General features: G+C 32.8%; 8 protein-coding genes across 20 annotated transcripts in view; 4 read left to right on the forward strand and 4 right to left on the reverse strand.

Annotated features, from left to right (window-relative positions):
* The window catches only part of LOC129802914 (calbindin-32), a 64163-nt gene extending 48361 nt beyond the window's left edge, over positions 1–15802 (reverse strand). For 2 of the 5 annotated variants that reach the window (XM_055849130.1, XM_055849126.1), the window contains exon 1: positions 12038–12250. The gene's annotated coding sequence lies outside the window, so the exon portion shown is untranslated. Of the gene's footprint in view, positions 1–6036; positions 6092–12037; positions 12251–15707 lie in introns of those variants that run through there. The other 3 variants (XM_055849127.1, XM_055849129.1, XM_055849128.1) reach the window with 3 other exon arrangements.
* A 3227-nt stretch (positions 15803–19029) lies between these two features.
* LOC129802917 (transmembrane protein 234 homolog) lies at positions 19030–19819 on the forward strand. Its single transcript, XM_055849133.1, has 4 exons — positions 19030–19152; positions 19213–19355; positions 19416–19575; positions 19635–19819. The coding sequence occupies exons 1-4, from the start codon at positions 19140–19142 to the stop codon at positions 19721–19723; spliced, it is 405 nt and encodes a 134-aa protein (XP_055705108.1). The 5' UTR covers positions 19030–19139; the 3' UTR covers positions 19724–19819.
* A 2339-nt stretch (positions 19820–22158) lies between these two features.
* On the reverse strand, positions 22159–78133 carry LOC129802912 (uncharacterized). The gene is made up of 13 exons (XM_055849121.1): positions 77550–78133; positions 56393–56806; positions 42349–42834; positions 41750–42277; positions 40697–41687; positions 40380–40632; positions 40169–40303; positions 26587–26939; positions 26344–26512; positions 25871–26277; positions 23174–23265; positions 22904–23097; positions 22159–22849 (listed from the first exon to the last, which is right to left on the reverse strand). The coding sequence occupies exons 2-13, from the start codon at positions 56490–56492 to the stop codon at positions 22553–22555; spliced, it is 4005 nt and encodes a 1334-aa protein (XP_055705096.1). The 5' UTR covers positions 56493–56806; positions 77550–78133; the 3' UTR covers positions 22159–22552.
* An 11247-nt stretch (positions 78134–89380) lies between these two features.
* Positions 89381–109584, forward strand: LOC129802913 (protein EFR3 homolog cmp44E). Of its 3 annotated transcripts, none has more exons than XM_055849124.1 (6): positions 89381–89672; positions 94192–94407; positions 102281–102485; positions 102554–102704; positions 102770–104152; positions 108761–109584. In XM_055849124.1, exons 2-6 carry the CDS (start codon positions 94320–94322, stop codon positions 109370–109372), a joined length of 2439 nt encoding a protein of 812 aa, XP_055705099.1. In that variant the 5' UTR covers positions 89381–89672; positions 94192–94319; the 3' UTR covers positions 109373–109584. The 3 variants fall into 3 exon arrangements, with proteins under 3 accessions (XP_055705099.1, XP_055705097.1, XP_055705098.1); XM_055849123.1 differs by lacking the exons at positions 89381–89672; positions 94192–94407 and adding exons at positions 101872–102011; positions 102189–102212; XM_055849122.1 differs by lacking the exons at positions 89381–89672; positions 94192–94407 and adding an exon at positions 101871–102212.
* On the reverse strand, positions 93922–99514 carry LOC129802915 (zinc finger protein 136-like). The gene is made up of 3 exons (XM_055849131.1): positions 99243–99514; positions 98754–99063; positions 93922–94820 (listed from the first exon to the last, which is right to left on the reverse strand). The coding sequence occupies exons 1-3, from the start codon at positions 99350–99352 to the stop codon at positions 94524–94526; spliced, it is 717 nt and encodes a 238-aa protein (XP_055705106.1). The 5' UTR covers positions 99353–99514; the 3' UTR covers positions 93922–94523.
* Positions 109558–113297, reverse strand: LOC129802919 (peptidyl-prolyl cis-trans isomerase Fkbp12). The gene is made up of 2 exons (XM_055849134.1): positions 113127–113297; positions 109558–110190 (listed from the first exon to the last, which is right to left on the reverse strand). The coding sequence occupies exons 1-2, from the start codon at positions 113161–113163 to the stop codon at positions 109901–109903; spliced, it is 327 nt and encodes a 108-aa protein (XP_055705109.1). The 5' UTR covers positions 113164–113297; the 3' UTR covers positions 109558–109900.
* A 59-nt stretch (positions 113298–113356) lies between these two features.
* On the forward strand, positions 113357–114318 carry LOC129802916 (uncharacterized). The gene has a single exon (XM_055849132.1). It carries the CDS (start codon positions 113496–113498, stop codon positions 114153–114155), a length of 660 nt encoding a protein of 219 aa, XP_055705107.1. The 5' UTR covers positions 113357–113495; the 3' UTR covers positions 114156–114318.
* A 198-nt stretch (positions 114319–114516) lies between these two features.
* The window catches only part of LOC129802920 (protein 4.1 homolog), a 47052-nt gene continuing 17389 nt past the window's right edge, over positions 114517–144179 (forward strand). For 5 of the 7 annotated variants that reach the window (XM_055849135.1, XM_055849139.1, XM_055849136.1 and 2 more), the window contains exons 1-4: positions 114517–114722; positions 138876–139068; positions 141490–142447; positions 142519–142652. In XM_055849135.1, coding sequence (XP_055705110.1) covers positions 138886–139068; positions 141490–142447; positions 142519–142652 — 1275 coding nt within the window. In that variant the 5' untranslated portion in view covers positions 114517–114722; positions 138876–138885. Of the gene's footprint in view, positions 114723–138875; positions 139069–141489; positions 142448–142518; positions 142653–144179 lie in introns of those variants that run through there. The other 2 variants (XM_055849137.1, XM_055849141.1) reach the window with 1 other exon arrangement.

A 144179-nucleotide genomic window follows, 5' to 3' on the forward strand; every position in this document is an offset into this window, starting at 1 on the left:
CGAATAAGACTCTCATGGATTTTCTAAGGCTAGATATAAAACCTTTTACTGATTTTGTTTATCGGTTTCATTTTTATTGCTGATTTTCGGTCAGCGAAAACTGTCTCGTCGTTAAAGGGTTAAGGGGAAATTATTTATTAGAGTCTGAAAAATTCACAAAATTGGTTTGTTATTTAAAATTTTGAGACCTTCGAGATTTGGGATAAACCTATGGTCAGAAGACCGCTTAACCCTTTAAGGGCAATTGGGTCACCGGTGTTCCAAAAAAAACATCCTACGGCCTTCTAACGATTATGTTTTGCTATAAGGTCAGAAAAAGTAATTTCTTCCTTTGTCATAGGGTCTTATCGGTTCACATTCAAGAAGATGTTCGGGTTCGATCACAAGGCGTTCCAAGGCAACATTCTGAATTTTATTCAGCCACCTCGTCCTATAGGTCTGCCTCGAGGTCGACGCCTTCTCACAATGGCTTGCATAGCTTTTCCGGGGGAATCTTTCTCGTTTCATGAGCTTAATAATTTTATATCTTATGGCTAAGAAATGACGAACTAGCTCTTTGAAAACAAAGAGAAAATTTGCTTTGTTTGAAGGTTCTCTCTGTGCCAACCATGCCAACATTCCCCTAATTGTCATGAACAAAAAGAGCACTAAATAAAATTCCTCATTATCTATAAGGATTGTAGGAATTGGGCGTATTAAGGTAATAAAAGATTGGGATTGGTAGGAGACGGCCGTTGACTGAATTGACACGTGTCGAATAGGCCGTACGCTCTACAGTTATATTTATAATTACTTTTAGAAAGTTTTTGCTCTGTCTGCATTCCCTAAGATTCATTTATGAGACTATAATATAAGTTTTATTAGAGCCGTGTTTTTTTTTAATATAGATTATGTTTAGAGTTTCGCCATACGACGAAAAATGTAATCTGTACTTTCTAATTCTTTAACGAGGAATTTGTTTATGAAGTCAAATATTACTTTTTAAGTCAATATAAAAATATTGTGAAGAAAACTTATTTTGCTGATGCATTGTGAACAAATGATGTAACAAAATACCTTAATTAATTAACTTTCTCTGCAATTAGTCACATTGTATCTCATAAAAGTTTTAATCTAATTTAATATGCAGTATGAATTCCCTCGGAAATTTGTAAAAATGTCCCTTGTGGTATATAAATAGAATAAAAATGCTCTATCTAAAAATTGAGGAATTGTTAGTCTTTCTTTATTGTTTGAAAAATGTAATATGCGTGAAAAAATTTCCTGGCAAATTCAGCTTCTTGGATTTTCATCGGATATGGAATTTCATTGTGAAAATATATTGAAAAGTTTAATAAATTTAGAGGAGGAGGATGTGCTTTTAGATTCCAATAATAAAGGAAAGTTGTGGACAAAAGGATGAAAATCCATGGGCTGAAAATTAAAGCTCTCGGCAACCATGAATTTCCACAATGAAGGACATCGGCATTCTTGGTATGGGTGAGGAAATAAATGAAAATTCATGACAATTGTCTCAGGGAACTCTCGCTGGAAACCTTCATTGTAATTCAACTGTCATACTCATCGTGTAGGAAAAATCGATGGAGAATAGAGTGAAAATTCCCCATATAATTCCATGAAGTATTTACTCTCATCTCATATGGGGACTTCCTCCAGTTTATTTTTCCGGGGAAACAATTTTAATTTTTTCCCTACATTTCCACAAATTTCCGGTATTTAAAAAAAGTTGTGAAATAAAATGAAACCCTTTTTATTGCTGGAAATTAACGTACAACTCCTCGACTTTAGGTTACTATGCCTCGATGCCCCGCCACTAGGGGTAGATTTTTGTGTAACTTTTTGAATTTTAAATTTTTATAAAAGATTTAAACCTGTATTTCCTGTTAATATGGAAAATTTTAATAAGTTCTTTTGAACTCTTCAAAATTTGAGTTTGAAAGTGGTGTAAATCGAAGTAGGAATATATGTAGGGAAAAACGGGGCAGAATTAGCCATGGATAGAATTACACAATGCCTGTGGAATGTTATAGTTTGCCACATAGAAAGAATAATAAGGAAACCACTATTTATTCCAAATAAACGCCTTCCTTCTTTTCCATTGAAATATTTATCAGCATGATACACTTTTTTTACAAACTATACGGAATAAATAAAATATTTCATTTGCTGACTAATTCTGCCCTGGTCTCCTTTAAAGTATAATTAATGATCGACGAAAAGTATTTTAATTTATTTGACAAATTATTAAATTTTTAACTGTTTGACTTAAAAAGTAATATTTAACAAGTATTTTTCGATTTTCATCACGCATCTCTTAAGTTATAAGCATTTAATGAACTGATAAACTGTTATAAACCGATTAACATAAAATTGGATGAGAAAAAGCTTTCATCGTATTTGTTATTATGTACTTAAAGTTTATTTTGCAGCACGAATTACTCAAACAATATGAAAAAATATTTCAGAGCACGGAATATATGACCTGACTCGCATTGTCAGTGATGGGGGTAAAATCTTTGCCACTAGGTATTGTTTTATCATAATTCTCAGACTATAAGCCTGTTACTATCAAATTCTGTGTTAACAAGAGCTTAAAGACTTACTTGAATGTTTCGTGTTAAGATTTAGGAATTCCTATTCATAATTTCACATTGAAACCGCTTCATAAATTTAGAGCTTACCACAAAATATTTACGGATTTGTAAAACTTGTAATGCTTTCCTTTGAAAATCAAAAACAGCTTAAAGAAATTAAAGTTTAAATGCTTCAAAAAGTTCTTCTCTAAGGATCGTTATCAGAAAAATTAGCTTTCATATGTAAATTTAAAGATTCAATTTTGTAATGAATTATGACCAGCGCACAATAACTTTTGTTTGTAAACATGTTTTCAAAATTTCCCATGAGAATGAGCGAGATGACTAGATCTCACTCATGCTCATTTAAATTTCAAAAACATGTTTACTAAACAAAAGTTATTGTGCGCTGGCCATTATCTGAAAATTAACCCATTCAACTGAAAATAATTAAATAGCGGATAATAAAAAGAATAAAATTAACAACGAAATGATAAAAAGTTAATGAATTTCGTGTATTCTATAATCCTAATTCTCTTGCTAATTACTTATTCTGTTTTATTATTTTCTATTTTATCATAAAACCAGTGATAAGCCCAGATAAGCTTATGGTAGCTGAGATTCTTTACAGGTGACCTCGAAATGCGTGCAACTCGGGGTGCTTGCAACTCGGAATGCGTGAAAATTCAATTGTGAGTTGAATTTTGGGGGTAAAGAATCGCGTCGAGCCAATTTCATCCATTTAACCCCGAATACACCAATTTATCATAATATTTACTTCGATTTCGGGTCATTACTGCAGGGTAAAATAAACATTTTCGGAATGTTATTTTAACTTTTTCGGATTTCTCTCACTGGATGAATCTGGCTATGAGTAATCTTGTCCATCGCATAATTTTTTTTTCAAAAACGTTTCTGGAAATCTGGTTGCAATGGATGAATTTTAAAAAATTTTGAAATAAATATTTTTCGAAAATGCAGTGTTTTTTTTATCCTCGTCACACAGGTAACTCCTTAACCCTTTAAGCATTGGACAATAAGCAATAAAATAACCCAAAAATATATTATATTTTCTGATAATAACAAAATGAATAATAATTTTCGTTCTTGTGAAAAATATTTTGTATAGTTATTGTAGTTTCTAGACCCAAAAGGTTTTAGCTTCAAAAAATTTTAATATAAAAAAATATAATAAAATTAATTCATCATTTGAATCAAGATTTTGAAAATTCTTCACTTTTAAGCTTAAATATTTATTGTATAAAAAGTAGTTTGAGATTTGCCAAAACTATCATAGATTCCTAAAACCTTTTACTTTGTGATTACGTATAAACTTTAGAATGAAGTAACTTTAGGGGAAAGTGCCCATGCTTGATACCATTGGAAGCTTCGTAATGACTAAATTTTTCCGCAATATATTTTAAAAACTGACCACTTTTCCATAGTTTTTAAAATATGGTTGCGCTGTCACACATATATTGTAAAACATAGAAAATTTAGTCATTACGAAGCTTTAAATGGTATCAAGCATGGGCACTTTCTCCTATATATTCAGGAAAAATCATTTTTTTATGAAACTCCGGTGTTCCAGTCGTTGTTAAAGGATGAAGAGATGTAGCTTAAATTTGCAGAGCAGTGTCCTTTGAGATCAGAAAAATGTCATTTAATCGTAATTCACATCCCTTTCTTTCTTATACGTTTTGCATATGTCTATCCCACTTTTTCTAACTGTTATTCTTTTTTTGAACGTCGTAACGAATTCAATTTATAGTTCAATCTGATTTTGAAAGCGAAAGAGTGAAATAGACATACGTGAAATGTTTGATAAGAGGTCTAAAGGGTAGGGTCGAAGGAACACCTCTTCGACAGGGAACCCCTATTGACACTTTTGTCAAAATGTTGAAATTTATTTAATGCATCCAATAAAATCTAAATAATATAATATAACGTTTTTTCATTAATCTGCGTTTTTCGATAAGGATAAGTGTTCCAAATGGTAAAGAGTAGGGTGTCACTAAGTCCTGACACGAGTTCTTAAAGTGTCAATAGGTGTTCTTTTCACCCTATGCCAGAGGCATAAAGACATGGATGGTCCTTATTTTGGCTGAACTGTTTTCTCAACAAAATCTCAACTAGTAATTATTCCAAATTGGACGTGACCTAAATTTTTCAATCGAAAAAAATATGGGATTTCTTTTGTAAAGTTGATCACTGTTTTGAGAAGAAGTTATCACTATTACATCGGACATTAAATACTATAATTTTTTCAATAATTTAACCTGTATTGAGGACAATTTATGAAGGATTTGAAACTGAACATAAGTTCCTATTAATTAATATGTATTATATAAAAAAAATCCTGAGGAAAATTAATGATATGCTTGACAGAGAAGCAAACCGAGAAGCGTTAAAGCGTTCTAGCAATTTTCTTTCAGCATTTCTTTTAGACCTAGCTATTATAACTAAAATTAAGATAAAGAAAATCAAGTATGTCGAAGAAACATCAAATGCGGAGGGTTGAAAAAGAATAGTTCTTCTAATGTAATTGCTTATATTCTGATCCACTGAACTTTTCTCCCCTAGTGTGTGCTTTTGTGACGTATACTCTCTACGCTTTAACCAAAGCACTAAATTACACAACTGGACGCTGATAAGATTCCTATCTCGCTATTTGCAGTCACACTAAAATTCCAGTGCTCATATTTATAGACAGAACTATAATTTCGTTAATCACATAAAATGAAAGGGCAAATACAACAAAACACGAGTTTTTTTTATTTCCTATTGTATAATTTTATTTGTTGCTCCTACTTCAAGGGAAGTGTAACACATATCACTTATTAATAGTTTTTTTTTTAAGTAAAAATCAAAAATTCACTCTTAATCAGTTAAGAAGAATGATTTATAAAAGATAAAATTAAAAAAAAAATCGATCGATAATAACTCATTATTGAGGGGAAAGCACACTACCTTCGGACGACTGAAGCTTCGCACAAATCATTTTTTCCAATGTGTTATAAATTAATTAGGCCCATTAGGGTAAGTGTGCCAAATTCCGGTCAGCTTGCAATTTCGGCCACCTTTTTTGTTCCTCGAATTTCCATGAACTTTTAGATTTTACGTACTCTAGAGACTATACAATGAAAAAGAATAACAAAAAATGTAGCTTCGACAAACAAGATGACGTGAAAAAGATATTGGAAGAATTCCCGAAGGGCAAGGTACTATGAGAATAAAGGTGGCCGAAATAGGGCACCAAAGCTATGTCTATATTTTTATTCATTTTAAAATGTATTAAGAATGATTTTAGAGTAAATAAAGACGGTAAAGTCTTTACAAGGTTCCAAGAAACACTCTTACAAAAGAAAGAATAAAAAAAAATCTATTTGTATTTAAAACATTACATTTCAAACTTGAAACTTTAACGCTTGCATGCAACTATGCCGAAATTTGGCACACTTACCCTATAATATTATATTTTAATAGCTGATCCAATGCCTCAAATTTCCAGAAAAGAGCTGTGTATTAAATCCATTAAGAACATAAGAAAAAATTAGTTGTCCGAAGCTTGACTCGCCCGAAGGTAGCGTAGATTCCCCTATAGGGGAATTTTGGTATGGTTCGCACAGAGTGAACCTTCAAACAACGCAAAGTTTCTCTTTGTTTACAAAGAGCTAATTCGTCTTTTCTTAGCTATAAGATAGATAATTATTAAGCTCATGAGACGAGATGAGAAATGGTAAGTCAGCTCTTTGCAAACGAAGAGAAAATTCACATCGTTTGAAGGTTCACTCTGCGCGAAACATGCCTACATTCCCCTATTCAGTTATATTTTTGATTTTTGAAATATCTGAATTATTTCAAAAAGAGTAATTTCAGGATAGAAACGATAAAAGAAAGTTTAGTGAAGTATGAAGTGAAAGACTATTTCAGCATTTTACAAGATAAATTGCGAAATGTAATCCTGCTTCTCAGCAAAGTCTTCTACCATTTAGCTAAAATCCTTTATAATCCGAAAGTAAAATTTTAACGCTCTAAATTAAATTACGTCTAAAAGCACAAATCCTCATGATTTATTCACAAATGATCACACGACGCACTCACTTTTCGCCTGCCGAACCAATAAATTTATATAAGAAGCGTTCAACAATTACCGCCGTTTTCTCTCTCATTTTTTTTCGTTTCCTATTTTCTGCTATGGCCATGTAATTTATTGTGGCATCCGTTGGAAAATTTACTTGCAATTATTTTGTGTCTGACCAAACAAAGTCAGCAAATATTTTTATTTCTGGGTTCTGGAGGAAAAACAGAGGGAGGTCAATGTGAGAGAAACTCTTCTTATGATTGAGAGGAAAAGAAAGCCTTTTGCCATATTTGCGCATAGCACCTCAACATTTTTTTAACCATACGTATAAACAGAAAAAAAAACGTTTAAAAACAAGAGGAAATAACAGGATATACCGTAAATTTGCATAAGCAAAACTAACAAATTCCAAAGTTTATTGTAGTCTACTACACGTAACATAATTTAATGATAATGTCTATTTTGAAAAACAACTATAATGTCAGATAGTAACATTTTCAATATTGTTGCATTTGGCTACCAATTACGCAAATTAACGATAAATCGCATTTGTGATTAAATTTAACATGAATTTTCATTGTCAACAAAAATTGAATTAGAGTGTAAAACTTATGGATTTGTTGAAGAATGAGTAACGTAATTAATCAGCAGATAGTTTAATTTGATTAAGAAAATGAAAACTGACATTTTCCACTTTGAGTTTTTCAATTATAAATTCCTAATTAAATTATATCACTATCTGTCATATTCTCTAGTTCTTCTCTTGCAATTCTCTACTTAATGAGAAAAATTCGATAAAATGAATTTCCAGTGAAAATTTCCTGAGACAATTGTTATGGATTTTCATTTATTTCCTCACCTATCGAAAATAACAAATGTTCTTCATCCTACATAGAAACAATATAGTAATTAATTTCCTACTTCATATAGGGAAAACTGGGGCACCACCATACACAGGGTAGCACCAAATACTGCGATTTTTTTAATCAGATCGACTTCTGAGGACAAGACTTATAGAAATTTATAGGAATTATACGGATTATTTACCACTGAAGAAATGCTCGAGGTAGTCCCAATAGTTTAGAAACAAAAATCAGGCTTCAGTGGTACCCCAGTTTCCCCTATTCGTTTCTACTATTTATCGAAGCTAAACACTGAATATTTCATTCCTTTGTAGGAACATAATGGTTTAATTGGTAAAACGGGTAAAACGGTTGCTCTGAAATGAAAATGTCCCGGGTTCAAATTTCCTTTACACAGAAAAAAATATTTTGTAAAAATATTTGTAAATGTTTGTGAATTCCTATGGGGAAGTTACGAAATGCTCGTGAATCGTATAACCCACAAACAAGTTTGTAAAAGTTTGTACTTTTTTCACAAGCATTGTTCGTAACATGATCATTTGATGAGCATTTTTGTACTTTTACAAACATTTGTTCGTAAAAATTTGTAATTTTTTCGTAAATGTTCGTAAAATGTTCGACAGGAAAACAAACATTTACGAACAAATGACAAAATTTTACGAACATTTTTTGTGTGTTTACGAATAAATTGTTTGTAAAAGTACAAAAAATGCTTTTCAAGTGATCATGTTACGAAAAATTTTTGTGAAAAAAGTACAAACTTTTACGAACAGATTTGGGGGTTATACGATTCACGAGCATTTCGTAACTCCCCCAGAAATTCACAAACATTTACGAACATTTTTACAAAATATTTTTTTTTCTGTGTAGATTGCCGGATAATTAATTTCTGAAGTTAAAGATGTTCCTATTCTATTCAGTTACCATCACTGTATTTTTACTTTTACAGGCCTAGTTCTTCTTGTAATTTCACTAGAAATGTCAAAGGACGAATAGGATTCTTTTCTATCTTATGAGGTCAGTTGAGATTCTTTACAATCTCACTTTGAATAAAGATAATCTACAAATAATATAAAAAAAACAATAGTACAAATAATATTTTTCAATCCTTGAATTCGACCGTAATTAAAAAATAATTAACGACATTTATATGAGATTAACTACTTTAAATTAAAAAATATATATTAAAAGATCAATATACAAATACGGGAATATACAAGTTTTTCCTTTTACTTTTGAAGCCTTTTATCGTGCAATTTCTAATATGAACCTCGTTGCTCTCATTTCCACTAAATCCAGGGATTCTACTTTCTCTGACTCTAGACCTAGAAGCTCAAGTGCCAATATATTTTCACAAACGTTCGATGTGGCTTATTTTTTTTCTTTTTTACGGTAATATCGCAGGAAGCAATAAAGAAGAATGGTTCTTATTCACAAATCGAATCTGAGAAACTTGACTTTTATTCATTTGACATAAAAGCATTTTGAGTTCAACCATCATTTGAATTTGAAGAACTTGACTGTGGTACATAGGGGAACGCTTTCAGCGCTTTCAGGCTTTGCACATTTCTTATTTTCCACATATTCCTTTAATAAATCTGACCAATCTATAGCAATATAATTAAACAATCTTAAGTTACACATTTTCTGAAGAAAACTAGGTTAGATTCGTTAAAGAAATATGGGAAAAATACGAAATGTACGAAGCCTGAAAGCCTTCCCCTTACTCATTTAAAACATTTTCAAATTCGCAAGTAAATAAATGTTTTTGTTGAAAATATTTTTCATAATTCCATTTTACATTCTTGTGCATTTATTATTTATTATTATTATGCATTTTGTCAATTTGTCAATTTTATTATAGAAGTGACCGGGGCAGATTGACCAGCAAATGAAATTATCCATTGCGTATAATTTGAAAGAAAATATTTGTATCAGACTGATACATATTTCAATGAATAAAAGAGCAAGTTAGCAGTGGTTTCTTCAATCTTCCTTCTAAGGCAAACTATAACATCCCTCTACTTAATTTTGTGTGGCTAATTCTGCCCGTCTTCCCTAATAGTGACGTTTCACTTTTTGAATTCCTTAAATAACAAAATTTTAGGCTAGTTAAATTTCGACTCTCATAAGTATTCTTATTTTAATAGAATCAAATATAACAATAATTTTGAATGTTTAATACGTATTATAACGAAAATCAATTTTTAAAGATATCTCCTGAAAATTAAACTAAAATCGGCATACGCCAGTTCAAAGGTGCGATATGCAAAAGGGCAGAAGAATGATTTTCTATTACGAGTTTAGCTTATGTAACTTATGGCCCTGTCACATTTAATTCGGTACGATATGCCCCTGGGAATGTAGGCAGGCTTCGCACATTTTTTCGTGCTTCATATTCAGGAATTTTTTCTGACTAAACTGTAAAATGGACAGTGAATTGCAATAGTGAAACTATCACTGCACTAAAAGAAGATCTTTAAAACACCTTTTTTCACATTTTCTGGAGCACTGCTTTTTCTTCAAAATGAATGTATCGAAAAATCGACTATGAACATGTTCACACGGTTCTCACAACCGTCGCCGTCGTCTCATGGACGACTATACGCCTGTCGAAGAGGAAATGACCACGAATGTCTCACTGTGGCTTGTGAGGCTTTAGTGAGGTTATGATTTTTAAGCTGGAGTTGCCTGATGGGTGTACGAACGCTCACACATTCAGTGTTTGAAACCACACACAGTGTAGTACTTGCGAATTTTCCGCCACCGTGAAAATAATTTCCCTCCGATGCAAAAAATTATTACGTAAATATCATCTCAAGTATACTCATCATCCACTGTGTAAGTCATTTTTTCTAGAAATGAGTTTAACTATGAGAAATCAAAATTACCCATTTTGGGCCAATTTTCTATTTGTGATCCTAGGAAAGAAGGTAGGAAAGAAGGGCTTGGCTGCCTATTTTCACAATGAACATAAGGTTCATAAATACTTAACTTATGGCTAATTTATCAAATGCGGAACCAACTCTTTGGAAATAAAGAGAAAATTCGCATCTTTCGAAAGCTCACACGTGCGAAGCCTGCCTACATTCCCCTATCTCCAAAAGTCTAACCTCTTAGCCTTAAATTGGAATTTGAGTACAATATTCGCTGTATGAGTAAATAGAGTTTGTTTTTCATTACGGAGAGTATTGACCTAGTTGAGGGTGGGACAGTTTCATATATGAAAAACATTATTTTTATTTTTATAATTTTTTTGGTTAATTTTTGTCTCGAAATGGAACCATTAATGAATTTTCAGATTGCTAATACTTTTATGACACCAACGTGACATAGTTAATATGCATACAAATTATAAAAGAGTCTTGATTGAACTATGTAAAACTGCCCCACCTTCATGTTTAAGCAAGAAAAAAGCGTATTTTGTAAGTTTTCTTTTCCTTATGCGGTAGTTTTGACGAACAAATTGAAGTTTTGGGAATAAAATATGGTAGTAATATAGGAGTAGATCTAATATAAATATAATAAACAATAAATTAAGTGATATAATAATATGAGTATCATCGCAAAAAAATTCAAGTTTTTCAACAAAACAGAATCACAAAATTAAGAATATTTGATATATTATGATAGGACGGATAGGACATTAAATATTCTTAATTTTGTGGTTCTTCTAAATTATTTTGTGACAAAAATAGAAGGGTTCTGCAAGAGGGCCATATGACCGGATAGGCAGTAAGTAATGCCACAACCCTAATCTTTTCTGTTGACAATAATTTTCAAACACAGAGAGAAAGAAAAATTAATTAGAATAATGCTTTTTGAGTAACTTGTGTCTCTGGAATATCAAATGATCGATATACATTTATGTGAACAATTTTAAAGAAAGGGTTATTGCGAAAATTTAACTTGATGGAATTATTTTCACGTAAATTTAGATATTAGCATTTTATTTAAAATCCGGCGAGCAAAACTAAAATTTCCTTCTTACGTGTAAAGATATTATGCGTTGCGTAGAGCATTTAAAGAAAACGACATGTTAATGAACTTGATAGAAAGTCATCAAATCCTTATTTGATATTAATAGCTCAACTGCGTATTATGTACATAAGTATGCGAGTGAAGAGCGATAACGAGTAACCTCGGCTTCCTTGAAAAACTCCTCGACCATTATTATTCACATTTTTATCATAATGTATTGTATACTTTTCTACTATAATACCACACGTAATTTATTTCACATAAATACCTACGACTGAAAATTGGAGACAATTTATTGTTTGGAAAATTAAGAATTCCACTTTAATGTTCCTTAAAGAATAAATTGAGATAATAATCGTGTCAATTCATAAAATTATCCGTCACTACACACCACCATCCACCACCCTCCAATACCTAAATGAAAATTGACAGGAAAACTCTTAGCTGTGTTGTTTACGTATAAGGAAGGTCAATTTATCCCATGAAAATTCACAAGTGAATTATTCTATCAAAAAGACAATAATGGCATAACTTACAAGTTAAAATTCAATTGTTAAGAAAATCCAATTGACAAACTCCTGAGCCACTTGAAAATTCTCCTTTTGTTATTTCACAAAAGCTAAAAGCACAATTTTCGCGACAAAACACTGAAAAAATTTATGTCACAGGTCAAGAGTGGAATTTTCTCACGAGATCTTCAAGAACCAAAATCACGTCTTTTCTGGACGACAGCTGAGCCCGTTTTGAGCGCACGAATTTGCCCTCCAGACGATTTTACATTGAGAGAGAATGAGAGAAAAATGAGACTGGTTGGAAAATGAGAATCAAGTTCAGAGGGGAAGTTTTCCAAGAGTGAGAGAATATTCATTGAAGTATTTTGAGGAGCACTTTTAACATTTTCCTTGTCGCTGAAACAGGTAATTCCATGCAGGTGTTAACTTCTGCGGCTTTTAGATTAGTCTAAAATTATTTTTTCTTTTAATTTTAGTGCGATTTAAAAAAAAAATTAAATTTTCTGTTTCAATTAGGTTTTTAGTTAGAACATTAGGTAAATTAGAGAGGATAAAAAATATGATTGAGCTAGATAAATTTATGGAAACTAAAAGATACTTTAAAAAAAAATAATCACATATTCGATTTTGAGGTAAATCTTAGATTAAAAGATCCTGTCAAAAATTTACTCAGTCCGTTTTTCAGACTCAAAACGATGTTTTTTTCTAGAAAATTTAATTTCAAGTCGGATTTATAAACATTTTGAGCTATAAGCAGACAAGGTTACTTGTGATACCAACTACTATAAGCTTATCTATGGGCTTATCTTTGGGGTTGACTGTACTATTAAATTGCAATTGATATGATAAACTAAACAGAATTGAATGAATTTCAACTAACTATAAAGTATTTTACCAGAGATATGTTGAGTTTAGAAAATTACATGCGTTTTAAAGTTTTTAGAAACCTTTTTTATTTTAAAAATAATTTCCTAAAATTTTAATTCAATTGAAATAAAACTAGGAAATAGGGTAAATTAAGCTAATTTAAAACCTGCTTCAAATGGAAATTTTTCGCTACCTCAAATGGAAACGTCATTGTTTATCGCCATTCATATTCAAAATTTTAATTTGTTAATTTCTCAGAAAAATTAAAAGTGTACCTTTTCACCATTGAATTTTTCATCGATCGACCATGTTTTCTAATAAATAACACAATGAGGTGACTGTTGTTTATTCGTTTTGTTTAATATTTATGTCATATTTCTGGCTAATTTTGGTTAAATTAAGTGCTAATCTTTATTTTTAACGGTACGTGAAGTTTTCAAATGAAGTAATTACCGCTTTCGTGAACAAAAATGATTTTTCTGAAGTGTCTGCAAATGCTTCAATATAAAACCCGGGAAATATCTTTTTTTTGGAGAGATTTTCTTATTGTTTTAAATGGGAAAGCAGAAAAGACCAGTAGGGGAATTCTGTAATTTTCGTGGCATTGTCACGCGTGAGTTCGAAACGTGACAATGCCAATCGAGCTTTTTTTGTCATATCATATGAATTCGAAAATGCAATTCATTGATTTTTTAATGAAATCCCTTTACTTGATGATTTTATTAAAATACAGTACGTCTTGGTTGAGTTGTTAACAACATTTCACTGTCATTTAAATTGCAAGAAATCTCAAATATGTGACTTCTGACAATGCCACGCGAGCTGAAATGGCAATATCACGGCTACAGAATCGTATTTTCGAAAAAGCTCTCCTAAGATTCGAATTCAATTTGTCATATGGCATTGCCAGAGTGTTACAGAATTCCCCTGCAGGAATAAGAACAAATCCTGCACTCAGGAGCAACTCAACAAGGTTTTGGAAGCCTTTCGTCGCGGTTTCATTTACACTGTTTGTCTCCAATTAGAAACTTCCCTTGTCTCCATTTGGATTAATTTGTTTCCAATAGAAGCATTTTATGCTCGCGTATTTTTCTTGTATTTAAGAAGTTTTCAAATTATATCTAAAGAATTTTCACTAAACAGTAACATTCTAGAAGAGTCAAGGAGCAAGAAAAAATATAAACTTAATGTGTTGAATCTTGTGTCAAAGTTAAATCGTCTGGAAGTGGTTTTGAATTAGGAAATTTAACCTATAGCATTTAAATTTTATAGCTACCCTATTTTTTACCCTATAGCAGAAATTTTTGCTGGAAGACTTAATCATCTTTTCCCAAAACTTGGTTTCTTAGTCAATGAAAACAATTTTTCAAAAATTAATGTACCGATTTTATAGAAATTTTGTACACTTTTTTAGTGTAGATTAGCTAGAAAATTCATGTTTTTTTTTATTTCTTTCATCAAATATTATTTTACAAAGAAAAATATGGTAAAAGTTGCACCAAAAATTGAATGCTTTTGTATAGCCCTTTGCTATTTTTTAAACTTTTAATTTTAAAATTTAATTAAATATTATTTCAGTGTCCTTTTTTATTTGCTTAGTAGCATGAATGAAATTAATATAAAAACATTTTTATTAATCAATTTTAAATTGATTATTTAGCTTTAAAAATCCATGTATTCCGCTAATTGACTTGATACTTATCATTTTGATTTAATACGAATTAGAAATGCTATTAAAAAAACAAAATCGATTAATAAACATCGAGCATGTAGTTCAATTAGGCTAAGGACTTCGAAACTTTTTTAGCTCGATTCACTTAACCGGTCGCCTTTTATTTGCTTGCTTAAAATTTCGAAAGTTCAACTATCAATATGCAAACACATCAAACATTACGGTTTATTATATAATTTACGGTCAATAGATTGGATACATAGATAGAAATACATTATAAAAAAAAATTATTAAAGTAAATGTCAGGTCTAGTGAAATCCTGTAGGGGAACTGATAGGCCTGATAAATTCGAAAATCGATTTACATACTTCAATATCGAATATCTAAAAAATATAAACCGTAATAGATGAAGAAATGAACACTGATTTGGCCTCTGACTCCTTCTCCTTTATTTTCTATAATAATAATATAGAAAAAATATAAAATAAAGGAAAATAAAGGAAAAGGAGTCAAAGGTCAAATCCGTGTTCATTTCATCATCTATTGCGGTATATTTTTTTTTAATATTCGATATTGAAGTATGTAAATCGATTTTCGAATTTATCAGGCCTATCAGTTTTCCTACAAGATTTCACTAGACCTGACACTTACTTTAATACTTTAATTTTTTTTTATTATCTATGTCTTAGTCAGGAAGCGCTAGGACAATTTTCTTTGAAATTAATTTACGATCTAATGGCATATCGCACGGAAAAATAGACTACTTTTAATTTTTCAACTTTAATCCTTCACGACGACATTTCGAGGACAGATCAACAAATATCTTCATCAAGTTACGAATTTGGAAGAAAATCACGTACAATAGAGAAAATTTGCTGCTGCGCTTCACTTGGACTTCATCACATTTTTTCGGAGAATACAATCTTGTACCATTCCTATATGATGGACGAGAGAGTAATGTATCAAAGTGCAATAAAAACCGTAAGTCGAAACGTTTATAATTACGTACATAAAAAAAATGATTTTTAAGGGAAATTCATATTCGTGTTAAAGCGTATTCCTACAAAGTACGGATTCGACATAATCGGATTATATTTAAATACTTAATTTAGATTTAATACATTGAAATCGGTCTTTACATAGTTAGAAGCCCACCTTGTTACAAAGGAAATAGCCGTAATACGCACTTTTTCGTTCACACTTTCCACTCCCCAGGATTTTAATAGCACCTTTTCACGCATAATTTTTCTCCACTAGGAATAGGAAAAAACAAAATCCTTGAACAAGAAATTGTTGGGCGTTCAGCTTCAATGCTAATCTGAGAATTCTCTCCAAATGTGAGAGTGGAAAAGCTCTCCAGTGAGATTTCCTTCCGGAGAAGTGCTTTGTCCTTTGTAATTGAGGATGGGGATAAGGGGTAAGAGATTACCATGGAAACTACCATTGGGAAACACACACACTCCTTCAGAGCAGACACCTGATGGAGCTTTGGGTGGCTTTGGGGTTGTACAAGGGACGCTCGACCACATAAAGAATTTTTCCGGTCAAAGGGAAAGAGACAAGGAGGAGAATGGTGCTAAATTATGCAATAGAATAGTATTTTATCGTAACTATACTTATCATTATCAGGCAGAAAGTTTATGAAGACTGCATGTGAAGGTATCTCTTTGAATTTCGTTTGAATAGTCGAACTAAATAATTTCTTTCAGCACTTTCAGCATTTTCAGCACTTATTTCATCTTTTCACCCACGATTTTCACTACTTTTATCATTTTATATTCAAGGAAAATAAAAAGCAAAAACTTAACTACTATGACTTTTGATATATTTAAATACTTTCTTTTGAATAATATCTTATATCTTATTCCTCTTCAAGAAAGAATTCAAAACTATATTAATTATTTAAAAAAATTAAATAATATATGTAATATTATTTATTTATACTTTTATTTTAGTATCAAAGAAATATATTTTCCATCTCTCGTTTCGCATTACTAAAAAAAAAACTATTTATGTAAAGTACCTACTAATAACTTTTTATTCTTGTACAGTTCTTCGATATGGATACATGATATACCTAAGTTAAGAAAATTTTAATAACATAAAAATAATTTATTATATGATAAAATTTCTAAGAACTTTTTAAAATGGAAAAATTTACGTCCTCTAGGGTAAATGTCCTAATTCAAAACCATTTCCAGACGATTTAACTTTGACAGAAGATTCAACACATTAAGTTCATATTTTTTCTGAAGAGAATTACATAAATTTGCTCCTTGACTCTTCTAGAATATTACTATTCAGTGAAAATTGTTTAGATATAATTTGAAAACTTCTTAAATACAAGAAAAATACGCGAGCGTAAGATGCTACTACTGGATATAAATGAATCCAAATGGGGACAAGGGAAAGTTTCTAATTGGAGACAAACAGTGTAAGTGAAATCGCGACGAAAGGCTTCCAAAACCTTTTTGAGTTGCTCCTGAGTGCAGGATTTGATCTTATACCTGGTATTTTCTCCTTTTCCAGCTAAAACAATAAGAAAATCTCTCCAAAAAATCGTATTTCCGGAGTTTCCTATTGAAGCATTTGCAGACACTTAAAAAAAAAACCCTTTTTGTTCACGAAATAGGTAATTATTTCATTTGAAAACTTCACGTACCGTTAACAATAAAGATTAGCACTTTAACTTAACCAAAATTAGCCAGAAATATGACATAAATGTTAAACAAAATGAATAAACAACAGTCACCTCATTGTGTTTTTCATTGGAAAACATGGTCGATCTATGAAAATTTCGACGGTGAAAAGTTACACTTTTAAATTTTTCTGAGAAATTAACAAATTAAAATTTATGAATATGAATGGATTTTCGCTTTATTTGAAGCAAAATGAACTAAATAATGAAACTGTGGTATAGAAAATATGTAAATATAATAATTTAGTACTGTATTTATCGTGAAAACAATGACGTTTCCATTTGGAGTAGCGAAAAATTTCCACTTGGAGCAGGTTTTGAATTAGCTTAATTTATCATAATTTATTAAATTTTTCTTCACAATTTTGTGTGCTAATTAATTTACTCTATCATTTACCTTTTTATGGTTATTTGTCTTTGATATAATTTTTTATTCATTTACTGTCTGAAATTTATCTCCAAGATAGTTAATCTCACCAAAAATAAGAATAAATTATGTGATATTCTTTCACTTTTTCGAAAAAGTGTTTTATTGATTTCTAATACTGGATTAGTGGTTTGTCCAAAATTCTGCTATTTATACCGGGTTTACTAATGGCCTTCAAGACAAATTTAGTTTTCAAAAAAGTTAAGAGAATGATGTTTTGTAATTTTTTCCGAAATTGTTTATATCGAAAATCAGAATTTCCTAATTTTTCTTCATTAGTTTTCGGGGTCAGAAAAACATCCTCAGATAACAATTTTAGACAATTATTCTGAATATTCTTATTTATCAATATATTCATGAAATTGTAAGTTTGAAAGAATACGTTTTTCCGCAACATGTAAAATTGGATTTTAGTCGAAGATTTTATCCAACAAATCATTTTTTATAATAAATAATAATTAGACTTAATTTCTATCAGTTTCACACTGAAACTAAAGAAAATGTAATTTAATCATTATTTTGATTATAATTACGTTAAGTAGTCTCTCGCCTTAAGTTGTAAATATATCCATCACATTAGATATGGGTGATTTTGCACTCCGTGAGTAACTTTGCATCCCTGCTTTTTGTAAGCTTTTCTTTAATTCTAGCAATTAGGGGAAACTGGGGCATCACCAATCACGGGGTAGCACCAAACACTGCGAATTTTTAATCAGATATTCGATTTCTAAGGACAAAACCTATAGGAATTTATAGGCACTATAGGGATGCTTGTCTACTGAAGAAATGCTTGAGATAGTCCAAGTAGTTAAGAAATAAAAATTAGTGTTTGGTGCCTACCCCGTGTTTGGTGGTGCCCCAGTTTCCCCTAAGGATAATTTTTTAGACCATCCCTTTATGGTATTTAGACCATCCTTAAGTGCTTAAAATAAAGAAAAGCTTACGAAAAGCAGAGATGTAAAATTACCCGCAACTACGGTGTGTGTATCATTTATCATATAAAAATTCTTTTAATGGACTAAGTAGAAACTTTTTTTAGCAGTTTGTACTTTATATCTTAATTTGAATCCCAGAATTTTAGACAAAATACTGGAATTAAACATTTTTATCATGTGAAACATGTAATTGGAGCTTTATTCAAACTTTACTAAATCTCTAGAATAAAATTTAATAAAACTATATATTGGAAAATTTCAGATTAAATTATGCTCAAAGATTTGATGAGAGGATATTAGGGAAATAGTCTGAATTTAATACGATTGAGAAAAATTATTTTCGCGCCAAAACTTAACTGTTTTATCGACTAGTACTGGCTATGGTACTTTTTACTAAAGATTGACGTTGCCGGTGGAATTTACACACACACATTCTCATTCTCTCGGAAATATCTGAATAATTTTTAACTTTTAGTGAAAATTGAGTGAAAATTCTTAAAGGAATCGATGAGAACTAAAAAGAGAAGATGAATAATGTTGGTAAGAAAATTATGCTTGCTGTAAATTGCCATAAAATAAAACTGAAATCCTTATTTTTAGTATCTCTTGTACTCGTTGGTTTTCTTTGGGGAGCTACGAATCCTTTAATAAAGAAAGGCTCCCAAGGAATTCAGCATGTGGAAGCTAACTCTAAAATCCAGAAACTCTTCCTTGAAATTAAATTCATTATCACGAGGTGGCAGGTAAGACTATATTCTCTGATTGAGAGTGATTTCAATTAATAATATTGATATTTCTTGTAGTATTGGATTCCATTCCTTTTAAATCAGTCAGGAAGTTTGGTCTATTTCTTAACATTGCAAAATACTGAATTGTCTCTAGCAGTTCCTGTAGCCAATTCCTTAACATTTGTTTTTACTGCAATTACTGCAAAAATCCTAGGAGAGCAGCAACTTCACACAAGTTTGTATATTTTGATATACGCTCTAGTATAAATCAAAAACAAAAGATTTATTTTTCAGGAGAACTTTTGGGAATACTTCTGATTCTCACAGGAACGACTGTTTGTATGGTTGATAGAGCATGGAAAGATACCAAGCAGGGATCTTGATAAAAGTTAATTAATTTTCATTAAATGAGAGACTGAGAATTTTAAATCTGTGGGTATTGTTCTTACAATACTCTAAAATTTGTGATAACAAATAAATTTATAACTCAATTTGGTGTTCTAGTTCTTAAAAGGGGTGGCAAAGCGTCCGAGGCTTTTCGAGCTGCTCGAACTCCCGAGAAGTTGCTCTGCCTTATATTCCTTTTCGCAATTTTTTCTGGTGCATATAAAATTAATTTCGAATTAAATTTGTCTATAAATCACCCCAAAATCAGCTTGAAGTTAAAAATTGTGCAAGAAGAGGGTTTCAAAAAGTCATTAATCTTTTAATTAATAAATTGACCAAATCGCGTGGAAATTATGTTTTTGAACTTGAATAATTCAAGATGAAGATTTTTCCGGTGATAGGTGTCTAAGGACGAAATGTTCAGCTGGACTATCTCCGAAACATATCCAAAAATGAACGAAATCATCAGGGCCAATTTTTTGCAAAATCAAAAAACATGTTTTTGGAGGGGATAAAAGGGGTGGGGGTAATTTAAGTAAGTTAGTTCGATAGAGAATGTTGACTTATGGGGGGGTCACCCAAGATCGGAAGTCAATATCTCTTACCGTTTGGCAGCCAGGTTGGAGAGAAGTTGAAGAAAAACGCGATTGTTAAAACTGCTCTCTCTTGGAGTTCGAGCAGTTAAAAAAGAATATTAAGTAAGGATCCTAATAATAATAGTAATGGTGGCATAACGTTCCATAGAAGAACTTAGGCCTTCCTACAAGGAGAGTTCGGAACATCCATTATTACTTTTCTTATACAGGAATGGGGTGGTCAATCCCATGCCCAGTGGAGTCGAATCAAGTTCAGTGGAGTTCACTGGATGCAATTCAAATATCTTTAATTCTAGAAAAATTTCTGATGACCTACAGGGAATTCGAGAAGGGACCTAAAGGGAATTGCGGGAAGCCCTAGTTCCTTCATGGAATGTTGTGCCAGCATTATTATTATTATTAAAGGGAATTTGAGCGCAGGACACTTGCTTCATAGAGCAAGTGCTCTACCACTTAACTTATTGAATGCCCATACGGATCAGCAAGTTAAGAAAAATATTCCTTAGTAATTTGCTTAAAATATGGGTACTAAAATTAATTTTTGGCATTTTTGTTTATGCCAATTGGTCCTTCGGTAGGGGAAAGTACTCTCCCTTCGAACGTTCAGCCTTCGAATAATGTGAATTTTCTTTTATTTTTCCTAGAGATTTATTACACCAGGGGTGTGCAAGAACAGTTTCAAACCGAATAAACGTCTAAATAAGTTCTTTCAAGGTAGCATTTTGACCATTGACGTACAAGTTTCATTTGGCATTTGTACGGTTTCAAACGGTTTTTGCACACCTCTGTATTACACAATTATCACATAATCATCACTAATTGATGAAGCTAACTAATATTTAATAAAAATTTGTAAATCTCTTAGAGAAAATAAAAGAAAATTCACATTATTCGAAGGCATGAACGTTCGAAGGGAGAGTACTTTCCCCTACGTCCCTTGCCTTAGAGGAAACGTGTTACCCTTTTGCTTTTTGTTTTAAGAATTACACAGCTAAACTGGCTGTAATTTGAAAACGACAAAGCGAAATTACAGACACTCAACGAAAAGAGAGGAAAGAGTTAAAAGGTAAAAAATGTTAAAGTTGTTCCCCTGTAAAATCGAAAAACCAGGCTAAATCTACCTTGAAGACCTTGAAACTTTTAAATTTAAAGCCAAATTTAAAACAAAATTTATTAAAAAGTGCTGCTAATTCGATTGAATTATAAAGAGATATCTAAAAAAATTTTTTTTTCGAAATCTGAAAACAATATTTCAGAAAAATAATATACAAGATTACTTCAAAAAAAAAATTACAGTAAACAATCTAGTATCACTTATGGAAAGGTTCAGAGAAAATTTCAAGCAATTACTCTCTAACAGTTTCACCAGCATTTGGGGATTCTACAATAGGATCAGAAGGATACTTGTGATATCTAATCCATGGTCCGTGACATCCTGACGAAGAGAAGTGTGCATCATTTCACTTTCAGTAGGAGGACGGAGGAGAACTATTACTCTGCTCCAGAGATAGAGGTACATCACGACGGTTTCTCAAGGAGGCCACAGGAGACCGTCGGTGGATCAACCTCGACCACCATTTGTCCAGAGAAGTCGCCAGAGTCGCAAGAGTTCCAGAGGCCTGGATTCATCATTATTGGAAAACCCTAAACACTTAAGTACCTTTGTGGTGTCGAGGGGAATGAATTTAATCCAATATTAATTTCAAATGAAAATGAAATTTCATGGGGGGTCGGTGAAGATTTATTGGGACTTTGCCAAATGTCAGGGTTATATGTATTGCTTTTTCCATTAAGTTTGGACGATAAAAACCTCCAAATCATTAATACACTGTAAATAGTATCCAATATTATTTATTACTGTTTCTTTTAATAAAATATTTGTATTACAGATTGAGAATATAAATGGCAAATAGTTGCAAAATTATAAATCTTGTGTCTCACAATATTGTTATTAGAATAGAGTCAGATTCATTAAAAAAAATAAGGGTACATAATGCATCTTGAAAATCGTATATTAGTCCGTTTTAAATGTTTTAAATGTGTTCACCAGACATGTTAATGATTTTATTCTTTTAGATGGAGTTCTTTATCTCACTCCTATTATTCAAAATCGTAAGGACTACACCTTACGACATTATTTTTCCCTATCTACAAACACAAAATGTGTTGCAATGTAAATGTTAAAAGTTAGCACCATCGCCAGAGAAAACTCCCATTTACGGAATTCTCTCAGTCGTTCCATCGTCTTCTTGCAGCCGGAAATCTATCAGGAGTATCTCGACGTCTTGTTAGGGAAATCTCTGAGAGATTTCTAGGCTCTGAGTCTCTCTTGTGATTCCGATTTTGACGTGGTTGAGTCGAATACCCAAGGTGAGATGAGCTCTTGAAGGAAGAACTCATGTCCGAAGACATCTCATCCCTGGGTGTGGACTTCTTGTACCGCGTAAGGGTCGTAGTGTCCCTCTTTGGAGCCAAATTCGACGATACTCCTGAGGATTTTCTGTCCTGATGATTAAGTTTCCTAGACTGTAGAGCCAGGTTTAGAATAGGTAAATTGTGCTGAAAATAATATTGTCTTACTTTCTCATTATTCTCCTGAGAGTAATTGATTTCGTAGCCTTCGTGAAGGTGTTTTGGCTTCCAGGGTGCCAAAACGGATACGGAACGCGAAACCGTGCGAGTCATAGGACGTAGGCCTTTCGACTTTGAACTTAGCTCCTCTCGCGAAGCAGCTCGACGTCTGTTCAGCAACATCGGTTGGGGAATGTCGCCAACTGAAAATCATAGAAATTAAAGAATCAAGACCTTCTTCTTGACTACCACGATAGTAAGAAAAGATCGTGATCCTACTTGTTGTGGCATGCAAATAAACTACACTTCTTTGGCTTTGCTGACTTGAGTCGCCTTCCGTACCGGAGCTGTCATGGAGTCTATCTCGTTCCCTAAATAAGAATAAAGTAATTTTTCATGAGTAAATAATGAGTTCACTTAGATCTTTTCGACGAATCAAGTTAGATTTTGTCAAAATAATTCATTATGATTATGGCAATTGATCTTTTCAAAACGTTATCACTTCTTAATTTTCTGCTGGACAAGGCTTCTGGAACTGAACATTAAATCGGATAAACATTCTTGTCTTACGGAGGATTTCTGGGCAACAGGTTTGGATACAAAAGCTAGGTTTTCCTCCCTAAAAAAACTTTCCCCAACTAACTCCTGAAAAGCATCCCATGGAGTCCTTAATAATACAGGAAAGAAATAGCCCTGTAGGGGAATTCTGTAACGATATGACAATGACAAATTCAGAAGTTGAACAACATTGAAGTCCAGTGAGCAGCGAATGGCCATTTCAAGGCGCTCTATGAATGGCTTAGTAACTGATATGAAACTGATTTTCGATTACTAGAAAATGACATTGTCATACTGTCACAGGATTTCTCTACTAGGTCTTAGGACTCTCCAGTAAGTTACCCCATAATCTTAGTTGCATTCTTTTCAGTTCGTAATTTGAAAGACAATTACAGGAAGTTCCGACTTAAGTGAAAACGGATTGAAAGAATTTGATAAGAATTGCCTACTATTGGGAGCTCATTTATAAAATAATTTCTCAAATACTTCTAAATGCAATGTGGGAGGCAATGCAACTTAACGATTTATTTAAATGAGGAATGAACCGGTTTGTGAACAAATAAACTGGGGTGGGCCACAGACTATCAGCGAGAAGCTATACCTAACACGAGCCTCAAGTGGGTTAGTGGATAGAGTAGCAGCTCTATGACTGTGAGGTCTTGGGTTCAAAGCTGAGCAGCAGCAGAAAAAGATTTCTCATGCTATATCGGCTTTGAATTCGTCCAGTGAATGAATGAATAGTAATGCCAATGGTGCATATTGGTAAAAAAGTGAACCGCCTAAAAAATAGAGGCTGGTACGAGAACGAGTTTCGGCATGAAAGTGGTACTTCAGTCTATACAAATCGTCGGTTGCCTCAGCTACTGTGCTAACTGCATCTGCTTTGTGTCTGCATTCATTGAAACGACGCGCAGCGATGCGTTGCTTACAACGAATGCTGACACAAAGCAAATACAGTTAGCACAGTTACTGAGGCAACCGACGAAATATTCACTGTCACTGATCCAAACACACACCGAGAATGGATGCTATGATATAGTAGCGATACTGATTGCCCACAGAGCTGTGATATAGAGCGGCTACCCGTATCGGGGGATAAGATAGAATAGGAGTGGGGAAGCATAAGGGGCCCAATTGGTGGCCTGGATGCATCGGTAATCCGAAATGGAGAAATAACCCCTGGAAAAATCTTATCTTATCTATTTTTAAAAACGCCTACACTGCACGACGGTCTGCCAAGAAGAGAGAGAGTTCTCCCTTTCTCTACTTGCATGCCTATTCGTTACTTAGTCTTATAAGATACTCGCTTCACAGTCGTCTTCACCACCTTCAGAGGTCCTGGTCCTGGGAAGGAGACTATTGTCTCGAAAGAGCGGAAATTTTGCCAAAGCAGATCCTTTGTTGCTTATGCCGGGGTTTATTGATTCTACACTGTTGCTGCAGATTCTAAATTTGAATTTAAATAATTATGAGGTCCATTCTTTATAAATTAGAGTTGCTTTTATGGTTAGGAGTTGCCAGATAGAAAAGAAGCGTAGAAGTGTCAGTTTTTATAGAAAATTCTGCTGCAAAGGACGCTAAGAGATTGATTGCAGAAATTGAAAGATTTTGTAAGTAAAATTAGAAGAAAACTAGATTATATGTCACAAGAGGAATTTATTTATAGGATAGAAAATAGAGACAAAGATTTCTGAAGGACGAACACGAGTAGGATTGATTTTTGAAAAGTTGATGAAAAGAATTACCTGTAAGCAGAAAATCCAGGAAATATTGTAATAGAAGTTTGAGGGATCTCTATTTATAGGGCAATTAGGACAAAAAAAAGTGAGCAGGAATTAATGGAGATTTAAGAGGGCACCTTTGAACTTTGAACGCTCAGGTAAAGAAAGAAAAAGATAGGTTAGATGTTCAATGGCTGATCACCCCTTTTTTCCAGATCTTAAATCGTTCGCATTTCAGTTCGCATTTCGCACCCGATCACATAGACTTTGATACGGTATTATTCTTTATTCTTCATACACTATGTTTGAAACGGAAGAAGTGAGATAGACTTATACAAATCATTTGAGAAAGAAAGGGACTCGAATTTTGATTTCATGAAATTATACCGAGCTAAAAGGTGTGCCAGAGGTATTATGAACCGCTATTGGGGCTGAAAATAGACTGAAAAATTGGTGCTGAAAATGTTTTGCATACATTAAAGCGTTTCCGTAACTTATTTCAAAGACATCTCCTGTGGCTATGCAATTTTTCTGTGTCACTGGAATGAATTCTCGGACCCTTTTTGGACACGAGAACTTCTTTGAAAGCGAAACTCCCTGTACTACCCATTTAACAAGGCGTGCTATTTAGAAATTTCTCAATGGTTTTCTCCCCCGAAGTATACACTTAAGTGTTAATCTTTTAAATTTTATTTACCTGGAAAAGGCACGTCGTTTCTCAAACAGTCGTGCTGGTTTCTGTGGTCCCGGCGGTGGCTTCCGGTAGCCATTGACGGCTGTTCCATTGAAAGACATATCTCTCCTGAGCGTTGAATGAGTCCTGGCGGGGGACTCATGACGTCGACTGGCCTCCTCAAAATAGTGTCGTTTCCTCTGGAATGGTATCTCACTGTCTACTTCCTCGTCATGGGATGAGTTCACAGTCATTCCATTCGGTGTGTGTCGATTAAGCGTTGCAGACTTAATGATTGGCGTGGATTCTGACGAATGACGTCCACGTGATGGTTTTGCAGGAGTACTCCTTGAGATGTGTCTCCCAGATGGTATGTTTTCGTTGTCCGATGCACTTTCAGAGATATCATGAAGGTTCCTCGACTTAGTTTTCTGCCAAAAAAAAGTGGTTTAAACTTAAGGTCATTTTTTTTTTAAATTATTTAATTTGGCATTTACCGTTTTCCCATTAAAGAGAAAGTCATCTTCCAGATGTTGAAGTGAAGAAGAGCGAATCTTACTGGCAGGTTGAATTTTTGTGCCTTTCGATATTGTATCAAGGTCGTAAGCGCTTTTTGAGTACTTTTTCTGACCGCGATTTAAATTGCTGGACAGAGCATGTCGAGACCTTCAAAATCGAAAAAGAAATATTCTCAAAAAAACAATTTTGAAATAGGATTAATTATCCTGTATTTTACTTACTTGCTCTTCCAGTTCCCTTTTGAAACACTGGCATTTGACTCTTGATCAGTGTCGCCGAAGAAACGCAGACTCTTTGTAGGTCCTTGATTCTCTTGACGCGGACTTAGGGGACGCGGCCTAGGGGAAGTACTTGAGAAGCCATCGTCACTAGGTATCTTTCTATTCGATTGGACTTTGTTCTTCCGCGAGAGTCGATCTAAGGATTTGAACCAACTGAGTTTCTGTACTGGTGCATTCTCTTGTTGTGAGAGATTAGATGAACTCTTGCTGGTGCTTTTTTGGGAGGATGTCCTCCGCGGAATTGGACTAGCTTTCGGTGTCGAAAGACGTCGCCTTGTTGCGATGTCCTGGATCTGAAAAAAAAATATATTTTCATCATTTAAATTAAACTTCTATATTGGTTCAAAAACCACGTTGACAAACTTTTGACAAACAACGTTACAAACTCTTTTTTCTAGTAGGGTAACCTTACTGACAGAATTCTGAATATTAAGGTGCGATTGTGAGAACAATTCAACCATGAATACTTGGTTTTCAATCAGATTCTGAATAGAGCTGGGAATATTTTTCACGAAAGTAATTAAGAGATTGCAAATATATGATAAAGGCCCACTTTTTCTCTTCTGTGTGAGCCTTTTGGCGAGATCAGACGAGGAAGAAGACTATGAAGAAGGGAGAAAACTTGCAATTATCGTAGCTCTTTTTATTTCCTCAAGCACTCTTTTTTTCCAATGTTTGTGATGCCGGCGAATTGAAAGTTGCCGCAACTTTTGTAGCTGCGGCTGACGCCAACAAATCGATCGCTTGCTAAGGTCACTATAACAACTATTAAATTATTTTTGTCATTTACTGAGTCAATTAGTCATTTGAAGTGGTAAAATCAAAAGTCATTCCAAAGGAGTAGCATCTACTTAACTTTTTAATATGTTAAAAAATTGGCGTCACTTGTTCAGAAATATGGATGACAAACGGTCACAATCATAAAATAGTTAGGACGATTTTGGGTCAGTTAGATTTATAAAAATCTTCCCGAGTTCTCAAGAATGTTTCTTGTACATCTTGCTACCAAAATTTTAATTCAGTATTAAGGCAGTGTGTTTAGAACGATTTGTATCCGGACTTTGAGCATCTAATTCTAAATAAAATGAGGACTCATGTGAAATGTGTGGAGTGCTATCGCTGGCGTCTTCTTCGGTGGCTTATGAATTATGCAAATGTGCAAGAAGTCAGCATCTGTCAATAGACAGATGGGGCACAATCTTGGCCAGACCAGAAAGAGAGATGGAGGTTGAGAAAAACAGGCACTCAAAGGTCGTTTATTCTTATGTATTTCTTCGATCAAGGTCGGTTGGTTCCTCTTTCATTATTTATTTCTTTTATTCCTCCTCCACACATCTATTTCTTTCTGCACCTCCACGGTGTTTTTCGCGATCAGAAATTACAATTGAACACTCTGAAATATGTATAAAAACAAAAGTTCTTAATTGCGAATCAAATTGAACTGCAAACAATAAAGCCGCAATATTTATGCTTAAATCTCAACAGATGCCTTATAAGAACATTCTGCAAATTTATTTCAATACTTCCAAGGCCTTTCTTTCCAAGAAACCTTTTGAACAGTTTTAGTAACAGGATCTCAAGAAATAAGGTGAAAGTTTCACATGTGAAATAAGGTAAACTTCATATAATTGACTAAGGTATGCACGCCGAATATTTGAACATTCAATGCCTTCAAAAATCAATTTAAGGAACTAAAACTAAAGTAAGGAGTACGCTGTATAAAAAATACAAGCGCCTAGCAAGTTGGCCTTTTTATATGAAGCTATTTGAAGCCAATTCCTAAATTGATCTCGGACTCAGCTCACAGTGCTCCAAGGAAAAAATTTATTTAAACAAAAATTTAGTATATTTATCCCTCCATACGGAAAGGTATCTTATAATACGGAAAAACTTCTCACTTTTCAAATATTTAGCATAACGGTAGCCAGTGCAAAAAAGTTCCCATATAAATTTAAATCGAAGTATGAGAAATTGACTTCAAATTTCAGGCAACTTGCCAGTCAGTGGGTTGAAAAAATATTGATACTTTGTCCACTCTTTAATTCATTTTCCTTAAACCAAGTTTTAAAAATTTATTGTTGAGTGTTTCCAGATTAATTTGCATCGCTGAATATAAATCCATTATCCATTTTAGGATTATCCCAAGAGTTTTCCCTTCAGAAATTCTTATATAAAAAAAAACACGAGGTATATTCATAAAGTAAAGTGAATTTTGAAATTTAGAGGACAACGTTCATTTGATTCCAGATTTTTCTTTTTCGGTTAGAGTACATGTTTTCAACATCTGTTGATATAACAATGTATTTCGCATTATTACAGATATAAAAGTATGACCTATTTAGGTGTTTTTCACGATTTTTGCTAACGAAAAACATATGAAGTTCAAAGAATCCATTATTCAATTTTATATAGATAAATAGAGCTAAGTGCTCCAATCACCTCCATGGCATCTTCTCTTCTTTGTATGGAGCTATTTGAAGCCAGTTCCTTAACTCAGCTCACAGAGCCAATAGGTAAAAGCTATTTAGACAAATATCTAGTATATTTATCCCTCCACAGGGATCAGTGACTTTTAAAAAGGAATCAGTCTCCATTTTTAAGTTATTTCGCGTAGCGGTTGCAAATGCAGAAAAATTTCCATACGTGTTTGTACGTAAAACTGAGCTGACATGCAATTCTTTTTGGATGCTTTGGGCATGAAACGCTTGGTAGCAAAGTTTCCTGCGGAAGCTCGTTCGTACATCTTTATTTTTTCGTAATTTTTTTTGGTCAAAAATAACTTTTCAATCATGCTTCCACTACTATTTTTTACCAGAATTGACCTTTAGGAACTCTTTCCTGTTTCCAGAACTGAAAACATTCGTAAGAAAGTGAGTTTGGCAAGATTTAAGTAACAAAAAAATCCGGAAGAGCTTAAAGCCATATCAAAAACCGCATATCAGAAGGACTTCGAGGATTGAAAAAAGCTCAGACAGAAATGTATTATATCTGAGGGGTATTACTCTAAATGCGATAAAATAGTTTTTGATAAATAAACGAACATTTTTCGAAAAAAAAAGAAAAATTCAACTTAGTTTTTGAACACACATATATTATAAATGTCTTAGATATTCTGGGAGATCATGAAAATTTGTTTTGGTCAAGACAAACCGTTTTTCAGGTAAGATTGACATTTTTTATTAGGGTTTTTAAACTTTAAACCAATATCCTTTAGAAAGCCGTCTAATTCAAAAATATTGAATTTATTTAAAATATTGAATATAGCATGCAATTTTCATCTTAAAAAGAAAAATACACTTCTGTAACCATAAGCGATCTTTAATTTATTGTTCAATGAAATAATAAATTTTGAAATTATATTATATTTTTAAAGTATTTCTTTTTATTTACTTTTTTTATTGATCAGAATTTTCGGTATACATACCCTAATCCCCATTTTGGGCTATCCATGATCATTCATATTTATAAGAAACTGTAATTCTACTATTTTAAAATTTTTCTTTAAATTTCCTTTTTATGAAAATTCTTTTATCAATAAGATCGGAAATGATGATTTGACTAAAAAGAAAAAAAATAGCATTGATGGTTTTATAGACCTGATTCAAATCACTCAAAGAGTTACTATTTTATCCCATAATGTCATGGAAGACTTCTGAAATTTTGTTCAGGCAATGCATTAATTCCTGATCTTGTTTTATTTTTTTTATTTTACATAAAATTCTTGCGGTTTTCCGCTTTTGATCGAATTTTATTCTCAGAAAAATTAAAGTAAGGATGCAAAACAACTTGTTTGATATTATTTCGCGATATTGTATGGCAGTCAGGTAGCATTGAAAATTTTTTGAGAAGAATATAAATTCAAAAATTAAACAAAAAAATGCAGAAAAAGATACATGGAACTCGTGATTAAAAAAACCAAAGTACAAGAAATGACGGTGATTTGGGATTATGAGATGTTAATTGAAAAATTACCTCATTCCTTAATCAAACATTTGACCATTCATAAAGATTTGAAGGTGATTAAATGGTAAAACCAAGGGGTGTATCTCTACCAAATATTAATATAGTGTTAAGTTTTTTTCTCAATATTAATGTGCATAACAAATATTTTAATGAACAGACAAGGAATTTATTTTACTGAAGCTTCTAAAATATGTAAAATCAAGAAACGATTACTTTTGGTATAAAAGACCTTTAATATTTGAGCCCCTTGGAATTATTTTCCAGCCGGTCACTCACCAGAGAGACGTGTGTGAAAGTTTGGTAAATCTCCTGCTTCACGTTTACGATAAAAAAAGAAGCTTCATGTGAGACTTTGGAGCAATCTCAAATCTTGCGTAACTGAAGATCTTCCATCATTTTTCGCCCACAGTCTCTCGTGATATTTGAGATATCGAATAATTTTCTCAATTAAGAAATCTTTTTTACTCATCTTCCGTAGCTCAAATCACTTTCTCACATAAACCATCGACAAAATTCTTCCCAAGACGAATTTCATGTGAATAAATCACAAAAAGTAAATTACGAATGAATATAAAATTTTCTTGTCATGCGGAAGAAGAACTTTTATTCCTTATTGAATGTTTATGAATATATTTTTTTAATTTTTTTTTCATGAAATATTGTGAACACCAACAGAAAATTAAAGAGTACTTCTGGCATTGACTCCTAAAGAACTAAGTCCTAAGAACTAGCACTTCATTATTTGTTTAGGATAAATAGTTTGTAATCGCACTACCAAATTCCAGAATTTCACAAAGATTCTTATAGTTATATTATTTATGATTCCACATTCTGAATAGAAGAAAATAAAATATCCGAATAAAAAAATAAAGTTCCGAATAAAAAATCAATGAGCTGACTCAAGACTGATTCATAAATCGGTTGAAACGAGGTAAAATTTAGCAGTTTGAAGAGAATCAATTTCAAGATTATTATCGCATATAGGTCGCATATCTAAACCATACATATATCCATCAGGATAATCTATAAAATATTAGAAAGTGAAAAATATCATTTAAATTAAAATCATTTTGGGGATACCTGAAATTGAGATTTCAAAGCCAAAGTTTAAATTCATAAAAGGCAAACAACTGATCAAGATCACAGATCTTAAATGAAATATTAAGAAAGAACATAATTTTTATAAGGAAAGATAAGATTATTCAAAAAACTCACTAATAATCGCAAGATTTTCCAAGTATTCTCAATAATTATTATCAATTTTAAAATATTCATAATCCAAAATAATTTTGAATCTTTTAAATATGGTATTTTATTAAAAAGAAATGATTAGTTGTTTTGTTCATTTATTTATTTATTCATGTTTTAAAATTCAATAACTATTCGCTATATTCATAGTAAAGTAGGAATATCTGCAACTGAATTAAGTATTCTTTCTCCTTCTTTTATGCAAACCTTTATTTTTAATTTATTTAATATAAAATAATATTTAGACAATAAATCACTATAAACAGGATTAAAAATACGAGACATACTTAATATAAAGCACTATTCTGATAGGATTCTGGAAATATTGAACGCATTTGAAAGGTCCTCAAACTTTAGATAGGTGTGGAATCTATTTAAACCGTTCGTTAATAATTATTTATATCGTTGTAAAATTTTTTGCAGCGGAAATACTAGCAAGACGTAGTCGAACTGCTTATAATTTGAGACAGCTTGTAATTTTGGACATTTTGAGGGTAAAATTGGACACTACAAATAAATTGATTAAAATTATAGAATTTTCTTCCAGTTTTTAATAAATTATGTATTCTATTTAAATATATATTCTTTTCAACTTAAATTAAAGTAAAAACTTTTCAACTTAAATTAAAATTACTTTGTTGAAACTTCAGTGTGAGCAGTTTCTTACGAGAAATCTGACAAAACTTTTTGATTACTTTCAATCTTGTTCAGTTTTTGTCATGACTAGGTTGTATAAATATAAAAAAAACCAAGAAATGTCACATCTACTAACGATATGCATTGCAAAAAACCTAAAAGAGTCCCGGAAGGCAAGAAAATGCTTAAATCCGCGCGTACCTAGAGTGCCGAAATTAACTCTCTTTAATGAATTATATGGAAAGTTTACGAGCTCCTTGAAACATCCTACGGTTTCTTCTCATAGACAATAAGAAGATTTGGTAAGCTGGGTTCTTGAAATGGACGAAAATGGAAAATTACGAGATTTGAGCTGTCCAAAATTACAGGCAAACTGTCCAAAATTACAAGCAAGGTGTCCAAAATTACAGTCAAATTCATGTCTATATTTTTAATCATTTTTAAACGTATTAAGATCAATTTGATATGATTCGAAACAACATTTCTGAAAAGGAAGAAACAAAAAACTTGAATAAATGTTGAAAATGTTTTACTTCAAACTTATAACATTGGTGCTTTCAGTACTTATATGCACCCTATCCGGAATTAGAAGCATTTCCCTTATAACTCTTAAATTTATTTTTCGAAAAAACTTCACCATTTCAGAATAAATAGATTACATGGCATCAATTGATTTTAAGAAACGCAATTTTCAAAATATTTTGCACCTTTCTTATACTTTTATTCGAAGTATTTATTTTTTTATTATTTATTATTTATTATTTACTCAAAATTTTTATATTGATTGTCATATACAAGTAACCCAGGAAATTACCTTTTTTCCATTGTGAGTTCTAATATATAGTTTTTCGAGTATTTTTGTTTTAGGAAAACCCTGAATCTCACAGAAAATATTTAACAGATCTTCTACAAGTTTGTCGATATCAAATATAAACCGATCTTAATAGGCAAATGTTTGTAGACTGCTCAAATTCGCAAAATATAATCCAGGAATTTCTTTTAGGTAATTTTCACACTATTTCAATTATAATTCAAATAGACAAGGTAAAGCAGTCCAAGCTTTTAAAACTTTAGAAAATCGCTAGATAGTAGGGGAAAGTGCTCTCCCTTCGAACGATTATGCCTTCGAATAATGTGAAGTTTCCTAAGAGATTTGCACATAATTATCACTTAATTATCAATAATTGATAATAAACTAACTAATATTTAATAGAAATGTATAAGTCTCTTAGGAAAAATAAAAGATAATTCACATTATTCGAAGACCTGGACGTTCGAAGGAAGAATACTTTCCCTTAACTGTTTTACATATTTTCGGATCTTCAAGAACAATTAAACAATGATCTTAAATATAGATCATTTTTATTTGGTTAAACGAACGGTGGAAAAATGCGATTTTGTTATGCGGTATCATCCCCTACGACGTAATTCCTTTAGAATGATGTAAGGGAAGCGTATCAGCGATCGGCAGTGTTCCTCGGATCGTGAGGTTATTACTATATTGCTGCATCAATTCAAATGACTTTTTAAAAAATTTTTTGCTACTTTTTACCATTTAACTCTCACAAGAATGCAGTACATTAGCTCAGATTTAATTTATAAAACCAATTTTCTGTGAGACACCTGATTAAATTCTTGACGATCCGAGGTACAGAATACATAGGTGCAATTACATCTATTTTTTAATAATTTATTGTAAAAATTTAAAATTTAAATGAACAGATATAGTTAAATGGATCACTAATATGCCGATTAGCATACACAAAAATGTGAAATAGTATTTTGAAGCTTAGACTGTCAACTAAATATCAAGTATGTCTCTTAACATTCCGATCCGGGGTGCTCTTCCCTTATAGAGTATTCTTGCTTTATACATAAACATAAATTCGATTCATAAACTTTGCATTATTAAGATAAATCCATAAAGTATTGGTTTTTTGATCTTGGCTTGCACAAGACTTGTTTATGGAAAATATTTTTCGGGCAATATGTTACTATCTTAAAAGATTCCGACATTTTCTTTATAATGCACCACTGAATGTCTACATTAAGAAATTCACGAAATGTGGATAAAATTGATTATCACAATTAATTTACCTGAATTTATATATCAATATACTATCCGAAAATTATTTTCTGCAAGGCAAAAAAATATCTTTCAAATCCTTTAAAAGAAATATTATTAATTTGGATATAAAATTGAAAATATTGGGACTGATTGTATAATACAAACCAATAAATAACATTATCAAACATAAAGATTAATGTAGACTTTGTGCCACGGGACATATTGTTGTTTTCAAGTATATTTCTCAAAATTCGTAAATAATTCTAAAGAGCTTTTCAAGAAGATTTTGATGTTTTTGCATGCAAATTTACTACACGCCTTTCTAAAGTGTATATGGTGATTAAATTTTAGTATAACGGAGTTTAAAAAATTATTTCTAGAAGCCAAAATGTCTTATATCTTCAAAGTGAGCTCTTCCAAGCTGGAAATCTTACTAGAATTTCTAATAAAAAGAAGTTCTCCAACTTAAAGTAGCTTTTTCTGTTAAATTGAAATTGAGAGTCTCTTATGTAAGTACATAAAACACCTACGAAGAAAATCCAATGCTGGATTGAAATTCCTGTTGAATTTCTAATGACCATTTCTGATAAGGAATATATTACATTAACCCCGTGGAATTATCGAAATATATTCAACACACAATAATCATCACGTTTTCATGCTCAATGGAAAAAAAATTGCCGATAAATTTGCTTGCTATAAAAATGCAAATTGAGATTCGTGGTTTGTCGCTGGACGCGTTGAAGAAGAAAAAAAGAATTCACGACACTCGAAAAATAGCCTCACATTAATTGTGATTTTAACACAAAATTTAATTCAATTTCATGTTTTTTCAGCACAGTCTCTTATTGTCTTTTTACAAAAAATTTGCATTTTCGTTTACTTCTGATGCCGTCTGGTTTCCTTTCAAACTAAAGACTTTATTGATAAAGCCATATAGTGGATAATCTAGAAGATTATACAAGAAAATTAATTTTGTTAATTCATCCTATATTTTTTGGTCTTATCCTATATGGACTTTCACCTAAAGTTTTGCGATCGCGATTGAATTTTTGTATTTTTTATTTAACTGTATAATAATGGAAGAAGAAAAAACTTGTAAAACGAGAAAGGTTGAGGGCGAAAGAGTCATATACGTGAAAAAAAATGTTTAAAGATGAATATAAGCGAAGGTGATTTGGTGAATTTGCTAAGAGAATTTTTTGTCTGTCGCATCCCAAGTAGTTTATAATGAAAAAACCGTTGACTCTTCGTAAGGCGAAAAGAAATTTTTTCACTAAAGCTCACTTGGCTGACGAGTTCAATAACATTTTTGACTTCAGAGATTATGAAATCAATCAAGAGTTTCATTGATGATTTTTTTATCAACACTCCAAAGATGATTTGCAAATGCTTATAGGCCTTGGTATGTAATTAAAAATGTTGCTCAAATATTTTAAACAAAACTTGAAGTCTTCATGATCAAACAGTTCAATTTCTATCGTTCATGTTAACCCTTTCAGGATGACGAAAAATGATAAGGTTAATTCTAATAATTTAAAAAATATATTTTTGCGAATATTATGTTACAATAATTTTAAAACAGCCGAGTAGAAATTATTGAAACCCTAATGCAGGCATCAGACCTAAGACTAAGCCATATGGCTTAACTTCTTTGAATTCTTATCAATATAGATTTTTTGGATAAATTTGTTTTATGATTAAGTATTGCTTATTCAAGATTTAGGGATCTTCGGGAACTCGGCTAAACTTCTAGACTGAAGACTGCCTAAGCCTTACGAACTTTGGTAGTTAAAACCAAAAACAATAATGAAACTTTTAATATTTACACCAATTAAGGAAACCATCGTCTCAATTTTAGGATAAATCTTTAAGAGTCAAATCTTTAAATCCACCCTTAAAGGTTTTTAAGGTACGCTTTAATATTGAAGTATCAATTTCCTTTATCTTTAAACCAAAATCTAACAAACTTCACAATAACAGCTAATAAAGAAATGTCAAATTTTGAGATGTTTTTAAGTTTAAAGTTAGTCCGAAGGACCTTTTCTTTAAATCTGAATAAGAAATCATTAATTGTAATATAAATATTTGACTTAAAACTTTAGGGTTTCTATATCTTATGATTGAGGAGCATATTCAAAGGAGAAAAATATCCAGAAGAGACCTACAAGTGAGACAATTAAAAAAAAAGTTCTTTTTTAAACATTTTTTTTGTTACAAAGAAAACAGATAAAATATTGTTTAGTGACTAATTTTATAACAAAAGTGAAACACCCCTCAATTGTAATATAAAGTTAAGCGTTTAATCAGCCTTTAGTTTAGAAGCTGATTTTATTCTCTCATAACGATTTTTAATTTTAAAGCATAAAATTTCTTTAAACCTTTGAGATAAAATTAACAAACTTAACTAAAACGAAGTTGGAATGGGAATAACAAATTTACAGGGTGGCTGAAAAAAAAATGCAACAAACTAAGGCGCTATATTATCCTCATTTTTTGTTCAACTTTTTTTAAATAAAGAAAAAATAGTAGTAAATACATCAAAATTTTAGAATATTATCGCCTTTGTTCAATACGATCTTATTTTGACTTAATTATGATCTTAAGTCTGTTGCAAGTGCTATCGCAGTTTGCACGAATGTCAGCCTTCTGAATGTCCTACTATTCGCGAGGAAGGACTACCTTCAGCTCATCGATACTATGCTACTTTTTAGTCCTAACTTTGACCAACAAAATATCTCTTTTGGAGGAGTCAAACGATTTTGCATCCCAGAATCATGTAGGTCATTGGGTACCCAAAATGAAGTGCAAAACGCTTTTTTTAGCCAGATCTTATTCGGAGCGTGATTTCTGGGACGTTGTCGCGTCTTAATCGAACTTACATTACTTCTTACTAAAATTTTTGTTTGTCCATGACTCCAAGAATCCTTCCAGGACAATTTCCAAAAACACATTGGCATTCGTTTTGACGGTATAGCCTAAAAACCCTAGTGGAAAGCGATAATTTGTCTCCAGGGAAGTTCACTTTAAAAACGATGACTAGAAATGAAGCAATTTTTTCGACCTCCACCAAGGCATTATAAAATGCTACTAATATCCCTGTACCAAGTTATGTTTCGAAAAACGGAAAGTTTAATTACATTACGGTTTTGAAGAGCCCTAACGATAACTGCTTCCGCATTTCTTGCAAAATATAGCGACATTAAAATGTCACGTTTGAGTTCCATTGCGGTTTAAAAAAGTTTTACAAAATATTATCGAAAATGCTTTTGTAGGGTTTTAACCAATAAAATGAACTACCACTGTGCAAAATATGAAACCGCTGTCACCAACGGTTTGACAGCTATGCGCTCTGAAAGTTGTTGCATTTTTTTTCAGCCACCCTGTATTTAAGATTTCTTAATTCTTAAAGCTGGTCAGGAGTCGAGAGGACCTATTAATTCTTTATAATACAGAAAATTACTACTTAAACTCGAAATTTATGACACGTTTTTAACCTTTAACTAAGGATCGTAAATGTTTAATTTTAAAAAGCTTAAATCTATTTCAGATTTGGGGAGATAAAAATGATTAAATTGCCCTTATATTCTACGGATAGAGACCAAACGGCTAAGGATATCGATTTGGATCTGCGGTGAACTTCCCGTAAGTCGATTATTGAAATTCAATACTCTGTCATTAAATCCTGTTAGGAACTAAACTTAGTTATCCAAATCATATTTTTCTTATGCTCACGAGCTTTTTACTATTCTACCATTTCTTTTTTTAATATCTTTTGATTCACTGCTAATTTTGATTGATTTAGGTCATCTAAAAAAATTGTCTAAAGTTGCTTATAAAAGTAACATAATTGTACTTAAATAAAAAATGATTACCGGTTCATAAACATTTGGAATCGGTTCCGATTCAGACTTCTCAGAAATTCCAAAATCTGTCCAACGAACACAAATTTATTCGGCTCTGTTAAAAGAGAAATCCTTTAGGGTCATTTAATTAAACTTTCACTTTGAAAATATCCATCAGGATAGGAATAATTCAAGGTCTTTTTTGCATATTATCTATATATTTACCTAGAATATAAACAATTTTAAAAACATGTTGGAAAAAAATAAAAAATCGAATAACTCGAAAAAGGCAAATTGTACGTGAAAGCGATTTGAAGCTGGGATTTTACATGCTGAGCATAGGGTCTTCGTTTTCGAGATTTAAAATCCCTATGATTTTGAAAAAAAAAAATAACTTTCAGGTATAATATTCACAGAGAAGGCAAAGGGTATTCAAGAATACCCAAAAAGAGAAAAAAACGAATTTAATATTTTGAGCCGTCGATATATCATGCGGTTTTGTGGAGGAAGAGGAGGGTCAGTGAAAATAAAGGTCATAATTTAATCCTTGTATCGACTTAAGGAGGCTAATTAGGTCTTTAAGCTTTGTTAAAATTTGTTGGATTCTAAAAGACATTTATGTTAAAAACATTGGTATCCAGGGGTAATAATATAATAATAATAATAATAATAATGCTGGCACAACATTCCATAGAGAAACTTAGTCTGTCCCGCAAGGGGAGTTCGGGACATCCATTGTTATTCTTTCTTATACAGGGATAGGGTTGTTAGTTTCATGCCCCGCGGAATCAAGTGCAATAAAGCTTACTGGATGCAGTTCAAACACTTTTAGCGCACGAAACATCCTGGTGACCTAAAGGGGGATTTAAACTCGGGACACTTGCATAATAGAGAGAGTATTCTACCACTTGGCCCTATGAGTAAAAGATGCCCCATTTCAAAGGTGCTCCAATTTAAAAGTGTTCCACTTCCTCCTGTATTCATTACTTCCCCGGGGTAAAAAACAAAAATTCGACCAATAGTGAGACTATATAAAGTCTCACTTTTTTTTACTTATTTCATTTAAAACTGATTTGTATCTAATAATATTTCTAACATAGCGGTATATCAACAGATGTAAAACTTATCTGGAAAAACAAATTTAAATCCAACTAAAGAGTAAGAAACAAAAAAAAAGTGAATTGCAAGATTTAATTGCCAATTCTTAACCAGTTCAAAGTTTAGGAAAGTAGTTTAACTACCTTTCAAATAAATCTAATCTTGTTTAAAATGTCTACGATAGAAAAAAAATGCTCTGGAAGAGTTTAACTTAATGACCTTTAAATACATTAGAATGTAAATGGGGAGTAAAGACGATTCATCTTAATCTAATGTGTCATTTTTAAATTACCTTGTAAGTTTTTTGGATTTGATCTAGTTTTTATTAAATTTGTTTCTATTTTTTTAGCATATTGTGGAAAAAAGTTATCTGTAAAATCCCGCTAATCAGTATTCCTATGCTTTTCGTCACAGAAAAAAGTGAGAGCATAAGGAGGTCGAATGAGAAAACCATGAATGGATTGACTTATGCAATATAATTATTTAATGATGCACCATTTATGGTCAAGAGATTGATTCACACTGTGGCTATGGACTTTTTTTGGTGTGTGCTCTGGGCGTCGTATTGTCACTTTAAATTCAATGTGTGTACACTCGTGCGAGGGCACATGTAGAATAAGCTTGGCGCGAAAATTACATTAATGTTGATGGGGGAATTTCTTACCTTGGGGCCTTCACTCGGCCCACGATATTCACTATAGCGAGCTCTCATCTCCTCCTCCTTCACCATGTACTTCTCCTTAGTTTTCTCTTCCTTTGTGCTCTTCTTCTTGCCTGAACCCGTCAGCAGTTGCTTTACCTGGTGACCAAATAAATCCTTTATTATAAGAAAGATGTTCTCTACAGGCTTTTATATATATTATATATGGGCCTACCTTCTCCAAACCAGTCTTCTTCTTCTCCACTTTTGCTGAACTTTTATCGGAACTTTCTCGTGATCGTCTTAGAGTCCCTTCTGGATATTTGTCCAGACGAGGATCAAAGTGCGATCCATCATCGATACTTCGCTCCCTATAAGCGTAGTTCAGACGCCTTCTACCAGGATGATTGTCTTCTGTATGACGTCTTTCCTTTCGCAGGAACAATTCACAGTCCTTGATGTCATCATCAACCGTTCGACGCCTCCATCTGCGAAGAAATCAAAATTTTGACATTAATCTAGTTAAAATTCCTGGATGTACACCAATCTTACCTAGTCTGTAGGTCCCCGTTAAAAGAGTCCTTCCTGTAGTCATTTTCAATCCCCGAGTCACCTTTGTCGAAGCTCCTCTGGTGTTTCTGTTGCCTTTTCAGTGAATTCTGGTACTGATCTATTGTATCGTGCCGATATCCATTAGTCAAGTGACTACTCTTCATATGATGTTTGAAACCCTGTTCAGGACTAGATCTCGTAACATCTCCACTTCCTATGGAATCTAAACTTCTAGGTTGTTGCAAATCGCTTCGGTATTTCTCCTGGAAGTAGTCAGTACTGGGTTCAATATGACCCACATTGAAATCCCGATGGTCCTCAATGTAGCCCAAATTAATCTCTTTAGGAACCCTTCTAGGGGATCCCAAACGTTCCTTAGATCGCGATTCCGACGTCCTTGGTCGTCCATCTGCACCGACATTCGTTTCTCTGCGATAAGTTTCACGATAACCATCACGTCCATCATGGAAGTATCTCGATTCCTCGACATACTTTGAAGTGATCCTTCCGTTTGAGGGTGTTTGAGTCATATCTAGGTGCGATCGTTCCGGTGAATAGCGGTTAATTACTTCTTGTGAACCAAATCTGTGATACTTCTTCACATTGTCTATCTGATCGATGTCATTGGATTTACTACGTTGATAGCGAGATTCTCCTATATGGTGTCCATTTCTGGCAAATATATTATCTCTTTCTGGACTAACATCTTCCAGAATTTCTCTGGATCCAAAACGACGGTTGTTGATCCTTGACTGCAGAGTCTCTCGTCGTTGACTTAATTCTTGAAAGGCTGGTTTCCTATCTCCAGATCCAAATAAATCACCACCTAAGTAGTACTTGTCAGGAGGAACATCTCTAATGTTGGGCGTAATAGGACCCTCATCGACTAGGGGTCGGAAGTCTTCTTCATAGGGCCTTTTAATTTCAAACCCAAGACCTTCATCTTCATCACTGTTGATTTTGGAAATATCTTTTCTCGTCAGTCGATCACCTAAAATACATTTTTGATTACTTTGAGATCTTGTTGTGATAAAGAGCCATTACTGAACTCACCAGTGATGTGAAGTGGACTCCTCTCGTCTCGATAAGGCGATAGGGATTGACTAGGACGACCGTTACGCCTGTCGTTGGTTTCTGCGTGGAAGTCATTGAGGTGACTAGGTGCGTAGTGGACAGTCTGTTTGGCCTTGTCGCCATCACACACTACCTGAGCATATATGATCTGCTCCTTGGGACGTGTGTAGGAAAATGCCGGTCCGGCTATCTGAGGTGGTGGTGAAAAGCGCTCCATTGAAAGTCGCTTAACCATACCATCCACAGTGAGACCCTTTGTGAGTGGTGGACGTTCGGCAGGTTGCTGCGAACTGTGCATTTCCTCCGTGGATTTGGCTTGATTTGTGACAAGGTTCGAGATGGTGTCTTTGATGTTGTCAGAGACTCCCTTACTCGGTACGTTCAAATCTTCAAGTTTTACAGGACCTCTTCGTGTATCATGACCCTTTCCACCAGAGAAATAGTCCTCTCGATGACTACTTTCGATAATAGGGCTCAGTGGTGGGGCCTTTTTCTTGGCATTCACTCCTGGAAATCAGTCCAAAGATTCTAGGTTGAACAACATAATCTCTATTTTCAACTAACTCTTTGAAACTTACCTTCGTCAGTTTCACTATTATTCCTCTTCCGAACTGTATTTCGTTCACGTGATGATGTCCCCACATCACTCTTGCTGCGAGTCACACGTTTGCCTGTTGCTTCCTCGGAACCAGAATCTCTGCGACCAAATAGGGAAAAAATCGAGGGTTTCTTACTCTTCTTCGCGGATGCGTCACTAACACTTCTGGTCACAGGTGCTTTAATCTTCTTCTTTCCACGTGTTGGGAGTGAGTTGAATTGTGACTCTGGAAACTTCCGCAAAGGTTCAATTGGACCACGACTTTTAGTATTTAATCGGCCTCCAACAATATCACTCCCTCCTTTGGCTGTGCACTTAACACTCTCAGCTTGAGCAAGGACACGAGCAGCCTCAGCAAGAATTCCCTCCTCAGTCAGATCTTCGGGAAGTTCACGACGAACAGGAGGTGTCACAGAACGTGGTGGAGTTTCCTGATGGTGAGATTCCGCTGGAGACTGGCGCGAACCTATATGGAGAATATGCCTTATAGTCTTGATATTTATTTTATTAGTATCATTTTCTTATGAAAGATTCTTTAGAAAAGCTATGCAAGGCATTGAGAGGAGGCATCGATCTCAGGGCAAGCTCAGAACAAGGTGGCTGAATCATATTCAAGATCTTGCCTTGGAACATCTCGAGGTCGACCTCAAATAGTTTCTTGAGGTGATTGTGGAGATCTAAACTAGATGGTCTAACCCTGAGACCGTTTAAGACCCAACTAGGCTGATCTTTGAGAATATTCAGCCTGTAAAATTTGGAAGCACATATCCCAAATTGTCAGACACTAAGGGCCCAAATACACTCAGGCTGATTCTCGAGAATACTTAGCCTGTAAATTCTGGCAATAATGGATTAGATAAAGGAAATTGATGCGAAGGACCACTAATCGCTGATTCGAAGCTCTCAACGTATGACAGTTTGGGATAAATCATTACTGTCAAATTTTAAAGTCTAAATCTCTGGCTAAATATTCTCGAGGATCAGCCTGAGTCTATTTAGGCCCTAAGGGTTTAGGATCATTTATTAGAAGTGAGGAGACCTCAATCTCAGGACAGACATAGAACAAGGTGGCTGAATCAAATTCAGGATCTTGCCTTGAAGCGCCTTGGGATCAAACCCAAACATCTTCCCGAAGTGGCAGAGAATCAACAAGCATGAGCTGTTAAACTTGATGTCAAGGGCCCGCGACCCCAATAGGGATAAGCGGTTGGAAATAATAATGATGATGATGATTAAAAGTCTCAACATAAATTTCCTTTACCTAATTCTTTACTGCCAAATTTTACAAACTAAATATTCTCGAGGATCAGCTTAGTCTATTTGGGCCATTAGGGATAAGGTGTTTTAAAATGAATAAATTAATGAATTTATAAAAAAATTTAAAAGTCATAAAGAAAATTTAAAAAATCATAAATAAAATTGATCACTGATGCTCAAATCTAAAATTCCAAACAGGTTTTAGTAAGTTTAGTTTGGATCTTTGTAAATATAGGGAAACTGGGGCACCACCGAACATGGAGAAGCACCGAACACTGATTTTTATTTCTAAACTACTTGGACTATGAGGATCATTTCTTTAGTGGACAAGCATCCCTATTGTATCTATGTACAGTAGAGCCCCGCTATAGGCCATCGCTCTATAATCCACAATTTATTGACCGTTGATTTCAAAACACTGATTTTAGTTAGGTTATATTTTTTAGTACGCGACATGCAATTGTCATAATTATTTTAATATATTTGGCAAACTTAATTGAGTAGTTGTGATAATTGTATCTATTAATTGCATATTGCATATTGAAGAGAGCGAGGACAAGTACCACAATCGCAAAGAAAGTGGAAGCCGTCGAGCAATTTCAATACTAAAAGTCGTTGATAATTTCAAAAATGACATGGACTATAGTGCGACCCAAGTGTCAAATCTGGAACCAAATATGGCCTATAGCGAGGCTCTACTGTATTCATAAAGGTTTTGCACTCTTGAAGTTTGTTACTTAATTAAAAAATTGCAGTTTACGGTGCTATCCCGTGTTCGGTGGTGCCTTATTTTCCCCTAATTGTTCTTCTAATATTTTTTATTAAAATATTTTATGTTCTGTGAGAGTAGGCAATAACAGGGGTGCAATGATAACTTTTCGACACTATCGAATCGATAGTATCGATGAATCTACACCTGTTAGATTAATTGATTGTCGACTTTTAACAGACTGTTAGGTCACTCCTTACGACAATCTTAGAAGAATGAGGCTGTTGATAAACATCTACATTACTTACAGGAAGTACAGGTATCGTTTAAAATTTTCATAATCGACAGTCGATAGTATCGAAAATAAGTTATCATATCACCCCAGGATTATATATTTGGAAATAATATTAATTAAAATTATTAAATATAAATAAAAGTTCAAAAACTTTTACTTTGAGATACCAAATTATTTTCACGTGCGCAGATCTTTTGAAATAACTTTGTCGTTGACTTTCAAAGACGTTCGATATATTTGTTTAAATCACTCAAAAAAAAAATACGCAGCGGGATTCCGTGAGTTAAAATGATGATTGTTATTAAGAAAGTGCAAAGGAGACGACAAAACCGTCAGGAAGATAAGACGAAGAGAGAATATGTTGTTAACCTTGAATGGAGGTGATAATATGCAAAACATCTCTAAAATATCATCTATGCCTTACTCTTTCTAGAGAGCAATTTATTGACAATTTAACCCGAATAAATATTTAGTTCTCTTAGTGAATTACAAAGTTTTTTTTAAATGCTTCCTCGTTGAGGAAAAAAAATAACGTGAAATGTGTAATGGATTTATTAATGCTTTTTTCCTATTCTTATTTTCTCGTGATCATCCGATGGAAATAAATCTTGACAGTAATCTTTCCCACTGATTATAAGGTAGAATTTGTGTATCTCCCGCCTTCAATCAATTACACATATGTATATATGTACTTGCTCCATTAATTGCCATACATTTGTTGATACTTTTTGTCTTGGTTCGCACAGAAATCGTGAAATCAATGACGTCCTTGGTGGAGGATTATTGAGTTCATTTGAGCAAAAGCACAACACTTGACCTCACACTGACTTTTGCCGGGAAAAATATTCTCTTTAAGTTAAACCCTTTAAGAACTAATGGGTCATATACATATCTCTAAGTATTTGAACATTTTTTGGAGGGAAACTCTTTAAATCATATCATAAACCAACTGTCTAAGCGATCTAAGTGTTCTAAGATAAACCGCAAGATTTTTTTCTTTAAGAAATTATTACAAAGATTAATTTGTAAAGCCGCTCCTGAAGGGTTAAGAATTCTAAAAAGAAATCTCGCGACATTCTCTCACGAAATTACTCCTTTCTCTTTGATTTCTTTAATAGTAGAAAAGCAACATTTTTCTTCCTGATTCTTTCCAGAAAGAGAAATCCAATATATTCTTTGATTCTCTCCCATGAACCATGGATTTTCTCACTGAGTTCCCCCTCGTTCCACCACGCAGAGATAATATCCAATAATTAGCTCTCAATCGCTTTGCCAACAACTAAGATTCATCGATGGGAGGTGGAATTCGCAGAGATTTCCAACATTGCGAAGTTAATCTCATTGATTTGGGTGTTTGGTGAGGGGAATCGAGTTGTCAAACTGGATTTCCTCTCGAACTTTCCCATCCTACCAACTCCCGGGCTCCTGGTCACTTCTTTTGCGGTGACAACGACACGCACGAAGAAGAAGTGGAGGAATGTATAATGAGCTCCAGTCCTCTTGTTTCCCGACGTCTCAGAGAAACTTGAGAAGGTCGTCCAGAGGCCACATTCGCAAGAACACCACTGTAATCCTTTCTACATATTGTTATTCGCGTGCATAACTTTTAAGTCACACTCCTGTTCACATTTGTTCCTATACTAAAAATATTTCTCTAACTATCGTTTTCTATAACGACTATAAGTCAAGCGGTGAGGGATAGCGATTAGGGATCTTTAGAGAACCCCCTGTATGTAAGTCAATTTTTCTCTGATAAAAAATGTTTCAACACTTCGTTCTATAAATACATAATTTTTGAATGTATCATAAACTTCAGCACTTGATGCTGATTTATCAATACCTAATTTCTCATTCTAAGGATTTTTAATTTTCATTGATCAAAAATCTGAAAAGCTCTGTGAAGCACATTTGCGATTGCAAAAAGTTTGGATTTATTTAAAAGGTCTTTGACTCTTTAATCAATTCAGATCATTCAAACAAATAATGCAACACCAAAAGGAACATATTGAGAATTCGGATCACATTCCGACCTTAAACCAAATCTTATAGTAAGTAATAAGCTCGGGCGCCAGACGTAAGCTTTAACCACATAGACTAACTGAATTTTAATTTTATTTTAAAGATATCTTAAGGATTTATGAGAAAAGTAATGAAAATTTCAGGGAAAATTAAAAAATAGATATGACTTGTCCTAAGGAAATCTTTCTTAAGTTCCCTTCTATGAGTCGTTTCTGAACATTAAGAGTTTACAATGGGCCTTTATTCAGATAAAACAAATTTAAACAAATAATTCTACTCATTTTTTTAAGATTTTCACTTTAATATATCTTAAAATCCTAAAAGGGGGAGGTGGGGCTACTTTGAGCTGTGGGGCTACATTGTTATACTATTTTTCGCATATTTCTAATTGAAACTGGACTTAAACATTATGCAATTTGAACAGACAAAATAATTGTGGATCTAAATAAAATATTTGTAAGACCCAACTTCATTTAGAAATAGGCGAAAAAGTCGTATAACAATCTAGCCCCACAGCTCAAAGTAGCCCCACTTCGCCCTACTACGGACCATGTTCTCGAGGGGTATAATCAGGAAACACCTATGAAAATGAAAGTAGGGTAGAGTCTGCCCTTCTGGCCATGTGAGCACTTTTGGCCACCTAAAGTAAAATCACATTGCAAGGCAATTATGAGTTTATTTAGAACAGGAAAATGGGTCTTATTACGTGACCTCTAAAATCTAACGAATCAGAAAACCATATTTGATTTTGTATTGACTTGAATAATTCTAAGTTATTGAAAGAAATTCTCGACAAGGTAAACAATCACTAAAAAAAAACATGAGATTCTTAAGAAACTTGATAATGTTAAGAGAAATTGTTTTGCATTATTTCATATTTTTGATGAAAATATTTTATGTTATTCAATGAAAGTCAATTTCTTAATTAACTAAATTTTATTGTGATATCATTCTTAATAAGATTTTCTAACAAATTAAATAAAAATCGGATGTGGCTAAAAGGGCTTACTTTTTTCGGCTGTGTAAGAACTTTTGGCCATTCATTTTCCCATACATTTTACACGTGGCGCACCTCGCGGATTTCAGTAAAACCAATCGTGAATTGAAAATGTGCAAAAAGTTGTTTAAAATACTCTAATAATCACATAAAATTGATGTTAAATAAGAATAGGACTTGTGCTGTGTATTTGTGAAAGGTTTCGAGAGCTATTTCTTCTGTTATTTTATTAAAATTCTATTTGAAACAAGTGGCCAAAAGTGCTTACACAAAATGGCCAAAAGTGCTTACAAAGTGGCCAAAAGTACTGAAACATGCATAGTTGCATAATATGCATTTTTCACTAAAATATCCAAAAAATTTTGGGAATTATTTTGGATTATTAGGAAGAAACGGCTTGAAGGTATCTTTGTACAAAATTTCATTAAAAATTATAAAAATTACAAGCACATGAAACCTTAAAGTGGCCAAAATTACTTATTCCACCTTATACTCAAATTTTTTCATTCCACGAAAAGGGTTTACAATTTGTTGCACTATTACTGTTCGAACTTAACAGAGGAAGCATTAGGGGAAAGTACTCTCCCTTCGAACGTTCATGCCTTCCAATAATGTGATTTTTTCTTTAGTTTTCCTACACTGAGAGAAATACGACAAAGTTAAAATAACATTCAGGAAATGTTTATTTTACCCTGCAGTATTGATCCAAAATAGGTGTAAATATTACCCTTTTTAGGTGTGTTAGGGGTTAAAGGTATCCTTCTTCATGTTAATTTTACCCTTAATAATGTGTAAAATTAACATTAAAAAATGTTGATATATTTTTATACCTCTTTTTTTCTCAGTGTAGGATACTTACACATTTCTATTAAATATTAGTTGGCTTATCATCAATTGTTGATAATTCCGTGATAATTTAGTGTAAATCTCTTACGAAAAACAAAAGGAATTCACATTATTCGAAGGCATGAACGTTCGAAGGGAGAGTAATTTTTTCCTATATAAACCTCGATTTTTTCATGACGTAAATACTAGTATACAAGTATATACAATTTCTTCAATACGAAAAAAATCGTATTTCAATGCAGGTAACCTCACTGCTCAAAATAGCCCAACCTTCCTCTACATTATAGAGCGAGCGTTTCCTCATTCATTCCATTACGTCCCTAAACAAACAAAAGTCATATTTTGACTTAGAATTTAGAATATTCCCTTTAAATGACTTACTATTATTTTCTCTGCAATGTACGGAAATGTAAGTAATGGTCATTGAAATCTCAAAAAATTCATAAATAAAATATGTTATTATATTGCAAAGTAAAATTTTTATGACTTGTCAAATTAATTTTGAAATGTTTCTTCGTATTTGAACACTAAAGATAGTGATTTATTTATGACCTGTTTTATTAAAAGTGCAAATTTTTAATATCAATTTTATGAACGAGTTCCACAAGTTCCTTCCATTGCACTTAACCATCTCTTATTCAATATAATTTTTAAGATGTGGAAAACTATAAAAATTAATGAACAATTTGTATTCATTAGTTGCAATGAAAAGATCAATTAAAATAGTGCGATGCCTAGAACTTCAATGCGTTCGCTTAAGAATGTTAGTGTATTTTTTGAGCGCAAAAATCCATATTTTGTATCTTCTAGAAAACAAACAAAAAATGATTTGAAACACCTCCAATGTGGGCACTAAACAATTTAAAATAGACGATACGGGGAATTTTTGCGTTGGTTTCTTCAGCATTATTAGTTTTTTGGATAAAATATACACACATAGCCGTTGGTGCGGAAAAAGGTGCGCGGGCAAAAAATCATCTGAACACCTATGACAAAGCCTCCAGATTATTGAAGAAGAAACTTACAAAAAAAAAAGATCAATGGGCGAAATTTCATTGTGATTGTGTCTATATTAGAAAAATTGTCTTTTCATCTAATTCTATTTGATATTGTTGGTGTCTCTCCTTTTTCAATTCACTTGATGACCTCGTGCATATTTTAAATAACACTTAAGACGCCCACTTACATTAACTTTCTGTCTTATTCGTGCATTTTACACATATACACTCACAAAAAAAAAACTATGTGCAAAATTGTGGTGAGAAAATGACTAGACTACAAATAAAGATTAAAATCTTACACCATTTCATTCTTAATATACTCGACATGGTCAACTTCATACATGGGCATATCACAGGAAGACTTTACTGATGATGTTAGCGGTATATTCATATTAATTTTTTTATCATAACTCTGAACTTTTATTGTATTCTCAACACTATCTAAAATTTTTATGTTTTATTAATATAAAAAGCCATTAAACATTGCAGATGATACCAGTTGCAAGATATTCAAATATAGGAAATTTTTCGAAATTAGTAAAAAGCTATATTCATATCAATGTTATAGGAAATTTTGCAATAGATTATAAAAATAATTAACAACAGATAAATGCAGTACACTACTTCCGCTAATTCACATGTGCAATATCTGTCTCAATCATTTCTAATTCCCGTATTTGATTAATGAGTGAAAAGCACCTGTGCTGCCGGTTCTCACTCAACATTGCAAGTGACCTGTTCTGCATGTCAATTTTTTTTGTCAATTCGGTGCATGCTCGCTAGTGGCAAAAACACAATGTGCAACAGTTTAAGAAAAAAACAATAATTAGTAATTTATAAAAGGACCGATTTCTTAAAAGAATAATTTTGGAAATACATTCCATAAACTAGGGTAGAGTAAGCCCTTTTCGTCACCTTAAGGTTTGATACTCTTGTAATTCTTCCAATTTTTGTCGAAATAAAATGAATTTTTTTATACAAATGCTTTGAAGCCTTGTCTCTCTATTGAACCAGGAGACTTCCCGGGAATTTTTGGACATCGAGTTGAAAAAATACATTTTCTGCAGCAATGCATCTTTCAGTACTTCTCGCCACTTTGTAAACACTTTTTCGCCATTGTGTAAGCACTTTTTCGCCACTTGTTTTTAATTGAATTTTAAGAAACAGCAGCTGTCGGAAACTCCCAAAATACATGGTACAGTACACTGATACTATACTCATTAATACTCATTTCGTAGTTCCATGAGCTCATAATTTCCTTAAGAAGTGATTTTATTTGTAGGTGGCGAAAAAGTGCTTACTGGCGAAAAAGTACTGACTCTACCCTATTTTCATTGTATACTCGTCGTATAAGCTTTACATTTGAAAGTACATCTTCGTAGTCTTCTTTTTTTGCCATTATTAGAAACAGTGACAAAAGCTCAAAATTCCAAGAGCCAAAATCCCGAAACCCAATATCCTGAATCCCAAAATTTAGAATTCTTAAAAGTATCACAGTTGTTCTTATGATTGCACCTGCGCTTAATGAAGACAGTGTCTTCCTTTTCAGGATTTTCATCATTCGGAAGTTCGATTTTCGGAATTTCAGCTTTTGGGATTTTGGCTTACGGGATTTTGGCTTACAGGATTTTGGCTACTATTGCCGAATTACACCATATTACCCTAATAAAATTATTATACAAGAATTGTAGATGGAAATGACGAGACGAATCTTTGATTCGGCCCCTCTCATAAGAGTAGAAAAAAGCCAAAATTCCGAACGCTAAGAACTCGAAAGGGCCAAAATCCCTAAAGCTAAAATCCAGAATGTTCAAAATCTTGAAAGGGATAAAATTGGAGGAAAATGTTTAGAATAATTTCCCAAGACATAGAAAATTTTCCTTTGCCTCCAGTAAGCGCGGATGCAATCCTGAGAGTAGCTATGACACTTTTATAAATTCGGGATTTTGGCTTTCGGGATTTTGACTTTAGGGATTTTGGCTTTCGATATTTTGGCGTTCGGGATTTTGGCTTTCGAGATTTTGGCTTTCGGGATTTTGGATTTCGGGATTTTGACTTTCAGGATTTTGGCTTTTGGGATTTTGGCTGGGACCCAAAAAATATATTTACAAAATGTTTGTAAGAGAGGCTAAAATTTATAATTTGACAAATTTTAGAGATATAATAGTTTGATCTGCACTGAGTAGGCTTGTTGTTCAGACATTTGCAAACATAGCTCATTTTATTATAAACCTCTTAGAAGATCCCTGAATGTCTAAAGTTGTTACTCACATTAAAAACTTCTAATCCAAAATAATGTATTCTATAAAAAAATGTAATTGGAAATATTATTTTCAATTTTTTTTCTGAGCAAATTTTAGGAAAATTTCTATTAAAATTACACTTTTCTCAAAATAACAACTCACAATCATCAAAAATATTTACATATTAGTATATTCAAAAGCAAGAGGCTTGCATGTACCATTAAGTAATTGTTTTGAAACGGAGCCTGAAAAGTTTTGGATTTTATTTTTTGATTTTCATTTTTTGTGATCTTTCAAAATTTAAGGGAAGGGCCATTTGCCATTGATATCTATCCTCAACCCATAATCTTCACAAAATCTTTGCCTTATAAGAAATTAGAGCAGCTAAGCCATATTGCTAAGTTTTCGGTTTGAAGACCCTATAACATTACGAAAACATTAAATGTTTATTTTTTTGAAAAATTTAAATTAGTATACTGAACATCTCTTTGCCATTCTGACAAATTGGTTCCATAAAATCTAAACTTTCGTAAGAATAAAATCAAATTTATGGCTTTTAATGGTAGGGGTATGTACTAAATGATCAAAAAATCGAATTCAGTGAAATAATTTTGTAAGGAAAATTTAAAAAAATTATGCTAATATGCAAAAATTCTAACTAAAATACGTTTGAGTTGTCCATGATTTTTCTCAACTGATTGACTTATATCAAGGAATCGGGTATGTCTGATATGGGCGTAGAAGACAGACGGATAGAGATTATTATCCTGATGAAATTCTGCCGACACTCTCAAACGCGTGGAAAGCAAAATGCATCACTTCAATAAATCAAACTAAAGGATGTCTGTCAAGGGGCTTCAATACTCATGGTCATGGCTCTGCAATTTATTGACAAATTATTGTGCGTGGTTGTATTCCTTATATTTTGGTATATTTTAAAGGTTTTGCAAATCCCAAATTTAGAAAAGGAAATTTAATGCATGATTTTATGAAACTTTCTAAAATTTCTCTAAAGCCTTCATTCTTTCTGTCATTTTATTCACTTAGTTATAAGCAAATCGATTGGCAATTGCAGAGAAAATCACCCGCAAGTGAATTGGACGTGTGATCAAGATATGTTTCCAAAGGAGTTTTTCATGCATGGAAATCCGCCAAGATGCCAAACAGACTCCACATGATGTTTATTTGCTCTTGGGATACTCTTCTCCGTCCGTATTAAAATATCATACATAAGTCAATTGAGAACACGTTTGAGACGTTTGTAAAATTATACTATTGCAGTCAATTAGCCAAGACAGTTTATCGATATGTTTGATGATTTGCAAATGTTTCTCTAGCTTCCTACCATAGATAATCTTTCATGCATCATATCAATTTGGAAGCGAATAAGAGTTCTCAATATCATTGTTTAGTTGACTTCAAAACTAATATTTCGTTATGTTGATGTGTGGTATTTACAAAGAATATAGATGATTTTAGAGGTCACATGCTGTGTTTCCTCAATTTGAGATTTGAAACAGATAACACGCATGTTAGAATCGCTTTTGTTAAGATCATGATCGCGAGAATTATTTACTGAAAATCAATAAGATCCGGAACAGTAGAATATTTCTCATGGTATTAATCATAAATTTTCTTAATGTACACTACATTGTTATGAAGATGGCAGACAAACCGGATTTTACAATGAAAGAATCAGATCTTCAAAAATCTAATGCAGACTTTGAATTTAAGTTGGTTTCGAATAAATTATTTTAATTAACGAATTTTAATTAAAGAACAAAATGGAAGGACACAGGAATGATTTTTAATGAATTTAAATTTGTCTAAATCGGTTAAGAAATAATATTCCTAAATTTAAACACTTATAATATTGAAAAATTATTATTCAATGCAGGGGGGTGACATTAGATCTGAAAAATGCGTCTGATTTTAGTGTAAATCTTTCCCTGTGTTCGTACACATTTCACGATATATCTCCAAAACTACGTAGGCTGCCAATTTGCGGTTTTTGGTTGCCTATTCTATGTTAAATTGGCTTTTATTTTGTATTTATATTTTTTGCTAATTCATTCTACAATGACAGAAAACAGCTAATAAACTCAAAAGTTTTCTCGGCTCGCTAGAAATATATGGGAAACATAGGAAATGTCATGCCCCTGATTCAATGTAATTAGTCTGTATCAAAGAAATCTCCGGTACATGAACGATATCTAAAACACTAAAACATATTCAAAAACGATTTGAAATGTTGAAGGTAATATTCCGAAAACAGACATTTTGAATACTATTTAAAGGCCTACGGAAAAGGTATTGTCAAATTAAATAGTAGATGTATGGGGGGTCCCATGAATACCTTTAACATCTATCTCTCACTATTTAGTCTCTATATCGGATAAAAAGGCGAACAGACCAACGAACGAACGACAAAAATCTTTATGCGTATTTCCTAAAAAAAACTTCAAATTTTTCTGTTGCTTAATTTATTTTTATAAAAAATTTTTTTGTTGTATATTTCCGTAATATTTTGTATGCAAAAGAATTATGGTTTTCTGGCTGTGCTGGTTGTGCCAGTTTGGTCAGAGAAAAATCAAATTTGGTCAGTATATTTAATTTGTTAAGGGGTTTTCGTCATTGCTAACGATTCCCCTTATTTGGTCAGAATAAGAAATCAAAGTTTATTAGCATTATAACCGGTAAAAAATATATGGAGTAAACATAGAAAATAAGACAGCTAGTGCGTCTTCTGCAGTATTCTAAATTAGTAGTTATTGAAATTACTAGTTCACTCGATCAAAATCAAAACTGTCTCAAATTCTTATTCAATAAAAGTGTAGCTCAAAATTTTGATAATCACCCTGGAATTTTCCACATCTTTTCAATACAGTAGTGTTAAAATTTTTGTATGCGTTGACACTATAGGAGTCGCACTGTAACAGTTTAATTATTTTATATTGATTTTGGATTCTAAAAATCTAAGTAATGTAATACTTCTGCCACAACTTTTAGATCAAGAAAAATTCCATCAAATCAAAATTTTGTCTATTTCTTGTTATTAAACGTACGTCTATTTTATTCTTTCGCACTCAAATTAAAAATGAATTTGATGTGATTCTCACAAGAAGAAGAAGAAGAGTGCGGAAGGGTGAGATAAAATTATGTAATGCACTTAATGCCCAACGCACAATAACTTTTGTTTAGTAAACATGTTTTTGACATTTTAATGTGAGTGAGTGAGTGAGATCTAAATCTAGTCATCTCGCTAATTCTCATGGGAAATTTTGAAAACATGTTTACAAACAAAGGTTATTGTACGCTGATCATAAGAAAAAAAGTATGAAAATTACGATTTTTATTAAATTTTCCCAACTTAATTTTTTGTGAATAAAAATTAAGAGTAATTTTTTTGCAAATTAGATCCACTTTCGTACTGGGAATTCGGAAACACCCATAAAGCGTATAAACCAAATAAAAGTTTGTCCTTTATGATAAACTTTGTTCGTAATATATCACTTAGGGAGCTTTTTCTCGTTCTTTTACAAAAAATTTGTTCTTTTTGTTTGGCAAAAATTTACGAACAAATAACAAAATTTCACGAACATTTTTCTGTGTGTTTACGAATCTACGAATAATTTTTTATAAAAGAACAAAAAAATTATCGTCAAGTGATCATGTTACGAACAATGTCTGTGGAAAAATACAAAGTTTTATGAACTTTTTAGTGAGGATTATGACTTACAAGCATTTTGTAAGTTCCTAGTACGAATTCACAAACATTTACGAACAATTTTACGAAGAAAAAAATTTTCTGTATGAAAGTTTTTACAGAAAAAAGATTTTAACCAAGTAAATTTAGTACATTAACTAATAAAAGTTTGCTTTGTTGAAGTAAAAGACAAGCTCGAAATGGTTAATTCCCTTGGCGCCACCTTTAACAATTTTAAGTATTTCTTTAATTGATCCAATTCTCTGATCATCAGAAAGAAAAATATTTAGATCCACAAATGAATATTCAATGGTGTTTGTATGATGGAATATTTTAAGTGTTTGGTGTTTCTTTTTTATTTTCTTCCCTCTTGGTTATATTTGTAAGTATTCTCAAGAATTAACTTGAAGTGCTTGAACTGATGCACTTAACAATTTCTTTCACTGACTAGTGAAAATATTCTTTTCTTTTGTTGCTATTGTCAGCAAGAATCGTTAGAAGAGCTGTGTATTATAGCACATAATTCTGAAGAGAAGTGTACTTAATAAAATTTTAATTATCTGTATTTGTTTTGGGTAAGTTTTAGCTGTGCTTGATTTAATGTACAACCAAAAATTTTCTTCCGAGACAGTTAAGCGCACATTGCCGCGTAGGATGTAATTTTGAATTTCATTAGAGCATTGAATAAACAAAATGAGTCTTTAGGTTATTTTCCTGTGGTACAAGAGTCTGTGGAGGAGGTTGAATGATTGGCACAAGGTTACATTTTCAATTTCAAAACAATTAATTCTTATTACTATATTTTCTGTGGGAAGAATAATTCTAAATTTTTTTCAACATTGATTTCTTAATTAGAATTTAAACACTTTAAGATTAAAAAAAGACATCGTTCTTTAAGCTTGTCTCGAGAATTATTGATACTATGGAGGATTTTGTGATCGAATAACTAACCGATTCTTTTGACGTGCACATCACGGTTGAAGGAAACCCTTGGTCCATTTCCATTACTTTGAGATCTTTGAGAGTCAGTCCGTTGAATTGTAACGTCCATCCTTAGGATCCTAAATCCTCTTTTCAGCTTATGACGAAATTTATTTCACAAAATCCACGTGGTGGGCAGGAATGAGATCACAGATATTAATGCACTGCAAATTTATTCACTTCAGGTTCCAAAGATTACTCTCTGCCAAAATTACTCTCAACACCATCGACTCGACACTTTAAATCCTTTCGCATTATTATGCTGACATCGCTTAACAAATTAATTTTCAATTATGGTGTTAAAAGTTCAATTAATATTTCGTAATTTTATTACTTTTGTCGTTGAGTAAATGAGACACAAACACGTTCAAGATGAAGAATTGCCTGGAAGCAAATAGCAAGAAAAGACGTGGAAATTTTACCATTGAAACTTGTCTCATTTTTAGGATTATTTATTAAAATCACTTTATTGATCGTTTTAGTTGAATTTATTTTTATTAATTTAATTTTTGAAAGCGACAGAAATTAGTGACAATGTTATTAAATTCTAAATTAGGATGAAAAATCTCAAAAGATTCTCTTTTTATCGCCTTAATACTATTTACTACGCATAAATAGGTAATTTACTTGAGATCTTTCCTCCATAGTAGGGGAAAGCGTGCTACCTTCGCAGAACTGAAGCTTCGGACAACTCAATTTTTTCTCTGTTTTATATGAATTAAACTCAGAGCTCTTTTCAGAAAATTTGAGGCATTGAATTTGCTATTAAAATACAATATTATAATGAGATAATTCATTAAAAAAAATAAATTGAAAAAATGAGTTGTTCGAAACCTTCGTCGTCCGAAGGTAACGAGTTTTCCCCTATTTATTTTTGCAGTTAACACTTGTCACCATCTTTTAAATTAATTTGATTTATTATTTATCGTATTAATTTTTAATTACATTTTCAGTGTGATTAAATACAACACTATTAATTCGTCTTCAAGGGAAGGGGCAATAAAATTGTGCACATGCTTTTCATTACGTGTAAATTAATAAAATTAGATATACCTCATACAGATAATATATGAATGTTTAATTTCCTTGTCAGTGTTATCATATTTTTCAACATATACGCAATGAATGTCTAACTATAAATGCTTGATTAAAGGAAGATGTTAAATTTTTCATTTTTTTAAACCATTTTTGTTTTATGTTCTCTAATTTAGTCTTTAATACTTTCAAGTCAAAATCAAAAACGCTTTACTTTACGAAATCAAAGTGTATCCATATATCCTTGCACCCGTAGCAGAGTCAGAATAGACAAACAATTAGAGATATCGATTCGTAATCGTAAGGGGATCCCCTCAAACGTCACCTTTACATCATTAATTTTCATTTGGCACAACACAATGGTTTTACTCCAATTTTAAGCAATGGTATTTCATTATATTCCAAATTTTCTTTTGTTAATTTCCGAATATTGAACTCTTCTCGCACTCTTCATCAAAATAGCTAATCAAGTATTATTGTTACGCGCCTTTTCAGAGGTTCAATTGAAAATGTAATCCTAGATCTAACAATTAAATTAATACACGACAATTTAGACAAGATAGGGAAGAGCAAAAGCATAATGAAAAACTACTCCAAATGACAAGGTTCTGCACGGTGTAATTTTCTGAGTAAATCTATTGATCAGCTCAGAAATCGATTGGATAATTTTACAAAATTGCATTGATGACCTTCGGTGAATTAATTCTGGGCCTGGGTGGGAATTTCATGAATTAATCTCACACTTGTTTTGCTGTTCAATGAACAGAAAGAGACTCCAAAGAGAAGTGGCTACACTAACGTTAGAATTAGTCTCCCAGTCTTTTATTTTCATTTATTCTTGTATGTTTACCCGTGTAATATGATACTACAGCTACAAGTATATAAGTTCAAAAACAAAAGAAATGGGCAAAAAAAATATGCGTCACAAACAACTTGCTGGCGTATATTCTTTATACTTTTGATTGATAGTTAATATCCTTTTAATCAGCAATCATATCAATTTACGTTTTGGAAAAGGTTTATCTGTAGATATAGGCAATATTTTATATCGCTCATTTAAATCATATTATAGCGCTAATAATTAATTATATCAGAATGTATAGATAGTACAAAGTATAATTGAATAGGTCATAGGGATAAGTTTACCCTGTTCAGTATTAAAATATAGAAGAACGATTTAATGCAGGGACACGTTTCTACACTGAGAGAAATCCGAAAACGTTAAAATAACATTCCGGAAATGTTAATATTACCCTGCAGTACTGATCCGAAATCGGTGTAAATATTACCCTTTTTAGATGTATTTGGGGTTAAAGTTACCCTTTTTCATGTTAATTTTACCTTTAAAAAGGTGTAAAATTATCGTTAAAAAACGTTGATGTATTTTTACACCTAAAAAGAGTTAAATTTCTGAGGAAAAAATGTTAAGGCACTCTCTTTTTTTCTTAGTGGAGGACAAAAAGACACTGCTTTTTCGAAAAATATTCGTTTCAAAATTTTAAAAATTCAGCCATTGCAGCCGGATTTCCAAAAACATTTTTGAAAAAAAAATTATGCGATGGACAAAATTAATCATAGACAGATTCATCTGAAGACAAATGAATCTTAATTGCACCCTCTTTTTTTCTCAGTGTAATTACAGTAGACTCTCTCTCAATCGGGTATATGGGGCAAAATGTCATCCAAAATATCACGAGATTTGAGCATCAAAATCATTGTAAATTCCACAAAAAACGCTCAAATATAATGAATCAAGATAAAACAAGAGGAACTTACAGCGAATTTGAACAAATTAGCTTTAAAATCAAACGTGAAAATTGTCAACAAAATTTTGCGCCTGATTGAAAAAGAGCCGATTGAGCGAGAGTCTACCGTACCATTTCTTAGTTTTAAATTAACCTGAATAAATCCATTCTCAATTTCGTTGCTTTTATTGTTCAAAATTACAGGATATAACTCTAGCTACACACGTTACTCTTTCCTAATTAACAGCTTAAGAAAAATAATTACAATTCTTTTATTTTTATTTTCGATAAATACAACTTTATAAATTTTAAAGGTGTTGTACCTAAAGTAAACTTGAACTTCAATTGCTACTACCGAATAAGCGATATCTTTAATTCTGTAATTTATTTTAATATTTTTTTCTTATTTGAAAATTTACTTCCCAGAAAAATATTGAGGTGTTAGTTATAAACGTTATAAATATGATTTGGATAAACTCATAATACTAGGGAAAGGCTTTCAGATAGATCGAATTTATTAAAGGAATGTAAGAAAAATATAAAGTGTTCGAAGCCATAATATGTGCGAAGTTCGAAAGCCTTTTCCTAATTAAAAATTAAGAAAGCAATTTTAATTTACATATTGGTACTCAAAGTAAAAAAAAAAACAAATATAAATGAAAGTTTTTTTTATGTTTCCAAAAAGGGAATATTTGGAAGTTGGAATAACTTCAACACACAGCTGGACAAAACTTTGACATTTCTCAAATTCAGAATCTTCAAAAAATTCTTATAGGTCGGATATGACCTACTCGTCCTTAAAGGGTTAATTCAGAAGAAGTAGCGATGCAGCAATGCACGCACAATATTTTTTCCGCTTAAATTTTTTAAAAAGTCTCGTCAATTTACGTAAATTTATTTCTCTTGTATAAGAAGGTCAGAAGACAATCGTACCCAGTGTATCGAGCATCCGAAAAAATTGTCAAACGTTCTTATGAGAAGAGTGTTCATAAATCTCGGATGCGAGACCAAAATAATAGTCAGAAGGCTCAAATTCGTGCCTCTCGTGAGTGTCACCTTTCTCACCTCGCAACATCTTCAATTTATTGCCAAATCGTGTGTTTAACTGTAAACGTGAGTGAAGTCATTATAGCAATTTTTGGCTGATAAATCACCTCCAGAAACACCCAAAATTTACCATGTCCTTAAAAACACCTCCAACTCCAACAACACACTTGACCCAATAATAAATTCACTTGGAAAAACTCCCACTCAATATGGTGCATGAAAATCTTTAGACATGTGCAAAATTGTGTTCCCGGAAATAGTTACTTATAGTAATGTGCAGAAAATCAAAAAACAGGTGACTCTCTCAATCAGAAGAATTTAAACTAGGAAGTGATTTTGACGGTGAACGGTTCAAATTGGTGAGCTCAATTGTGTCACGAAGTATATACTACAGCCTCCGAACAATGCACTCGATGGCAATTTCAGTTTAATTCTTATCTTATTTTACCTTGTATAGGTCACGAATGTGCTCGACTTTTCTATACAATTCTTACTTCTATGTCTCACAATATCCCTCCTCACATTTCGCTATTTCACTGAACAACAAATCAATTGATTTGATATGTTCAAAAGTTCAAAGCGAACATTGTTTCAGAGCATTCAATAAAATAACAGTTCCATATAGGTTCTTAAAATCATTTTACCAATACACATTTACTAGAGGGAGTACTTGTGAAATTATAATTAAATTTCAAAGTTTTAAATAAAAAACGAAGAATTTGCTAACCGAATTGATATTCTTTATTGTGATACTTTTAATAAATTTATATAATTTATGATATTTTACAGATCTTAAGTTTTGAGAAAAACTATAGCCTGGTGCTTTTCTTTTTCCTGTCTATGTATTCCTAGATGTAGACTAAACAGTTCGAGATAACAACTGCGAGTCTTCGATGAACCTATCTATTTCTCAAGAAAAATGTCTCCAAAAATTTATATTTTTCAATCTATTCAATCAAGTTTGAATTAAATTGAATTAAATAGTGGCTGATTTATTCAAAAGAAAGCCCCTGCGGGTAAACAATTTTTCTCGATGCATAATGCCATTTCGCGTGTTTTTTTCGGTCCCGAAAATGTGTATAATCCCGGGACTGAGTGTACCTCCAGCAAACTGATTTTTATCGATTTTTATATATCCAACAGTTTAGGACTCAAAACTGAATTTGTTGTGCTGTTCAAAAGAAGAAGAATTGTACGAAAGACGTCGCGTCGATAGGAATTATATTCAGCGAGAAAGAAATTTCATGATTTCATGAAATTTCAATGAAATTCATGAAATCCATGAAATTTCATGAAATTTGATTTCATGAAATTTTCCTGATCTAAAAAGTATTAGGGCCATTAAATGTTAAATTCAAAAGATTTAGTGAATTATTTGTATAATATATAATATTATATTTGTTATTTATAAAAACCAAATTTTAGGTAAAATTGATTTTGAAAAAGAGGTGTTTGTAAACGGTAGCAGCCAAAATCCCGAAAGCCAAAATCCCGAAAAGGCCAAAATCCCGAAAGCCAAAATCCCGAAAGCTAAAATCCCGAAGGCCAAAATCCCGAATGTTCAAAATCCTGAAAGGGATGAAATTATATGGGGGAAAATGTTTAAAATAATTTTCCAAGACACAGAAGATTTCCCTTTGCCTCTAGAAAGCGCGGGTGCAATCGTAGAAGTAGCTATAACTCTTTTAAAAATGCGGGATTTTGGCTTTCGGGATTTTGGCCCATTCGGGATTTTGGCTTTCGCGATTTTGGCGTTCGGGATTTTGGCTTTCGAGATTTTGACCGGGAACCGTTTGTAAACTATTTTGAAATATTTTTAAAAAATAATCGATTTATTCGCAATATTTGTCAAAAATCAATATATTTTTTATGTTCACAATATTCCAATTATTCTCGATATTTCTAATGTTTGATAATATTTTCGATATTCGTAACATTCGCAAAATTCGCAATATTCTGAGGTCAAATTTATGAATATAATCAGACAAGGTTTTTACTGTATGAAGCTGACTTTGTCTTCACTGTTAAGAAAAAAGGACAGTGTCACAATTAAGGAAAAAGAGTGTGTTGTATGAGATAATTGATATTGTCCTTGACTAAATATCTGATTATATCCAAACAATCGCCGAATTAAAGAGACAGAAACCATTAATCGACTTCGCCTTATTACATTTAGAATTAGGTTTCGGTATTTGCTAGTGCAATGCCCCTTGTCTAAAACATACCCTAGTCCCAATTATGCAACTAATATTTTTCAAAAATTCCTTTGAAAAGAAAAACCCAAACCCTTCTGAAAATAAATGTAAAACTCTCAGTATATTGCTTATAAAGCAGAGAAATAGAGACTTAATCCAAATATAAATACATCCAATAAATTGGCATTGAATGTACGAATAAAATGGACATAAAATGCGACTGATGCGATTTCTAAACCCTGAACCAGCCGCTACCTCCAATTCAGCCACCCACGTGCCCCAGTGATTCTTCCTTCGGAAACGACACAATTTCTTTTCAATTTCTTGGTTGAATCTCTGGCGAACAAGTTCGACCGTTCCGGGGAGCGTAACACAAACAGTGGCATCTATTTCTGTAGTCATGACATCATTTTTCCACACGTAATTCTCTCTATTTGCACGTCGAGTGCTTTTGTGATCGCGTCTTTAAGTGTCAACATTGCGGTGACTTAAAAAACGTGATAAATCAACTTTTTATGGTTGAGGGTGAGGGGAAGAAAATTCACATTGTATTCATTTTCACTCCTTTCTTTGCAGGCTTTGCAAACTAAAGCTGGATCAATTAAAACCGATCGTTCAATGAAGAAATTCTTTTTATCTTATCAATTTCGTGAATAGAACCTGATTTTTTAACTAGAATTCTTGAGTGGTTCAACAGGTTTGTTTTTCTGTACAGACCGTTGACCGATAAAAGATAGTAATTTGTAATACAAAAGTAGAAATTTAGTGTTGAATGTGAGAATATGGGTAATGCTTTATGTTAACCGACTAACAGGGAAGAAAACTAACTTTAGAATATGTTCACACCTTTTAAATTTAATATATATTAATTTCGATCTATCACATTGCATTGACTTTTTAATTAGCTTTTTGGAGAGATAATGAGCTAGCTAGATTTTGCGTAAAAGAATAGACTTCCGAAGATCGATTTCGAAAGCACAATAAAAGATATTTTACTTCATGTTTCGTTCAATTGGTGTGTCTGAAACACTTTCCTCTCGTTCAGTAATAATCTTTCTGATTTGAGAGCTCTCTCTGGTTTAGGTTTTTATTCTGTACCGATTCGAGTATATCACAGAAAACTTACCCAAAAACCCGTTGGAAGTTCGAACATTTAAACTGTCGAGTTAAGTGATCAAGGTCATCAAAAGGACATTTATTGTAATGAAATTGTAATTCAAACGTTCTGCCATCCTGAACTTCCACAAAACTACACATAAATCAACTTTTACAGCAAAGGTTTCAACACTATTATTGACATTGTTGTTAATTGAAGTGTCAAGAATTCTGAAATTCGAAATGACAGAATAATCAACGCTAAAGTGGCGAGTACGTGAACTTGTACTTTAGGCTTCCAACTGACCTTCGAATAGGTTTAGCTTGGTTTTGTCTCTTCGAATTACTGAAAGGAGCCTTTTTGTTCGAATTTCGAAAAGTCTAGAGTGCCAACAAGTGTCATTGTTTATTGTGCAAAACAGTTTCAAAATTCGAAATTCAGTTTGAATTCTTCAAGCATCAACAATTTTTATGCAAATAGTGTATTATTTGCCTTTAAGCCAAGACATTATAGAAGAATCCAATCCCGGTTTTGAATGAACAGTCTGTGTACTCAGAGTCGAATTTGGATTCTACAAAAGTGTCTTGGCTAAAAGATAAATACAATCTATTTCCAGAAAAAGTCGTTGAAGTTAAAAAAATCCAAACAAAAATTGCAAAAAATTATGGAATTGCACTCTAAGAAGTTCCAAAAGTATTACATCATGATTACGTGAGAAAAATTGTTATGAAACAGGAAAATACTAACCTATCTTGAGACATGAGACATTTTGTATCTAATTTTTAAATTTCCAAATTGTAAAAACAAAACGACTCTGTTCAAAGTTGAAATTTACTTGTTCGCTTCTGGAGTGTTCTAAGTACTTCCTTTTCGAAATTTCAACATTTTCAACGAACAGAGTGATAAATTATCGAATTTTCCCACTTTGACAGTAATTCTAGGATAGGATTTCTTTTTTCAAATAATCGTTTTGCCGATTTAAATTTTCGAACATCCAACGGTTTTTAGGATATGGAGTTTTCGTTTTCACCTCAACTTTCTGTATTAGCGCTTAGTATTCAAACTTCAGTTTCTTTTTTTTTTATATTTTTGCCTTAAGTACGATTTATATCGGGAAATTATATTTCAATTTAGATTTGATTTATCAAGCTTTTGAAGTGAAGAACGATAGGATACTGCTTCGTATTAATGAATTTATCTAATTTGAAAAGGTGTGCGCGCAAAACCTCATACTTTCAGACATTTCAGACTTCCACACATATTCAGGAATCAATATTACAATATAATGCAGAGAATTAATTGTTTCATGTTTAATTCTGTAAAGGTGCTCCAATTAAAAAAAAAATTTGCTTAGTTCTATAGAATGACCCCAATAGACACCACGATTATTTCTTCAATCAACATTGACCTCTGCACAGAGCAATTTTGAGAACACACCCACGACATCGCGAAAATATTAATTCCTTTATCTCTGCCACATAGCCATTTTCAGAGTGCTATTCTTACGTCATCGCCGCGAAATTGGTTCTCCAATGCAAGAATCCACTTCGGTGATCTCTCACCAGGTGATTCATTTGCAATTTTTACCATGCCCACATGAAGGTAGTTGGGATCTATATAGTCTCAATGACGCTTCTGAAAAACTTTTTAGATTTATTTATTTTCTTCATAAAAAAGTCTATCTCGAGGAAGTAAATTTTAAATTCGAATTACTTAGCATAAAGTCAGATAAGACTCACATTATTTCTGTGAACTATTTTAACTGGAAATATATGATTCTCTATATAGGAACATCTTCATGAAATGTCGAGGAAATATGACTCATTAACTTTATTGAATGCCTTTTCAAGTCAATCTTGATCTCAAATCCATGGTACTCTCATGGATTTTCATCACTAGAGCTTCTGGGATATCTTAAAGGGTAGCAAAAAACTTGTTGGTTCTTCACAAAAACGTAGAATTGCTTGTGAGATGAACAAAAGACATCAATAGGCGACGAACCTCCAAGAAAATCTTCACAAGTATATAAATATAATTTCGTAGCTCACATAAAACAGTCCAATGGCTTCTGGAAATTCTTTAGGTGTACTTTTTTTTTATTAGCAATTGTTGGACATCATTTAATGCTAATAAGACTGTTGAACTCCAATGTGTGCGCATACTAAAAGCCGTCTATCCTGTTTTCCTTTTCGGAACCCTTTCTAGGTCAATTAATCCTTGTTTACCAAACATAATTGTGGTTGATGGCAAGGGAGACAGAAGGGGGAAGATGTATGGCAGATGTCGAAGAAGCTACAAACAATTCAGAACACTGAGAACAGGTGAGTCTCGAGTACATATTTCTCAATTTATCCATCCATAAATTCAACTCACTGGACTGGATGCAATTGCTATGGGTCCACCAAGAGCCCAGAATGAAGTGGTTGTATAACAATTTTATAGACTTTGAGATGGTGAGAGGTCATATAGCAAATAATAATTGCAAAATCATGTTCAACATGGTCGTCGCGAGATGTAAGAAAATACCATGTGAGCATTTTGGATGAGAGATGGTGAGCGGAAGGAAGAAATGGAAGCAAATGATCCGAACATGAAGCACTTTGAGATGCTGTGTAGCAAATTAGATCGCCAGGTAAGTTATTAAAAAATCCAAAAAATTGTTAATTCAAAAAAGACAAAAAAAAACATAAGGACTGAAAAAGAAATCTTCCAAGAAATTATTCGTGAAAGAGTTTATAGACTGTCCCTGGGTTAGAGATTTAAACTCAAAATCCACCCAATAAATCGCACTAAATTGATTTAATTACTTGGGCACTAACACAAAATATACACTAACACATAATTTTCCGCCAAATTAGCACGTTGAAAAGACGAAAACGTAACCGACAAGACAACAGAGGGAATTACCATTGAGGTAATGAGCGCGTACACAGTCATTTGAAATTCAAAACAGGTGAAATTGTAGTGCAATTGAAAAAAGAAATGCGGTGGCAATTTTTTTTGTTGATAATTCTCTTCCGCTGATTTTTACAATTGGATCATTTTTTCAAACAACCTCATTAACACCCAAGTAAGATAACATTTTAAATAAACAATAGTTTTATGTTATATAAAATTTGGATTTTTTTTTCTTACTGTTTCATTATGGTTTCTCAGAGTGATTTTTATGTGGGAGACTCCGGTGTGATAATGAAGAGAAGTGCGTTAGGTAAGAAGATTGTTGTCAAAAATATCAAATTATGAACAGACAACATAATAAAATCTTTTATTCATGGAGTTAAGTCTGATTATGAGTATATCATAATGCACATCTATTAAGGATATGTTCTCTGAATAATGAGAACCGCGACACGATTTTCTTGATATGTAGTATCTCTGGTATTCGCCAGCGGTTCATATCGGGACCGAAAGCGCTGAGCAAGACCATAAAAGTGTTTTCTTCTTAAGCTGTCTACACATTATGAGCATTTTTTAAAAAAATTCTTTAAAAAATTTTTTAAAAAATTTTTTAAAAAAAACTGTTTTTTAAAAAAATTTTTTTAAAAAAATGCCTCCACACTAGACTTAATTTTTGTAAAAAATTTCTGACAGATTACTCTCAGCATTTCGCTTGGGATTATTTTTCATGAAAATTTGTCATTTGAGTGGTGGAAAAAGTGTGAAAAGTGTTTGTTGGAATTCCCTGGGATAGTTGTTAGTGAATGTTCGTGGAAAATTTTCCAAAATTGCAAAAGTGCAGTGTTTTCCTACAGAAGTTGTTCCCAGTGGAATCAATATTCCGGAGTGTGTGAACATAACCTCAAACTGTTGTTTTTCCCTAAAAATTTTGTGTGACTATCGCAGTTATTTATGTACAGAAATTGTTTTTCTTTGCGATAATCTGGAAACCAAAACATGCTCATCAGAAGAACTGCAGAAATTACTCGGAAGGACAAATTTGTTACCAGGAACAATGGGTAGAGTGGAGAAGAAGGTGTGCAGCTCAAAAGATCCTAGATTCCATTGATCAGCAGCTCTTTCTGGAAAAGCTTCAGGACTTCAGGAAAACTTGTGGATACGTTTGGATGAACAGGAGTATTTGTAACCAAGAACATTGACGTAAGTACTATGAATATGCTAAAAAAAACTCGCTGATTTTATTGCAAAGCTATTCCTGCAAAAAATTCAGGACTACAATTGGAAGAGCATGATAGTGGATGAGGGGAAGGACTTTGAGGAATAATTAGAAAGTGCTTCACCAAAATTCCTGCAAAAATTGATCCAGTGCAACTCTACAAATTTGATTCCGGATACTGGATGACACTGATTTGATTCCGGACACTAGTGATAATTATGATAAATTTTATGAAAAATAAATTCTCATATCTTGGTTTCCAATCCGAAATCTTTTATTGGTTATTCGGTGTACATTAAAGCCTTCTCCCTCTATCCACTACTGTCCAAGCAGGAGTCCCATGGAGGAAGCAAAAGTTTGTAGCCATCTCATCCTTGTGCTTCCGGATGGCAACATTTCCATCGTGGTTGAAAAGGAGGAATGATGGGAGGTGGTTCTGGGGCTTCAAGTGATGGGCTGTGGTAACTACGGATGACTCTTGTATGTACTAGGATCTCCTCAGTAGCTCTGAATAGGTCTATTGTCTTGATTGATTTACCAGGTTCATGTTCCAAAATTCTTCAATTTCCTTCTTTCCATTCATGTTTTAATTTGGTGCACGAGGTCACTGTACCATAAAAATCTTCAAGAATACACAGACATCACAACTTTCGGCAACGTCAAAAGAAAAATCAGCGAAAATGTTCCTCCAAAGCTGGCTTTGATTCCACTGGGAACAACTTCTGTAGAAAAACACTGCACTTTCGCAATTTTGGAAAATTTTCCACGAACATTCACTAACAACTATCCCAGGGAATTCCAACAAATACTTTTCACACTTTTTCCACCACTCAAATGACAAATTTTCATGAAAAATGTCTCGAGTTGCTGTGATTTTTTTAAAAAATTCTTTAAAAAAACTGTTTTGTAAAAAATTGTCCCAGTGTGTAGAGGCATTTTTTTAAAAGAATTTTTTTAAAGAAAAAACCTTGATTTTTTAAAAAAATGGGTCGTTTTTTTACAAAATCGCCTACACACTATACAAATTTCTGTAAAAAATCCAGTTTTTTTAAAAAAAATTTCACTAGTCTGGAGGCGATTTTTTTAAAGAACTTTTTTTAATGTCATTTTTTACAGAATTTTTTGATAATGTGTAGACAGCTTTAGGGCCTAAACTTTTTTCGCTACCAAATACCAGAGATATCCCATATCAAAGATTTGTTCATTCACTGAGAAAAAAAAAGAGGGTGCGATTAACATATTTTCCTCAGAAATTTAACACTTTTTAGGTGTAAAAATATATTAACATTTTTTATACACCTAAAAAGTGTTAAATTTCTGAGGAAAATATGTTAATCGCACCTCTTTTTTTTTCTCAGTGAATGAACAAATCTTTGATATGGGATATCTCCTGGTATTTGGTAGCGAAAAAAAGTTTAGGCCCTAAAGCTGTCTACACATTATCAAAAAATTCTGTAAAAAATGACATTAAAAAAAGTTCTTTAAAAAAATCGCCTCCAGACTAGTGAAATTTTTTTTAAAAAAACTGGATTTTTACAGAAATTTTTATAGTGTGTAGGCGATTTTGTAAAAAAACGACCCATTTTTTTAAAAAATCAAGGTTTTTTCTTTAAAAAAATTCTTTTAAAAAAATGGGTCGTTTTTTTTACAAAATCGCCTACACACTATAAAATTTCTGTAAAAAATCCAGTTTTTTTAAAAAAAATTTCACTAGTCTGGAGGCGATTTTTTTAAAGAACTTTTTTTAATGTCATTTTTTACAGAATTTTTTGATAATGTGTAGACAGCTTTAGAATGTTAATTTTACACCTTAAAGGGTGAAATTAATATGAAAAGCGTACCTTTAACCCCTAATACACCTAAAAAGGTAATATTTACACCAATTTTGGATCAATACTGCAGGGTAAAATTAACATTTCCGGAATGTTATTTTAACTTTTTCGGATTTTTCTCAATGCTTGAACATTTCGAACTACTCATATAGGGAGGATTAACTAATCGATAAGACTTCTCAAACGCGCAATCTTAGCCAAGTAACCTTATTGATATAGAGCAATTTTAATTTAATTTGAATGGTTTGTATTTTTTCATCAATTAAACCTAGAACCACAGCGTAGCAAAACCAGTGCTTATCAACTTAGTTGCTGAGGCATTTGATTAATGTCAACTTTACTTAGCTGATCTTTAGAAACTTTTTTTAATTTTATAACCAATTGTGTAACAATTCAATGAATCTTACATAAAGTTGTCACATCCTTCCATTTTAGAAAATAAAATTGATTAATTCGATCATTAACGTTTTTTGGTATTCATTAACTTGGTACCAACAACTCCTCATTTTTGAGAGAGATAAGCGTAAAATCTTTAAGCTTGCTTTTAAAGAATGACTTGAATTCTTTGATAAAGATTTTTAATTTAAAGTTCCTAATATCTTTAAGTTTTTAAGTTGAAATGTAGTCAAGATTGTAACAAACTTTACAATAATGAAATTGAAATAGAATTATAAAACTTGTTAAAGTTTTCTTTAATTTCATAGCTAGATTAAAGAATTTTTCGAACACTCAAATATAACACAAAAATTTTTGAAGCATGATTAGAATAAATTGAGCTCTGATGGGACTCACTTAAATAATAATTACAAGTTAAAGAGGGAAAATGAGAAACTGAAGGTGTAACCCCAGGAGTCTGACAATACCACAAATTTAAAAACAATAAAATTGCTATCATACAGCAAATATTCTTAATTTTGTGGTTCTTCGAAAACATTTTCAGACAAAAATTGAAGAATTCGGCGAGGAGACCATAAGGACCATAATTATGGGCTGGCCATAAACAGTGCCGACACACTAATTTGTAGTAATTTATCATGAGCAACAAGAGTACCATACAAACAACTTTTAGCACAAGTCTAAAGATGGGAGGAGATTGGTGGATTCGGTAGACGACTGGGTTAACTATTGTCGAATGTGCCGTTCACTCTAAAATAATAAGTAACATTACTCTTTATCTAAGAATACGAAACTATTCTTTTTTTGATAATTGAAGAATTTTTTTTCTTTATTAAATCATCACGAAAACAACACGTGCTAATTTTTAGTCACGTTGTCGTATCTCCCATGTGTCTTATCTGGTAGTTTCGTCCCTCCCCGTATGGATCAGTGATAACCACTTAACCACAAAAATATCGCTAAACACGATAATACAGCCTGAGAAGAAGTATTTCCGCAGTTTGGCTTTGGAGGCTCTTCACTAACGCTGAGACGGCGGCGGACGCTCGGATTGGAGGGATATTGTATAAACATATAATGGAAAATAAATACAATGCAATACTATACAAATTTTATCCGAACATGCTTTCTATTAAGAGGATAAATTCGGTATTATTTGAGTTTTTCTTTTGTTTTTTTTTTTTTAAATAATAGAAGAATACTAAAGCAATTTAAGAACCATATGGATTCTTCTTTATTCCTTAAAAGGCTACTGAGAGATACGCCTTTAAATTAACATTAATTTAGTATAACACAAACAAGAAGGCATCGGTATTCCATTATCCAATTATCCCATTATCAAAAAGGTATTCCATTATCCAATTTTCTCTTCGCCTAAATCTCTCAACTATCTCATGGGACAGAAGATAAAATTTGTACAGTATTTCTGACAACCCAATAGAAAAATATACTGAGTTAAATAAATATTATTATTATTGTTTTATTTTATATTTATGCCCAAGGCACAATAACTTTTGTTTGTAAATATGTTTTCAAAATTTTCTATGAGAGTGAGCGAGATCACTAGAACTAGATCTCACTCACTCTCATTGAAATGTCAATAACATGTTTACAAAACAAAAGTTATTGTGCGTTGGGCATAATATAAAATGGAGGGGCGTGACTTATTTTTACTAATGTTTTCTTTGGATCCTCTAACCCATGAATTGGAGTAAGGTACTGGCAAAAGGAAGCCTAATGGGACCGAATAAAAAATAATACATAAAAAACAAACATACAATATAAACGTTTATACAGAATAATTTCAACCTATCATTTGTGGGCGGGGCTTCTTATTCAAAAGATTAAGCAAAGGTAACATAAGTACAAGGCTCATAAGTACAAATTGTTTTTTATTTAAATAATTTTTATTTATTCAACTGTGCATGTTGAATATTTAACAACATTTAATTATGACTTAACCAAGAAGAATAAGAAAATAGTGGACTGTTCTTGCTCAACATCTTTAAAATAGTTTTGCTGTTTATGCTTCTGGTGTGAAAAGAGGGATGGCCTGGCAAGCAATTATAAGAGGTGAAGGATCATTAATACGAAAGAGGTATAAATAGTTGCAAGCAATCAAATGATTTGCTTCATCTAATTTCTCATAAAATTACACTCTTTCTCTCATCCTCTTCTTTAAGCATCTTTCGCTCTTCCTGTGTCAAAAAGGAATGAACAATTTATTGATGAAAGGGGTTGGAAGATGAAAGAGCGATCCTTGTTTAACTTTACCGCAATGGAGAATCAATTGATATCACTTTACAACGTACATAAACATCAATTTATGAGGCATATTATAATAAAAAAAAAAGTAATGGAATTTCACATCATTGATGTTGTTTGTAACAGGTGCACAACTTCTATCATCTCATTTTGTCGGAAAGCAGTCAGTAATCACAAATTTCTTAACATTCAACTATATGTTTATCATAATATTTTTCCTCGGGAGAAAATATATTTGCAAGTCATGAGTACAGTTTCTTTGTAATTTTAGAATTTATAAATTTTTCATTTCAGCTTTTGACCATTTACAATATGATTAAGCACTAGCACTTTCACCATAACTCCATACTCATAAAAAAAACTATGTTTAATGATAAAAGAAGAGTCAAAATCAATTCTATAAATCTTCATGGGAAATCATAAATCGTCTCATATTTTAAAAATATATTCAGGAAATTCATTAAACAACGTCCTTGATCACGAACTTGGGGTTACAGGGTTGCAAATTAGGCGGAAAATTCACCGAATAATTGGATTAAGAAACGCGTTCAAATTAAATCCGGGATAATGTATCGGTTTTCGATTAAAAAAAAAATAGCGCATATATATTCTTTTAGCATGGTTTTTCATGTGTAAAAACTCCACACCCACCTGTACTTAAACTACGTGATCACTTTTCTACTCCATCCATAAATAAAGTCTACATTTTGTTATGTATCATATATAGCATCATTTCGAGGGCTTTTTCGCTCATGATCTCGTTTCTCGCGCCTTCTTTGCACTCAAAAATACCTTTTTATCTCTTATTTTTGGACCTCTCTTATGTGTGGCTTTCAAGGACGCTCAAAGAATTCTCCAAGACATCAAGAATTGGGCTCTTCTGGCCATACTAAATTGGCTTACAATAAAAAGAAGACAAACTTTTTTGAAGAAAACCTCTGGAGCAGAATCAACAAACGAACTTGAGAAGAGACAATTGGTGAATTTACTAATGATCTCCTGGTTAAAAAAATCAATAAATTATCTTGAGAAGGTTATTCCCGGATACGTACATAAGTAGAGTGTATATTATGTATAAACTTAACACAATAATACGCCAAAAGTCATTTTTTCCTGCCAATTTTAATCTCACCACGGTAATTTTAATACGTATTACTTTTTTTCATTTACCTGTTGCTTATAGGGGAAAGCGCGCTACCTTCGGACGACTCAAGCTTCGGACAATTCAACTTTTTCTCTATGTTCCTTATGGATTTCACCTATAGCTCTTTTCTGAAAATTTGAGACCTTGGACTAGCTATTAAAATATAATATTATAATGGGTCAAATTCATTTATAACACATTGAAAAAAATTATTTGTGCGAGGCATAAATCGTCCAAAGGTAGCATGCTCTCCCCTGTTTATGATTTTATCTCTCATCTTTTCTGAGAATTAAGAAACACTGTGATAGTGCAGAAAATACAAAACTTTAAATGAATTTTATTAGAAATTATAGGGTAGCAAGAGTTTCTCGAAGACCCTAAGTCGCTATCTTATACCGTTTGGCCTGTAGATTAGGCATGATGGGCACGATAAAGCGGTCTTCTGGCTAATCACTGAGAGAAATCCGAAAAAGTCAAAATAATATTCCGGAAATGTTTATTTTACTCTGCAATATTGATCCTAAAATGGTGTAAATATTACCCTTTTTAGGTGTATTATGGGTTAAAGTTACCCTTCTTTCATGTTGAGTTTACCCTTAAAAGATGTAAAATTAACATTAAAAATGTTGATAAATTTTTACACTCAAAAAGTGTTAAAGTTATGACGAAAAAAAGTTAATCGCAGCCTCTTTTTTATCTCAGTGTAGAAACTTAGCAAAAAAAAAATAATTTTGTGCTTGCGTGAATTTTGTATTCACGCTTCCAATTTAAACTGAGATAATTTCGTAGCAAAAATGAATATATAAATAAGTTGTATTTTGATAAAAAATAAAACAATATAAATAAAAATTAAAAACAATTTATAATATAAAGATATGCTTCATAAAAGAAAAATTAAGCAGTTTTGACCATTTTGGTACTCCAAATATCATTTAAATTTATTCTTTGTCGATTTAATTATTTATTAGGGGAGAGCCGGCATGTTTAAGATTCGGGTAGTTTGATACGCGGCGGATTTTTCTCTGATTATTTAAATAAATGTGATCGAGTTATTTTAATAATATACTAGTGAGTATACTGAGTATACTAAGCGCTATACAAAATTTCAAATCTTCAGAGAGAAATAATTCTTAAAATCAAAACATAAAAGTGTCTCAAACATACCGGTAATCCCCTCCTCTAATTGGGATGCTTTATAAACCATTTTGAATTTTCCCTGACCAAATCATTAATTTACTGATCAAAAATGTTTATGTTTAATATTTCACAGTCAACCGAATTCCAATTTTAATTTATGAAAATCGTCTGTCAGTAAGTGACAGTCAAATTTAAAGCTTTATGCCTTTGGCACACCTTTTAGATCGGTAAAATTTCATGAAATCAAAATTCACGTTCCTTTCTTTCTCAAAAGATTTTCATGAATCTATCCCACTCTTTTGGACTCAAAATTAGACTGAACTAAATTTAATTTGGTGTGATGTTCAAACGAAGAAGAAGAGTGCGATATAGCAGGATAGACATATGCAAAACTTCAAAGAAAGAAAGGGATGTAAATTGTGGCTTTATGAAATTTTCCTGATCTAAAAGGTGTGCTATTAGATTAAAGAGTAGATTAAGATTAGACTCTATTACAGTTTTTCGAGTTTGATTTTATGTCACAGCTGATCAAGCACGTTTTATCAATTATAGGGTTGCCATATAGAAAATTATGTAGAATATTATAGATTTCTATTTCACCAAGAAAATTTAATTTAAATTTCGATTTGATAGAAAGAGATAAATCAGGGCGGAGCATTCTCATACATTTTCCGTACAAAAATGTGGTATATTTTTTCTTAAATAGTTTTTTAGTTTTGGTATAAAACCAAATACAATCATTTTAAAACTTTTACCAAATGAAAGAGTATCTAATGTTATGTTATTAACACACAAATTATAATGATAGCTCGAGGATAATAGTTCCTAAAACCTTTAGGAAAAAGATGTAAAATTCGCAATTTTTTGAATTTTTCTGACAAATTTTCTATTTGTAACATCAGTAACATTTTAAATTCAATTAAAATATATTCTCTGTATACATGTGCCACCATTTCCTGTTATATTTATTTTTGTGGGATTTAGGACTTAAAAATTATAAAGAATTTAAGAAAAATATACCATTTCTGAATTAAAATGCTCCATCCGTTAGTTAATCATCCTAGAGATAAACATAAATCTTGCTTTGAGGCAACATACCAAGGGGCACAATTTCAATCAACTGAATTTCGCTTTATTGAAAAGGTGTGCAATCAGTATTAAAAATGAAAATAAAAGGATTTTTAATATTGTAGTTAATAGGATTGCGTCATTGGTTATGACTCGTCTATACTTATAATCTGTTGATTAATAGATTGAGCATAATTATGGATAGGACCAGGGGGATGACATTAGCTCTGAAAAATGCGACCGATTTTAGTGTAACTTTTTCCCTGTTTTCGTACACATTTCACGAGATATCTCCAAAACTACGTAGGTTTCCAATTTGGAGTTTTCGGTTGCCTATTCTATATTAAATTGGCTTTTATTTTGTATTACTACTATTGTTTATTCATTCTACACTGACAGAAAACAGCTAATACACCCAAAAGTTTTTTCGGCTCGCTAGAAGCATATGGGAAACATAGGAACTATCATGCCCCTGGATAGGACATAAGTAATGCCGCTATGCAACCGAACAAAGAAGTGAAATTTTGAAAACATATGCTAAATACTTGCAATTTCCACATCGACTGGAATAACCTGAATCAAGTGATTTACTTTTCCTAACAATTTTATAACATTTCCTTCAATTTCGTTGGTTGCATCGACTGACTGTTGTGGTATCTACATTTATTTTATATCTGCATTTAGTGCAAACTACAACACAGACTTCCCTTCTCTCGTGGACTACTGATACAAAAGAAATGCAGATACGACAGTGCTTAATGCAACCGACGAAATATACCTACAAAAGACTTTGTGATAAATTAATTTCCACTTTAAACAACTTTTTACAAGAATGTTATTTTATCTTCTAAAACTCAGGAAATATTCTTTGACCATTCATCTGGAATTTCACAAAGTTACTAGGGGTGTGTCAACAGCTCTAATTTTCCATGTCAGCTATTTTACAAAGAATAATAAAGCGGATAGTTTCGGTTTTCATAAGTTCAATTTGCAAAAATTCAAAATAGTGGAATTTTATGGGGTAATAAAATAAATCCCTGGTATTCAATTTTCTTAATAAGCTCCTATGATAAATCTAATACATTGACACTTGGTCTAAGTAGTTTATTGAAAGGTCTATTCTTTTAATTTATTTTATACCTTTATTGCTACTATTCTGTAGATTTTTTTGGGTAGTTCCTTTGAGTCTGATGGCAATTTTCATTAATTTCCAAAGTATTTCTTGCAGGTGTGAATATTCTCAACAATATGTGAGATTGAATTAGGAACAGTAAAAAAATAGTATTATCATATAACTTGAATGGATGGTGTGTGCGAGGAAAACTAAAAAGACATGGCCGAAGAATAAAGACACATTAAGATTTAATTTGCTCATTAGAATGCCAGCACAGCAAGTGAGAGAGTGAAAAAAGGTGTGAAAAGTGATGTCATTGGGGATATTTTGAAATTACCATAAGAGTGATCACTTCTTTGGGTTGAAGATTGGTCATTTTTTGGACTAAAGATGACCATTTCTTCACCAGACCTTCTTGTTCTCATGCGGTTTGTATTTCGAAGATGAAGAAAAAAAAATAAGAAACGCCTAAGAATTAAATTTGCAATTTTGCAAACGTTGTCTCTCGATCGCGACTTTATATCGTGATCGCCTTCAAATATGAGGACAGTGCCTTTTATGGCCCATCCACCAAGGTTCTACCGACCAAATTTGGACACTCGTGGTCCAATCTGACTCGAAACTTTCCCAGACTCATTTTCATCCGTCTTCTCAACATTGTGCAATGTTGCTTTTAATTGAGATTGCTGACAGACCTCAGCATAATTTACATTTTTGTGGTGAAAATTGAGTGATTTCAGATGGATCAAAGCACCATCCATTAAGACAATATTAAAAATAATATTCACAGGGTTAGACGTGATTAAGCCCTTTAGCCTGTGATGATCGTTAAGAAGAAGATCGTTAGGGTATATCATTAGAAACGTGTTTAGTGGGATGAAGATACAAAAGATAATCTAAGAAAAAAAACCATATAGAGAAAAATCTAGCAGAACTTACCACTGGGATATTTCGCAACGAATATGTAATTAAACTTTTGGCTGGCTTGGGTCTCTCACTCCGCAATTTATGTGAATGCCACAATTTTAGGGGATAGGGGAGTTCACTAATATTATAGATCAGTAGTTATTGTACAAGTATTAGAAGAAAGCAAGCATAGCAAAAAGACCAACTTGACCATTCACTTTTCGCTCAGCGAACATGTTTTTAGAATTACACTCGAATGTTCACCTGAAAGTTCACTGAAAGATCACCATAAGATCGCTTAGAAAAAAAAAACTTCAAAGACCTTTCTCTGTATAACTATATCATAAGAATCTTTCAGATTTAATTTTCACTTGCTCAGCGAATGAATAGAATTCTCACAGAACATAAGTCTTTATGGCACTCTAAGATCACTTAGTATTATTAGTAAAAATGAAAATTTTTGTAAAAAAAAATTTACTGGGTTTTGATTGATATTTTTTTAACGTCTTCCAAATAAAACTTAGTGAAGGACTTAGACTAAAGGTTGATCAATGGATAAAACACAGGTGATTAACGTGAAAAAAGCGTCTTCGCGAAACCGCGACTTGATCGCGACTGCGCAATTGTTGGCGATCGTAACTCTGTGATCCCACAGAATTTTCAATCCCCACACAAAAGTCATACAAGCACACTCTCAAGAGATGAAAATTCCGCTGTAGAGCGCCATCGAAGGCTTTGTTGCGGATGTGAAGTGATCACCAGAGCCACTTTGGCATGTTTTAACCTGGCAGCCGGTGATTATTGTTCACTCTACACATTAAACTTCTATAACATTTTGTATATATGGATTATTTTAAAGCAACTCACTTACTAATAAGTAAATCTTTCTCTATACCAGAAAAGTCCCTCCCTGGCTATTTGCTGCGATCGAAAACAAATTACAATTTTTTTTTGTTGATTTTCGAAACTGCCTTTCTTGTGAATTTGAGACAAAATATATCTTTCGGTGTATTGTTAGAACTTGAAATCTCTCAATTTTATGGCAATATGCGTGAGCGGATCACCTGAAAAGGTCATATTCGTATTTCGGCAAAATGTGCCAATATATCTGCGATATTTTCAAAGAAATGAAATAAATGTAAGAAAATTTCAAATAGGCAGTTTCACATTAAATTTGACAGTGAAGGTTTTACAAAAAGAAAATTTTCTTCGTCTTTCATATTTTTAATTACACTAAGAAAAAAAGATTAGAATTTTCTATAGAATTTTATAGAATCAGAAAATTCATTATAAGTTTAATGAGGTCCTTTGGGATCCTCTGGATCTTTTGATAAGATCATAAGTTAGATCTTTCACTGAGAGATCCTTGGCTCGATTCTCGCAGTTATGAGTTCAAATCCTGCCCAGAACAAAGAACCCTAAATCCTTACGTTTAGTAATATTCTTCCCCATTTGAGAGCTCTCTCCGGTTGAGGTATTATTCTGTACCGATTCGAAAGTACACCAGAGAATATACTTACCTGAAAACTTATTGGAAGTTCGAAAATTTAAACCGAAGAGTTGCACAAAAGTGAATAAGTTCGTGAAAAAGACCGGGGCAGAATTGGTCAGACGTAGAATTAGACGGTGGAGTGTTATAAATTTCCATATAAGGAATATTGAGCAAATTACTATTTATTCAGAGAAATTTAAGTTTTTATTCATTGAAATATTTGTCGGTTTAATTCTTAACAAATTATAGGCAAAAAAATCATTTACTGGCTAAATCTACCCTGGTCTCCCCTACGCAAAAGTTCACTATATCTGCAGCATTTGCAGCCAACGGTTATACACTGTTGTTAACGTTGTTAATGAATAAATTTATTTTTTATTTTTTATTTTTTACTTTATTTAATCACAAAAATAGGGTCATCCCTCTTACAATTGTGGTAAAAAAAAATTAAGAAAAGAAAAATTTAGAGTATCACGGGATACCGAAAATTCGAAATAAAAGAACAGACAGCGTTAAAGCAGCGAATATGTGAACTTGCACTTTACACTTCCGGTTGATTTTCGATTGCTTCAAATGGCTTTGGCTTAGCTTTATCTGTTCGAAAAGTTATTACTGAACAGAGCTATTAATCTTTAATTAAAGCTGAATCGATGATATGTTTCGTAAGCCAAAGTATCATCATCTCATCAGCATCATCATCAACATTTTCAACCGCTTATCCTTATTGGGGTTGCGGGTACATGACATCCAGTTTAGCAGCCCACGCTTGTCAATCCTCCGCCATATCAGGAAGATGTTCGTGTTCGGTCTCAAGGGTCTCAAAGCTCCCCGAAGCAAGATTCTGATTTTGATTAAGCCACCTTGTCCTATAGGTTTATATATATCCTATAAGGTCACTCACAATGGGTTTTTCTGGGGAATCAAAAACCATAGAATAACATTTTTAGTTCTCATTTCGATCTCATGGTGGTCGAAGTACTTCCTGTTCGAATTTCGAAATATCTCCATTGTATCAAAATGTGCCTGGTTTTGCTTTATTGTGGGGAAAATCAAAGCAACAAGGCTGATTTTATTGTAATTGCCCTCATAATCACTGCGAGAAATACTTTTAACAATTTTGTAGTATGATATTTCTTAAATTTTCCCCACTTTGTACGAAAATTTAATTTGAAAATTCGATACTGAGTTTAAATTTTTCGAACACCAACGACTCTTTATACAAATAGAGTTCTATTTATCTTTTATTTATCCAGCTGTGAATGGGGAGAATGTCTCGAAAATGAATCTACCTTATCAAATGAAGTAATAAAATGCACCGCCTTCACTCAAAGAATGCAGTAGCATGCAAGAAGCATCCACATTGTGGGGACCCTCTCCTAGGAAACCTACGATATACTTAGCAAGACTTTTCTAAAGGCCGAAGTAGACTAAGGCTGATCCTCGAGAATATTTAGCCCGTAGGCTTTCGCGATGAAAGATCATGTAAAACGAACATATGCAAGAAACTTCTAATCTCTTATCTACAACTTTTAATATTCTCGAAGATTAGCCTAAGTCTATTTGGAGCTTAACACGAGACATACAGCATTTTATCAACTTTTTGTGACAAATATTTCAATATGATTGATAATTACTGAAGAGATATAAGTAGCCAGCAAACGGAACATGGACAGACTCCTTAATCATCCATAGTATCATTGATTTGTTCATTATAATATTTAATATTTCAAGATATTAACAGTGAGTTTACTAAATTGAAAATTTCAGGTATACCGACAATGTTTTTTGGATCAAGTAGGGTAAGATGGGGTAATTTGGAATCATGTCTATTTTCGAATTTTGAGAGAACTTGAATTTTGAGAAACTAAAGCATTAAAAATATATAAATAAAAATGAAGTACTAAATTTATCAAGACAAAGAGCCCTGTCCAAATTGTACCATTGCATTGTCCAACTTGTACCACTATCCAACTTGTACCACTTTACCCTATATCAGTTTAAATGGACTGATACACATAAAACAGAGTAGTATTTAATCATATATATTTTTTGGAGTGTACTTTCTTCTGCTTTGAGATTTCCAAACAAATTATACATTATAACTCACCATATTAGAATTTAATATGCAGCGAGAAAATAAAAAATAATAATTCAACTTAGAAATGACAAGATTTGAAATCTTTACACAACCCCTTTTGTCTTTATATCTCCTATACTTCTTATAAGACAATCTTGGAGGTCAAAATAGTACTTTAATTTCGCCCCTCCCTCGCAACGCATTGAGTTGTCCAGAAGTGTTACTTAACTCTTTAAACATGTCTTGAAAACAAGTCTAATTAACCTTTTATGTTCAGATCTGTTTCAGAGCTTTTCCTCAGACATAAATACAGCAATATTAATTAACTTGTTTAATATACATGTTTTAAGCAATGTCTGTTCACTCTGTGACAATAGTAAACATATTATTTAATTTATTTTAAATTTTTAGAATCTTTTATAATTCAACCCACTATCTTATGAGAAATCTTTAAACTTTAATATTTTTTAAATTTGTTTTGATTTCAAAACAAAACAAAAATATTTGCCTTTTTTCGTCTTCGACTGGCCTTGTGCCCACGAGACAAATAATATAGATGTTTCTTAATTTTTTTTTAATACTGGCTTTTATTTTGTAACCGTGCATCATGAGACTTCTTCAACGTTTATTCATGAATGATGGTAAACAAATGCCTTAAACAGTGTATTCTCATAATTTTACTCAACTTCGTCTTTCGTAATGACAAAAATGTTTAATAAATGTACAGCATGTTTAAATAAGGTTTTCCAAAAAAAAAATTATATTCTTATTCAAGATTAAATTTTCAGAGAGGTATTCTGATTAAAGAATATCACTAAAGCTATTAAATTGTAGTTATACAATCACAATTTTTCCAACTTAGATGGCAATCTGTTTAGAGTTTGTGTTTCTGTTTTTAGTCTCCTCCTGAGACTTTCCTCATCCTACAGAATACCCATCTGGGATGTACAAACTCTTGCCATTATCTACTCATTTCAATCGACGATTATAAGACAAAAGTTGTTGCATCGTTTCGCTTTCATTGAATTTTTGTAACGACAATTTTCTCTTTAACAACTCTCAATGAAAAATTATGAATTGAGCAGAATTGATGGGAAAAACCTTAGAATGAAGAAGACTATGAGAATTTATCGTTTCTCAGTGCAAATATAAGACGACATGGTGTGTTTAAAATATGATCAATCTTTTGTGGTATACAAAGTATCTCTTACATATCTTTCTCAAGACTTCGAAACATTGTCACAATAATATCTATCTATTGGATTTTAATAGACAGAGAAAAGGTGGAGATTGTGGGTAAATCGAAAAGATGTTATGACAAACTTCAAAGTAATAATATTCTAATTGTGACCTTGATAATGAACTAACATAATACCAACGCGTTCTACTAAATGTAAAGTCAGTAAAAAGTCGTAATGCTTATCCTTAAAAAAAAAGCTCTGAAAACAACTGATACATAATAAATTCGTTTAGCTCGTTTAACCGGGAATATTTCATAATGTAACTGTGTGTGCTGTTCAACACTGTGTCTAAGAAAATCACCCTTGATGGTTAGTGCGTGAGATAAAATCTCACAGTTGCCTGCGATAATCCCGAAAGTGTGTCTCGGCTAATAATAATTAGATAATTTTAATTTGTCTAAGGATAAAAATATGATAAGGAAAAAAGGAGAGTTGTCCCTAGTCCCTAGTCCATTTTTTGCACAAAATTATTTACCAAATTAATTTGTTCTAACTAATTCAATAATATTTATTTTTAAATCATATTTTTCTCTGTTTTTTTTTTAACTGATCTTACATATTAATAGTTGATTCTGAAAAGTATAAATTCTTCCCAGTCATAGCTGGAGTTTTATTCTCCAATAGCGTTTTCGATAAAAAGTATATGGAACTCTATTTACACAAAATGTCGTTGATGTTCGAAGATTCAAATTCAATTTCGAATTCTCAAACTCAATTGTCGTAGAAGGTTGGAAAAAATTTTAAAATATCATATCGACTTTTCAGAATATAAATCGAATAACTCGATTTTTTACAAGATTCGTTATTTCCGCTTTTCGAATACTCCTTGACACCCTCTACCTTCCCCGTGAATATTATCCCGCAAAGTTAGTTATTCCCAAAGTTATAGGGGTTTCCAGGACCGGATTTAGAAATGTGGAGGCCCAATGCCCATTTGTGGGAGCCCCAAAAATTTTACGTTTTCAAATCTTTCAAGTCTTAAGATTTGAAATCTTTAAGATTCAAATCGGGTTTCAAATCTTAAAAATCCTATACTCAACATGTAAAATTTAAACTTTAAATTGCCCTCCTGCAAAATCGGCCATTCACGACTTATTCGTTTTATATATTCTGAGCCGTCGATATTAAAAGCTGTTCAAAAACTTGCTCAATGATTAAGAGAGGGAAGTTATAATGGAAAGGACAAAGAATATTATAAGTAGCATTTCTTTGTTTTCCTCAATAAAATGAAAACTGTCACTCAAGACATTTCGAAATTCAAATAGGAAATATTTCTTCCACCACGCGGACGAAACGATAAGTAAAAGTGTCTTTTCTTCGGCTCTCAAGACCGATCTTCGAATTTTTCAAATTCCAGCTGTGAAAAGCAATTTTCGAAAATATTTCGTTCATTAATATTTTGGAAAGAGATTTTATATGCCGAAAGTTAGACAAAAATGGTCTGGATAAATTTCATCACAGGATTCTTATTTCGAAAAGTAAATTTCGAATCAAAATACCTTCGTTAGAACAGGCTTTCAAAGCTTTTATGAGTAAATGTGAAAGAAATGAGTAATTATTAAGCATTTAAAAATGGAAATAGTACCTGTATACTAAAATTTACAGAATTTTAAATTTCTTAATGTGCAACGCACATTAATTTTTGTTTTATAAAAATAAGTTTGGCATTTCAGTGAGAGTCCACTTCGCTTACTTACATGCGTAGTTTTGAAAACGTATTTTCAAAGCAAAAGTATTGAGTTTTGTTTAAAATTTTAAAGGGACATACGAAAAAACTAAGGTAAGAAAGATAGCACCGTGAATTAATCACTGACAAAGGGCAAAAAAAAAAACAAAATAGGATTATAGGCAAAAAATTGCTAATTGCATAGTGAGAGACACAATTGAAGATGTTTTAAGTGTCTCGTTAATGACTTCATAATTGTGACGGCCAGTTACAGGAATGGTTGTTATTTTCACCATTGAAGTGTATGATCGCAAGAAGCGCCAGTGACTTAAGATCGTTAATTTAATGACACAATCTCGGTGTACTTTTGTGATTTTCTTGATGTTACTCACAAGAACAGAAGATCGCCAGATTTAAGTTACTTTACTATTTTTCCATTACTGATGTGATCTTCATTTTCTTCATTCAACTCGAAATCACTCGAAGATCACTTAAGAAATATTTTGGAAAATGAGAAAAAAAAGCGTCATAGGTTTGTTTTAGAAATACGTCTCTCATCTCTTCCTAACATCATGATCGTAAAGCCATATAAAAAAATTCCTCAGAAGATCGTTGAGAAAATTAATGACGTTCCAGAACAAAATGATCCTCACGAAGAGATCACAAATTTTGCGAGGTGATGAAGGCGCCAAACAACGCTAAACTTGGGCCGAAATTACAGGGGAAACTGAGCCATAAAACATCTATATACCTTCAAACCTAAAAGATCTTCGATGACAGAAGCAAAAAAGTGTAGATTTGCATTGAAATGAAGGGTTCTTTTCCACAAATCATCTCGCATTTCAGACAAAAATGCAATATAAAATGTAGGGTATTATATTTTATGGCGAACTTTGTGTTGGCTCTCGATGAGTTCATTACTAAAGAATTGAAAGATCTGTTTTTGCCCATTACGCATTATAAAACAAGAACTAAAATAGGGGGGTTGAAAATTTAAAGATTAAGGCTGTAAAGATATGAGTTTCATTAAAACATTTCATGTTCTTAGACAGAATTAAACTGAGAACAGACAGAATTAAATTGTACTGTTGTAAATTGAAAAACTACCACCGTTTTTTTTCTGGAGGGTGACCATTTAGGGTGTTTCAACAAGGAAAACATTTTTTTGCCACTATTCTCAGGGTGCTGTATTTGATGAGACAAGAAAGTTTTTCTTCGACGACCATATCGCTCCTTGGAAATTACAAGGGGCCAACTTAATCTGAGCCATTTTTCAGGAGACAGCATGAAAGATTCAACTTTGTATAAATAATTATCTCAATTAAGTATGTTAATAAAAATAATTTAATTCTTTTCTATATGTATGAGCATTATTATAAACATCGAAACATACATATTTTTACCTTTCAAAATATGTTTTTTTATGAGTTAGCTCTTTGTCATTCTAAATGATGCGCAAATTTTCATGAAATTAGAATGACACGGGATCAACTTGCTTGAGTTGGTCCCTTGTTTCACAAAAATTTGAACGATAAATCTATTTTGTGCCCCTTGACTTCAAACAAAACCGCGCAAGCAATCATAAAGAGTAAAATTATGAAAAACTTTTCTAATAACGAAATTTATTGACTCATATCATCTGAAATTTTATTAAATTCTCTGTCTAAGTGCATTAAAACCTCAAAATCGCCAAAAAGTGAGTTGGCCCCATGTAATTTCCAAGGAGCGATATGATCAAACGCCGTTTAGAGGTGGCAGAATGACCCTCTCTGTAGAACATTTTTCTGATTTTACACTACAGAGAGGGTCTTTCAGCCACCTCTAAACGGCGTCTGATCATATAGTCGTCGAAGAAAAACTTTCTTGTCTCATCAAATACAGCACCGTGAGAATAGTGCCAAAAATTTGTTTTCCTTATTGAGACACCCTAGTGACCATTAACGCTAAGACAGCGGTGGATGCTGAAAACTCTACTCTACACAGTTGGTGTACTTACAATGAGAGTTTGGTTCTCCAATAACGTCTTGGCTAAGAAAACAATTACGTTTTTTGTACAAAATATTTTTTATGTTCGAAGAATTCAAAGTGAATTTCGAATTTTTAAACTAAATTTCGCTTAACTCTTTCGCGTCCCACTTTTATTCAGCAGATGAATTCATGTAAAATTGAGTTTTTCCTAATGCTTTATGATCAAATATAATAGTTAAGAGAGGAAAAAAATTTTCCATTGCGTGAAAACTCGGAAAAACCCCGGGTCATATATGACCCTATTGTCCTGAAGGGAAGCGTACATACCATTTTCAAAATCTATATCACGGGCTTTTTAAGAGTTTTTTTTTGCTTTAAGTTATTAATTTGGCCAATACCATGGCAAACTGGATTGTCTTGATGAACTCTCCTGGTGTTCAAGGAATCTTCCTGGTAATCCGTTGAATGGTCACTGTCACAATATTTTGAGTGGTATTTGGCAAAAATAAACTTATCCACATATTTATTCACACACAATACAATTGCACAATATGAGACGCTTGCAGAAGACTCTAAAATATTGCAAAATATGTTCTAATTCATCAGATATAAGATGAAATGTTCAGGAGCAAGATGTCCCACCTGCATTTCACAAAGAAAAACAATGTCCCAACTACATTTCGCTATAGGTTTGGGACGAAAACACTGTTACCCTTGGGGACAATAGGGTCATATATGACCCGGAAAATTCTACACGCTTTTCTGGAAAATTGAGAGAAGTTTATTATATCAAAATATGCAATATACAATCTTTGGATATTCTATTTTGTGTTTCTAAAGAACTTTTTGCTGAAAAAAATAAATGAATATAAAAAATTTTGAAAAAGAAAAGTCATTTCACAATGTTCGAAATTAGTGATTTTTGATCTCAAATATTTTCTTTTCCTGAATATCTGGAGTCTTGAGAAAATTAGCTAAGAATCTTACATCCTTCTATTATGATGTCGTGCACAAACCGATAGATTTCAATTAATGTAAATAGTCAAAAAAAATTGTTTTTTTCCCGGGTCATATTTATGACCCTAATGACGCGAAAGAATTAAGGAAGTAAAAATTTGTGAAATACCGCTTAAAAAGCTGCCAAAAGAGTCACTCAGAGATTATTAAGGAACATAATTATTAGGACAGAAACTGGAGATACTTAGAAATTCGAAAAGGAAATAATTCGGATGAAATGTGAAGTAAATGACGTTCGAAAAATCGATCTTCGAATGTCTTTTCCCTTGGGGAAACTCTGACCGTGTGTGTTAGGAGTCTCTTATTGTAATGGAATTTCATTTTTTGATGAATAAGTATCTTATTAGGTGTCAACAAGGCAAAATGGTTTTAATGACACGGTTCTACACTCTTACCATTTACAGTTGGAGCTCCATTCTCCCAATAGTATCTTGAACAAATATAATAAATAAAACTTTATTTTCGCAAAAAGTCATTAATATTTAAAGAATTCAAGCTCAGCTTCGAATTTTCAAACCAAATTTTCACAAATGGTCAGGAAAATTTACGAAATACCGTACTAAGAAGCTGTTAAAAGCACTTCTAAGTGAATATGAGGGACACTTCGAAATTCGAGTAGCAAGAACTTTGGCCACTATTCGGACGAAACGACAAATAAAATTGTACGCGCCATATCGTTTTTAAGTAAGCGATTGCAGTGTAGAAAGCAATTGGTTAAGGTCGTACAGCAATTCAAGCATAGTATGTGGCCTCTAATAGCTCAGTTGGTAAAGCACTCGTTTAGTTAACGAGAGGTCTCCAGTTCGATCCTGAGTGAGAAACTGGATGATTTGAGTGTCACTTGCTCTAATTGACAATTTTCCATAAGGCAGAGATTTTGTTTCTTGGGTTAGAACCTTCGTAAACTCAGGGAACTCGGGAAATCTTCGAAACCCGTTAGGACCTCGGCTAACCTTTGTAATTATTTTTGATGCCCTCATATTACAAAATTTTCCCATCCCTGTTTGACGGTAAGAATTTAACGTTCAATGTGACTCTTCCTTTAAGATAAATTAATTTCATAAAGCTTTATTTATAATCGTAGCATTATTTTTTTAATTCACTCAAACGAGATATGATTAATAAAACAAAAGCTTTATGCAAGACTTTAGAAAATTAATTATTGAAATTAAAAAATAATATAGAGAAAAGTGGGGCACCACCGAACACTAACTTTTATTTTTAAATTACATGGACTATCTCGACCATTTATTCAGTGGACAGGATCGCTATAATACCTATAAATTTCTTTAGGTTTTATTCACCGAAGTCTAATATCTGACTAAAAAATTGCAGTGTTCGATTCTACCCCGTTTTCACTAGTGCCCCAATTTCCCCTATCGATATATAGGTATTTAATTATACACTCTTAGAAAAGTTTAGACGTGATTACTAATGAAAATTAGTTGTTCGGGTGATTATTATCAAATCTATTTAAAATAGTTCTTATATTCTTAAAACATTATACTCATAATAAATTTATTAGTAGTAAGAATATAAGACAATATTTACGTGGATAAGTTGCGGCAATTATTTCATAATGCTTTCATACAATTATATTTGCTTGTGTTAATTAAATGAAATCATTATCCCAACTAATATTGGTCACTAATTCCTTTTAGTTCTCACAACCAATGTAAATAGATGGGCCTATATTTTCATAAAGTTATGACTACTTTTCCAATAGTAAAGAGTGGTTTTTATTTTAGTAATGCGTTGAAGCTCTTTCGAATTTTAAGCAACTAATAAGAAATATGCATCACAATGAATGCTATATAGTAACCACAACTAATATGATATAGTTATTACAGCCAATAAGATGGGTATCAACCCCATTTATTTAGTAATTGAAACTAATATGTTATAGTACCCATTACTATTTTGATTTAGTTGTGATAACTAAATGAAAAGGATACTTTAACTAACTGTGGTCAACTATTTCATTTAGTTACCCAAACTAAATATATAGTTGGGTCTATATTTACTATATTTTATAGTTCTAATAACTGCATATGAGCTTGTACGAACTAATTTTTTCTACGAGTGTATCTGATACGTCGCTTAGTGAAAGGGTTAAATTTCTTCTAATTCTAATCGAATTAAGCAGTCAAGTGACCTAGAAACTTGCATTGGCTCACGTGCAACATTTTCATCAGTTTTTAGTTCAGAAAGTTTTCTTGGCCTGGTGGACACACGGGATGTGGGCGGAAGTCATCGCTCCTGCTACGACACGATATGACGAAGGAATAGCATTAGCATTGACCCAGAAAGTAAGTGCGCAGGTTCTTCCGAAAAAGATGCCTCTCTTCCGTGTTCATTGAACGAGGCAGCTTTTGCCCATTGAGCAGCATTCTCCAGAACTTAGAGCCTCGTGGACAAACTTTTTCGCGCGCAGTCTGTCAAATTCCTTTTTGATAATTCAAACCACTGACTGTGTAATCCTAAATAAAACCAATCACACTTTTCTCCTTCTTTAATTTTAGCAGTGCAATTGTTTTCCCACCAAGTGACGAATGTGTTGTGAAAATTGCCTCGTGTAATTGATTTTTGTCCATTGGAATTTGCTGAGGGTGAAAGTGAAAAAAGAAAACATAGGAGAGAGAAATTTGCCGTCATCCTTTTGAAGGGTTTATCAATTTGAACTACAATGTTCTACGTAAGAACATTCAATAATTTTGTACTCGGCGATTACTTTGTTTATTATATGCAGTAAAAGTTTTTCTTTTCATTTATTTTTTAATAATTATTTTTATTTTATTTGGTAATCCAAATTTTAGAACAACGAATAAAATTAATTAGCTTATACTATGCTTTATAAGATAAATTATACATATAAGATATCTAAGAAAGCTTTGAAAATCTTGTTTAAAGATTTGAAAGTACATGGGGGCAGTTTTAAACAGGCTAATTGGGCGGTTCTCTCTATCCAATTTCGGGAGATGTTTCTATTTTGAGCTAACGTTGATAGACGATTTTTTAATATATTTCTAAACTAAACTAGGCCGTAACGTAATGTAATTTAGCTCTAAAGAACAATTGTGGAACTAAAGTAAATAATTGCCCAGCTTCTTTGGAAACATGCGAAATAATCGTATATCGTAGTCCAACAGTTCAAAATAGCCCCACCTTCCCCTACTTAATTATTTCAACCTAAAATAATTCATAATATCCATTGAAGAACCTATATAGTTTATAGCCAATGTTTGATAGACTTGACTTGTAAAAATCTTAGCTATAATTAAAAAGAGGAACAAGACGTAAGTCATTTTTGTCTTTTACCGTCCCTGATATTCACTGAAAAAACTCAGATTTTTTTTCTTCGAAAAATTTTAAATAAAAATATATTTTTTTTAATAAAATTTGGAAATCTTGAAATAGGATAAAATGAGGCAATTTGGAACCATTTACAATTTGGAACATTTGAGATTTTCGCACTGTTGTAGAGATTTAAAAGGAAGAAATCTGTTCCTTTTCTTCTTAAAGGTCTCTTTCTTCTATTTTGCAGTCTTTGTTTTCTCTTTGTTCATCTGAAACAGTGAGAAAATCTCAAGTGTCCCAAGTTGTAAATAGTTCCAAATTACCTCATTTTACCCTAATAAAATTTTTTTCTTAACATCTTCCATAAAAAACAGGGAAAATGACAACTACTGTGTTATATGAATATCACGCATGCAATACATTTTTTTAAAATTCTTCTTGCAAGTCACTCTTTTATTGTTTAATAACGACTTTTGCATTTTTAACTTCTCAAATATCACAAAATTAGGTTTAATAATCTTTTTATCGAAAATTGAAATATTTAATTGATTTATTATCAAGTTTTTAAGGAGGTGTCTCACATTCCACATTACTTTGTCCAACTTCCCAAACTGTCTCGCTTTAGACAAGTTACCCTAGTTAAAATTATTGTAAATATCAATTTTCAAAATAAATTACATCTTTTAAATTATTCTTTTATTGTTAACATGTTATTAAAAAAAATAATTAAGAAATATAATAATTTCTTAAATATTTAGATAAGTTTTAGTACTTGAAAAGATTTTTCATTTGTATATAAAATTATCAAAATCGAGAAAATTAATAAGGAATTTAAAGCAAACTGTTAGTTTTTCTAAACTTCAATTTGAAATTACGTTATAAAGTCGTTTTTCAATTATATTTGTTGTGTTCTAAAAGTTTTCTTAGAAGTACATTAAATTATTTATTGAATTGAATTATTTATTGAAAAAAACTTTAATAAATAGGGCGCTAACCTTTTAGAAATGTGAAAACTTCTTCATTGAAGGGGTCGATAACTGTCGCTCACGGTTCATTCGAGTGCCGATCTGCGGATCTTTTGTAAAAATTGTGCTGATCTGCCGATTTCTACTAATAAATTAAATTAATCCATTCCTTACCATGGTATTATACATCATACGCAAATTGAGTGATTTTAGATGATTTATTCCTGGGTAACTGATACTCAAATTGCTGTCGGGTATGACTTTTTAGTTACTTTAGTCCTTCAGTTACTTGGAAAAAATAGCCCGACAGAGATGGAAATACATTTTGTTGTTCTTTTCTCGCTTCACGAGTCATGAAAAATTTTTGCTCAAAATGGCGGACAAAAATACGACATCCCGTCGAATTTATTAAAATTGGCCTTTTTCCTCTTTCCTGATTTGTATTCTGATTGCCAATTTGTTTTCTTGAATAGTTACTCTATCTAAATCAACAGAGTTTGTAATGATTTAATGTACAGAATTTAAATTCAGTGACCGTTAATACGTGTCTTTGAGAACAGCTCCCCGCGCTTCCATAATAGATAAAAATTTCTTCTTTTCAAAAAGAATCACCTATTAATCTGTATGAATCTAATTCCAAAATATGATAATTCTATCTCAATCACTGAGAAAAAAACGGGGGTGCGATTAAGTTTTTTTCTTCATAACTTTGACGCTTTTTAGGTGTAAAAATATATCAACATTTTTTAATGTTAATTTTACACCTTTTTAAGGGTAAAAATAACATGAAAAAGGGTAACTTTAACCCCTAATACACCAAAAAAGGGTAATATTTACACCGATTTAGGATCAATACTGCAGGGTAAAATTAACATTTCCGGAATGCTATTTTAACTTTTTCGGATTTCTCTCAGTGAAGTATTTCTAGTACATTGACTGAATGGACTGAATTGGTTAAGATCTGTCGATTTCTGGTCAAATTGTGTTGATCTGTCAAATTTTAGCTCCAAATCGGTACAATTTTGCCGATCGCCGCTCACGGTTCACTCTAAAAGCCACTTATTTACCCCTTGATCGAAACTGTTTTCAGCGCTTTTTTTTTAAAAAACCATTAATTTTTGGGAAAAAATTTTGACCTTAACATACTACAGAAGATAGAAAAATAGGATTACAACAATACTTTTGTTCAAATAGATACACTGAGAGAAATCCGAAAAAGTTAAAATAACATTCCGGAAATGTTAATTTTACCCTGCAGTATTGATCCGAAATCGGTGTAAATATTACCCCTTTTAGGTGTATTAGGGGTTAAAGTTACCCTTTTTTCATGTTGATTTTACCCTCAAAAGGTGTAAAATTAACATTAAAAAATGTTGATATATTTTTACACCCAAAAAGTGTTAAAGTTATGAGGAAAAAAAGTTAATCGCACCCTCTTTTTTTTCTCAGTGTAAGAATTTAATTCCGAAGAGAATAAGCATATTCGGTCAATAACTTTTTTCAATATCTTTCCCGCCAATTTAACAAAATGGTTAAAATGAGCTTTTGTAAACCTGCTCGACGGTCCTTTGCTTTCATGTCTTATATCTTCAGAAATGCTTCGAATTGACTTCTGAAATTTTTATTATTTATTCTTAGATATTTTATCTATATTTTTAAGCAATAAAAAATATAACCTCTTTCGCCTTTGTAATTAGGATAACCCTCTTGAAAATTATTAAAGTTTCCAGTATTATTAATCAGATCACAAATACGCTTGCAATCTTGAGAAAGAAAATTCAAGACCTTTCCACTAATAATATTTTGGCGATCGGAAACTGGTAAACTTTAAAATATGAATAAAATTGATCTGCAAAATATTGACTTTTTTATCCTTTTTAACGGACTAGTTTTTTAATTACTTTTTTTTTAGTCCTAATTTATATTATTAACTTAAAGATTAATGGGGAAGATCTTGAAGCACTGCTCTAAAAGCTTTGTAAGTTTTTTAAGTACTGTGGAGCTTGATCGTTTCCATTCACCGAGAGAAATCCGAAAAAGTTAAAATAACATTCCGGAAATGTTAATATTACCCTTTTTAGGTGAATTAGGGGTTAAAGTAACTCTTTTTCATGTTAACTTTACCCTTAAAAAGGTGTAAAATTGACATTAAAAAATGTTGATGTATTTTTACACCTAAAAATTGTTAAAGTTACGAGGAAAAAAAGTTAATCGCACTCCCTTTTTTTCTCAGTGTTCCTTTACTGAGAAAACAAGGGGGTTCGATTAACATTTTTCCTCAGAAATTTAACACTTTTTAGGTGTAAAAATATATCAAAATTTTTTAATGTTAATTTTACACATTTTTAAAGGTAAAAATAACATGAAAAAGGGTAACTTTAACCCCTAATACACCTGAAAAGGGTAATATTTACACCGATTTTGGATCAATACTGCAGGGTAAAATTAACATTTCAGGAATGTTATTTTAACTTTTTCGGATTTCTCTCACAGTGTTCTAAAAAATCTCAGAGTTCATTATTATACCATCTTAATTCAGGACAGCCGTTATTTTTGTCAAAAGGTCAATCGTTTGGCGAAACTTTTGCCAAACTTTTAACTTACCTTTTCGTTAGCAGAAAAACAAAAAAGAAACCGGAGACCCGAACACAAAATTTTCCGGCAGCCAAATAAAAACATCAATTATTTATTCTTTGCTATTTTTTTTATTTTCCTCAAACTTCATTTTTTATACTTTTTTCACTATTTTAATGATAATTCTTATACTCTCTATATTTCCTCCTAAAAGTTTAATTTTTCTCGCAATCACATTGTTCTAAAATAAAAAAAAAATAAGTTCCAGAATTTAATTTTCCACACATTCTACCAATAATAACGTGCATCTTCTTCTCTCTTAAAAATCCCCTCCCTTCAGAGGCACACTTAAAAATAATTTAAATTACAATTTTGTAGTGAACTACTTAAGAAAAAAATCTTTAAAAATAAATCAGTATTTCACCTTATAAAAAAAAACAGTTTTGTGATTTGTGTCTCTAAAGTGAAAAGTGATAAGAGAAAAAGAAGTTTTTTAGAAAAAGAAAATGTCTTCAATGATAAAATGTTGCTTTGAACCCATCGAGTTGCCGGAATTTCTGGATTCAGCCGCTCAACGATGCACTGCGCCCGGATGTAAGCTTTTTTTTTCCTCTTACGATACTTAACATGTATAAATGGTGTTCTTTTGTTGAGAATCTTTAAATGTAGACGCATGTGAGTCCTCCATCCTTCACATTCGCATTAGCCTTTTAGTCCTCATTGCTCCATTCGTCAGATTCCTTATCCTCATTCTCATCGTCATCGTGAACACGAATCTCAGGAGATTTTGTGGCTTGGGGACGATTCGAGCGACCCCGTCTCTTCTTGGGCGGAATTTTGAGTTTATCAGTTTCTTTGTCCACCCTTAAGTGGCGTCTCTCGTGCGCCCTCAGCCCCGAAACACTGCGCTGAGGCGCATGACAAAACCGACATTCATGCACGCTGCCACGCATCGCAGCCGCGGCGCCTCTATAAGCTGCCTCTGTTTTCTGTTTCAGCTCATGCACCTAACAACAAATCAGCAAAATCATCAAGAATATCCTTAACGTTGCTTCTATCAATCTCCTTCGCAACTAAATTTTGAAGGTTTCCTGATTTATCCTTATTTTAAAATTTATTTTAGAAAGAACATTGAAGTGTCTTTAAGTTTTACTTGAATAATTCTAGGTAAAATTTACAATTTTTCCATTTAAAAAATTAGTGAGAACCAGAGTTAAATTAGATTTTCGGACGTTCTAATTTATCTTACACGGACGTCAAGGGTGACATTATATCTTATTTTCGATAGTATCGACTGTCGATTGTGAAAAAATTAAACGATAGCCTAACTTTTTGTAGATAATTTAGATATTTATCAGCAGTCAAATTCTTTTAAGAATATCTCAATAATTGATCCAATAATGCGTAAAAAGTCGACATTCGCTTAATCTAGCAGATATATAGTAAGGTGGGGTAACTGGATCGTTTTCCGAAGAGTGCTACTTAAACGCTTGTTTTTGGACTGATGAAATTCTTTTTTACTTCTTCTAAATACATAGAATTATTCACTGTTTACGGAAATAAAGGGGTGGCAAACCGTCCCAGGCTTTGCGAGATGCTCGAACTCGAGATTTAGATGCTATACCTCGAAAGTAGTTTCGCAAAATTTACCTGTTTTTTAAACGATTTGAACCTATTCATTGCTCAAAAGATCCCCAGAAAAGTTTTAAAAGTAATAGAATTGATTTTGAGATAAAAATTATTTATCGGCTATGAATCTGTTCATTACCGATTCAGAACCGATTAGAATCGGGTCAGTTTTATAGGAAATTCCAAGACCTTTTCAATGAGCCCAAACACGATACCATTCTGTTGAAAAATGCGCTCTCTAGTGTCTTTTTTAACCTTTGACCTTGAAAAACCGATATTAGGAATGATTCAACGGTATTTTCGTTTAAGGACGAAATGCCCGCCTGGGTTATCTCTAAAACATATCCAAAAAATAAAAAAAACTCACGACGCGTTTTCGGGCAATCCCAAAAACACATGGTCTTGGAGGGGAAGGGGAGGAGTGGGGGGAAAATGAGGGGCATGTTAACGATTCTTGAGTAGACTTATGGGGGGTCCCCCTTAGCTCCCAAGTCGCTATCTCTAACCGTTTGGCCTCTAGAACTGGAGACAGCCGGACGGACAGACGGACAAACAGCGTGACGCCAAAAAAAAACTCGAATCTTCAGATTTCCAAAATTCTACCAAAACACGACCCCCCCCCCCCCTCAAAATCGAGGGATTATATACAGTGGCGGGCAAAATAATAGAATCAGCTCTGCAAAGACCACTATTTGACCTTTAGCGTTTTTGTTTAATCCAATTCGTTGAAATAATTTTGATATAGAAATATTCAATAATTACCTTACGTCAAATAAGTATTGTTTTGGCCGCTAGAGGTCTCTATTTTTCACAGAATAGATCAATACAGTAGAGTCTCTCAAATCTGAATCTCTCAAATTCGAACGCCGTTTGGATTCAAAATGTCAATTGTGAGGTTATGTTAGAAAGTTCGTATTCTTGGTGAATGAAAATCATATTTATGTGCTTCTTCCTGAATGTTTACATACATTATGGTTGTGTAAAATAAAAAGGAAGTATGTTACCACTAAGACTTGCGAGAAAGTACGGGAATTTGATTCAAAGTACAATTTAATCTCACACAAATTTCGTTAGTTTTGAAAAAATCGTTCGAATTTGGGAGGTGAGAAATGTCAAAAATACCCCCCGAGCGTTCGAATTTAGGAGTCTCTACTGTAGTAAAATTTGGTATGAAAAACACGATAGGACCACTTTCATTTAAATTAAAAAATGTTGTCTATAAATCGAATAAGTTTAAATAAACCCATATTTAGAAACCATAAATGACAGTTTTAAAATTCTTTTGGACGAACTGAATTTCACTATTGACGTATTCTGTGTAAAATAGAGACCTCTGGCGGCCAAAACAACCCTTATTCTACGATTCTAATAATTTGAAGATTTCTACTTCAGAATTATATCAACAAATTGGGAAAAAATACAAAAGTTAAAAAAATATAAGCTTTGCAAAGTGATTCTATTATTTTGGCCGCCACTGTATACTGCTCTCTCCGTAAAGTTCGAGCAGTAAAATAAAAATATTATTTTAAGTGGATTAGTCATAAACGATCCAGATACCGAAGCGCCCGGATTAGCACACTTGACTATAGATTTGCCAATACTATCGATTCGATAATATCGAAAAGTTATTATTCCACCCCAGATCTAAGATTTATTCATATGGCTTAACTGATCCAGGGTAAAATTGGGTAATTCGGAATTATGTTTATTCTGGAATTTCGAGATTTTTTTTACTGTATCAGATTGTAAAAGAGAAAAAGGTAAACTACGAAGAGATACAAGACTTTACATTCGAGAGTACTTTTTCATTGTTTTATCCTTTTGCCATCTAAAACTGATTATTTATGACCTAGGTTTATCTAGCCTGTCCAGTGCATAAGCCTCTAGTCTGAAAAGCGTATTACATGGATTTTAAATTAAAAGCTAAACTCATTTACCCTGTTCCTAAATACTATTAATTTCTAAACAGAAAGTAAAACGAGAGAATTTGAAGACCTTGTAGGGCTAAATTACCCCTAATACACAATTCAAAATTAAAGTTTTACCAAAAAACATGCGTCATATAAAATTATATAATAAAAAATTAAAAATTTCAGATAGAAAATGTGAAAGCTCTGGAAAACTCTTGTGAGATTTTGACAAAATTTGGTCGAATTTTACAAATACAGTGGAAATTAAAAATTGAACTCACGGGAGAAAACAACGCCCTCAATGGAAAAAAATTATCAATTTTAGTTTATTCTGGAAAATATAGGCTTTTCGCCTTCTTAAAATTATAAAAGTGATTTTTTTTGGATTATTCTATCACTGAAATTTTGAGAGCTTTTGCACCGCAAAATTATTGTTGACAGCATAATAAATTGTCGATCCTAAATGATAATTCATATTTCGTTATTATAAACGTATTTTACAAATATTTAAAATTTGCATCACTTTTATCAAAATGATCAGTAAAACTTAAATTCGTTTAGTATATAAATAAAACAAATCAAAAATTACAGGTATACATAAAAATATTGAAATAATTTGTGCAAAAGGAAAATTGATTTTTACTGGCCATTTTGAATTATTTACTGACAGCTTTGACTGTTTTAAGGCGTCTACATACTGGGAACAATTTCCTTCAAAAATACATTTTTTTTTTGAGGAAATTGCCTGGAGTGTTGTGAGTAAAAACGTCAAAATTCTGTCAAAAATGCAATTTTTACTCAGAAAAATATTTATCCTACAAATAAATTATCAAAATAATTCAGTAAATTTTTTTAATCCCATCGCGTTCTCTGATTGGCTAAAGCTTAAAAAGCTCAGAAGCTGTAGCCAATCACGGAATAGGATGCAACTAAATTATTTCACACGAATTAATTTATTTACTTGTGAATAATGCTATATAAGGAATTTGTTTTGGTATGCTCCATTTACTAGTTCATTTAATTTTTTTTGTGTTTGAGGGAGGGACATTAAGCCTAGCAACGCCACTGTTCATCGACTCAGGAGGTGACCTCTTTCCCGGAACTTGGGGGAGGCATTTTTCTTGTATTAGGAAAAAATAATCTAATTTTAGCATAAGCTCTTGACGCTTCAATGAATCTTTCTTATTAAATTTTTGTTATTTGTCTGCGAAATAAATGCCAGAAAAAATCTTAAATCTCTTGAAAGATATAAAATGTCCCCGACTTAAATGATTTCCTGGCCACAAACTTGTTAACTAAATTCCTTGAGAGTTTGTTGAAACCGGTAAAGATCCATTTGCCCATAGCGATAGAAATGACTGAGAATGGTTATTTCCAAGAAAAAGAATTATGCATCCTTACCTGCATATGCATCTCAAGATGTTTAGCAATCATGAAGCATTTGGTGCATTGTTTGCATTTGAATGGTTTAGGGTCAGGCACCTCGTCCGGATCGCATCCTACGACATTGAGTGGCTGATCTGCGTCCATGCTGGGGACATTGTCGCTCTCTTCGACATACTCCTCCTCGCTACTATTGAAGGCTGCCCGATCTATTCGATGGACATTGAGAATGTGGAGTTGTAGGGTTTGATACAGATCAAAGGATAATCCGCACTCTTGACACTTTTTTGGACCATTTGTAGGGTTTTCACTCTCGACTGGAGAATCTCTGCAAAGAAAAACAATTTTTTTCAACTGTTTATTTTCTCATACTCTCTGCCTTTTTGCCACCCGAAAAACCACTAGAAATAATTTCTAAACAATTTTAGAACACTTCTAAAGACCCAAGGTAATTCTTCTGCCGTGAAATTTACTGTGAAATTGGGTAAACAAATAAGGCGGACTCACTTTTCAAAGTCTTCTTGATCTTCATCGTCGCTGCTACTGCTCAGCTCTAGGCTAAAAAGGTCCGTGTTATTCGTACCATGAAGCTGATTTGTACGATTTGTCGTCTCCATGTGTCCTCAGAGGCTCCTTTAGAATATTCTTTAATCACTTTTTCACACTTTTAACTTAGATTTAAGAAGATTTTTTCGCACATAAACCTCCACCTTCGTAAAAAAAAATTTGCTTGTTAGAGCAAAGCCGTCACTTGGCGTGACAGCAGTGCTAGAGCCATCTCGCGGAAAATCATAGAAACTTTGTTCCCGGCGGACCCAACGTAATCAATACAGAATACATACGAATAATACATATAATATCTATTTTTTTAATCAAAATAAATTATGGATTTTTATTGCTAAAAAACGAAAAAATAATTTAAAATAAGTAAAAATAAAAGATAGAAAGAATAGAAATTCAGAAACATCTTACAGAAAATGTTAACTCAACAAACTCATTGTATAAGAAGTGAAATATGTACAGTAGAGAAGTACAGTGCCCGCTCTCTAATCCAGATCGCCGTAATCCGGACGAGTTATTGACGGTTACATTTAAAATCTTTTTGAAGTTATGTATGCACGAGTATTCAGCAATGAAAATGAATTCTCCTGTGACGTTTTTGTTTAATAAACGAAGTATAATAGCATAGAATTCTCTAATTAACAGTAGACTCTCGCTCAATCGGCTCTTTCTCAATCGGGCAAAAAATTTTGTTGACAATTTTCACATGTAATTATGAAGCTAATTTGCTCAAATTCGCTGTAGTTCTTCCTATTTTATCGTGATTCTTTATAATTCAGCGCTCTTTATGGAATTTACAAAGGCTTTGACGCCCAACTCTATCGATAAACCAGATGACATTTTGCCCCAAATGCTCAATTGAGAGGAGAGTCTACTGTATGTGTTTTTAAGCTTCTTTAAAATTTTAATACTAATTCTACAAAAAAAAAACTTGTATTATATTTCGAGACGTTGAATAAATTCAAAAAATCCATCCGGATTACCAAGCGGACATCTGTCATATTGTCTCCCAATCATCCGGATTACGAAGGGGACACTGTAGAAGTAGTCTTCCAAATTCGAAGGATTTAAAAAAATAAAATTTATATCATAATCAATTTGCTTAATTTGGTAATCATAATCAAACTTAAAAAATGTAAACAAACTTTTTTCAAATTTAACTGCTGTCCGAATTAAAAAGTAGCCCGATCTTAACACTTGGAAGGACTCTAGTAGCAGCCGCTGCCAATTTAGTTTTCAATTTAATTTTTTATAGTGAAGAATATATCATTTCGCCTGGAGGCCTGATTGAATGCGTGCAGAATTTATCTGGCAATTTTTGCGTTATAACATTTTTAATAAAAATTAAATATTAATGTAAATATATTGCAAAACAAAAAACTGCATTCGGAAGACCAAGTGGCAGATGCTGTATGCAGTTTATATGGAAGTTTGACGTTCTGCAGATGTAATTTTCTTGATTGTTAGAGTATAAAAGCCTTAAAAAAACAAATTGAAAGTGTTTTTGCAAATGATTGAGAAGAATTATGGGGGAAAGTGACATGCCTTTGAATGCGGCAGCCTTTAAATGCTTCAATTTTTTTCTTATTTCCCAAAGCTAAAAATCCATTTTGTTAAGCGAAGTTAATAGAAAATAGTTAATAGTACTAACTACTGTTCATAAAGTAGAATTTTTGCTTTGAAAAATAAAAGAAAAATTTAAACATTCAAAGAATGCCGCATACAAAGGCATACCACTTTCCCTTACTCCATGATTCTGATAAAGATGAAAACATCGAATGGTTGAAAATCTTTAGATACAGTACCCAAGGAGATGAAATTTCTGATTCAGGCATCAGAAAAGAATTGACTAAAGTTCCGAATGTTAAAATATAAGTAAAAATATCAAAATATTATGTAAAATTCGATAAATGTCAGCGGCTGCCACTTGGTCCTTCCATGACACTTTTAGTTAAGGTTCTACGATTTGTTAAAAGAGCCGAATTAACGTGAGTCTACTGTACAGTAGAGTCTCGCAAATTCGACTCTTTTAAGATCGGGCTACTTTTTAATTCGGGCAACGGTTACATTTGAAAAAAGTTTGTTGTCATTTTTGAAGTTTGATTATGATTATCAAATGAATCAAATATGCTCAAATTTGGCATGGTTTCTCTTAGTTTTGATGTGATTTTGCATTATTGAGGGATTTTCATGCAATTTACGTTATATATGAGTGTGCAAACTCAATATCTATATGAACATGAATAAAAAATCGTTGCATTTCAAAAAGTTTGTCGCCCGAATTTCTGTCTAATTCGGCAATTCGGCTGACATTTCAGTCCCATATGCCCGAATTTGAGAGAGGAGTCTACAGTAGTAGTTTTTCTTTATTCTTAATTTAAAAAAAAGAAAGTATTTTTAGCAGAAAAATTATTGCCGCTAGTGGTAATCGAACAGTACATACCTTCTTATATGGAATTATTCATTAATGAATTTTATAATAATATTAATCACATTTGATAATGAGTAGAATAGTTAAACTACTAAGCAGTACTATAATGAGCACCAGTACACAGTACACATTATGGCCAAATTCGTATTGATTGCTAGTCCTACCGGGTTGTTCATTCCTCTTCAAAAGTCATTCATTTTGTGATTGTTTTGTCCCTTTTTTCTAGCGTTATTCGAATATAATTGAGGAAGTAATTGCTGAGGAAAAACTTCTAAAGTTGTAATGTAATTACCTTTCATTCCAATCCATGTGAAAAATACTCCCTTTATCAGTAAAATCGTTTGTGAAAAGTGTTTTTTTTTTGTGGCTGTCACAATCAGTATCTGGGGGGTGGCACTTTCACATCCCAAGAAAAATCCCAGGAAAAGTGTATTAATCTTTTACTGAGTAAATATTTGCAGCCTTTGCAGCTAATACCATGCTAGGTACTTTCAGGAAACTTTAACGATATTGTTCATGAATAAAATATTAATTTATTGAATTGATTTCCCAGGTTGCTGCGGATGTTGTTCGGCGCTACGCCCCCGGTATAAGCGCCTTGTAGACAATATTTTCCCTGTAAACCCGGAGGATGGACTTGTGAAGTCAAACATGGAAAAGCTCACCTTCTATTCCTTGAGCTCTCCGGAGAAACTCGATCGAATTGGGGACTATCTGTATCAGAAGGCCACCAAAGATATCCACAGGAAACGATACAAGTGAGTAGTTATTTTTTTTCTTAGGGTCCTTGGGGTTTGGGAATTGTGAAAACAGGAAGAATTTTCAGGCTTGTGGAAATTGCTATGGAGGCAATGGATCTTCTGCTGATGGCATGTCATGTCCAAACGTTAAATCTCTTTGTCGAGTCTTTCCTGAAGATGGTGCAGAAGCTCTTGGAAGATTCCAATGCTAATCTTCAAATAATGGCCACAAATTCAGTAAGTTTTCTGACAGTTTACTCGATGCCTTGGGGCTGTTTAGGAATTTTGAAATTTTTCTGTAGTTTGTCCGTTTTGCGAACATTGAAGAGGATACTCCTTCGTACCATCGTCGGTATGATTTTTTCATCTCAAAGTTTTCCTCCATGTGTCATGGGAATCATGATAACATTGAGCTGCGGGATAGCATTAGAATGGCCGGAATTAAGGGATTGCAGGGTGTCATCCGGAAAACTGTGTCGGATGATTTGGTAGAGAATATCTGGGAGAAGCAGCATATGGAGAAGATTGTCCCTTCCTTGCTGTTTAATATGCAATCCGGACCTCTGAGGTCCATTGAGGAGGCAACGCCCTCGTCTCCTCCCGAATTGGCAGAGTCTGTACTCAGAGAATTGGTTAGTAGGGCCTCCTTTGCGCACATCAGGAGCGTCCTGAAGCCCCTGTTGACTCATTTGGATCGGCATGAGCTCTGGGTTCCCAATCAATTTGCCATTCATACATTCCGGATCGTAATGCTGTCCATACAGCCTCAGTACTCGTACACCGTCGTCGAGATTTTGATGCAGCATCTAGACACCAATTTACTGTCCTCTCCGAAAACCAGGACATCCCTGGCTGTTGTCCTGTCCAAGATTATAGCGATAGCTGCAGGAGAAAGCGTCGGACCGTCAGCATTGGACATCATTAACAATCTCCTGACACATTTGCGCACAAGTGTAGGAACCAGTGAAGATCCACCACCCGAAGAGGCTCACTACCAAGAAGCCCTGATCAATGCTCTCGGTGAATTTGCCAATCACCATCCTGATTATCAGAAAATCGAGATAATGCTCTTCATCATGAATACCGTTCCCGATCTCTCCAAGAAGAGCCATGCCGACCAGATGCTCCAGAACATTCTGCTGAAGAGTTTGCTAAAAGTGGGCATGCAGTATCGCACAGTGTCATACGAGAAGGCCTTTCCGGTGTCCTTCCTGCAGCCACTTCTCCGTATGGCACGATCAACTCATGCCGCCACCCGTATCATCGTTATGCAGATCCTCCAGGCCCTCCTGGACAGACATCAGAATCAGGCAGTGCTCCATGTTGTCACAGCACGAACATACACAGCCCTGTCGCTGGAGTCTCCATCCCGGGCGGACATTCTCTTCATGCACAAGTACGGCGGGAATGTGATGAGGGCTCTTGTGGATGCTCTGTCGCTGGATGAACGTCTGGATTCACTGGCTGCAGCCTACAATGCTGCAGCTCTGCTCGTGGTGGAAACAGCATGTGGGGACACAATGCAGGACTTCCTCCTCTTCATTCTGGGCATTCAGGTCAGTGCCACAGATACCGATGGCTTGAGTGCATCCCACCGGGCGAATCTTCACTCCATTGCCATAGCACTGCTGGCTCTCCTGGCGAGATGCACAGGAGTCAACACACTGATGGAGTACTGTGAGAAGGTGAGTGACAAACCCATGTTTATCAACCGAGTCCAAAAAGTAAACAGGGAAATTACTCAAGGGGTGACTCATACCAAGAAACCATTGACAATTGATTATGAAGGTTACGCGAATTCTGAAAACCCGGTTTCGATCATTCGAAAAAGATCTTCGCAATATTTTATTACCCGGAAAACCCAAAGGATTACTCATTTGTACAGCAGGTGTCAAAAGTTTTTGCCTCTTGTATGTTCGGGAAACCAGGTGCAAAAAATAATAGAAAAAATTACTTTTTAAAATTTTTCTTTTTGCAAATTGGTTGTATGTAACCCATATATCTTATTTATGTATTTAGAAAAACATATTTAATTTTACTTCATATAAAAAATAATTGTTTTCCAAAAGCGGTGCATTTTTCATGCGTCAAAACTCATTTGAAAAGTTACTCAAAATGGTCAAAAACATGCAACTAACTTAAAATTGACCGGCTATATTTTGATTTTATGTCATTTGAGAGGCCAATGATGGGTTTGGACATTTCTAAAGTTGTTTATGGTAAATACATGTGTATAAAAGTTATTATAAATAACAAGAAATAATCTATTTTTTGATAATTCATAATTTTGGTTAAAATGGCAATTTATAAGGAGTTAAAAGGAGGAAAATCGTTCAGAGGTATTGCCGGAATGAATATTCGTCGTCAATTCATTAATTTAAAGAAAATCACGTCAGAATATATATAAAAACATCAAAAGTTGTTGTGATGAGCCACAACCAGATCTAAAAACGCTACTGGGAGACCTAGGGTATCGACTCAGAGGATCGATAACAGCAATATAAATATCTCTGATAGTCACCCAATGATGTCTGCTTCAAAAATTAAAAGACGGTTGGTTGCTGAATGGACACAGGTCACTACTGTTACAAAAACAAGCCCATACTGAGAGAAAATGGTAAGAATGTTTGGGTTGCTCGCAATATTCCATTGGTAAGCAAAGACCAATCTGAATAAAAGGTTGTAGATTTACTTGAAACATGGTAAATAAGTAAAACTACAAAATTTTATCCAGATTAGACTAGTCATTGCGAGCAACCCAAACACTCCGAACATTATCTCTCCATTTTTATAACAGTAAGGACCTGTGTCCCTTCAGCAACCAACTGACTGTGAATTTTTGTAGCAGACATCATAGGGTCACTATCAGAGATATTTATAATGCTGTTATCGATCCTCTGAGTCGATACCTTGGGTCTCCCAGTAGCGTTTTTTAGATGTTGTCGTGCCTTATCACCATATATTTTGACGATTTTATGTATATCATGTAAAGATTTTCCATAAAATTAAACAATTAACAACGAAGACTCGTTCCGGCAGTATATCTGGACGATTTCTCACCTTTTAATTTTTTGTAATTTGCAATTTTTAAACCTAAATTATAAATTATCGAAAAACAGATTATTTTTTGTTATTTATCAATATTTTTATATACATATATTTTCCATTGATAACTTTAGAAATATCCAAACCCACCATTTGCCTCTCAAATGACATAACCTCAAAGTGTAACTGGTTTACATAAAGTTAGACTGAAAATTATTATTGGTTGGTATTGTTAGAAAATTGATTTAAATTTTTGGGCTATTTTTGTTGCTATCGCTCGTAGAGGTAAGAAATACACCGAATCAGACTCTGTTGGACTTTCCGAGGTTAGATGTAAGATTTATCATTGATTATGTTCACCAGTTTCAGTTTTATTGTTGATTTTCGGTTTGTAAAAAATGTCTCGTCGTTAAAGGGTTAAGATTTAAGGCATTTTTAAAACAATATTTTAATCAAGTGGATAGAATTCAACATTTCTTACCAAATATTGCAACTATCATCAAATTTTCATCGAGAAATATTTGTGTTTGTAGATAAACAATTTTTCTATTGGATATTGAATTTAAGTTTATAATTCCAGATGAAATTATTTTCATTTTTACGTTTCGTATGCTAGAAACATATGAAACATTTATCAGTGGAATGAGTCGCCCCTTGAAAGTATTTTAAGCATCTTTAACTCTTTTGAAGGTCAAATTTTAAAATAATTATAACAGTTTGAAATTGGATTAGCCATTTATTTTTATTTATTACTTGGATAAGGTGATTGAAGGGTTTGATAATTTACTTAAAATACCTTAGCTAATTTTTCCTCAGGTTTTGAAGCTATCGAACTAGTCTGAGATCTGAACACTATAAAAAAATATATATCGGGAAATTATATTCAAAAATCTTCCTTTTACAAAAAGCAAGATCTTTTTTTTCAATTTTTTGGTCTTATCACATTTTCTTCATTTACTGAAACTTCAGTCTACTAAATGCATTTCTTAACCGTATCAGATAAAAAGGCTCAATAGAAAAGTCGTTCCGTCCAGTTATTGATCGAAATACTAAAAGTAAAAAAATAATAAACGGAAATCTTAAAAATGTTTGCAAATTCTTGCTGATCGAAGACAAGCCATTTAATTATTAAATGCAGAATTAATTATTTCTTTATGTAATTATTGTTTTATTTTTAACTAAAAATGCTAATATTCATTCAACTTCGTTTGGCAGGCGGAACTATTTTGTAATTTTTTATTATATTTTTTTAATGATATTAATGGATACAGTACTTCCGCGAAAGACTTCAAAATTTCACTTTTGATGTACAGAAAGTGAAGTTTTGTTTTTGAATAGTAAACAATGAGATTTATTATAATTCATAGAGAATTTCAAGGCCTTTCCCAGAGTAATCAATATTCCTAAATCGGTAAAGTGGTTTATTGGAAGATTTAAAAAAAATATATAGAAGGAAAAAATAGGGGAGTCTGAGGAAGAATTAGTCACCAAGTGACATTTTTCTTCGCCTGTGAAAAACGTATTTGAATCAGAGTGAAAATATTTAAATGAATAAATGGGATAAATAGGGGAGACTGGGGCAAAAAGTCACAAATCGAAAAATTCAAAATTCAATATCTTCCAAGGTAAAAAAGATAGCGGCTCAATTTTTTTCTATAGATAGCCTCCATACTCCTTCTTCAATGTCGTAAGTTTCTTTGAATTCGAACAAGGAATTTAGGAAATAAAAAATATCGAAATTTTTAGCCCTATTATTGAAATATTTTCCTTGCAGAGATAACAATTATTACCTACTTATTTTTCAAAATTGATGCACTCGTGAATATTTTCTAAATAATTTGGATTTTTTGAATACGAATCCGCTATCTATTTTAGAATTTCACAAAAGTTCTTTTCTCCAGAAATCCTTTTATTACAAATGGCCACTTGGGGTAAAAAGTAACAAAAGGTATAGAGCAAAAAGTAACAAAAAGCGAAACAATTTCTGATGTCTCACGGCGAAAAGAAACGTCATTATCATGTCTCGCCGCTTGTTGTTTGCATTGGTCAAACGATTTGCAGTTTTTTGTGTGTGTTTTTTTTCCAAAATAGCAGGAAAGCGCTTTTCGGCCACCTTGATTCTCATAGTTCCGTGTCCTTCCGGAATTCTTGCAGTCTTTTTCACATCATCTCGATCGTAGAATGGAAATTTTTTGCTATTATTTTGCATTGTTTATTCTCTAAAGAGTTTTCAAAAACTAAAAATTCATGGAATTTTGAGGAACAAAAAAGTGGCCGAAATTGCAAGCTGGTCGAAATTTGGTACACTTACCCTAGATGAATAAATTTTCTATGAAAATATGTCCTCTAGGGGAAAGTGCTCTCCCTTCGAACGTTCATACTTTCGAATAATGTGAATTTCTTTTGTTTTTCGTAAGAGATTTTCACTAAATTATCACGGAATTATCAACAATTGATGATAAGCCAACTAATATTTAATAGAAATGTGTAAGCCTCTTAGGAAAACTAAAGGAAAATTCACATTATTCGAAGGCATGAACGTTCGAAGGGAGAGCACTTCCCCTAGGTATTTTTTTCAAATTAACGGAAGCCCGTAATGAAGCGAATCAAAATATGATAATACGCAATGTTTGGTACTATTTGCCCCAGCATTTTTGAGAATAGTCACAAAATTACCTTTTAGAAATTGCTCGAGAAACGTATTTCCTTACAAAATAGAGGAATATTACTTTCACAAAGTTATAGAGCGGTAAATTTCCTATAAAACTGCGCTAATCAGAAATTTTTGAAGCGCTCGAGCAGCTTGTAAAAAAAAATATCCGTTTTGTGACTTTTTGCCAGTCTCCCCTACTAATTTGGTCAATATTTTTTTTAAGGAAAACGCTCTGTCTAATACTGCCCTTGACTAATTTTGCCCCGGTCTTCCTTTTACGTTTTTCACCAGGGGCATGACATTTCCTATGTTTCCCATATGTTTCTAGCGAGCCGTAAAAACTTTTGGGTTTATTAGCTATTTTCTGTCATTGTATAATGAATTAGCAAAAAATACTAATACAAAATGAAAGCCTATTTAGTAGCGAAGAGGCAGCCAAAAACCCTAAATTGGCAACCTACGTCGTTTTGGAGATATCTCGTGAAATGTATACGAGAACAGGGAAAAAATTACACTAAAACTGGTCGCATTTTTCAGAGCTAATGTTTTTCACATTGAATAAAATTGATTTTTCTTTTCAATACTTGTCCTATAGATAATTGAGACGCGCAAAGAGGAGGCTCGTCATATGCTTCCACCTCTCGATGACCCATCCTTCTCCCTGGATCAATTGACAACATCTCCTCCGCATTTGTTGATGGACAAATTGGCACTAGCTGAGTGTCTTCAATTGGCCGGCCTTGAGTTCTCTCGCGTTCAAACTGGAGAACCTTTTGCTATTCATCAAGAAGATACTTTTGCCCATCGACCTAGCTGGGTTGATGCTCCCAGAGCTTCCAGCAATCCCGACCTGGGAATATACAATGATGCCGATAGTGTCACGAGCTCTCCTGACGTTCAACGACGTGCCCTGCCGGCTGAGCTCAACTTTGAGGCGATGAAACGTCTCCTGGCGGAATCTTCTGAAGGGGCTAAGAAGGAGGCCAAAGAGAGAAAAGCCCATGTGGCTAAATATTTCCGCGAGACGAACTTTGATGAGCTCGTAAGGCGCTCAGAGACGCGTCATGATGCCATTCAGAACAAACTCAATGATCTCTTTACGTCCTTGGCGAGCGAGAGGCAGATTGCGCAGAATGAGGGCAAGGGTACAATGGGAAATCAGAAGAAAATCTACGAGCAGGCCTTTCCGGAACTTTTCTTTTTCTAAAAGTGGTTTCATGGGATATGAAAAATAGCGTTAAGAGGAATTCTTTTGTTGAAAAAATTTCAAAAATTCCATCAATTCCAAAAAAAAGCAGCAAAAGATATTAGAAATGGTAATAATCTCTAGTCCTAGTCAAAAGTTACAAAATCCGCTTAAAATGTTAAGAGAAAAAAAAAGAAAACTTCATCTGCAATAAAGTTATGGGTTTATTTGAAGAGGTCTTTTTTTGTCACACAATATTATTTTATTTTCAACATCTCGGCATTGCAGAGTTGGCTGGAAATGAAGATTATTTCCTCTAAAATTGCTTTGTTATTTCTTTCTGTTGAACACGGAACTGCATGGGTGGTTGAAATCAAGAGGCGCCCAGAGGGCTCCACAAAATTCTTACAGATGTGTTGTGCTTGGAGGAAGGATTGTCGAGAAAAGCTGTTTTTTTTTAAATCTTACTTTGATGTGGGCATCCCAAAAACAAAATGGTTAGCCCTCTCCCTCCAGGAAGATGCTTCATGAACAAGAGGATACCAAAATTTATTCTACTCTAATGAGTTCGACGTCAAAGGTGAGTGTGGCATTGGGTGGAATGACACCAGGATGTCCACGACTGCCGTAGGCATAGTCAGGAGAACATACGAGTTTAGCACGTTGTCCCACTGACATCTGAGGTACACCCTCATCCCAGCCTCGGATCACTTCACCCTGGCCAACGGTGAACTTGAAGGGTTTCCCGCGGGTTCGCGAAGAATCAAACACCTCGCCATTCTGGAGAGTACCCGTGTAGTGCACCACAGCAGTTTGGCCATTCTTCGGGAATGTACTTCCTAGAGACAGGTAAAAAGGAGAGACTTAAATGGTAACGCACAATTGCTTTTGTGTTGTAAGTTCTAAATGTAAACGTTCTCAAATGGCTGGCAAATCGTCTAAGACTTTGCGATATGCTCGAACTCGTGACTTCGATACTGTACTTTTGAAGTACAGCAGAATTAATTTTCAGAACCGGTTAATAACTGATTGAAACCCGTTCAGTTTTATCAGGAATTCCAAGACCTTTCCAATGAGTCCAATTATGACCACATTCGATTAAGAAATACGTTCTCTAGAGTCTTTTTAACCTTTGACCTTGAAAAATCGTTATTAGGAATGATTCAACGGTATTTTCGAATATAGAAGACATACCCATTTAGTCGTTTTCTAAATCTAAATGTGGATGGTACTTCCGTCCAGTCGGAGTTACTAGACAAAGGCGGTGCATTATAAGGCGTCCCGGGATTATGCATATTTTCGGGACCAAAGAAAATCATCCGAAATGGTTTTATGCATACAGCAAAGTAGCATACATTCAGGAGATTTCTGTCGAATAAGTTACAGAAACACAGCAATATAGGGTAAAATGAGGCAATTCGGAACCATTTACAATTTAACATATTTGAGATTTTTTCACTATTTCAGATGAGCAAAGAAAAAACAAACACCGCAAAATAGAAGAAAAAGACGTTTAAGAAGAAAACGAACAGATTTCTTCCTTTTGAATCTCTAAAAAAGTGAGAAAATCTCATATGTCCCAAATTGAAAATAGTTCGAAATTACCCCATTTTACCAGTGCGGCGCAATCGGCAAGACCGTTGGCTCTTGGGCGGACGAGATCTCTGACTCGACTCTCACAGTTGTGAGTTCGAGCCCCGCCTCATGCAAAGATTTCAATGTCTAGAAAAAAGACATATTCACTGCGATATAACGTAATATAAATGCACCACCTCTGCCCAAAAAACTCCAGGAGCATGGAAGAAGCATCCACATTGCGGGGAATCCACATTGTGTTTGCATAATCCCTGGACCTCCTGTTTTTGTTACATGTGAAACTTGTCTAAATCAGACAATTTTGTGACCGTATATTATTCGCTCAAGTGCCGACGCCCTTGTTTATTGAGCCACTAATATCCCCATGCTTCAAATGGTCCAACTGTATTCATCTTTGAATATTAATATAATATTTCGTCCATTTCATCTGAATCACGCTGAATCATTCCTAATTAACGATTTCTCGAAAACAAAAATAAGAACCGCCATAGAGAGCACATTTTTCAACCGAATGGAGTCATGTTTGTATTTGATGGAAAGGTCTTGGAATCTTTGAAAAGACTAATTATATCCCAAACGATTACAAACCAGAAAAAAATCGATACCTTAATCTAATCTTAGATTTAATTATGATACGCTCAAACAAATTTTAGCCGTTAATATCAGTAATTTGTTCATAGTCGGTTCAAATCGACTTTGTCATAAGAGACGGAAAAAATTCCTGCCTTCACCTAAATTCGGTCTGAAGATCTTTAGATTTAGAAACCAATAAATCTTAAGTGGCAGAGTATTTACTCTCGTAAACTAAAACTAAAAAAAAAACTTGTTAGATCTCGAACAGTTTAATTTTAATGTCTATCAATTTCATAATCCAAGAGGAATTCTGTAACAGTATAACAATGTCATATGACAAATCCATTTTTTTTAGTGGTAAATGCGGAAGAACTAATTGAAAATCCGATTCATATCAGTTACTAAGAACTCCATAGGGCTCCATACAATGACCATTAGAGGCTCACTGACCTTTAATGTTGGTCTACTCAAAAATTTAGCACGAAAATTTGTCATATGATATTGTCATACTGTTATACAGAATTCTTCTACAGGTGATATTTTGATCTCAAATACACGAATAAGCGAGAGTCTATACTAGAGCTACTGTTATACTTGCTACACGGTCTTGGGATACGCAATTTATCCACCTTACCAGACCCAGAACACGAAGTCTGTAGCGTCTTTTCCTCGCTCCCAAGACTCATTCCATCTCTTCACGAACACCCTTTTGCTGTACCGTTCTAAAAAACTGTTATAATTTTTCGAAAAAGAACTAAGCTTATTTGAAGGCTTACAACTGTTTCTTTATGTTTTTTTTTATTAATTTTAAACTCTTTTCCTAGGTAAAATACTAATTACTTATTAAGCACTTAATAAGAACTTAATTTAAGAAGTTGTAGAACAAATGAAACCCTCGGACCTTAAGTTAAGGAGGTTTTCCTATACGTATTTGTCTTTAAAAATAGTTCACTCTAGCTCTTTATAGGGGAAACTGGGGAAATTTAGAAATTGGGATTTTTCTCCTATTTTTAAATGGAATTGAGCCTTATCGTGATATAATTTAGTTGTTCAGATCGAGAAGCTAAATCACATCATGATATGGCTCAGTTTCATTTAACACGGGAGAAAAATACAGTTTCAATGCAGTCCCATATTAAAAGGTGCCCCACTTCCCCTAATCTGTAGAAAACTTTATTTGGAAAACCTAGTCAATGTGATATAGGCAAGCGAAAGTATTTTTGGGGTATGGAATGTCACGTCATGAGTTCGAGCATTTCGCAAAGCTGGAAAGCTTTATCACTTCCAAGGATGATAAAAATTTTGATCCCAGCTGAGGTACAAAAAGTTTTTGATATATGATATCTTCGATGTGCTACTACAATTGCTTATGCGCGGAGAGGTAATGACATTTTTCTTCAATCACACTCTGATAATACTCTGCAATATTTGCACAAATTTTATTTCAATATCTCAAGTGTTTACGTATAAATTGCCCACTAATTGAGTTGAATATACAGCAAGTCATGAGAAAAAGGAAAATTTTGATAGATCCCGCGTTGGATCCGCACCCACATACATTTTCACACTGTTTTACATTGAATATACATGGCTTTCGTAGACTTACCATCTCCTGGAGAAATCGGAATAATGTCAACACCCATTTTTTAAACACCTGAGTCTCCTAGTTCACGAATAAATGCCACTAAATGCAGTGCAATTATTTTGCAAGGAAAATACTGACGCGACCCGGAAAAATGGCGTCGATGTGGTGAAGTGCGAATGCAAAGTGTGAGTGGTGAATTGCCCACGGCGAAAAAATGCCGAAGCCGATGAATCTTCGGGCGTTCTCGGCGTTTAAATGTCATTCATCTCCCCTTCTAAAGTCGATCCACCAAATTAATTCACCCGAGTGAAAGTGTTTTTGTGTTGTATGCGTGTAAATCTTGTGTTTTGATAACAAAAATATTGCTGAAAATCACCCAGGCACGGCAAAATGATATCCTCCAAGGACAAGGAGGTACTGCTGGATATTATGAAGCGACCAGTATTGTATGCAAGAGAATACTCCACACCCTCGAAGGATAATCTGGCAGGAAAGGTGGAGGCATGGAAGGAGTTGAGTATCAAACACAAATATTCAGAGAACAAATTAAAAAGTCGCTGGGCATTTCTTCGGAAGAAGTTCAGGAATCGTTTAAGGGCAAATTTTGGGGGTGATCCACCATCTGGAGATATCCCATTGGATGAATTTGAGCCCATGAGATTTCTCATACATCACATCGATTGGGATCGTGCTGAGAGACTGAAACGCAAGTCCATCCAATATGACCAGGATTATGCTCACTATCACGTTCCGGAATTTGAAATGAAGCTGGAAGAGGATGTCCAGGTTCTCAGTTCTGACGAAGAAGGACAATCGTCCGCTTCTCACTATCCCAACGATCTCAACAATCAGGATGACTATCCACAGCCAGCTCCTGAGGTTTCCATCCAGGAATACAGCAATTGCGATTCATCGGGAAATAACACCGATGATAAACTCTTCCTGATGAGTCTCTTGCCATTTATGACCCAATTGACTGGATGCCAGAAATTGAGGGCTCGTATACGGATACAGCAGATTCTCTATGAGGAATTGCAGAAAAATGAATGAATTTCACATATTTTCCAATGAATCTTTCTTCATATTTATGTATTTCCATGTCCATCTCCTTGTTTCCTTGTACTGAATTTATAAATAAGCGCCCCCGCGGACATGCCAAACATGTCCTATTTTATGTGTTCTCTGGCATTTGAAGAATTTGAATAAAAGTACCTCTCCATAGGTATTAGTACAATTAAAAAAGTAATTTTGAGTATTTTTTATCTTGCGAAAAATTACAACCTTTTCCTCCGGCTTCTCCCCATTTTCGAACAGTTTTCTTTTATGGTGAATTTTTTAGAATTCGATGAGGTGAATTTGAAAAATTCACCACATTCACTCGAATCGCGTAATTCACCTCGCGACTCTCGTCAGTTTCGTTGTGACTTTAGAAGTGATTGCGTGTTTTTGGTCTGGGACTCTCTGAGAAAGTGCTTTTCATCGCTAATTACGCGCCTCCGTTGTGCCCAAAAAGTGTCTCACGGGTCAGTGGACACACCCCAGTGACCCATACATGCCCCATTGCATGGAATATTGATAAGGATTGGATTAATTTGACTCGGAAAAACTAATTTGCAGGTATGTGCAATACAATCACCGAATCCGCCCAATTTTTCTCAAATTTCACCGCAAGTTTCCAAACAAATGACACAAAAATGTCTCTATTGACATCTACAGAATGTTTTTTGAGTATTTCCACGGAGAAATATGCAAGTTTTCTGGGTGATTTTTCGATAAAATTTCTACCAAAAATTCTCGCGAGAAAAATTGTCGCGGGACGGCGCCCATGAAACGTCATCGACACACACAGACGCGCCATTTTCGTAAAGTTGCTTCTGTGCTACAAGTGGAAGCGGGATAGTGTGTGTGGAAAAAGGTGTGAGTGAGAACGAGAACATAAATTTTTTTCTTATTCTCGCACGATCACGATAAAATAAACTTAAAAAAAACATGTAAATTCACGATATTTGTCGGCAAATCAGCTTTTTCAGCGTGCTCTGGGTGGAAATCACGCAATTCTTGTGGAGGAAAATAATGTGGGTCAAAATATGGAAAAATTCAACATTCGTGCTTTCTCACTCGCACAGTCAAAATGGGAGAGTGAGAGAAGCGGTCAATTGACCCTGTTTGAACTCTTCAAGCAGGGCCGCATTTCCCAATTGGGGAGAGGGGGCAAATAGGGCTCCATTGATAAATTTATTAAGACGATCTCAATTTAAAATGAAAGAGGTGTTCAACCTTCAAGTTCACCTGAGTTCCTAAAGAATAAAAGAACCTAATCATTTTTTCTATCATTTTTTTTCAAAACCAATTTAGTAAACATTATTATTAACAGGCCCTAGGGCCCTAGTTTTTTAAATACAGCACTGCTTTTAGGGGACCAAAATGGGGACAATATTGCTGTCTCATTCAGTCATTAATTGACTCAGGTGTATGTATGGAGGTATCACACATTCAAAATATCTACCTATTCCTCTCTTTTATCCAAAATTTTACCTTCGCCCTAACCTAAAATGCTTCTGGTTTTACGAATTAGAACATTGGTAATGTTTACAATAAGATTCAAACTTGAGTTAGGTAAGCAAGATAAAAAATAGAATTAAAAGTGATACTGACAATAATTGGTAGAATATTTATCAGTTGAGAACTCAAAGAAAACATTAGCAGTGCGTAAAGTAATTAATGTAATTTTGTAATGATTACAAATTTTATAATTTCAAAACAGCAGAGCTTAGTGTTGATCAGTAAAGTAAATCATCAATACATTATTACATTTTCGTTAATTAATCCAGTTTTTTTAAAGCACCAAATTCTCATAATGAGAATTTTGTGATTAAATTCCGGCAGAAACTTTTTAGCCCTTTAAGGATGCGTTACTTTATTTTTAGTAGTCACATGGACAGAACCAAGAAGAGCGCTATAAGCAAATTAATAACAATTTACTTACTTTGGACCCTTTGTACATTTATACAAGATAATAAATCTAACAAATAGAGAAGAAAATGCTTCTCGGGTTGTAATATAATCACTGCGACCGAATAAAGAATGATTATTTTTTACCGCCCTTGCCTAACCTCTTTATCAAAGTGTTAAACCTTGTGGTCTATTTTGATCAAAATCCAATGTTTTGAGATCCTATATAAATTTACATGTGTTTCCAAATATACCAAATCAGCAGTCGATAAAATAACATCTAGCGCACAATAACATTTGTTTTGTAAACATGTTTTTGACATTCCAAAAATGTCCAAAGCACAATAGGGTAATATGGGGTAATTCGGAATTATGTCTATTTTGGAATTTTGAGAACTTCCCACTGTTTTAGATGATCCAAGAGAAAAAGAAAACCACGAAGAAGTACAAAACTTTACATTTGAGAGTATTTCTTCGATGTTTTTTTTTTTACTTTTGTCATCTAAAACTGTTAGAAAATCTCAAAGTTCCAAATTAAACATGATTCCAAAATTATCCCATCTTACCCCAGCCTTTGTTTTCTGAACATGTTTTTGACATTTCAATGAGAGGGAAAGAAATCTTAATCTAGTCATCTCGCTCACTCTAACAGGCAGTTTCGAAAACATTTACAAAACAAAAGTTATTCTACGTTGGCCATAAGAGTGACTGAAATGTAAACCTAGTCATCTAGTTCACTCTCATAGGAAATTTAGAAAACATGTTTACCAAACAAAAGTTATTGTGCGTTGGGCAAAAGATTTATATAAATAAAAATAAAAATAAACTAATGGCGTAGGCACACGATTTCAATTTACTAAAATGTAACTTAAATTTAGTCTGTTGTTTAAGAACCTTTAAATTAAAGAACTACAATAAGTATATTAATATGACCTGTATTATTTTGAAAAATTATTTAAAAAAAAATATTTCCCCTAATACTGAGACAAAGAATCTTTAAGAAACCTTAGCATGAAGTCAAGTTTTTAGTAATCAAAATTAAATATTTCAATTACAGTTAAACGTCTATGAAGAGACGCTTCGTATTAAACTATAAGTTTAACTCTTTCGTGTCTTTAGGGTAATGTCATGACTCGGGGAAAAAAGTTTTTTTTGGGTATTTACATTAATTGAAATCTATCTGTTCGTGCACGACATCATAATAGAAGGATGTAAGATTCTTGGCTCATTTTCTCAAGACTCCAGTTAGATTTCAATTAATGTAAATAGCCAAAAAGAAACTTTTTTCCCCGGGTCATATATGACCCTAAAGACGCGAAAGAGTTAAATATATTATCCTAAAACAGTTTAGAATTTAATTGTTTGAAATATCGTTACTAGCATAAAATAAAAGAAAAAACTTAAGAAGTTTGGGTTGTCTTTAAAATGAGGGCAAAATCTTGTTGTTCATAGCTTTGATAAAGTTTTCCACGAATAAAATTTTCGTTACAAATATTGCAATCGTTACTTTTAGAGTTAGACTATTAATAAAAAATATAAAAAAAAATTATCAGAAATCTAAATTTAAAACTAATGGCTCCGGCACATCTTTTAGATTAGGAAAATTTGATTAAATCAAAATTCACATGCCTTTCTTTCTCACGCGTTTTGCATATGTCTATCTCATTTTTTCGCACCCCAAATTTGGCTGTGCTAAATTGAATTTGTTATGATGTAAAAAAGAAGAAGAAGAAGAGTGAAACAGAATGAGATGGATATATGCAAAATGTGTGAGAACGAAAGGAATTCGAAATTCAATTTCATGAAATTTTCCTGATCTAAAAGGTGTGCCGTAGCCATAAGTTTCGAAAACTGAAAGTTGAAGTAGAAACTCTCATAGTGGGTTAAGCTGCACCAATTTTGAACTATCTTAAAATTAATTTAAAACATATATAAAAAAGGCAAAATAAATCTTTGGACTTTTAAAATTAAGTGGCTTGATGTTTATTAATGAGAGCCTTCGGATTCGAAATTAAATTATACTTTACACGAATAGTTTCAGATCTATTAAGGCTCTCTGTCCTAAATCTTAATCTTGTTCTGGAGAATTTTTGAGACTTTTCGGACTTTTCCATTTAATTAATTTCTAAATTATTCTTAGATTATACAAAAAAATTGAGTTTATTTCTAAGTCAGTATCAACAAAATTTTACTAAACTACTAGGAACAATTCCATTGCATTTGAAATTTGCATAAAGGATCGAGAATTCTTAATATCTCATACCATTTAATGTGCTAAAACGCGATGTTCCTTTAAATAACATTCTATAAATTTATTGTCTACCTCTTACAATGTCAGTACATTATTAAGTTAGTATTATAATGGTATAGTCATTGGGTTACCATCAAAATTACTTGTCTTATGAGTAAAAATCACAGTTTTACGCTATTTCAATCGTAATTTGAAATATCAACATACATAAATGACGGTTGAGCGATAAAAAGTCATGGTCAAGATAAGAAAATCGATAGTCAATTTTTATCAATAAATAATAGATTAGGAAATTTGAGGCATTTTGAATGCCATTCTCTGTCGGGCAAATTTTATTAATTGGTTAGAATGAAAGATAATTTGCAAGCAACTTTAAAATGATACTATCATATACGAGGAAAAAATTAAAAACCGGATTTCGTGGGCTAAAAGTATATTCTTAAAAGAGCAAAGCTGCCTATAAAAATTTTCTCTTTCCTGTTTTTTACTTCGTTCACTGAAAGATCCCAAAAAAGACATAAAATTTTTCTTGTCTATCTCATATGTTTTCTCTTTGTTAGAAGTTACACCTTTACTACCAGGTGTATCTCTGTCGTGGAACTGTTTTAAAGAGGGTTATATGCGAAATATTGACAGTTCAACTTTTCTCAAATGTATTATTGAGTTTTTCGCTGATATTTTCGGACAAAACAAATTTGAATACAGTGAGCTGTCTCTTATCACAAATTTCGTGACACTTATTTGACTAGCAATTGTGCCAATCATCTTATTTGACATGTTACAAAAAACTTCACGAGGTTATAGTAATGTTGAATGGAAAATGAGGTCAATAAACTCGCTAATGCATGGGAAACTATCAAAAATAAATTAATACATCGTATCCTGTTTTATCAATATTTTTTTTTTAAATATTAGATAAATATCTTTAGGCTTTTTAACTGCATTTTACTGTAGTTCTCTTTAACTTGAAGAATTTATTAAATATTCTTCTCCAAAAAAAGAATAGCAATATAAAAAAATGTTAAAGTATTAATTTGTATGATACATAAAATGCGTCATTTATGTGTGCAAAAAATAATTCTACTTTCAAGTAGAATATTATGAGAGGAAATGACATCACTTATATAATTTTTCAGTTCTCTTTTTTATTTAATTGTACATTGCATACATTACGTGTTTTTTCAGCCGGCAAGTGGCAAAAGCGGCAAGAAAAAAAAATCATTTCATATTGAGAAAACAAAAAAAAATACCCTCAAGATGAAAAAGATTTCAAGTGGAAATATTTGAAGAATTTTAATCCAGTCTTGATCTATTTGTAGCTTTTCCCAATTGGTGAAGGTTTTCTGGGTAGAAAAAAAATTTAATGAAATTGGTGCGGGAATTTAGTAAATTTATCATATAGACTATCTGTTTCAAATAAAAGTGTGTCCCTTCTGGTAAACGATGGAGGGGTGTGAGATGATGTCGAAAAGTGTATTAAATCGATAAAGTATCCAATGTTGCCAGTTGATACTGTTCAGGCTTAAAATAGATTCTCCTACTATTTTCGGATTTTTTTTCCACTACCCATCAGTAAATCCACATATATCACTTTGTTTTCCTTCACGGTGGCTTTCACTGAATTTTCGCACCGGCAAAATTCTTATTTCTTTCTGATTTTTTTTCCTTTCTGTTTGAATATAAATCTTCCAAAATTGTGAAATTATCTTCTGCGTCCATTAATGAACTTCACTTTACTCTCTTTTTTCTCAGTCAGTCTGTTTCTTGCCAGTTGTTCCTTATAAATTTAAAATTAGGATTTTTCTGTGGATTTTGTATGAATTTTGTTGACGTTATTAGAAGCTGAATTTGGTCTATTTGTGTATTTTTTCTGGTGATTTTATTTTATTTCTCAAATTCAGAGAGAAAGAGAATTTTTTAGAAAAAGTAGGGTAAGATGGGGTAATTTGGATTCATGTCTAATTTGGAACTTAGAGATTTCCTAAGAGTTTTAGATGGTTTTAGATGGCAAAAGGAAAAATACAACAAAGAAGTAATCTCAATTGTAAAGTTTCTTCGTGGTTTTCTTTTGGTCTTTGACAATCTGAAATTAGTGGGTAAATCTCAGAATTTCATAATAGACATGATTCCCAATTACCCTATCTTACCCTAGTTGGTAAGCAACGAAGAAAACAATCAAAAGACGATTCAATGTGTATTGGTTAGCCCGATTAGTTCAGTGGGTCTGATCTTTGTTGTGATTTTAATGTCTAAACGGTTAAAGTGTCTTCGCGTAATACAGGCTTCAAACCTAATGCCCTAGACACACTTACTACTTAAAACGAGAAAGTACCGAAAAATGGCTTTGGAAAACTGATGGGAATTTAATCAAACCTTTATTTGGAATACAATTACGTTAAACCATCTCTAAAGTTGCAAGTTTAAGTTTCAAGTGTACCTAGGGCATAAAGCTTAGCCATATGGCTTAACTGCTCAAATTTCTGATCAATCAAGATTTTTTGGAAAAATTTAATTTATATTGGAATATTCAAAACATATAACCTGATAGGTTCTAAAAAATCAATAAAATCGGTCGTTATTTAGGAACTTGAGATCTTCGGGAACTAGGATAACGTGCTAGTTTTAGTCTGATAACAGCTTAAGGCGCGTAATTTATCTTTTGGAAACTAAAATTTCATTCACTTTTCATCCATTTCCCTCTAAAAACTATAAAACTATTGGATTGTCTTAAGAACGGTTCTTCAAACGGATTGAATCTTGAATTCTAAAACAATAAGCATTTGCAGTGATTTTTCAAAGTACGATAGCATATGATAAAACATTAAAAATATAATAGAGACTATTCAATTAAATCATTTTTAAATTTAGTAGATAATTTATCAATTAAGAAAAACGAGAAAAACAGTATAGGCAGTTAAATCTGAATGTAAGACCGTTTTCAGACTAGAGGTTTAGCCCAGTTTCCGAAGGTCTTAAATCCTTAAACGGCAACCGATTTTATTGATTTTTCAAAATGTAATAGGTCTTTTGCCTTTAATAATTCAATCCTAATTCAAAATTTTCCAAAAAAATCTCGACCGATAAGATATTAGAGAAGTTAAGCACATGGCTTAGTCTTAGGTCTGAAGCCCGTATAATGAGACAGATCAAAAAGATCAAAATACAATTTATTAAAGATTGTTTTTATAAGATATGAATAATCCAAAGCAAAATTTTTTTCACAACTTTCTGCATTTAAGAATCTAGAGCAGTTAAGTCGTATGGCTAAGGTTTAATCGTAATAACAAAACCTTAAATGGTAAAATCTTATCTCTTTTATCTTATGTTCTGTCTATACTTAAGATTTCTATATTTAAATTGTTTCTACATTGCAAATTTTTCAAAGGATTTGGACTAGAGTAAAATATTAAAAATATTGAAGTTCCTGACCAGTTTTTGCTTTCTTTAAATTCTCTTTGTGATGCATTTCGAACGTTTCTCTGTATATGAAAAATTGCTTAGTCTACTGAACTTGTTCTGGAGCGTCATGCTTTTCAATTTACAGGATTAACACCAAAATTTTAGTATGTCCTTTCACTAATTTGCAAGACGTCAAACGGTAAAGACATAAAGATTTCTACCCAAGAAGCAAAATAGCTGCCTTATAGAACCAAGTATTAGTCTTTTAGTGCACTTTTAAAAGACTTAAAGTGAGAATTTTCTGTTTAAATTTCTATAGAAGCTCTTAAGATCCTTAAGAGTGCGCCACTTTACTTTTAGTAATCTCAGTAATGGAACCAAGAGCGTTATCAACAAATAAAAAGATTTTTGGTTCTATAGTGCCTTACTTAGCGAATTCTGCAAGACTGTATTAAGAAAAAATTGCTTCTTGGGTAGTCATCTGTATAGTTCAAAAGATCATTATGATACCTTATGTCTAAATCTAAACAATTTAAGGACGAGTGGAACAGCGGTGTCCCAAAAACAAAACAAAAAAATTGAGGACAAAATAACTTTCTTTAGTCAGAAAAATTGTTTTCGTATTTGAGACACCGGTGTCCCATTCACTTTTAAAGGGTTAAAAGCCACACTACTCTTTCAACGCTTATACTCTTTCAATTTTTTTACAGCCCCAATAATGTACTTATAAATTGTACCGGGACATGAATCCATTAATAAATAAATGTTAAAATGTGTAATATTCATTTCATTTTTTATAATTTTAACTATTGATTGAGACTCTTCAAAGAATAAGCACTGATGAAAAGAACCAGTAATTATTTTCTTAATTAAAATTAATGTATCTTTCTGATCCTCTGCAATTTTAGGGTAATTTTGAGATGCTTTGTAAACCAGTCACACCTAGAAAAACTATAATAAAACAGAATGCCTAATAATCTGTTGAATTCTCTGGCACTATACGAATTTTCTTTCGCGTCTGTTTTGACAGTCGAATAATAGATATAGAGGTCATTTTCCCAATTAGGCTTGTTCCAAAATAGTTTCCCAAATTGATAGCAGAAATTGGATCTTTCATGGTTGTTGACTTTTTATTGTGCATATGTAAATTTCTGCATAAAGTAATTTTAGAGGAGGGTGGGTCAGTTTAACAGAGCTTATCTTTTTTCAAGAACTATAAATTTTAATTTTAATCAAGTATTCTTTGTTTTACATAGACTTTAGCTTATATGAAAATTGTATTTTCTATATTTTCTAGAATCATGTTAGCATGAAAATGCCCCACTGTCCACGTTAAAGGCTTATCCTATACGTTTATTGTATTACATTGTATGGATTTTAGATTTAGAATTGCTGTTGAAAAATAAATCGAAATGAGACTAAAGTTACTAAAATTGAATAGGACAGTTCTTTCAGTTAATTAAAAAAAAACTCTTTGTGGGAAGAGGCTGAAAATTTGTTGGTTTCAAAGAAAATATTTGAGTGTGATTTCTATGTAGGAAAAGAATACGAACAGTAGAGTAGAATGTGTGTAATATGTTGTGTTTGTCTTGTGAATTTAATCGTGTTGCTAAATTCGAAGGCGTTACGTCATTTTTGCTGCGATGACTCTGTGAGAGAATCTCATAAGAAATTCTCTAAAAAAAAAAGATGTGACTAAATTCTCTGCGCGATGCCTTGGTTGGTTTATTCTTTCTTGCTTACGATGTAAAAGAAGACTGCGGAATGGTCTATGTTGATCTAAAACTACCAGATGTTTGATCAGGAAATTGTTAAAGAATTTTTGTGAGACTTTGAATTGCAGAATGACCTCAAATTAAAAAAAAAATATTGATTGAGGCTTTACAATGTTTTATTGGGAAAATTTTAAATTGTAACATCTTTTAAATTAATATTTTATTCACGTTTTGATTTGCAAATTAGGTGTTTGATACTGCACAACGAATTTAAATGTGTTTTATTTATAGGAGTGAAAAAAAAATCCTTATTAAGAATTGAGTTGAAGATATAAATCTGCAACTTTAAAGTTGGTCACAATCTTCGCGAGTCTTTATAGAAGCAGGTGGCCCTCTTATAGAGATTTTTTTCCATGGTGTGGTGGCCGCAATATATGCACACAGTATTGATTGGCTGCGATTTTCTGCCACTATGACACGATTCAGAGAATTATTTAGTATGAATAAAATCAATGAGATCATCCGAGAAATCAAAATTCTGTCAGAAAGAATGTCGTAACGTCATAGAATAGGATATTAAACTGTTAATTAAGCCATTAATTAACTATAGGATTAAGTGTGATTAGACCGGTAATTGAGTCAGTGAAATAATGTATCAAAATGGGATTGTCCTGGAAGAAAACGGTGTTCAGAAAACGAAGAATAAGGGCTAAAATATTCACTATAACACTCACCCCGTGCGGGATTCTTCGAATTTGTCCAGTGTTTGACATAAAAACATATATTTTTTTTTGAATTATTAAATAGATTACAAACGGTTTTTGAATTCTTGAGATTTCCCTAGAGTCAAGGTGCCTTGTTTGATCTTTTACAACAAAATATGAACTTCAATAAAAGTCAATTGATTTGACTTTCGAGGGAAATTTTCGCTGCAAATAGCATTCTGAAATGAAATCTGACTTGATAAATCAAATGAAACATTTAACGTGGGAGTGCCGAAGATTCTCATTGAAGATCTTAAGCTTCATACAATTGGTTATATTTCTTACTCTGTCTCATCCACAATCAAATCTTACTCAGAGATAGGAGGATGGAAAAATATAGAGCAAATTGTCGAGAAATGAAAACATGCTCCACACATATTTTTCTTAAGTGTCTATATAGAAAGAGCATGAACATTAAATTGTATTAAATAAAATTATCTTCGCTTTGTACCAATAGAGATTGTAATAAAAGAAGTCGCATTGCTTAACCAATAAAATATGCAAATATTTTTGATCTTTAAAAGTGAATTTCATAGACAACATGTCTCTTTTTTATACTAAACTTGGTTCTTTCTATTTTAATATAAAATACAATATGAAAAAATAATTATATTATTCAAATCTTGATTTCGATTTGAACCATATTTTTGCATTAAAAAAAGTAAATAAAAGTTTTCTTTTTCTGTTCAGAAATGCCACATAAAGTCCCTAATAATATTTAGTATAGCAATGTGTTATGTTTTCAACAGAATTTTATTGAACAAAGTGTTTCTATTGCTATGGTTTCTCTGTACTTTGTAAACGATAACAATATTCACCCCTCTTTCATTTTACTTTTCATGCACTTGGAAAACTTCAGAACTTCTCATCCAAAAAGTCGTAAAAAAAATGTTTCATATTCATTTTCCTATGACTTTTCCAATTCACAATGAAAACGGAAGGAAAAATAGAGGATCATTTGAAAACTTTAAATGGGGTGAATTCACTTTTTTATGCAAGTAATAGTTCTATACTTGGTGCAAATATTACATTGCAAAAATATATGTCGTAAAATTGTTTGTAAATGTTTGTGAATACTTTCTTGGGGGGAGTAACGAAATGCTCATAAATCTATTAACCCACTAAAATCTTCGTAAAATAACAAACTTTTACGAACATTTTTCTCTGTATTTACAAACATTTACGAAAAAAATCTCGTCAAATGATCATGTCAGGAACCATTTGTGAAGAAATTACAAACATTTACGAACTTTTTAGTAGGCTATGGGATTGACGAACATTTCGTAAGCCCCCAGTAGGAATTTACAAACATTTATGAAAAATTTTATGAAATATGCTTTTTTATGTAGGAGCGTTATTTAATTTTAAGCAAACCTGTGCTCGTTAAAAGTAGTGTAATATCGGAAATTTTGTATTGAGAATTTTAATGGAAATTATAGTTAGCCATACTGGTAACACTAATCCCGCTCATTCACGGTGCCATGATAAATAGTTTTGCGCCAAAAGGACATAACAGAAATAAAAACTCATAATAGAAAGAAATTGTCTTTTTGATTTCTTTGTCGGAAGACGGTAGCTGTTCGCTACACATCCTTTTACTTGAATCTTGCAGAAATACAAAGAAATTAAATGCAAATATCACTTCAAATGGAAAGTTCATAAATCGCGCGCAATTCAACTGTGAGAGAGAGAGATAGAGATACAAATAACTCACTTGGCAAACGTCTGGCGGCGCTGCGGTTGCAAAAAATCTCTAAAATGCTACAAAATATTTTCTTCTCTATTTTATGCTTATTAGCAGGTCGTGTCCCTTCTTGTAATACGTACTTTTGCATTCCTTATTAACCACAATAGTGTTGTACAAAAGGGTTTTTCTCAAACCTATCCTGAATTTTGGGACAGCTCAAAAGAATATGTGTCTTCCAACTCAAAATTTCATTCGAATGTTTTTGTTGTAATATCGACAATTATTCGCAATTAACCCAAATAACTGTATTCAACTAAAATATTAAAAGGATTTTCTTGTGAAAATGACTTAATTCTAAGGAATTAAATAATTTTCACATTAAAAAACCTCTCGTTTTCTCTACGTGAATTTTCGCGGCATTTCGAAGAATGCCAAGAGGCACCACCAAATTCACTTCGGCTTTTCTTTTAGCTCAGGCCTGATTTAAAGCATTAGCCATTAATTAGCGTTATATAAACTTATTTGAATCGTGCAATACTACCTATAAGTTCAACTATCAACGCCACCTTTAAGCTTTATAATGACAGAATAAATCATTTCGCCGAAATATAAACAACATTGTTTTATACTACGTTTTTTTTTGTACCAGAAAAATACTTTATTGATAGTTTTTTTTCCTGATTTAACTTAGACCAAAAAGAAAACTGGTGCATTTTGTTTGCTTGACAAAGCTTACCAAGAACATTTACTATCCAAAGCTACCCGTAAAAATTAATCTTAACGCGTCAGAAATAATCATTTCAACTTTCAACACATGACCAAAGGACCAGAATTAATTAATGTCGCCGATCTGTTGTCGTAATTGATTAAATTGGTCAAATGTTCTTAGAGAAAGAACTTCATGATACTTAAAATTGGAAACACTTGTTACTAAGTTTGGAATCGTTATTTTTTTTTTCAAATTCTTAGTAAAACACATTAACATTTGTTTTGTAAACATGTGTTTGACATTTAACGAATGTTCGAGTCAAATCTATTTCTAGTCATCTCGCTCCGTCACACATGAAATTTTGAAAACTTATTTACAAAACACAAGTTGTTGTGGATTGCTTATAACATTATGCCCAACGCACAATAACTTTTGTTTAGTAAACATGTTTTTGACATTTTAATAAGAGTGAGTGAGATCTAGATCTAGTCATCTCGCTCTTTCTCATAGGAAATTTTAAAAATATGTTTACAAACAAAAGTTAGAGAGTGAACGAGATGACTAGATCTAGATTTCGTTCGCTCTCATTGAAATACCAAAAATATGTTGACAAAACAAAAGTTATTGTGTGTTGGGCATTATGTACAATGTGTTTTGATAACAGGAAAATAAATTTTTCCAGCTGTCTTGAAAAACTAAAATATTACACCTCAAAATTTCTTTTTAATCGACGAAAAGTCGGAAATCATTGAAATGGGTTGAATTCTTTTTGGGTTTATTTATGGCGGGAAATATAATCTAAAACTCTTCTAACTTACCTTCATAGACACAATACAACAAGAGAAAATATTGTGAAGATGAAGAACGTTATGTATGTATACTTAGAAGTGGTCCTATTTTAAGTTTGGAGCTCAAGTAATTTCTTTCTCTCTTTCTCTCTCTTTTCAAAACTCAAACAACTACTACTACTACTGTCTAAGAAGAATTGAGACAACGCCTTAAAATGTTTCTCGATATGTGCAAAATATGACCACAAGTATAACCAAACGGCTTAAGATAGAATTATGAATGTGTTGAATATAAACTTCTTCGACTGGTTGACTCTTTCGTATTAATACACATTTAACTATGTATTTCATGTTTTTCTCACAAATATATATATGTATCTCTTTTATGTTTTCTTTTTTAACACGTGGCTCTCTTCACAATTACATAAATACACCAACAAGTTCTAACGGCTTCTTGTAGGAAAGAATAAGAAAAATCAGTCGTTCCAAAAAGGTTCCAGTTTCTTCTTGCTTCTTCAACTTAGCAATGTCTCTTGACACTATTATCTTTCCTATTAAACATTAAAGTTGGTTTGTACTTTTGGGTCTTTTACATCATGCGGTGAAGAAAGTAATAAAAAGTGTCCTTTTTCGCATATAATTCATCCTTGATGATGTAAGGGAAATATACTGTCTCAAAATTAATTTGAAAGGGATTTTGGGTCAAGGAAATCCATCTGTATCCATTCTATTGTACAATGCAGACTTCGAAAATAGCCGAAAAATTGAGTTACAATGAAGTGATTTTATTTTGCCGGAACGGAAGTTTTAGTGGAATTTCAAGATAATCCGCAATTGCTGACCAATAAACCTACTGGTAGCATTATCAAACACTAGTGCGGTGGCATTTTTGTTATGAGAGCATTTATGTTATGCTTGTATGAATCATGTTTAAATTTGCTACTGAAGAAAACAAGTATAATGAGAAAGATTCTTTTCTATTTTTTGTATTCTCATGGAATATGTTTCATTTTGCTGCTTATTTGATAATAGTAATAGGTTATTTTGTGTGTCATTAGAATTAACTTTTAGCATAAAAAGTGTATAACTGCGTTTATTTGTGTAAAGTTAAAAGGCAAAATGTGCAACAATAACAGTAGAAGATTTGGAAAATATTGCATTTTAGGGGGAAGTGGGGCACCTTTAAAATTGGGATTTTTCTCCTATGTTTAAGTGGAACTGAGCCATATCATAATGCAATTTAGCTTCTCAATCTGTTTGTGCAGATAAATTATATCACGATAAAGCTCAATTTTATTTAAAAATGGGTGAAAAATCCCAATTTCAAATTTGCCCCACTTCCCCTACTGGAATTTATTTTAATAAGTGAAAATTTTAAGGCTGAATAAACAGGCCACGCCTCCTTCAAAAGCTGGATCTAAAATATTATAATATTTTAAATATTTGTGCAACACTCTCAATAATTAATTATTCAAAATAATGGCAGATAATGAACAAAACTTGAAGTTTTTGGTGGTCACATTGCACAGCCAGACGTGGTCTTAAAGTGGGCTTGGTATAATTTACGTTTTTCCTAGATATATAAACAAAAACATTAGTGTTAATAAATGAAATGCGCGGTTTTAAGGAGGAACACTACACATAAATGTTTTAAATACTTGTTAAAAGACTCTTAATTTGAAATTTTATAGAAATGATATATGATTTTTATGGGCGAAAAATTAAAGTTTTTTGCACATACTTGCGGAAGGGGCGTGACCTAATATTACTTATTAGGGCGATCTTCGAACATATTTAATCTGTAAAATTTAGCGGGGATCTCAGTGGTGCAATAGGCAAGACCGTTGGCTCTTGGGCGGATAGATCCCCGGGTTGACTCACAGTTTCGAGTTCGAGTCCCGCCCGGTGCAAAGATCTACAGTAGAACCCCGCTATAGGCCATCGCTCTATGGTCTACAATTTATCGACCGTTGATTTCAAAACACTGATTTTAAGTTAGGTTATGCTTTTTTTTAGTACGCGACATGCAATGTTGTCATAATTATTTTAATATTTTTGGCAAACTATATTGAGTAGTTGTGATAATTGTGATCCATAATGAAGAAAGCGAGGACAAGTACCACAATTGCAAAAAAAAGTGGAAGCCGTCGAGCAATTTCAATACTAAAAGTCGTTGATAGTTTTAAAAAATGACATGGACTATAGTGCGACCCAAGTGTCAAATCTGGAACCTAATATGGCTTATAGCGAGAATCTACTGTAAATGCGTTTAAAATATAAAAAAATAAAAAAAAAACATAAAAACACATAAAAAAACATGTTTAGAAAAAGACATTTTCACGTATAAAAAACGTAATAAAAATGCGCCGCCCGTGCCCAAGTAGATTCTTTTATCACGGAATACAACAACAATATAACATCATTACATTGTAACAAATATCCCGATAAGATTTATAATAATAACAGTAAAATATTAGGTAAAGTAAATTTATGCAAAGGACCTCTAATTGATGATTCTAGGACCTCAGTGTGTGATTATTTTGGGATAAATATTTACTGCCAAATCTTACTTATTCTAGAGGATCAGCCTGATACTTCTGCCGTAACAATAAGAACATAATTAAGCACTTAATAAGTACTTAATTTAATGCATTGTCCTAATTTTAAGTAGTTGTATAGATCGACTTGAAAATGAGACAATAAGAGGAACCAAAGTAACATCTTACCTTTCTACTTGTTATCCTTCGGTCTTAATTATTTGAAAATATGAAACACAATTTTCAGGTATATTAATCGAATATATTTTCTAAATCTAAGTTCATGCGCACGTGAAACTGCCCCATCTTCCTCTAATAGTCAACTGCTTTTACTATATGTGTTCGTGTTCTAAATTTCAGAAAGTAAGCTACTTAACAAAGGAACCTCATATTCATTTAAAGAAAGAAATTATATCCTACGTATCCCGCAAGATACTAAAACCTAAAAGCTTATGTGAATTACCGTGTAAATTTGTTACTGAACACACGCAAATAAATCATTAGTCTTCTGATTTAGGTTTGAACTCCATGAAATTATCAGCAATATTTCAGTAATTTTCTCTCCCCCAAAATATGTCAATTTATTTTTAATCGATGATGAGGTTTGTATTGATAATGTGGGACGCTTTAAAGCGGTCATTTAAATCAGATAGAAAATCCTAAAATAGAACATGAAAATTTTTCATCTCTCCCTGTTTCTCCTCAAATTTTACTGTTGGTAAAAATTTGGTTTGAACACATCTTCAACAATTGACTCTGAATATCCACATGCAACGTATGATGAGAGCAATTTAGTGTAAAGAAAATACAATTTGTTTGAGTTGAGAACTTCTGTGCGTCTTGATGGAAAGCCATAACAAAAGCTATATAACAGAAGTGTTGAAGAAATGACTGAAAATTTCAATTGTTGATTGTATTTTTGTAATATTTCTTTTATTCGCTGCTTGTCTCTTTGTTTGCCTCACGTTAATGTTGGATTAGTGTATGTTTCAAAGATGCTAATTTCTTTCTCACTTCTTCAACAAATCATTCTACTCATCTTTTATTTTATACATAAATAATGTTTCACATCAAATTTTTCCCACGATTCCTCATTGGATCACTGGACTAGAAGCCTCTCGCTACATTATGGTAGAAATTTCACTCTGATGCATTTGCAATTATCTTACTAAGGCGCGTGCTTCAGGTGAAATTGCACGTGTCAAATTATTAATATTAATGTTCTTAGTGGGTTAGATAAAGATAAAAAAAACGTAGTTTAATTAAATAGAGCGGGAAATCCTTCATTATTTGCGTGCACGTGAATTCATAGATTCAGGGAAAATGGTTTTTATTTCATTTCCTAAGGCGACACTCTGGCTAGACTCACGAACGCCAATGTCGCATACCCTATTTACTCCAAAAGCCCTTTCAATTTAATTGGTCATATTCGGAAGACAAAGCAGCAAGTTTTTATTGTTAATTTCATGCGAAAAAAGAATTACTAAAATATTAAAAAGTCTTGAAAAAGTTCAACTTTAATAAAGTAGAAATTTTGTTAGTGGTTTAAAAAACTTTTTTACACTCTACTGAGGACATTGATGGATTAGATATAATTATGATAAAATATGAGTACCAGGAACGTATGGGTTGGGTATGGCTAACTAAAGTGATGGCTCTGCCGACCTTTTAGATCAGGAAAATTTCATGAAATCAAAAATCTCATCCCTTTATTTCTCGTAAACGTTTTACCATTTTATTCTTTCGCACTTTTCGTTTTTCAACATCACAACAAATTCAATTTGATTCAATCCAATTTTGATTACTAAAAAGTAGGATAGACATATCAAAAACATTTGAGAAAGGAAGGGATGTGGATTTTGATTTCGTGAAATTTTCCTGATTTAAAAGATCTACCGGATACATAGCAAAAATTTTCTATTCGTATAAGGCTAGCTTCAGACCTGAGACTTAGCCATATGGCTTAACTCCCCTAATTCCTAATCAGGCATGATTTTTTTTAGAAAATTGTTGTTTAGGTTTGGTTTATAAGAGCAAATGATTCATTAGATTTTGAAAAATCATTAAAATTTCTTGTTATTTAGATTTTTGAGACCTTCGGGAACTGGGCTAAACCTCCAGTCTGAAGCTGGCATTAGGCTGATACACATTTTCGATTATTGTAATACAATCGATCGAAATACTGCATTTTGCATTTATCTCTTTGTTCAAATCCTAAAGTTATTAATCCTTTTCCATTAAATTGGAAGTAAAATTCGATTAAATTGAAATTTCAATTTTCAAAATCTCGAGATATCTGGTAACACTAATTAGAGTGTTGCCTTTATTGGTAATTTATGTTTTGACTGTCGAGACTTACGAACTGGAAAAATGTGATAACGTAAATATAATTTTACGCTAATTTCCGCTTTTCAATCACTCGCAAACACTTCATGAATGGAAAGTCAATTTAAAACAAATCGTAAACTACAAACTGATACTTTAGGTTTAGGCACATCTTTGGTATTCATAAAATTTTGTGAAAGCAAAAATTCCATCAAGTTCTTTCTCAAACGTATGACATATACGTATATGTTTATCTCACTCTTTCCTACTCAAATCTAAATTGAATATGTTATGATATTCAAAAGAAGAAGAAGAGTGTGAAAGACTGGGATAAACATATGCACAACGTTTAAGAAAGCAAGGATATGAATTTAGATTTCGTGAAATTTTCTTGATTCAACAGGTTATTCAATAACTCCGTAGGATAAGTAATTAAATTAAATTACTTATTTGGTTAAATTCGATTTTATTTATCAAGACAACGCTGATTAAACTTGATATAGCGTTTTGAACGATTAGGAGTTTCTCGAAAAAGCTCTAAAATTAGCCAAAATTTCAGAGATGGGTTGGTCATTTGAGTTAAATCACTAGTTAAGTTCGCGAGCCATCTCTTCAGGTACAATGTCCTTGAGTCCCTGGTCTTGCGAATATGACAGTTCAAGCAGTAATTTAAACCCGATTTCATGCGATTTTGCTTCGTTTTTCGTATAGAGTGAACAAACGCGTCAGCCATTACTTTAAGAGCTTCTTCTTTCCTAAATATTAGGGGATACTGGTGCAAAATTTGTCAAAACGAAAATTTCAATATTCACTATTTTCAAAAATAAAATGGACTGAAGCTTGAAATTTTTATTATAGATAGCCTTCATGAACCTTCTTAAACTTACAAAGTTTCAAGGGATTCAAGGAAGGATTATGTAAAATAAAAAATAATGAAATTTTGAGCCCTATTTTTGGAATATTTGGCTTACAGAAAATATCAATACTGATTAATGCACATTTCTCGTTAAGATAGAGAAAAATTATCATCGACAAAGTTGTAGAGGAATAAATTTCCTATAGAAATATGTCTATTTTATATTTTTAACGTTTGCGAGAGTAAAACGTCACAAATTATCCGAAGACTGACAAAATTTTCCCCAGAAATTTTGAGAATCTCCACAAAATCGACTTTTAGAAAATGATTCGAAAATCACATTTCTTCCGAGATAGAGGAAAATAGTCTTCTGCAATGTTGTAGAGCAGTAAATTTCTTATCAGAATATGCACATTAGAAAACGTTTAAGTTTTATCACAGCTCGTGAAAGAATTAAATATGCGTTTTGACAAGTTTTGCCCCAGTCTCCCCTATGTATAATGCTAATCATAGGGTCATACAACATCCTTAGAATCTTAATTAACTCTTTATTTGACTTTGAGATCGTTCAATACAATATTATTGTTTTTTTCTACGTTTTCTGAAACATCAACAACTTTTAGACGTTAAGATCACTCAGCGTTTGTGCTACTACCTGTAAATTCGAAACCCAAATCCGAATTATCGTGATTAACGGTGAAGAGTTCGGTTAATACCTATCCTGCTTAGATTTTGTTCAGTTTATCGTTTTTTTACACAAATAATAAGGTTTAAAAAAAAAAACGAAATTCTGAATTTTTCATTAAAAAAAGAACTAAGTTGGTTACTTCCGTTACTTCTAATAGATTCAACTTGAAAAACAAAATGGTTCGATTCCTGTCAAATTTTGACATAATGTCATTCGAAAGACTGTTGTGTGGATTTGAGTTGCATTCAAGATTTTTCTTATAGTGGGACCATTTATGTGTCATTCTATGGACTTATTGAATGACCTGATAAAAGTTGCGTAGAACGCACACTGAGAAAAAAACGGGGGTGCGATTAACTTTTTTTCCTCATGTCTTAATGTTAAATTTACACTTTTTTAAGGGTAAAAATAACATGAAAAGGGGTAACTTTTTAACCCCTAATACACTTAAAAAGCATAATATTTACACCGATTTCGGATCAATACTGCAGGGTAAAATAAACATTTCCGGAATGTTATTTTAACTTTTTCGGATTTCTCTGTCAGTGATGTGATGCACTCAGTGCACGAACAATAAAGTCTATCAACGTGAAATTGAAGTTCACTAAATTCAAAAGATGTACAAGGTGAATTAATTTTAGTACAAAACAATAAAATTTAGTTTTAATTTTGTAATATAGGTTCCTTAGTGTAGAGGAAAATTAAAGCAAAAAAATAAGCTTTCCGTTCAATTTTTTATTAGGCAAAACGAAAATCATAAAACATTTTCAAGTTTAATTTTTTTCTCAGTGTAGGTATAAGGTACTTCAGAAAGTTAGACGAAATGACAGATAATTAATTATCAATTTCACAATTTTCAGGTCAATTTGAATGACATTTCCATCATCCTCAATTATTATTTTAATTAAAGGGATGATGAGGTTTATGGACTTTGTGCTAAAAATGCGAGACGGTTAATTACATTAAAAGGCTCTTTTTGCTAACATATTTATGAGCAAGGGTGTTTATGTTTTTTTTTCTCTTACATTTCGGGGTTAATTATATAACACTTTTCTCTTGTGTGGTCAGACACTTTAGAGGGGAGTTTTTTTTATAGTCAAGAATGGTTTGAGGGGCTTGTGGTCATTTTAGCGCGCATGAGCTTCTCACCGGAAATATTCTGTCACTAGGCAGCTTTTTGGAATCAAAGTATTAAAGTTTATTTGATTAGATTTCTAAAGCTTCACTAAATATTTTACTAATGAATTTTTTTTAGGGAAGTTGTATGAAAATTTCTTCCTTTTGACTCGGTCATTGACCTCTGTCACATCATGAAGTGAAAAAGCTCACAATGTTTATGGGTAAATAGAGGCGCGATCTATGTAGGATTTAGTGTAGAGAACATTTTAATTATTCACTCCGCATTTCTCTGCTGCTCTTTGCAAAGGATCATATTTCACGCACGATACATTAACAATTTCCTTCCTTATTTAACTACCTCTTAGTCTCTGAAGGTTTTCACCCCCATTACAAGAAAAACTATAAATATTCCATGGATAATGATGTCATCTGCTCTAGTGGAGAAATTTTTCCATGTATTTTTTGCCATCTACAGAGTAGATTCAATTGAATTGAAGAATAGAAGGGAAGAAAAAGAAAATTGGCAACTTCCTTATTGCTCAAATACGTGGTCCACCAAGACATCATTAGACGTTAACTATAATGAAATATTTTATTAGAAATTTTCTTATTTTTTGACTATATCAATATGTTTCTTAGGCACATTTCACATCATTAATGATATAAATTTACTACACTTTCCATTTAACAACATAATTAAATTATGTACAGAGCTTATGAAGGGAAATAAAAAGATGCTGAGAGAACATCATGCACTTTCCTTTCAGTATCATTCAACAGAAACAATTAGTGATTTTTGTATTCACTGTGTGTTCAATAAAATTTATCTGGTAAACTAAAAGTGAAGAAATTTTCACCTAATATTTCATTTTATTTATTTTTTTCCTTTTTAGTCAATAAATCTATTTTAAAATAATCAAAATTGTTAGAAGATTGTTTAGAAAAACATTTTAACTAATCTTCTCAATGGGGAGTTCAATCTTTAATCTTTAATTCTTAAATCGACTTTTCACAACGGATTTGTATTAGGAGAAAGGTATCCTATTTTTGTTAAATGCCTTTAGGCTTTAAATATAAAACCCAAGAAGCTTTATGTTTTCTTTGCCGAAAGGAATATCAAGTTTCTTTTCTGTGTTAAAGCTGATAAGAAAAACTTTTGCAACTTTTAAGTTGTGAGGATTTCAGAAAGAGCTGATTGACATTATATATAGGACTTTAAAATTAAATAATCCTTATCCGTCCATAAAGAATTCAGTTGTTAAAGGTTTATCTGAATACATTTAAAACCTATAGCTATCTCAAAAGTCAGAGGACAATCTTTAAATTTGTTTTATGCACCGTAAGTGCGGGTGACTTTGATACCCCCTATTTGTACGCCTTTCTTTATTTCTAGAACTTAAGCATGGTCTTTACCGATTAGACATGGTAGATCTGATTGGTAAAGATCACCCTTAAGTTCTAAAAATAAAGAAAAGGTTGTGAACAGTGAGGGGAGGGTGTTAGTCACCCGCACTTATACGGGCTTCAGACCTAAGGCTTAGCCATAAAGTTTAACTGCTCTAATTTCTTATCAACCACGATTTTTTGAAAAAAATAATTTAAGATTGGATTATTTAAGATAAATAATTTATTAGGTTCTCAAAAAGCGATAAAATTGCTAGCTATTTAAGATTTTGAGACCTTCATGAACTGGGCTAAACCTCTAGTCTGAAGACTGCTTTACGGTATTTGTATGTTTTGAAGTTACAGGGCCATAACTTTGGTTACAGGTTTATTTTAAGTATAGCATTCAAAGTTATTTTTCTCTTTCTTATGGCCTCTACACATTAGAGAAATTTATGTCCATATCGTCCATATTGAAGCAAATTCCCTATGCTTGTGTAGGAAAAACTCTTCAATATGGATATAAATTTCTCTAGTGTGTAGGGGCCATTAAATAATAGAAAAAGTAAAAAAAAGGAATGTAAAAAAAATAACGAAAATATTGAAGCTTCATGTTTGAATGAAATTAAATAAAAGTATTTAATAAAATAATATTTCCATAAACAAATCGAGAACTCATAAAATGCTAAAAGCAAATTTCGAGTTTAAACTATTTTGAGAAATGTACAATTACGATTATCTTCATAACTTGTAACACATTCAACAAACTTTTAATATTTTTTTAAAGTTTTTTCAAAACAACTATTTTTAAACTAATTTTACTGCTCGAATCCCACAGAGAGAGAAGTTTGCATAAACGGTCGACTTTCAGTTATATACATTTACAGTCCTCCTGACCCCCTAAAAAGTCAAATTTTTGGTAAAATTTTGGAAATATGAACATTAGAGTTTTCCTTATGTCACGCTGTCAAACGCCATCTCTGGAGGCCAAATGATTAGAGATAACCTTAACGTACCCCTCGTTTCCTTAACGTATCCCTTATTGGGATTTTAACGTATCCCTCGTTTCCACCCCACAATCCCCTTCCCTTTCAAAACCTTTTTTTGAGTTTGCTCGAAAACGTGTGGTGCTATTTTTTTAATTTTTGATGTTTACGGTTTTTCAAAGTCGAAGGTCAAATCCAAATGGGATCATGTATGGGCTTATTAGAAAGGTCTTGGAATTTCTGACTGAACCGTTTCCAATCAGTTATGAATCGGTTATAAATTGATAAATATTTTTTTCCGAAAATAAATTCTATTACTATTTTGGAGTATCTTTTGAATGATTTATGAATCGGTTCATATCAGTTGTGAACAGGTGAACGGCAAATGATGTGGAAGTACTTTTCTAGTAGGGTGGCGGCATTACTTGTGGCCTCCTCACAAAAAACTTTACTATGGCAGGAAAATATTTCGAAAAACTTCAAAATGAAAAATAGTTTATGTGTAATGATAGCACATTACATTTTATTGGTTGTCAAAATCATTTTCTGCATTTTCTGTGTATAGCATCTAAGTTTAGACTTCAGAGTTCAAGCATTCCCGCAAAGCATAGGACGCTTTACTCAATGAGAATTGATAAATTACTTAGATACAAGACACTGCTACATTATTTATTGTATAATGTGATTTATCTACTTCTAAATACCTTATGTTATAAAACTACTAAAAAACTATTTCAATCGTGTTACTTCGATAATAATAATATCAAAAGTTTGGAAATTGCTGGAAATCAGAAATCTTGGTTCGGAAAGTTTGATTTCAGAGACAAATGGCATTAAAAAGTAAAAAAAAAACAATTTCTCCCAAAAAGATAAGAAAGTAGAGAAGAAATAGAATTGTGTTAGCTTTTCTGTTCTCATAAAATCATTGTTAGTTTGCGTTTTGGTAAACCGCAAGTCGATATCTTATATAGTTTTCACTCTGCTAACTTTTGATATTCAGCAACACTGAGACAGAAAATCTTCTATTTAACCCAACACTATCTATACCTCTATACCATCTATAACTGTATAATACTTCTAATAAAGCAACAGTGTAATATGCTATTTTTGCAATAACCGCGCTGCACTGTGAATACTTGAGAATTAAAAAAAAAAAACAATTTCTTCAAAAATATGCAGTGGTAAATAAAATCAATAAAGTTATGTGCTTGGAAATATTTAATAAGCAAATATCTATTGTTCAGAAGATATGTTGTACAGATATAAAATCAATTTTGCTAATTAAATTGTCAGGATATTTTAGCGAAATATTTTACTAGAGCAAGTATGCATATCCTTTTTGAATGCCATGCAGAAATTATTGATTTTCTCTGACGTCAGGTTGCATAGAATAGTTTGTCCACCGAGAAACCAAGTTCAATGAATTGTGCCATTAACTCAAGTGGACGTACAATAAACATTCGCTTTTCTCTTGTGATGGTTCTTGGTGGTTTCGTGGGTGGAAAAATGAAAAGGGGCGAAAAGTATATTCAACAGGGTGCTCGCTATGCTGAATAATTGAATGAATTTCACTTTCGCTTACCATAGGTTTATTTGTTATTTGTCTTGCAGAGGGACGAAGATGCCGGCGGAAGCTACAAAGACGGCGCCTCCGCCAGCCACCAATGCTGGTGTCACTCAGCCACCATCCGCCATGTCTGAAGAACAGACGACGCCGAAGAAGAAGAGTGTGGCGTCTTCGGGCAAGGCGGCCCTTGCTAAAGTCACTCTCCTCGATGGTTCAGTTCTCGACGTTACGATCGATGTAAGTACCTTCATGTGCATTTATAGGCCAACAAATTAATTAGAATGTCAGATTATGCCAACAATCATTGAGATTTACTGAGAAAACGGGTAATAAGCCAAGATAAGCTTATAGTAGTAGTGTAGTATCTAAGCGTCTAATTGGAGGTTCTTTCAAATTAGCAAAGTACACAATTTTTCATATAAGAAACCATTTGGATAAAATTTAGTACTGAATATCCTCTGCTAATTCAAATTCGATTTTACAGAATAATCAAAATTTGGTTATTAGGATTTGAAATATTTGTTTAAAGAGTCATGTGTTACGAAAATAAGTGTTTTGTAGAGCACCTGCAACGGTAATCTGAAAAAGCCCAAATGTTCTAGGAAGTTATAAAATTGTATGACACAATTTCTTTTATGGCGTCTACATACTAGAAGCAGTTTTCGTCAAAAATAGCCCTATATAAACATTTTTAACTTTTCTGCTTGACAGAGGAAATTTTCTTTAAAGGCCTTTACTTTTAAAGATGTAAAGAAAAAAACTTGCACTAAACTAGGAAAATTACATATGATCGATTCATAAGCAAAGTCACAAAAAATTCACAAAAATCCGTTGATCTTGGGCATTCTGGTAAATGTTACCCCTTAATTAAGGGCTCTAGACTAAGTACATTTTGAGTAATTTCCATAATGGTGGCAAAACGTTCTATACAGGAACAATGCTTTCTCGCGAACGAAATTTTTGGGACATAGATTATTCTTTTTCTTAAACAAGGATGGCGTTGTCAGTCCTATACCCTGTGAAATCAAGTCTAGTGAAGGTCACTGGATGCACTTAGAATACCGTTAATGCCAGAAAAATTCTTGGTAACCTAAGGGCCTTAACAGACGTGAGGATTAGCCGAGAGACGGTTTAGCGTAATTATATTTGAAATAATGATTAAACATCATTTCCATCATTTTCCACTAAGTCGTCTCTCGGCTTAAGTCGTAAGTGTGTCTAGGGCATAAAGGGGTTCCGAACCCGAACCTGGGACACTTGCATCATAGAGCGAGTGCTCTGCCATTCGACTTGGTTATAACACTTTTTTTTATTCCTCATACTTTTCTTATTTCTCAGAAAAAGCATTAAAACAATTTTCCTTTATTAGCATAACGAATACGTTGATACCAGCTTTGATACTTTGTCCTAATTCAGAACTTTCTCACTAGTTCTAACCTTCCAAATGCTGCCGAACGAACTCCTCAAATTCTTCTGAAGTGTTCCAGATGTATCTAACATTAAAATCAATAAGTTGATTGATTTAAATGAAAATAATATAGAAAATGTAGTCAAATTTAAATTCCCCTAACACGAATTTATATGATGAATAGGACCAATAGGACCGTATATCTGAATTTCTTAATACCAACTGACCAACTTGCACTCATAAATTATGCGCTTTTGTGATTTATTTTGGAATATTGGAATTTAGTGGGTAAATATACACTCAGATCACAACCTACTGATAAATTTTGATAGGCTTTGACGCTTATTGGCAATTTCTAACGCTTCTGAAGCGCAAGTTGATGAGAACATATAAGGAAAGATTTTACAGAAATTGAATTACTTTAACAGCCAAATATCCTGCATTTTATTGTATCATTTACTTTATTAATTGTTTTCTTCTCGCATATGACGAAATGCACCTGTCTTTGTAAGACATTATTAGGCATACTTCTATTTGTTGTTCCATACTAACTTTTCCAAATTAAAATCATCTTGACTGAAGTATATTCTTAAATCGAAAACATTTAAGCTTATACTTCAGCTGAGATAAAATTTTACATAGAAAAAGTGTAACAATTACATCTATATCCTCGAATTATTTCAACTTAACATTCATTAAACCATTTACATTTAACATTTAATTCATTTAACCCTCTAACAGTTTTTTCTTTAATACGCGAGAAAAAGTTGTAAGAAAGTGTTTTCTAGGATAATTATGATCCAATAAAGTCCAAACTACCATCTATTCCTTATTATCTCTTTTAATTTAGACGCTAGGTGAGAAAATATAATTTTTTTTTGAAACTCTTTTTGCTTCTTAAATTCACATTTTTACTTTTTGAATTTTTTTTTAAAATAAAATATACAAAGTAGAACGACATATCTTTCAGTAAAAAATGAATTTATTTTAGTCAGATAACTTTAAATATGTATTTTTCTTGAAATTGGAAATGAGTTTTTCAGTCAGAAAAAACTGAGGATAGCAACTAAACGAAGAGTCAAAATGAGCTCAAACTTTTAAAAGATGTTAGTAAGACTATTACCGAGGACACTATAGCACATTTAAATAAATAAAAACGTTATAATCGCAGTAAATGTAATTTTTGTGAAGACAATCTTGAGACGGTCTTACCTAATTGAAGGTTAATTCTTCTATAACAACTTTTGCAGAGAAAAGCGAAAGGACGTGACTTGCTAAACTCCATCTGTGCCGGTCTTAATATCATTGAGAAGGATTATTTTGGGTTGATCTATCAGACGCCCACAGATCCACGCACATGGTTGGAATTGGATAAGCCAGTAGCTAAGTTCTTTAAGAGTGATCCGTGGATACTTCAGTTTGCCGTGAAGTTCTATCCGCCGGAACCGGCACAGCTTCAGGAAGACATCACGCGGTACCATTTGTGCCTTCAGGTGCGCAATGACATCCTCGAGGGACGATTGCCATGCTCTTTTATCACGCACGCTCTCCTGGGATCGTACTTGGTTCAATCAGAATTGGGCGATTATGATCCGCAAGAGATGAAGAATCGTGCCTACCTCAAGGATTTCCGCTTTGCTCCAAATCAAACACCAGAGTTGGAGGATAAAGTTGTGGATCTGCACAAGTCGCACAAGGGTCAGACGCCGGCTGAGGCGGAGCTCCATTATCTCGAGAATGCCAAGAAATTGGCCATGTACGGTGTAGATTTGCATCCAGCAAAAGATTCTGAGGGTGTAGACATCCTTTTGGGGGTCTGTGCCACAGGATTACTTGTGTACAGAGATAAACTGAGGATCAATCGTTTTGCCTGGCCAAAGATCCTCAAGATCTCCTACAAACGTCACAATTTCTACATCAAAATACGTCCAGGAGAATTTGAGCAGTATGAATCCACAATTGGTTTCAAATTGGCCAATCATCGTGCTGCTAAGAAATTGTGGAAAGCTTGCGTTGAACATCACACTTTCTTCCGTCTCATGACGCCCGAACCTGTCAACAAAAGTGGAATTTTCCCTCGATTTGGATCTAAATTCCGCTATTCTGGGCGCACTATGTATGAAACCAGGAAGAATCCCATCGATCGCCCAGCACCAGCCTTTGAGCGCAGTCTCACCGGAAAGAGACTCTCCAGCCGAAGCATGGATGGTGAGTAAATCTCAGCAGAGGAAAACATTACAGGGAAATAATCTTTCAATTTTACTTTCTTTTTTTTCTAGCACTGGCTCTTGAAAAGGAACAGAACAAGGACGCCAATAAACGTCATACAATGTCACATCCGCCTGATCATATTCCTGAACTGGATTCACCGAGACAGTCACGAAGTCCATTGAAGAAAGACAAGAAGGAAAAGGTAAGACATTATATTAATAAAATTCTTTTTTGGCATTTTGTGGTGCTATTATTAATCTTGATTGGGAACACTAAACAATTTTTCGGGATGATTAATTTTAAAATTAAATTTCCAAGTATTCGAATTGGATCAATTGTCTGTTGTCAATTATTTATGCGCCAATGGCTTGTTTGGGTCAATTGGCCGTCTGCCTAAAATTCCGTCTCTGGATCAAAAATATCCCACGTGCAGTAATGTCATTGACTTTTAAAATTAAAAAAAAAACACCTTTCAACCTTCAGTTTTAAATTAAAAATTCAATTTATGCAATCCCTGTTGGATATTCATTTGAAAAAATCTTTTTGATCAGTAAAAGAACGACGTTTGATCAGGATATCCTAAATGGATAAAATATTCTAGAATTAAGCGATGATGACGATGAAAACTTTCCGATGTAAAGAGATAATGTAGCTTGAGTCTGATTGAATAATTGTACATTCCCATAGGAACATTTTTTTTCTGACGGTATTCATTGTGGTCAAAGGGGTAGTTAAGAAGTCCCAAAAAAGCTTATCTCACTAAATGCTTAAACGATACTGCAGACGAAGTCAGTCTGATACGCGGAATCGTGGAGATTCCATTGACAAGAATAAGAGTGTCTAAAAAGAGATGCCATGGCTATTGCACCGGTTGCACGTTGCACCCCATTCAAGACCATATGCGTTACCCTTCTGAATTATAGACTTAAGTGTAAAAGTAATACACTAAAGTCAATTACTTGGCTACTGTAATTAATTTAATGTAAATTAAATTGAATTAATGTAATTAATTCAATACCTTTAGAGACACTCTCAGTGGAAGCTTCTTGCAATATCCCGTTGGTTGGATTAGCAACTCTGCTATTTATCATTGCTTTGTATCTGTAGGGTCGGTGGAACGTCTGTTCGACAGGGAACCCCTATTGACACTTTTGTGAAAATGTTGAAAATTATTTAATGTATCTAGTAAAATATAAGTAATGCCCAACGCACAATAACTTCTGTTTATTAAACATGTTTTTGACATTTCAATGAGAGTGAGTGAGATCTAGATCTAGTCATCTCGCTCCCTATAGGAAATTTTGAAAACATGTTTACAAACAAAAGTTATTGTGCTTTGGGCATAATGTAACGTTTTTTCTGTAATATACAGTAGGTGTCAAAAGTTTGTTGCCTCATGTATGTTAGGTAAATCAGGTCCAAAAATTGATAGAAAAAAAGACTTTAAAATTTTTCTTCTTACAAATTAGTTGCCCGTAATCCATAGATCTTATTTATGAATTTCGAAAAAAATATTACACTTTATTTCATACAAAAAATAATTGTTTTCTAAAAGTTGTTCATTTTTCATGCGCCAAAAGTTTGTTGCCTCATTTGAAATGTTACTCACAATAGTCAAAAACATGCAACGAACTCAAAGTAAACCGTATATATTTTAATTTTATATCATTTGGGAGGCCAATTGTGGGTTTGGACATTTACAAAGTTGTCAATGGTAAATACATGTGTT

The sequence above is a fragment of the Phlebotomus papatasi genome, chromosome 2 (genome assembly GCF_024763615.1).
Source record: "Phlebotomus papatasi isolate M1 chromosome 2, Ppap_2.1, whole genome shotgun sequence".
NCBI lineage: Eukaryota > Metazoa > Arthropoda > Insecta > Diptera > Psychodidae > Phlebotomus > Phlebotomus papatasi.

Bases quoted from the DNA above. Each gene is read 5' to 3' on its own strand.
- LOC129802917 (XM_055849133.1), top strand. The intron at 19,356-19,415 runs GTAAGACTATAT...TATTTCTTGTAG, and splicing joins TCATTATCACGAGGTGGCAG to TATTGGATTCCATTCCTTTT. The intron at 19,576-19,634 runs GTTTGTATATTT...TTTATTTTTCAG, and splicing joins AGAGCAGCAACTTCACACAA to GAGAACTTTTGGGAATACTT.
- LOC129802912 (XM_055849121.1), bottom strand. From the start codon at position 56,492: ATGGACGTTACAATTCAACGGACTGACTCTCAAAGATCTCAAAGTAAT. The intron at 41,688-41,749 runs GTGAGTTCAGTA...AATGTATTTTAG, and splicing joins GAGTCCACTTCACATCACTG to GTGATCGACTGACGAGAAAA. The intron at 40,304-40,379 runs GTAGGCCCATAT...TTTGGTCACCAG, and splicing joins AGAAGACTGGTTTGGAGAAG to GTAAAGCAACTGCTGACGGG.
- LOC129802913 (XM_055849124.1), top strand. From the start codon at position 94,320: ATGTCTTCAATGATAAAATGTTGCTTTGAACCCATCGAGTTGCCGGAA. The intron at 102,486-102,553 runs GTGAGTAGTTAT...AAGAATTTTCAG, and splicing joins ATCCACAGGAAACGATACAA to GCTTGTGGAAATTGCTATGG. The intron at 104,153-108,760 runs GTGAGTGACAAA...CTTGTCCTATAG, and splicing joins TGATGGAGTACTGTGAGAAG to ATAATTGAGACGCGCAAAGA.
- LOC129802915 (XM_055849131.1), bottom strand. From the start codon at position 99,352: ATGGAGACGACAAATCGTACAAATCAGCTTCATGGTACGAATAACACG. The intron at 99,064-99,242 runs GTGAGTCCGCCT...TTTTCTTTGCAG, and splicing joins GATCAAGAAGACTTTGAAAA to AGATTCTCCAGTCGAGAGTG. The intron at 94,821-98,753 runs GTAAGGATGCAT...ATTTGTTGTTAG, and splicing joins ATCTTGAGATGCATATGCAG to GTGCATGAGCTGAAACAGAA.
- LOC129802919 (XM_055849134.1), bottom strand. From the start codon at position 113,163: ATGGGTGTTGACATTATTCCGATTTCTCCAGGAGATG. The intron at 110,191-113,126 runs GTAAGTCTACGA...ACCTGTCTCTAG, and splicing joins TCCGATTTCTCCAGGAGATG to GAAGTACATTCCCGAAGAAT.
- LOC129802916 (XM_055849132.1), top strand. From the start codon at position 113,496: ATGATATCCTCCAAGGACAAGGAGGTACTGCTGGATATTATGAAGCGA.